This window comes from Centruroides vittatus, unplaced genomic scaffold (assembly GCF_030686945.1).
Source record: "Centruroides vittatus isolate TY-2023 unplaced genomic scaffold, ASM3068694v2 contig_254, whole genome shotgun sequence".
Taxonomy (NCBI): Eukaryota; Metazoa; Arthropoda; class Arachnida; order Scorpiones; family Buthidae; genus Centruroides; species Centruroides vittatus.
Genome location: NW_027121609.1, coordinates 260,767 through 390,552, shown reverse-complemented (window position 1 = coordinate 390,552; position 129,786 = coordinate 260,767). Strand labels below are relative to the sequence as shown.

General features: G+C 32.1%; 3 protein-coding genes and 1 long non-coding RNA gene across 4 annotated transcripts; 3 read left to right on the top strand and 1 right to left on the bottom strand.

Annotated features, from left to right (window-relative positions):
- Positions 1–8,774: 8,774 nt before the first annotated feature.
- LOC136971444 (multiple epidermal growth factor-like domains protein 10) lies at positions 8,775–46,927 on the top strand (the record flags this gene model as incomplete). The annotated part of the gene is made up of 21 exons (XM_067265901.1): positions 8,775–8,843; positions 8,940–9,029; positions 9,092–9,227; positions 20,464–20,562; positions 20,664–20,812; positions 20,877–21,011; positions 21,292–21,426; positions 21,603–21,737; positions 21,914–22,048; positions 43,241–43,375; positions 43,552–43,686; positions 43,863–43,997; positions 44,174–44,308; positions 44,485–44,619; positions 44,796–44,930; positions 45,107–45,241; positions 45,418–45,552; positions 46,040–46,174; positions 46,542–46,644; positions 46,709–46,816; positions 46,908–46,927. Coding segments are annotated over 21 exons (2,529 nt in total), but the record flags the coding sequence as incomplete, so codon positions are not given.
- Positions 46,928–54,962: 8,035 nt separating this feature from the next.
- Positions 54,963–56,189, top strand: LOC136971447 (uncharacterized). The gene is made up of 3 exons (XR_010880168.1): positions 54,963–55,055; positions 55,846–55,944; positions 56,031–56,189. It is a non-coding gene; the product is annotated as an uncharacterized lncRNA (long non-coding RNA).
- A 19,071-nt stretch (positions 56,190–75,260) lies between these two features.
- Positions 75,261–76,968, bottom strand: LOC136971443 (uncharacterized). Its single transcript, XM_067265900.1, has 2 exons — positions 76,732–76,968; positions 75,261–75,782 (listed from the first exon to the last, which is right to left on the bottom strand). The coding sequence occupies exons 1-2, from the start codon at positions 76,966–76,968 to the stop codon at positions 75,261–75,263; spliced, it is 759 nt and encodes a 252-aa protein (XP_067122001.1).
- A 34,697-nt stretch (positions 76,969–111,665) lies between these two features.
- Positions 111,666–113,327, top strand: LOC136971442 (piggyBac transposable element-derived protein 4-like). The gene has a single exon (XM_067265899.1). The coding sequence runs from the start codon at positions 111,666–111,668 to the stop codon at positions 113,325–113,327; it is 1,662 nt and encodes a 553-aa protein (XP_067122000.1).
- Positions 113,328–129,786: the final 16,459 nt, after the last annotated feature.

Genomic DNA, 129,786 nt, shown 5'->3' with positions numbered 1-129,786 from the left:
GATCCCACTACAAGCCTATACTCCAGACTATACAAATACAGTACAGCGTCAAAAATTGGCATCAATTGGGAACTGGGGTTGTTCCAATTAGTCATTTGTTCTAATTTCCGACTTTGTACGAAAAAATATATTAACCTGTTCGATGTTCGAATTTTTCTCCATTGCGTGTCGCTTCCTGTTGAAGTTTTCTCCGTTGCGTGTCGCTTCGCGTTGAATTTTCGTCGATTTTAAGCCTAACGAAAATTTTTATAATAATAATCGAGGGCTATCGTATCGTTAAAAATTATTTTTGCATTATGTACAAACAAAATAAATATATTGAAGAATATAAAAAACATAAAAATTATACTTTAGAAGTAAATCTAGTATCAAAAACGTTCGATTCAGCACGACACAGTCCGACTGAAAATCGTTCCAATTTCCGGCCATTTCAATTACCGACGTTCCAATTAATGACGCTCTACTGTAGTATATACGCAAGAAATTTTATATCATTATTTGAAGATATAGGATGTATTAATTACCATAAATTTACAAATATATCTTACAAGGATTATAAAAATGGTTATACTTTGTATTGTTTTGATCTTACCCCTGATCGTTCTGCATCAGAATCACATAAGAGCATAAATCAATTAGGAAACATCTCATTCGAATTTAAGTTCATGACGGCATTAGTATAAACTGTAAACGTTATTTGTTTACTTGAATACAATAATACTGTGGAAATTAATACTTCCCAAACAGTATTCGTAGATTACTAATGAATACCATCGTGTTATGGAGATTGGCATCCAGCGATCCGAAAATAAAAAAAACTTTGAGAGGACTTTTGCATCCGATGATTTAACTGTTTGCATCGCTAAGTATAAATCGTTTATAATTAATTTAGATGAAAAAAATAAGCCTGGTAGTCATTGGGTATCAGCATTCTTTGATGGAAAAACCTGTTTTTACTACGATAGTTATGGAATTAATCCAACAAAACCAAATATTATTAATTTTTTAAAACAAAATTCTAAAAATTGTTGCTGGAATAATAATGTTCATCAGAGTTTATATTCGATGAATTGCAGGTAATTTTGTTTGTATTTTTTATATAAAATGAATAGAAATCAATGTTTAAAAGAATTGAGTATAACTGATAAATTTTATAATGATGAATTTGTAAAAAAATTTGTTAAACACCATTTGTATTTAGCACGCTCTCTTACTGTAATGTATAATCAATGCTGTAATTCAATGAAAAATAATAAAAGCATTTAAAATGTAAAAAATTGTTTTGGCCTTCTCTTTTTACCAACAGTCTGTTTTGCATTAAAATCAAATTCATTTTCTAAATTATACTATTTAATAAAAATATCTTTAAAATAATAAATTCTTACCACCATCTGGCGACACATGTTCCTTAGTTGTATCAAAGATACTTGCAGTAGACAAGACGTGTTGGAGAGTCTCCTGGTCCTAGTATATATGGCAGTATTTCAGGGTGGGGCACAGTTAATCTAATCAGATTGTACCGGTTAGAACTAGGGAGTCAGCAGCTCTCTAACAGTATAATTTCAAACCTGGGTGGAGCCCCACCAGGAAAAACCTAACTGGGTTGTGTCACCACAGTTTATAATCTAATTTCATAAACCCTTAAGCAGTATAGTTTAATTGTATTTCAATCTGGGTGGAGCCCCACCAGGAAAAACCAAAATAATCTAACTGGATTGTGTCAGCAAACTACATAATTTTTAATTTTCAAGTTCTTAGTTAAAATAGAATTAAGGGACTAGAATTTTAAAGAAACTGTCAATGAATTTATAATAATGTAATGAAAATGTTGTAAATTTAATTTTCGAAAATAATTTGGAAAGAAATATTTTTAAATGAGAATCATAACTCGGAGAAAATGTTTTTTTAATCGATAATTCAAATTGCAATGATTGTAAGCATATTGCCTGCCTGGTGATCCAATACACGCAGATCATCATCATTAAATTTTTCCTTACAAATATGGCATAAATGTTTCGAAATAGTATTTAATTTTAACATTGTGATTTATTTTATGTAATAAATTACTTACGTAATATCATTCTTTTTAAATTTATTTAAAATTTTTATTCTACACACAAAATTATCGTTAGCTAAAATATTATAAACAGTTGATGTTATTTCAAAAAGACTGCAGGATCAATATTAAGTATCCTTTGAAAGCTAGCTTTCTAATAATACATATCGCATCGAAGTCCTTTTTAAATACATTAGGCATTTTCCTGCAAAATACTCATTCATCGCATCAAAGGCTTTTTTATAAAATTTAAAATCATTTATATTATACTAATTTGGAAGGTAATTTCCTTTCATTTTTGTAGAAGTTTCATTGTTGCGAAGACTTTATTTACAAACATAAATATCTAACATGCCAGAATTTAGCCAGTGAGAAACATAGATCTTGTTTATGAAAATAACTTTGGCATGCCCGAGAATGATAAATTGTACAAGGAAGAATATTTAATATACAACGCAATAAAAAATTAACCTACAGGAAAATAAAATGCGTATAAATAAATGCACAATCCGGTGAGTTTTACAACTCCGAATTTCATCTTCGTAATGAAGCATTTTATTTTTTATAATTTAATTAATTCTTATTAAAAATAATTTTAAATAAAATGTTTGGGATAGAGATACAGTTGACAGAAACTGCGTAGAACACGCAATTGAAAGAGCTGAAAAATCTTAATATTCTGAAATAATAGTTTTACCAAGAAATAAGAAAATAGCTGGTGACTTGTGTAGAAAAGTTTAAAATTCCAATTTTATAACTACAACAATTAAAGCAGAAAAAACGGTTACATAATTTATTTTATATACACAACGCGATAAAATATTTATATTAATTTAAACAATAAGCTCATATATATACAGAATGAAGAAAAGACCGAACTTTTAAAATTATGAAAGAAAACGATGGAAAGGGCTGATAAAGCACGGGTAGGAGGCTATGCTGAATGGTGGGCGAAGGAGGAGATAATGCCTCTTTGTTGGCCGGAGGATACCAAAAGTGAATCAGATCCCTGGGATCTCCCGGATGCAGCCCAATTATGGCCTAGAACGTTTGGAAGATCGGCTGCAAACTAATAATTTAAAGCATTGTGTAAAATAACTTTTAATTACTTATTTAAAACCGATGACAAGCATTGTTTAAAATAACTTTATTCTCCTATTTAGCTTAAAGCTTCTTTAAATGACCCAAACCTTAAATTTATTCTCCAAATAAAAATTTACCGACCAAGCCTGCTAATGGCGAGTTTTTATTACTATTATTTCAAAATAACTTACAAATATTTTAACAATAACCCAAAGTTTAAAAAACTAAATGTTTTATAAGTAAGTTTTCTAGATAAATAAGAGTTTTATAATGTGAATCTTACAGATAAGTGCGAAAATTTGGGTTATTTATTTAGAAAACTTACAGATGAGTCTCAAAACGAATTTAGCAACTCCAAATATTATTTTGTACCCAATTACTATATGTACTCAAATAATATTTTAATCAACTCAAATAAAACAGCACATAATATTTATTTGTAAATAAAGAACCACCCTCAATCGGCTGGAACGAAGACACCTTAACGGAGAAACAATTAGTCGACGACGCAATTTAATTTACGAATATCAACAATTAGATGATCGTTTCCTAGCAAATTTTTCAAATCATATTGATTGGAATAAAATCGCTGAATTTCAAACTCTCTCGTATAAAACACCAACTTTACGTAAAATTGAAAGGCACCTAACCTGGAATTTTGTTTCTCGTTATCATAAACTTGCCTGGGACTTTATCAAACTAAAATATTTTGGTGTCACATTAACCAGGGAGTACATCGTTAGCAATCGCAAAAATTTATACCTGTGCCTAAAGCCTTAATTTAAACAAACTAAGAGAAAAAATGTTTTATTGCATCCAATTTCTTTGTAATGCAAAATATTTCGTGATAATAACTTAGCAAAATAAATATAATTTACTTGACAATTTGCTTAGTATACTCAACAGTTTTGTGTTCCTCATACATGTTATTTACCCATATTATAAACGGCGATTATTTACTTGACAAGGTAAAATAAATTCTAACACACTTAAATTATTATCGACCGACAAAATTATTTATTCGACAGTTTTGTGCTCCTCATACATGTCATTCGTGCAAAAAAAATTATTTACTCATGATCAATTATTTATAAACGGGTAATCTGACAAGCTAAGTCTAAAAATTATAAATTAAATTCTAACACACTTAAATTGTGTGTGATTCGTGCGAAAAATTATTTACTCATGTTATAAATCGCGATTATTTACTTGACAAAGTAAGTCTAAAAATTAAGATCGACCGACTTACATGTGTGATTCGTGCGAAAATTATTTACCCATATTAACTAACTTATAAATGTACTTACTTAACAAAATAATCTGAAAAATTTTGTGATTAGAATGTGTCATACATTATATCGAAATAATTATTTACTTGACAAAGTAAGTCTAGAAATTATTTACTCAAAAATTCTGTGATTAGTGCTGCTCGTACATGTTATCCTATGGGAATTTTAGTGATTAGAGTGGGACATACATATTATCCTATGGGAATTTTTGTGATTACTGCTACTCATACATGTTATCCTATGAAAATTTTGTGATTTGTGCCAATTATTTGACTACTAATATGCCCTCCAATGCTGAGTAAATAAAACTATGGGTAGTTGGTTTCGGATCAGCATCTTACTGACAAGCTAGTCACCTGAAGTTCTCTTTTTAACGTGTCTAACATCCATTCAGTAAACAGTTTCTCATACAAAGAATACAGATGGCATCTCGTTTGTTAAAATGGCGTTCAAGTGTTTAGTCGGCCGATATAATCAATTTGTAGAAAGTTTCTCAGGCATGTACATCCAGAAACAATTGTACACGTGTTGCGCAGTACATTGTTCCATTGTTAATGAATTTTCATATTATATCAAGGTATACTATCAACTAAAATAATTTGATTGTGTTGAAATAACGAAATTAGGTAACCGAATGCGATCGATCTGCAAGTTGAAGGGCCTCCATAAGGACTTTTTATGGGAAACAAGTGTCTATTCAAGTTAGATTGATGAAGAAAAACTTAATGATGAGGTATTTTCCTGTGACACCATAAAAACCGCAGCATAGCAAATTTCAATGTAGTGTACTTTGTTTGACGAACACATCCTGAAAATGAGGAACGACGATATGGGCAGCATGAAACAGCATTTCTGAAGGTATCATTGATGTTTTCCATCATAAAGTTTTTCACTATTACCAATGATGTTAGACAATCTCTTTAAATCTATGACTTCAGGTTGCTTCGTAACCAAAATCGCAGGGCATTAGGTCTGGAACCCTAGGTGGCCATTCAATTTTAGAATAATGGCTTATCACTCGATTATCTCCAAACAATGATAGTAACAGTTGTTCCATATAATAAGCAACCTGAAATGATGGGTGCTCCATCTGTATGAATGTCACAACATCCAATGCTTGCCATTCCTTCAGGTCAGATCAACGCTGACCAGTTATAGTGACAGTTTCAAAAGGATACACCTCCATGAAGTCATATGTGGTAAAGATCCACCTGATAAGATAATTGGAACTAATTTCGACACTTTTATGGAAGAAAACCCTATGTGATTCTATATATTTTTCATGCTAATCTCGTTACCTCGCGCGAAAAGTTCACTGAATGTATCGATGTTTTAAATGTTTAAAAACTTTTAAATCATCCTGAATAAACTATAATCCATTAACGAGACTGCGTGTAATACTAAATGCAAGGAAGAAAATTTTTAAACGTTGTTAAAGATTTAAGAAGCAGCATAAAATATGTCTTGGAGCATTTCTTTCCAAGACATTATTCATTAAGCAATTAAGAAATTAAGCCATATTAAACTACTTTAATTGATTAATAGCATGGTATTAATAAATTAAACTACTTTAATACTGTTTATCGATCTCCTATAATCAATATTGATCACTTAAATTAATGCACCACTAGAAATAACGTAAACGCATGCAATTCACATTCTTAGTAAATGCATTTATATAAGTATCGGCAATGCCTAAATTATTTATTGTTTGGAACGTTTCCAGGAGACAAATAAATTATAATGACGTAACTTGTCGGTGAAATGCCAAGGGGATGCATTCCCGGATGATTTTGTACTGGAAACTGGCTTCAATGTTAAGAAAACCAATGCTGGCCACGTGAATTTCTTCACGTGATACTTCATACAAACAAACAAACAAAAAAAAAGCTATTAAGCGTACTTTGTATATTTTTCTCTACTGCAGATATAATGCAATTTTATTTTTTACCGCTTAAATATTAAATAAAACGCTTAAAATAAAATCAAGCGCTTAAAATAAATTCTATTAATTGTTATTATGTCAATATAGTAAATTTATGACGGTAAGCTAATTAATTAGACGAAACTATTTTAAGTAGATTAGCATCGTATTTTATTCTGAATGCGTGTTTCAAAATGCTTAAAAAGCACGAAAATTCCACACATTTACTACTAGATACAATATTTCACGTGCATACATTTCCTTAGAATTTCATTTAGAATATTTCGTTCGGTGAAGAAGCAAAGCAAGTTTTACGTTAAAATCAAAAATTGTACGATGATAAGTCTTAATCTGTGATAATAATATTCATATAAACGTAGGATTCACTAAGAATGCTTCCATTAACGAATGAATGTTTTTGTCTGGCGTACATATTATATCCAGTATTAAATTCCGCAAAAGTATTTGGTTTGGATGTATGCATTCCGTGTGAATGCATTGGTGAAGAAAAAGACAGGAAAGTTTCCTCATTTCTATATAAAATTTATATGAGTTTAATCGAAATCTTTCTCTGGATTGTCGCAAATCTCTATATGTTCAGAATATATAATCTCAATATTTATGCTTTACGTTTTCTCAATATATATAACGACTATGCATTAGAAGCTGCAATAATCAACTGGTTTCTTGCAGAATACATTGCCGGACAATATACTATATTGAAGAATAACAAAATTTCCTTTCACTGTGTAAAAAGCACTTATTACGAAGAATTTAAGTTATGTAATCAGCTACGTAAATACATAAAAATATGCACCATTCTAATTTCAGTAATATTAGTTGTATTGCCTATTGTTTTAAACTATATTTATTTTATGGGAATAAAGAAACAGCATGGAACAGACACGGAGGCATTAATTTCTTGTGTGCTTCATACATTGTTGATTGCTTATAGTTTCGGTCACATATGTTATTTAATATTGATATTGACATCTCTATTAGTGATTGTAGGTGTAAGGTTTGCCGTGATGTCGGGTGAATTGTCACAGTTGAAATTGCACAGCCATTCGCTAAAAGAAGACATTGAATTAACTCTAGAAAAACATATCGAACTTTGGAAATTATTCGAAAACATTAATAATAATTGGAACAATCTTCTACCTTTCGTATATTCTCACATGTTTTATGCTACTTGTTTTCTGCTATATGCAGGATTATTCATTAAGACTGAACTGGTGTTAAAAGTTGTCATTTTTTGTGTGGCTGCAGTGTCATTTATCTTGTTTCTATATCTATGTTGGAAATTATCTGCATTCACAACACTGGTTTGTATAAATATAATCGTAAACAATTTTACAGAAGTAATATATATATAAATGGTTTACTACCTTTATATCTAATTTAATACATTTTTAAGTGAAGACCTTCGGGCAAGAACACGAAAATTGTTTTTCTTTGTTGAAGGTTTGTAATTTTTGTACTCATATGACAGAAGTAGTTTGCAAGCTCATGTCTCGTGACTTTTAATTGAGTAGTCTATCAACCAGTAATATCATTAATCATCTCTGATCTGTCTTAAAATACAAAAAAAAAACATTGTAACAGTTGAAAGCAATTCCTAGAGATTTAAAATCATGTTCTTGCCCTAAGGTGTTCAATTATTAATTGAATTGATATTAGTGAACGGTTTCTATGATAGTCTCAAATCTTGCGACTCCAATTTTACTCACTTCTAACTGTTGCCTACCGGTAGACGAGTACCACTGTACATCGGTAGTTTGTCTCGGTTTCGAACTTCACAATAGGCTAGTTAAATACGAATTTTCAGGTGTTTTGAAGCTAGTTTTCCGTTAAATACCTTCTGGGATTTGTCCCTTCTTCACACATTGTCCAAATTTTGTGTTGCTTTTTTCCATCCGTCCTCTCTTATCGTTTCCATTACTAAAATAGATTAAAGATTAAAAATTTGAAAACATACGAAACCTGTTGTCAATGCATTTTATGACGTTCCAGGAATAACTTTACCTTTCATTTTCTCATTCGAAAGTTCGATAAACATAACCAAACATAACAACGGTATTAAGTGGGCATGTATAATTTAGATCTGCGTTTTTAAATGCATTAAATATAACAATGCGTTTAAAAACACACATATTTGGGACGACTACACTTCAATGTGTATTCGTACCAAATATGTAAGGCATAACACAACAGTGCCGTTCATTTTGTGATTCTGGTCCTGCTTTTTTGGTGCATTTTTTGGGCATTGAAATTCCTTTAAAATCGTATTCATCAAAATCATGTTGATGATGGAGCTGATTTTAAGGCAGTTTTAATGCCTACAGATAACTACATACATAATGAGAGTTTAATAATGCCATTACTCTTCATTGATCCAACTCGAATACTTTTTATTTTATAGATGTATGACAACTTCATTTCTATCGGAATAATTGCAACTGCAAATTTATCTCCGGAATTTAAGTTTAAGGTAATATTACATTTCTGTATTCGATTATACAATTATCTGCTTTTCAATTTTTATTATTATTCGTTGAAGTTAATTGTAGGTTTCTTATGTAATTAGATAATCGACTTCATGAAGAGGTTTGGAAAAATTCCATTAGGAATCTCAATGGGTGGCTTCTTCTATATCAGGAGACACTTTGTGATAAGGGTAAGTGATGTAATTTAGGTTGCCTATTGCTAAAAAAAATAAAAGTATATTTCTATTTTCAGGTAATAAGTGGATTATATTCTGTATTATCTTCGTTAATTGAAATTGGCGGTGTTGTAGGAAGAGAAAGAAAATGTGGAAATATTTTAAATATTAACAGACTGTTTACTGATGGTTTTAAACAGAACACACCTGACCGTTAGTTCATCACACCATAATAGTGTGCACGAACAGAAATTTGAATATTCACATATTTATTATAGTTACGAATATGCACATATCTTTAAGAAAATATGGTAAATTGAAGCAAAGTCCCAAAACTATTCTATATGTTAATTGTTTGTTATATTATAGAAATAATACATATTGTATCAATATTTGTATGGCTATTTCAAATTCGTGTGCAACAATTGAATAATAGATCAAATAGCTGCAGCGTACTTTTTCTGTGTTTATGTCGACGGCATTTGTCCTCGAAAACTCATAGATTAGCAACATGAGTTGTCTGTGGATCCAAATGAAAATTGTCATGAGCAAGATTTACTGTACAATCAATATGCTTATACTATATTCATGTCAGTAGAAGAGACTGGGACACTGTCCAATATAATTAAAACAAACTCTAGTTAGCTATTGGTTCACGTGAACACGAAATAGACGAAATACAGCAATTGTCAAATTTTTTCGCTTCTCTCAGATCTCATCGTTAATAGTACCTCTATTGTTGTGTAAACTGAATATATGTATGGCAGACTCACTTGAGGACAATACGAAACAATTGAATACCGCGAGTGTTTGCCGTAACAGCTACAATTGTTGAAATGTGGGCAATTGTAATTGATCCAGTATAATAACTCGAAAAATACGCATGGTGCATAAAATGATGAAAACAAAATGTTCCATTTCAATGTGTAGCACAAGCCTCCTTTGAGCGAAAGCTCCATGTTAAAGCTCTTTTAAAGTGTAACATTTTTGGTTTAATGTTTTCTTGTGGGATGCGTATCTTTCAAGTTATTTCACTTGATGTATTAAAATGTTCCATTTTGTACATAAAATTAGTATGAATCAAAGTATATAAAGTATGCACAACTGTTCCTCTGAATATAAAGTATAAAAAGTAGGCACAGCTATTTATTTCATATATAACGTTAGTTGTGAATTATAATCATATAAAAATTACTGTACATACAACGTGATTAAACCTGTTAATTTACATTTATTAAATGACAAACTTATAATTTGTTATTTTCAAAATTATTTTAAAATGGAGTAAAGACCGTGTCTTATGTTTCTAGAACTTGTTTAGTGAAACATAAAGTTTGTATGTTCTATTTCAAAAATTAAAATTTAAGGCAAATTCGTATAACTTTTTCCTCATAAATTTTCGTTTTTAACCCATAAACTGTCAGACTACATTTGTATTTATTAATTTTAAACCTTCTTATTAGTTTTTTTTAAATTTTTGCTTATTATGGCATGTAACAGATTGTCAATTATCAATATACAGTAAAGCATCGATTATCCGACTTAATTGGGAACTGGAGTTCGTCGGATAACTGAAAAGTCGGATAACCGAAAAGTATAAAAAAATACATTATTAGTATAGTATATTAGTACATCGCTATAACCCTACCCCATGTTGAAATTTTTCTCCGTTGTTCGTCGCTTTGCGTTTAATTTTTAACGATGTTAAGCCTAACAAAAAGATTTTTAAAAATAATAATCGTCGCTATTGTATCGTGAAAAATTATTTCTTTATTTTCCATAAAATAAATACAAAAATAAGAACAAAAAAGAATATTAAGCCTGGTTTAAATCCTGGCTTCCCTTTTATGGTCGAGACAGTGTTGCCAGCTAAAACATGCAAAAATTTAACAAAAATAATATTAAAGTAGGCAAGACAACCAAATATTGTAGCGCCACATCACTAGCGGACATTGGAATTTGCCGACTAGAACGCGATCGGTTAACCGATAAGTCGGCTAATCTGGGGTCGGTTAATTGATGCTCTACTGTATAGCCTATTTGTGTCAAGACTCTAACAATTCTTTACTTGTCAGAACCTGTAATACTGCACTAATTGCACCAATGTTGTTTTAATTTTTAACTATGCCTAGCAGCTTCAATAACTGCTTAACGCAGGTTGTGCAAATTTGGCAAGGATACAAACGAGTAGAAAGTATGCAAGTGTGAAGTTTTTCTTCATAAAGCTGATTATGAAAGACAAACGAACTGCCGAATTATTAGGCTATAAGCTTGATGTTTCCTATTAAAGCAGTCGAGGTAGACAAATTAAGAATACTAGAGAGAAAAAAAAATACTACAATGTCGAAAACGAACTAGAAATCTTACAGGCTACAGGTGAAAAATACATATCTGTCTTCTCTTAAATACATTAAACATGATTTCAATCACATCAATATTAATATGATTTTGGAGGTTGCATAACGTATTAAATTACTCTAAAAAATGAAAAATAATTAGGGACCGAGACGAGTTCAACAATACTCTACTTTTGGACCGGAAACGAAAAATAAAAAAGTTGTTATACTTTTTTCTGGCGATCGCGCGATGATCGGAAGTCGCGTCGCTCTCTTCGCTCTCGTATCGCGTGTTTAACCCTCCGGGAGATGACCGTAGTCCGACGTCATGGTTTGCAGACTTTACCGCAATATGGCAGTACTAGCAACTACGGTGCCGTCTGCATGAGAGCATTAAAAAAGTATGGTAACTTAAAAAGTATGATAACGTTTTTATTTTTCGTTTCCGGTCCAAAAATAGGGTACCGTTGAACTCGTCTCGGTCCCCTGAGTTTAAATATATAATCAAAGTCTTGAAATTTCATAGGTGGTACTCTATAGTACACCCGAAGTAAATTTACTGATATAACGCTATTAAAATAACGTAACTATATATTGTAAATTACCTTAAGTCACGATGCATTTTCTGTTCCAATCGCTAAAAAGTAAAATCATGTTCGTGTGAATTGAGATAGAAATTCGAAGTGAGAAGGGAATTTCATTCGTTTGTAAGTGACTTCGGGTTTTTCATAATTAGATTAATTAATTTACATATAAAGTAGAAACTGTGCAAAATTCGGCACAACGCGATTTTGGTGCCGAATTTTTTCGGCTGCGCCGAAATCTCACAATGCCAAATTTTTTCGAAAAACCATTCATGCATGTTTCCATTCTTAAGTGTTGTTGATATACTAAAATTTAACAGGATATAAATTGAAAACGTTAATATTTTCTTGATTTTTGTCAGATATATTTCGAATATTTTTTTAAATTTCATTAAAATAACTTGAATTTAAAATCTTATATATTCATCGGCTTCTATTTACTAAATATGAATTCATATTAAAAATATTTAAAAATTTTTGTTTTCTTCTTCAAAGTTAATTTTTTACAACTTAAAGACTGATTATCACTAGTTCTTAATTGAGTGCTTCGTTTGAGGAGTCTCCAACGACAGAAATATTCATTACTTACAATAAGTACACATGTAAAGAAAAGAAATTAATGTGATGGTTGCATTTGTTTTTCATTTAAAATTTTCTCCATACGTGAATCTACGTTAGAAACACACAAAAGCAAATTGTTTTCGAGTCATAAGAGGCGATTCCTGTATTTATTTTTTAGCGCAACCATAGACGAAAACCCTTTTCACAGAGATAAGACTTAGCAAAAGGGATTAATATTTTCAATGCTTCTGTGACTAAATTTCCATGTTCATGTCGACGAGCAAGCCAGAACGTATTTAAATTTTCAAATGTAAATTGCAGTTGTATATTCAGGGTAGGAATCTGGATCAGATATCAAAATAAAGCTCTTGTGTTGTAGGTGAGTCCACAGCTATCAGAAATAAAAAATTCACAACCGTTCGGGCGTGGTGGAGCGGAAAATGTATAATGTTGAGTCTATGAGAACAGACATTTTGAGTGTTCGCGCTTTGTGTAGCAATTTTGTTGTTTTTTAAAGCGGGAGACAGATCGATTGCTCTATTCTCTAATGTAAATTCTTTCTGTAGTTGTTAATTACACGCTCATTTAAATACCTGCTGCATTATTTTTAACATTAACTCGAAACAAATTTTAAAAAAGAAAAATTATTAAGTTTATGAAATGTAGTGTCAAAACGAGCGAAACTATTGTAATAAACACAGTTCGAATAACCGATTAATCAATATACATATTCGTAAGCAGAGAAGATCCTCAAAGGAAAGGTCGACTCTGCTCATATTAAATTGTATTCCTATAGTGAGGTGTGCGAAGACATCAAATTTTTATTCGTATTTAGTCTTCATTTTGTATTATTTTAAATATATTTTATTTTATATATTTAAAAATTTTTCTAATTAATTTTGAAAAATGTATTAAAATCGATAGATGGCGTTAGTCTATTTACACATAGAAGACATGTTTGTTTATTACGTTACTTTGTGTATTCACTCTTGCATTATTATTAACATTTAATGATTATACCCCGATCGCCCCACATGGGGCGGCTGGAGGTGACGGATGGAGCATGACATATCCCGGATGGCTGTTCGTGAAAACTTTCTGGAGTTTCGGACTGCACGGATAGTACCTAGAGTCGTGGGTTGACTTAACCGTCCGGGTTGCATGTTGTCCGTATTTTATATTCATATATTTGGTTATTTCCTTTCTGAAAATAGAAGCTAAGAGATTACATTGTCTAACTCTATTTTGACCATCTGATGAAGTTGTGACAAATGGGGCAGTTTGAGGCACTGGTATTGAGCCCCAGCAGGGATTCTTTGATAAAATACTACAATGTGCCAGTCTGTCAAAAAGGTCTATCTAAAGGGACATTCTGTGAGAAATTGACTTCTGTATATTAGACACGTAAAAATACACGGAGAACTCTACGTGTTAAGCACATTTCACGGGCACACATATGTTATCAGTGTTTAGAGGTTTTATTCATTTGTCCGATGGCTAAACCTACTGAACACTGGTTTTATTTTTCTTTTGGACTTATTCCTGAAAAAGTCTGTTGTACTTTCTAATGCAGTATGTCCCAATGAATATACACAATAAACCTGAACATGTTTTCATGAAAACTTTTGACTGTAGACAGAGGGAAGTTTGCAACTCTACATGTGTTATTTTTACTGGGTGTATCAAAGGAAAGATAAATAAATTTCTTATAAATTATTCGTTAAACATTGTAATGAACTATACCACTTGTTATTTCTAGATGACATAGTTGATCACAGGTTTACACATGACTACAGAGTGACAATCTGAAGTTCTGCGGGTATCCTTTATGGGTCTAACACCTAAATAGAGGCCTGTTTCCAATAGAAAATCTTCCATGAGGTGTTTCCTTAATGCATACAAGTGTTGCATTCACTTCTCACATCAATCTAATCATTTTTTAAAATTTACTACAGTACTGTACTTATTGTGGGGCGAGTTACACGAAAATTCCATTTTCGTTCTATCAATTTTCTTCTATTATAAGCGGATTTTACTCCCGAATATACGTAAATAATTGTGTTTAAGCGAATATAAAACTTTAAGTCGAAAATAAAAAATTCAGCAAACAGTTGCTTAACTTTCTTTGGCAACATTTAATGGCTCCATCTGTTATTATGTTTTATTATTATAAATTTTATATTTTTAACTAAAATCGCAAAACGATTAATTTTGTAAGTATGGATGGGTTTGTAAAAAATTGTAAATGCTAATAATAAGTATAATCGTCATTAAGTGAGATACACATGACCACCATTATCTCCCTATCCTTTCGACCTTTAATTACCAGAACTTAAAGGCATCAATACCCCTAATAGAAAAAATCTCTGCAAAAATTTCATAAATTTTCGACGAAAATCATAGGATTTATTAAACTTCGAAACGAGTAAACAAAATCGTGCCCCACATACACAAATACTAACATCCATACATACATAAACACCCCAATTTTTTTGCATTTCTCCATGTCTCAACATCCCCTGAGTTCATAAATGTGGAATTCTTTGAGGGTCATTTTTTCACCGATTGCCGTATATTCCCTCTGTTATCGATAACAGCCGGGAAAGTAAAAATGTATTAATAAAATAAATGACTGATTAATACACTCAAATATTCAATATTTAGTTAATTTATCCTATTTAAATCTGATATAATGTATTTTACAAGGTCACCTGTGTAAATAAGAACTAATCTACATAACAGTTAGATAAAAGATAATTAAAAATATCAGACAAATCTATACAATACGATACGTAAGTATTCTGGCAGTGTAGCAGAATTCCTATTGTTTTCAGGCATAAATGTTTGAAGAGTAGTTCGGTGTAAAATTTACAAATTAATGTTAATGTCTTGAAATCTGTTTCCCCTCATATTGGCCGAGTTTATAAAACCACTGTACACTGGTAGTTGGTTGGGGACTGCAATGTGAGGTTTTCATGGCTTTTTTCAAGTGATTAGAGACCCATAGAAGTCTTTTATGACAGTTTTTCACAAGAAGAAATGAAGAAGTATCTATTTTCAGTTGTTTGCAAATTATAGATTAAAGTCTTTAATTTGAAGTGCTATAAACTTGAATAAAGTTTTTTCCAGCTCATCTTTAGACTAAAAAATCTAGCAACGAGTTGCTTAACTTTCTCGGCAACATTTGATGGCGCCATCTGTTATCATATTTTATTTTTAAAATTTTTATATTTTAACTATTATAAAATGGCATGAAAGCTTAATTTTGAGAGTAGTGATGAGTTTTACGAAAAAATTGTAAATGCCAATAATTAATTAAATCTGACCCTACTGAAGATATTGAACATGACCTTCTTTATCTCCCCATTCCCTAGACCTTTAATCGCCAAAATTTATTAAAATCAATACTCCTAATACACACATCTTTCTGCAAAATTTCAGAAATTTTCCAATTTATTTATTTATTTCTTTACTATCAATGAAGGGTGTCCATATTATACTCAGAGAATTTGCCCCTACGATTTTTTCTTGCTAATTACTGTATTCGGACGTGATACATAATGTAGTTCTGGGGAGCCGGGTTCGAGTCCAACTCGTGAATTTCAGAAATTTTCCACAAGTTATCGGTCCTGAATACCAGAAGTCTCCTTCCTCGTCGCCCTTCCTTTTCTCATTTAGAGCTTAAACAAACTCATTAAAAGTATGACTAAAAAGAATATCTGAAAATAGTGACGAGTATAACAATATCTCATCGCTACGTCCCAGATAAGTGTACAAACTCAAAATCGAAACTTTGTATTATCTGAACAGAAAACTTCCCGTTAGAGATAATACCAAGTTTCTAGTTCTTAATTACTTTTAAGTGTGCAATAAAATTAATTATCAATATTACTATTGTGTGAAGACAAGTCGCATGCACTTGTCGTTGATTGAATTTCATTGCCCTGTTGTCAAAGATAAATAAAACTGGTGAGTAAAATTTTAATATTTTTTATATCATAATGTTATTGTTTAAAAACACTAAAATTATTTCTTCCTAAATTATCCTTATGTGATTTATAGAACAATCTAACATCCGAAATGGCAATTAATCAGTACATTTTGTCCATTCTCAGTTTTCGTGCTTATTCAGCTTATATAATTAACACTGGTATGAGGAAAAAGAAGAATAAAATACAGAATACATGCGAATCCCGTTTCGTCATACAATCCGTAAAATTTGATCACATAAGGTAGTTCGACTATTTAGGAACCACGATTACGGCATTATTAAGCTGCAATTTTAAAAATCGTAGACCTATAAATTCCCATTGTCGTCCTTCCGTCTGTCTGTCTATCTTTAATCTCGAGACCAGATTTAGATGAAAATCAAAACCAGATATGGAAAGCTTAGGGGCAGGAGGGCCGAATTAACTCTAGGCAAACTTGTAATATTTTTCAAAGTAAAATAGACTTTCGAATAATTTGAAACAGTCTGTTATTTTTTAGTAGTTAAATTTCAATAATAAAAATCTAGCAACGAGTTGCATAACTTTCCCAGCAACATTTGGTGGCGTCATCTGTTATCATCATTTATTTTTTAAAATTTTTATATTTTTGACTATTATAAAATGGCAAAAGCTTAATTTTAAGGGTGGGAATGGGTCTTATAAAAAAATGTAAATGCTAATAACGAGTAAAATCGTCATTAAATCTTTCTTTACTGGAGATAAAATGACACCCCATTATTTCCCTACCACTTCATAGATATAAGTTGTTATCAATAATGAATAATTTTATTTCGTTATATAATATACTATGACTTCAGTTGTAGATAACACTTTTACAATACATTTCATCGAATGTTCTGTACATATCAGTGGTCAAGTGGATAGAAATCAAAAACTGGCCGTGGGTTCGCACTTTATTAACGTATCTTCAAACTTTCTTCACATAATTAACATTTCACTAGGGGCAGATCAATATAGAAAGTCTTTCCTGGATACATGTTCTTTGGAGCCGTACCACATGAAACCATTCCGAACTTGCAGGGATGAAAGATTTATTTTAACAATTGCAAGAAACCTTACACTATAATTTGGGACAGTTTTTATTCTTCAGTGTATTCTTATACTGTATAATTTGTATAAGAAGAATACAGTATTACTAGCGGTGTATTCTTCTAATACCATATTCATTTTAACATTATAATAATAAATAATTTTAACGTTTTTCAGAAAACATGAAGTTCTATATATTTATATTTTTTTTTCCTGTGTATCCTTTTGGCCAATTCAGTACCTACTGGGCCCAATGTCTGCACAATATATAGAACGTATGTATTTTTATCCTTTAAATTTTAATTTTTCCTATTTATAATGTATTGAAATAATATATGCGGAAATTAAATGTAAATTAATGTCTTCATTTTTCAGGAGAAATGTAGATTGATATAAATTTAAAATATATAATTAGTTAAATTAAAATATATGCTCTCCACCTCAGATTACTAGTGTCTTGCCTCTGTACATCATACTTTTCCTGTTTTCAATGGAGTCGTCTCTAATTTTTTTCAGGGATAACTTTTGAATTGAAATAACGTGACTTCCGGTTGCATCGGAGATTTATGTGTAGTTAATCGGAACCTTGTGCCCCTACGTTTTATACATGCGGTCTCGAATTTCATATATCTGACTCCATTCTCGAGATTAAGGAACGAAAGACAAACAGACAAACAGTGGAAATTTATAAGTCTACAATTTTTTTTCACATTGTCGCCCAGTCAATTGCTGAAAATCATGATAAAGGCTTTTCATATCTGGTCTCAGTCTAAGCGATTAAGATGTCAAAATACTGTACTAAACGATCTTGGATTATATTTGGACAGGATTGAAAAATTCGAAGAATTTTGTGGGGATTTTCTGCTCCGTCGTTTACCTGCCCACCATGGGTTTGGCGGTTAAAACTACGGGGAGTTGGGAGATAGAATGGGATCTGCGCACCAGTGGACAAGCGGTTATGTTCCCTGAACACTGGAAATTCAGTCGTGGTCTCGCTCGGACAAGTTGGCCACGTGAAGTTTTCCCGGTTTTCTCCATTTCTGTAACGCGTAAATATAGGCCAGTTTCCCTTCAATGACCTCCCGGAAGGCATTATTCTCGCGTGCTCTTGTGCACGCGAGAATAATGCCGCGTGCACAAGAGACCTTTCCTAAGCTTCCTAAGAGACCTTTCCAAGAGGTTCCTAAGCTTTCGTGTCTGCTTGGCCGCGGCCAAGCAGACACGAAAGCTTAGGAAGTTCATCGGATGCATGTGTTCATCATTATTTCTTCAGAGTCATAGCTTCAGGTAATGCACACTTTGTATGAACAGAGTAAATAGATAGAATGAAGATCATGTGTCATATCTTGATAACGGTCAGATTTAATGAAAATTTTACTAGTTATTAGCATTTACGAATTTTTACTAAACTCACCCATCTTAAAATTTATAATAATTAAATCTTTCAATAGTAGCCACGTGACATTCAAGAATTTCCTCAAATCTCTGTTTTCTCTTACAACGTAGTTGCCCATACTTCAGAAGGAAATTTCTAGTTTATGATAAAAGGCTTTCAAAATCCCCACAATCGGAAAATAGCAAGATAACCTCAACAGTTTTAAACAAAACATAATTAAAAGAAGTTCCAAAATTTTCAGAATATTTATAAAAAATTATCATAAAATTATAAAATTCAATTGGTTTTAGAATACATACATATATCATTAGGGATTCACGTCAACAATACCAACTGGTACAAGAGTGTCGCAAGGTGAAGACGAAATGTGGTGTCATATGGAAAACTAAGTGCTACAAACTTGTGTAAGATGATTAAGTATTCTAAATTCTAGCATTAATAAATAATTTAATCAACTACAGTTCTAATATACTTGATATAATAAATGCTGCACAGGTCTTGTTATAAAGTAAAACTTGTTACAACATATTCTACTATAAGCCATTACATATGTTGTGCAGGGTATGAGGAAGTTAAAGAGAAATGCAATCGCAAGTATTTTATTTTTGTAAAATGTAAATTGATTTGATACGTGTATCACGTTATATTTATTTACTTTTCAGCAATTTGTGAGAAATCTTGCTTGCATGGACAATGTGTTGCACCAAACACCTGTATGTGTTCGGCTGGTTGGAGAGGCAACACTTGTAACACAAGTAAACCGTTTTGTCTATAATTGCTATAAGAATATTACGTAAGATATAATATTAAAGAGCGATTATGTATGTCTGTACTGTAGTAAAAAGAGTGTATCTTTTGTGTAAATTTAAATAATTAAATGAGTGGAAAAGTGTGAGCCTATAGTCTTAATGTTTTGTTTTAGCTTATATGTCTCGAAAATATGAAATCGAATCCTAGCTTTGATATGCTAGAATATTAGGAGTGTGAAAGTTTTCGATACTATAAGTGTAGATGTGGTGGCTTTTCTGTAAGTTGATGCTATGTAAACTGGCTGTTAAACCTAGCTGAAAAACCTATGACACTAAAAGCCGCATGGCCGAGCGGTTCGGGTGAAAGCTTTCCCCTCCAGGAACCCGGAATTAAAACTACAAAAATGTTTCGATGTGATGTCCCATAAAAATAGTCACCCTATTGTGAGCCTGGAGTATCCAATAATAGCTTTCCTAACTAGGCAGTCACAAAACATCAAACAGGTGATCTGATCATTCGACACAAATTTCATAAATTACGGCCTGACATGCCAGTGTGGTTCTTCTCTTCGAACCAGTAAGTGACAAAAAAAAGATCAATTATTAATCTCGGTGTTTGTAGTTAAACCACTTGCTGCCGTAATGTTACCGACCATTGGAATGATCTCGATGCATCCATATGATAACATTGCTCTGAAACAGAAACACCATTATATTACATCTTTCTGATAATGCTTGGGTTATGATATCATAAAGCAATATTAATACTGATTTATAATTATAGGTTGTAAAGGTACTTGGGGCGTTAACTGCACCAACAAATGTTTATGTGAAAACGGAGCCAAATGCGATCCTGTTAATGGATTGTGTATTTGTCCAACAGGTCAGAATTATTAGTACTTCATGACAAAAGCAGAATGATAAAAACAATTATCTAACAGTATAAAATAAATCAATTTTTACCAACAGAGTGGCAATGAACAAATTGCGATTTGCTGTGTAATACAGGCTACTACGGATATCAATGTCTGCAAAAATGTCAATGTCAGAATACAGATAAGTGCGATCATATCAATGGATCGTGTATTTGTACACCAGGATATATTGGAAACAAATGCGAAAGTAGTTGCAAAGTAAGTACAGTTACAATTTTAAACGGCTCGTATCTACAAAACTGAGATAAAGTAACATTTGTAGAACTGGAAATTCGGTAAAAATTGTCAAACAGAATGCAGCTGTAGACGAAACACGGCACTCCATTGTGACCATGTCAATGGTAGGTGCGATTGTTTACCCGGATACATTGGAAGCAATTGTCAGGATCAATGCAAAGTAAGCTCTCAAATTTCTCTATTTTGTTGACCAGTTATGTTATTAAAATTTTATCTATTATTATTAACTTTAATAAGTTATATATAAATATAATATAATATATATATATTATATTTATTAAAAACTTATATATAAATATACAAGTTAAATATAATGAATATATATATACGTTTTATATATAAATTAATGTTTACATTCTTAATCATAAATTCTTCACAACTACACAACATGATTTATCACTTTACAATGTGAACGTATCTACACGAATTCATTTCTCCAGGATTGGAAGTACGGAAAAAATTGTGTACAGGCATGTAACTGTACAAGAAACAACACAGTTCAGTGTCATCATATAACTGGTGTGTGCGACTGTGCAACTGGATATTTTGGAAACAGCTGTGAAAATACTTGCGAGGTAAGACTATTTTTCTGATCTGGTATTCAATCTTTCTTATGTCTGTAACTATTAAACATATGAGAATGACTGAGAAGCCATCTCATTTATGCTTCATGAAAAAATTCCAACATGCATGTAAGGCTATAGGATTGACAGTGTATTCTCTCACTAACCTTACCATTATATCAACTTAGGGTTGGAAGTATGGGAAAAATTGTGTACAGGCATGTAACTGTACAAGAAACAACACAGTTCAGTGTCATCATATAACTGGTGTGTGCGACTGTGCACCTGGATATTTTGGAAACAGCTGTGAAAATACTTGCGAGGTAAGACTATTTTTCTGATCTGGTATTCAATCTTTCTTATGTCTGTAACTATTAAACATATGAAAATGACTGAGAAGCCATCTCATTTATGCTTCATGAAAAAATTCCAACATGCATGTAAGGCTATAGGATTGACAGTGTATTTTCTCACTAACCTTACCAATATATCAACCTAGGGTTGGAAGTATGGGAAAAATTGTGTACAGGCATGTAACTGTAGAAGAAACAACACAGTTCAGTGTCATCATATAACTGGTGTGTGCGACTGTGCACCTGGATATTTTGGAAACAGCTGTGAAAATACTTGCGAGGTAAGCCTATTTTCAACACGTAATATTTAACAATATACAAAAGTCAGCTATATTAATAACGTTCGATTATCTTTCTCTACTGCACGCAAGAATACAATTGTATATTTAACAATATAATTGAATATACGTTTCACTGTTCACAACATATAACAATATTTTGAAATCTACGAAAATTCTTGCCATGTAAGTTTACCTGTAGATTAATAATCTTAAAATTTTGATTACAGAAGTTTGGTTTCGACTGTTATCAAATGTGTAACTGTACAATAAATAATACAATATTTTGTGATCGTAATGGGCAATGCGAATGTAAGCGTGGATGGAAAGGTATGAAGAAACAATTTCTAACGTTGTAACTGACGAATATATTTAACAATTAAAGCATTGTTTCCATTCGTAGGTTTAAAGTGTGATGATCAGTGTATAACGGGATATTGGAAGAAAAATTGTGAGAATTTGTGCAATTGTAGAAACGAAACATCTTCCACCATTACTGGAATTTGTCCAGGTGCGTGCTTTAGACATGTAAAGTATTACATTTTTTTATATTATTATCAACACGAATTTTTATATATTTTTAATTTGTTATTAGTTTTACAGCTGTAGATTTTGTTATAAACTTGAAAAAAATAACCGTTTATGTTATCGTGAAAATGATAATTCAGTATTTTTAATTTTTTTTGTTGGACTTTCTGTTCTTTGACAGTGACGACCTTTTAATTATACTTAATATTCGGTTCGTCCAAGCCAACAATGAATAAGACTGAATAATGACGAGGGGAATTCATATATACGAGATACATCTGAAAAATTTCTACGAAGTTTTCACATCTCGTAGTTACGTATTTTGCCTACACGTTTGCAACGTGGAGTTTTTCGAGTTATCTTTAGTTTGTGTGTTTGTTTTATTAAGTTTTGGCAACGCAACACTTGGGCGATCTGCCTAGAAGGGTGCCTTTTGGGAGGTCTTTTTAATGGTACTGGCCCCTATTCAGTCGTTACAGACGTGGAGAAAACCCGGAAACTCTACGTGACCAGCCCGTCTTGGCGAGACGCGAACCCACGACCAAATTCCCAGTGTTCAGGAAACGGAACCGCTTGGCCACTGGACGGCCCAGTTATCTTCGGCCCACCTTTTCAACGCTGCAAGTAATTATGAAAACAACTAGAAGTGTAATAATACTAAATCCGATCTGAGTCAGGTGCTGAATTACCTTTAACAAGTTTTACTCTTTAACCTATGGTGCTATAGCACCATCTTTCCTTACTATGGCGCAATATGTGTCATAATTGCTCTAAGGTTTAACAACACTGATTTATTGTTTCTTATCTTGCCAGATATCTTTTTTTAATTTATATAACAATGCCATGAGGCTAGTGGTAGCTACCCGTTGACAAACCCATGATCACGAAAAATGCAACAAATAAAACTACACATCACAGTAATATACATTACTTGTTTGTCCCTTACTGTCCCAAAAATATTGTTAACATGACCTTAGCAAGGATCTAAATTACTGGTCATTCCTGAAATGGTGTAGTTAACGTTTTTCTTCGGCTGTGGTTTTGTATCAAGCATAAACCATAAAAGATTTTCCGGGAAGAAAATTCTTTGCTGAAAATCATTACGAATTAATATTTACATAAGATTATTAGGTTAATGTTACCTATGGTAGCAAACATGGCGGCTCGTCTCTGAAACAATGGGAACGCACGTTCTAATCTATCCTAACCTATTCTAATCAATTACTCTAATTATTGCCAATCAAATTATTAGAATAGGTTAGGTTAGGTTCGGTTAGAACGTGCGTCCCCACTGTTTCAGAGACGAGCCGCCATGTTCGCTACCATAGGTAACATTAACCGTTTATTAATTAATAAGAAAATGATTATTGACATTTATTAACTTCGTATCTAATAAAAATTCTTTATTTTTATATCAGATTTTTATCATGGAGAAACAATGATTATAATCATAATTGGTGTGTCTTCTGCTGTTCTCTTGATCGTAATAATTACTGTTTCGCTTCTATTGCATTTTTATTGCATAAAAGATAGAAGAAAGAAATTTATATTCTCCCGGATCAAGTAAATAAATTACTGTTGTCTTTAGAATCACTAATACGGGAAATATAATTCTAATTTTTTCAGGTATGAAAAGCAAGGAGAAATGCTTGTAAAAAGGGAGTAAACACAGAAATTGTATTACCGGTAACGTTTCGAATTACACCGAATACAAATTGTGAAGTGCGATTCAAAAATGTGTTTCATTTATCAAAATTTCGATAATTTTCTGTAATAAAATATAATGTAAGTAAGTGTATGTGTGTTTTCTTATATCTCACGAGAGAACAATGTTTTAAAAATAGTAGTAAAAATATATGAACAAATAATAATACTGAGTATATGAGTTCGTATTCTATGAGTTCGTATAGCATTATTTGGCGCATTTTTCAAAACATGATCTCCATGCCACGGATTACGGATGCCGTAATCCGGCTTTCACCTTGTTTCGCGGGACAGAGGTTCGAATTTCAGATAATGCAATTGTTTATTCTGTGAAGAAATCTATAAAACACGACATGCAGAGGCATTATGCGGTTTTCAATTACGGTGTCTTCTATTCTTTATAAATTTATAAAGTAGTGTACGACCAACGGGTAACGGATGATCTAGTATAAAATAACATCGCTCACTCATTTCTTGAAATCAGTAGATTATACTTGCACCGGTACTAATAATTGTAATAATCAACAGTGAAGTTAAAAATACAATAGAAAGACCACTAATGAAGTGTTCTTGTATTTGTTCGATGAATTTCCATTTTTCTTCGCAGCTGCTGATTACGCAATGAAGTGGAATCTTGCATCTCTTCAGAATGCTAAACTGAACAGCAGCATAAATGGAGAAACAGGCGGTGACAACTGCTGCTAGTAAAGTAAAATTGTCCAATATATACGTTACCCGTAAAACATATAAATTCATGTCATAAAATCTTATTATACGAGGAAATGCCATTAACCACAAAAACACTTCGATGGCACTTTTGTATATTGTGAAAAGTGACGAAAGATAATTGTTTTCCTGTGTGTTTCTTTTGCTCGACATCGAGCACAGAAATCCCATCCGTATACTTTATCAGAATTTAGAATTGGCGCTATAATATAACCTAAACATATTTGCTTGTATTCAATCGACTTTTTTGATCAATATTCTTTACACTTTTTGCTAAAAAGTTCAAATTTACTAACATACGTACAAAAGACTTAATTTAGAAATAAATCTGATACATTTTGTCTGTATTCCTGCATTGCATCATCTGCATTGTTTTCGTAACAGAAAAGTCCATAATAATGGATTTTACTAAAAATATTCTTGGAATATTTACGAGCAATTGCATGGATGTGAGTTCCAATTTCTATAATGCTATTAAAATATTTACTCTTACTATCTATAACCTCAGATAATGAACAGTCTGGTGTTTCGAAGGCTTATAATGCTCGATAGATATTGATAAACACATTAGTCTAAAAGGCAATTATAGAGATTTCCTGTTAAAGATATTGGAAGAGATACTTTTTCTCTTTCATCTGTATCATTGCAAAGGTTCTATTAGTATAAATTGCTGATAACGGTAACTGTTATGATAGTGAATGGTTAAAATGAATCTGCACTTACATTTAGTCAGCAGTGTATTTTGTTTGCTTTTGAAATTATAATACAGGCTTATATAATAACGGTAAAACCTCTGTGTAAGGCAGCAAATTTTAATGGACGTTGGAAAATTTCAGCAACGAATTACGTAACTTTCCCGGTCTAATTTTAAAATTGTGTTTGGCCCCCTGTTATGAGATTTTATTTTAAAGAAATTTTTGTCATTTTATAATAATAATATAAAAAGCTTAATAGAGATGACTTATACAAACTTGGGCAATACAAACTGCAAAAATCGAGCAATGTAGTCAATCCATTCAAGATATGAAATATTTTCAGTGGGGGTTGGATTTATTATTAACCGTTATTTATCACCGATACATCATTTGTAATGATGTACAGGTCTGTAAAATCATACATTATTACAAATGATGTATGATTTATCAAACATGTAAACAAATCATTTCCCAGTTGTGTCATATAAGAAGCAAATATTTAAGATGACATTAAAAATTGCAACCTGGCATTGTGACAATCATATCTCTAAATTAATTTAATTTAATTTAAATTGGGTGGCTCTCAGTCCGTCATGGTGAATTATTCATTATACCTTGTTTGAAAAGTTATTAGTTTATTCGTTTTGTTTCTTCTCGCCTTTATTTCACAATATGTAACCCAAAATTGACCCAATTATTGTTACTAATGGCTAGAATTGAGCCGAATCCTGGACCTCTTCAAAAAACCCCAATGAAGAGAGGCAGACATCCAATCAACCGTACAACGCAATCTTCACATAATACAAAGGCTCTAGAGGGTGAAAATAACTTGAATTTATTTTGTGTTATTTATTTCTGTGTTTGTTATATCCACAGAGACTTGAGAGACTCTACTATGTCATCCAAACAAAATAGAACTGATTCTTCTGCATTAAACAAGAAAAGAAAAACTTTATGAAGATATGATGAAGCCTTCTACATTAAAATAACTTCGGTTTACGATTTTAATAATATAATTTGTTATACATATATATTATCTGAGATTTAATTAAACATTTTTTTCTAAAGTTTTCTAAATTTTCGTCGGGTGGTAAAAATTCTTTCTGTATAAATTAAAAGACACAGAAATTTTAATTGGACTCTTTTAACTGGACGGCTAAGTAGCCTCAAAAGAAAGGTCTGGTCGTCAACAGTTTGTTCTAGAACAAGAAAGGAAATGGTGATTGTCTAAAGAATTTTTAGAAACGACTGTGTCTTTTAATTTATACAAAAAAATTTTTTTCTAAATTATTGTTTCTTTAGTTTCCGGCCCCAATTAAAAATAATTTGGTGTGAAAATTCGAACCCGCCGGAACCAAGCCGTTAATAATAAAATATTTTATTGCTTGGTTTCACGGAGAAAATATGAATTAGAGAGGAACAACAGTCGAAAATGCTGGTTGGTGAAACTGGAAAACGTGACCGAGACGATAAAAGGGCGACGAGAGAGGAAAGAGGGGCCGGTTACGTAGTGTCACTTAAACTGTGTGTGCGCGCCGAAATCGAGAGGGAACCGCCCGCAATCCAAGGAATAATTTGACCTAGAGGACCGACCCGGATCACGAGGTATGACCCAAATTCATGTAAACTCTCCCTCTGCGGATCCGAACAGAGGAGACAGTCGCGCGCCTCTTTTGTAATTGTAACGTTAGCCTAAATAAATTGTTGTTGTTGTTATTATCCGTTGTCTGTGTCCTTTATTCGGGTATCGTCACCGCCGCTCTATCGTCGGACCCATCCACTTCTTCCACTCGAGTAACGCGTAACGCGTATCCCATCCGAACCGCCATCTTGACGTGGGCAGGTCTCACTAACCTGTGAGCCGAGAAAAGGAGGAACGAGACTCCGTCCACCTCCCGGCGCACCCACATACGTGTACATTAAAGAGTCATTTATCCGAATCAATTGGGAACTGGGGTTGTTCGGTTAACTTATTTTTCGGATAACCGATTATGTACGAAAAAGTATATTAGCCTGTCCGATGTTGAAATTTTTCTCTGTTGCGTGTCGCTTCGTGTTTTTTTCGTCGATTTTAAGCTAACGAAAATTTTTATAATAATAATCGAGGCTATTGTATCGTTAAAAATTATTTCCTCATTTTGTACAAACAAAATAAATATATTGAAAAATATAAAAATTATACTCTACAAGTTAATCTAGTATCAGAAACGTTCGATTCAGCACGACACAGTCCGACTGGAAAGTGTTCGGATAACCGGTGTTCGGATAAACGACTCTCTACTGTATTTATATGCGAAATTATACGCCGTCTTACGCGGTTATCGCTCGGTCCCACCTATCGCGTAAGTTCGGGGTATTACTGTACGATACTGTTTTCTCACGTTTAAAAAACTTAAGAGATTCGTTTGAATTGCTTTTCCTAAACTGTATTAGAGCTTTGTTCTTCTGCCTTTTTTTGTTTATAACAATCCAAATCGAACCATGGCTTCTTAAATTTATGTTTTGTTAGATTTTTGAGTTACATATTTGTATAAATTCTTTAGTTACTTGTTCAAATCGAGAATATTTTTCAATTCCCCTCCGGTAATCCGTAATTTAATTAATGATTAATTTTTTTGCCAATCAGAAGTTGATATTGTTGGAATTTGTAATGGATTATTTGATGTGATATTGATTCACTCTTATAATTTTGATTTTTTGCTATTTGAATAGACATTCTTATAGGAAAATGGTCGGAGAGGTCGTAGTTTAATATCTGAATCTCAGTACATAAATCTGTTAGTAGCTCTGAACATATTATTAAATCAATTGTTTAACAACTCTTGTATTCCATATCCATTTTTTGGGCTATTCTGGCATTTAAATCTCCTATTACTATGATATAAGGAGATAAGATTTTTTTCCATTTTTTGATGAGTTTAAATACATCATTTAGAATCTGAAGTTGATCCGATGAAATATAAACTAGAATAATGGGTATTAATCTTCTTTCCAAAAACAGCAACTCTGGATTGGTAATTTAAATTATGACTACTGTACAACTGTCAGTTTTCTGTAAATTTCACCAATTTTTTTTATCTTAATAAATAAACTTAAGCCACATATGAACGTCCAGGGCCGATTGGTTTATGCGCCAATGTCGATATAACATTAAATTCCTTATTTTTTAAAAACCCATCATTTACCAAGGTCATCCAAGTTTACGTTAATCCTATTATGTCCGTATTATTTAAAAGATATTTAAATTCAATGCTATCAATTCATTTTAGTATACCATTACAATTTCAGTTTATTACAGTAGAGCATCGATTATCCGACTTAATTGAAGACTGGGGTTGGTCGGATAACTGAAAAGTCGGATAACCGAAAAGTATGAAAAAATACATTATTAGTATAGTGTATTAGGCCTGGTTTAAATACTAGCCTCCCTTTCATGGTCGAGCCAGTGCTGCCAGCTAAAACATGCAAAAATTTAACAAAAATAATATTAGAGTAGCCAAGACATAACCGAATATTGTAGCGCCACATCACTAGCGGACATTTGAATTTGCTGACTAGAACGCGGTCGGTTAACCGATAAGTCGGTTAATCGGAGTCGGATAATCGATGCTATATTGTATTTTTAACTGAGGTTTATCTTGATTTTTATTATTAATAACTTTATTATTTATTATGTTTGAAGGTTAGGAGTAATTAGATTTGTTCATGGAGTATATTCTAAAAAATATTCTGAATATACCAATTGATTTATTAAAAAACTGTACCTAATTTTTCTTCTGTTTAATTATAAGAAAATCATACCGTAGTTGAACTTGAACATTACGACTTTTTAAATCAATATAATAAGGTAGTAAGGCTTTTTTCTCATACGAGAATTAGCAATAAAATCGGCTGGTATGTTCAAGTTTTACCATTGACCCAATAATTTATTTTGTTTTTGCTTTCCAAAGGCTATCATAATATTATTTCTCAATTGAACTAATTTTAAAGTTAGACATTTAATATTAAGGTACTATGGTGGCAAAATGGCGGCTCGTCTCTGATTCCAGCAAACAGAAGAAACAGTGGGGACGCACGTTCTAACCTAACCTATTCTAACAAGTTGACCATAATTATTGTCAACCAAATTGTTAGAATAGGTTAGGTTAGGTTAGAACGTGCATCCCCACTGTTTCTCCATTTTGCTGGAATCAGAGACAAGCCGCCATTTTTTGCCACCATAGGTAAATTTAATCAATATTATTTTTTTAGCGGGAAATATTATGAATTGATTTTATGTCTTTATCAATTTTGCATGGTATTTTTAAAAGTTAAAAAGTCAAATTTTTATAAAAAGTCTACAACAGCAAATCTCAGCTAATAAAAATAATGTACAATGGTGTACAAATGGTGTACAATTTAAAATTTGAGAAAAACGCACGCTGAACGACAACCAGACACGAACATTTCAACATGGTCTCATTATTTCAATAGATTTTCGGTTATTGAAAATTTACCGATAAATTATCAAACAACTCAGACGAATGATTGTTTGATCCAATACTTACCTACCATTAATTGAAATATTTGATTGAAAAATTAAAATTAAAATCATCGCCTGGACAGGACTTAATTACTAATAAATTTATAAAACTTTTATTTCCGTCAGGAAAACAGTTACTCCTTTATTGATTTAACTTTTTTATGATTCGTTAATTTATCCGCCATTATGGAATTATGTTTAGTTAGTCGTGATTTATAAAAAGGGAAATTGATTAGCGCCAGAGGATTATCGACCTATTGCACTTTTATCATCTATAAGAAAATGTTTTACATCCATATTAGCAATACGTTTTCAAAAATAGTATATAAACCAAAAATTAAATTCGAATAATCAATTTGCTTTTATCAAATCGAAAGGAACCGAATCGGCCATTTTTATGCTAACTTCTTTAATTCAAATTTATTTGGTTAATGTTGCCCTAGGTATACAAAATGGCGGCTCGACTCTGACTCCAGCACACAGAAGCGAAGAAACAGAGAAACAGTGGGGACGCACGTTCTCTGAACCTAACCTATTCTAATAAATTACCATGATTATTAGCAACTAATTTATTAGAATACGTTAGGTTTAGAAAATGTGCGTCCCCACTGTTTCCTCGCTTCTGTATGCAGGAGTCAGAGACGAGCCGCCATTTTGTATACCTAAGGTAACTTTAACCATTTATTTAAACAAAAAACGAAGACAGCATTTACGATATAGCTAAGGACTTCGACTCTGTACGTGTTCCTGCTCCGGTTAAAAAATTAAAATTATTAGGAGCTGGTAATAAATTTGCAGGTACCATTATTAACTTTTTTCTTCATATAATATCAATATTGTACATGGTAATCATTTGTATTATGAAATAACTATAAATAGAGGAATCTTACATGGTGAGACTCTTTCAACATACCTGTTCAACGTTTATATTAATGATATTGATAAGCTGTTTTTAAATGATTCAGAAGGTATCTGTATCCATGGTAGATCATTTCATTATATTTTATATACTTAATTCATCGTATCACCCTTGGTATCCGCATGTTTTAAATTTCCCCACACAGTCGAATATTATTTCTACGAACTCAACTTTAAATATTAAACGTACTTTAATTCAATTGAGTCTTGATCACTACTCTATAAATTAATTTTAATTTCTTAATTTAATTTTTATTTTATTTTATTTGATTTTATTTACCCTTTCCATGCGGTTATACGCCTTTAGGCGTATGTCACGTGACTTGCCGTTAATTCGTGATGCGGCATACGCCTTTCGGCGTAATTAATCAAAAAATTCGATTATTTTGCGTTATATTCGATTTTCCAGCGATCTTAGCTTTGATTCGCTATTCTGTAGGTCGATTGACTTTGTTTAAGCCAATAAACGTTTTGTTACCACCCCTGGGCCATAAATATTTTGGTAAATACATCCCCTACTATTCTACAGTAAATCTTCGCAGTTAACTACACAGTTGGCTGAAAACAATCAAAGGGAAACTCCTTCTACAGTTTTATTGAGTCTCTTCTGTCTTTGTTGACGTTACTTTAACTAATCACAGACTTATGAAACGAAAAAATTGCCGCGAAAAGCCCCGCCTCCAACCTTCGAAGTAAAATGTAAACAATCACTGTAAATTCGCTTTTTAAATCGATTTTTAATTCTAATTAACTAATTTAATGCACTTAGACATTAAATTAGCTAATTCGACAATATTTAGGCGAGTAAATATGTTTTTAAAACTATCTTCACGATAACAATCGACTACTCTCCCAGCTAAGTAATTAGAGACATAGTGTGAATAATGGCAATAACTTCTCCCCCGCTCTAGGTAGAAAGCTGCGGTTTGTTTTGTTTAATAGAGGACAGATGTTTCTATCTAACAGATGTACAAAGTTCAGCGATTCTCTGTAAATTAATTTTTTTTTTTTTTGTTCGTAACCTTCAAATTGTTGTAAATTCATATTATTTTAAATATGTATAAAACTAAAAATTATACAATCGTAAACTGTAATATGTTCTTAATCAAACGCAAAAAACAGATTAAACATAACGCGATTTTAAAGCGAAATATCGCGATTTAAAAATCATCCAAAAACTGCAAAAAATGCGCCGCATGACGAATTCCACTCAATTATTTGCTGTAGATCGCCCGCATGGAAAGGGTTTAGCATACTGGTACAAAGACTCTGATGCGAGAATAAAACAAAATAACCAAAAACACAAGTATACACAATAGCGAGGTTGAGGCCGAAGTTTTAATCGCGGGAAGGTGTACGTTGAACGTTCAGCACCGCCTTCCTGTAAGCCTACAAGTTTGACAACGGCGTTTGGAATGTCGAGTCTGATTTTACTGACTTTCCAAACACCATTGTCAAACTTCTAGGCTTACGGGAAAGCGAGGCTAAACGTCCGACGTACACGTTTTCGCGTTTAAAACTTCAGCCTCGACCTCTGTATTGTTACAAAACGATATAACATATTCCACAAATATAAACATCAATTAAAATAATAAATCACAAAAATTCATAAATTATTAATAAATCAATCATTCTAAACTTAAATTGAAATCGAAACAAAAACAATAGAAAAAATGACAAAAACAACAGTTTAATCACTTGTTCAAGAAAGTCGGATACTCTCCTCAATTTAAATTAATTAATTTTAGTTTTACTTTTAGTTTTGTTTCCGTGTAAAGACTACAGTTTTAATTATTTTATTATTGTTAAATTTAACTGTTGTTTTTACTTTTAATTAATTTTTTAAATTAATTTATTTAGTATTAATTTAGTTTTTATAATTATTTTAAATAATTATTTATTTATTATTTATTTAATTTTCCATTATTTTTCTTTGCACTTTCTGAACCTTAATCACAGTTTTCTTTTTTTTAAAGTCCATCGCCCAATTGCGTAACTTTCTCTCCAAATATATTTAAAATTGTGTGTGGCTCTGTTACGATTATTTATAAAAACTCTTTATAAGTTATTGTGACAAAAAGCTTAATTTTTACAGCAGAGATGAATTATATTTTTTAAAAAATTGTAAATGCTAATAACGAGTAAAATCCTTATTAAGTCCTTCGCCTCTCGAAATACGACACATCATCCCCCTCAATCTCCTCACCTGTTCGACCTATAATCACCAATATATAACAGTACCAATGCCTGTAATATACAAAACCTTTCAGGAACTTTCGACCAAAGGAACAGAAGTTATTAACGTAAACAAATACGACACAGGCGCACATTAACATCCATGCTTATAAACCCCCCTCCACTTTTTATGCATTTTTCGACGTTTCAAATTCTCCCAAGATTAAAAATGTAAAAAAGGAATTATTTTATGAACGATCTCCATATTTTCCTACTGTTAAATAATATTAAATTAATAGGGGAGGTAATATTGTTCGTTGCTACTTGGGAAAGCAATAACCAGTCAGCATCCTGTATGACTAAAAATACTTCCTTAAAGCAGTAAAAAGCACAAAAATTACTTTTTCTTTACGCCGCTAATAAGTTTACAAAATCGAAATTTGTTTTTATCTCAACAGGAAATTTCCTTTGTCGTTTAAAATAACACCACGTTGAGATTTTCTAATTACTTTTAGTTTTGAATTTGATAATACATTGTGCGGTGTCAAGTTTCAGACTGTTGTCACTGAGAGAATTCCATTGCTCTATTGTAAGGAATAAATACAATTTAAAGGTGAGCAAAATTTACATATCTCTTAAAAGTACTTTTATTTCACCTTTGTATTGTCTTGTGAAATTTATGCAACAGTCCGAAATAGAAATTAATTATTTTATCCCCTCTCACTTATCGTAATATTTCATGTTCACAAAAAGTGAATCTAAGATTAGAGTTTTAATTGTTTTTATTTACTATTCACGACAATCCTTTTTTTATTTTATTTTTTCCCACCCGTGACCACTTTTAGTACAGATTAGCCAGGTTCACCAGTGATCGAGTGGATAAAACCATAACGAACTGGCCATGTGTTGATGCCAGAGATCTCTTCACGCTTGGTACACCTGAATAGGAGCCAGTTTACAATAGAAAGTCCATGTGTCGCGTTGCCTAGAACAAGTTTATATCCCTTTACTGTGTTTAAAATATAGTAACGGAAGCCGGTGATAAAGGAAACTGACGTATCGTATGACTGTAGGAAGTATTGCAAGTTGTAATCAAACTATACACAGTTTAATGTGACTTTCGGAAAACTGCTGCTATTCATTATTCTTACAGAATTAATGAGAATATATGAAGTTTAAAATTATATTTTATAGCTCCATTATAACTTTTTTTTACTATTTTCAACAACCGAATTCGGTTTACGAGAATTATTCTCTGCACATTAAATTAATATCTTAGATTGTTTGTTTTCGTGCCATTTGTAAAATCTTTTACCATCATTTCTACATTATTTAGTAGCATTAAAACAACTTTGCAAAAAATACATCTATAAAAATGACTTCAAATAAAATGGGTATGAAGAATTATTTAATTAGCTTTGATAAGGAGAACATTTCCTTTATTATAAATAAAATAATGATAACGAAGCAAAGGATGTTTTATTCTGAAGTAATAGAAAACTATACATGTGATTTTAAGACCTAGATGATGAATAAGTTAAATTTGAATATCTCAACAAGAGTATTGAAGCGAGACTCCTATTTCAGGACCTCTTCTTAAGGCCCAGGACCCCTTCTTGAGGCTCAGGGCCTCAACTTTACCCAAAGCAAGATTGTAAACGTATAATATATTTTTTTAATTATATTATCCAGATTAGACTTAAGATTTTACTCGTTATTAGCATTTACAACTTATTATAAAACTCGTCTCACTCCACAAAATTAACTTTATTGCTATTTTATAGTAATTAATAATATATAAAGTGTTTTTAATAAAATGTCTTAATAGATCGCGTCGCGCGCAATATTGACTTTTTCAGAGAAAATTACACAACTCATTACTAGAATTTTTATGTAAATTACAGTAAAGCATCGAATATCCGACCCCCTATCAACGTCACATCGGTTAACCGACCGCCTTCTAGTCGGCAAATTCAAATATCCGCTAGTGATGTGGCGCTAGAATATTTGGCTGTCTTGGCTATTTTAATATTATTTTCGTTAAATTTTTGCGTGTTTTAGCTGGCAACACTGGCTCGACCACGAAAGGAAGGCCAGTATTTAAACTAGGCTTAATTTTATTTAATGAGGCTATCCAATTGCTGTTTTTAAAACGTGTGCCAGATTTAGCTGCAAAAACACCAGTGCAGCTGTGAAGCCCAAGTAAAGTTTGGACATCTTTTTCTCACGTATAGGCCTACTTTATGTAAAATATTTAACTCGAATATATAACTTTGTTTTATATTTTTCAATACACAGTACAGTACTGTATTTATTAAGCATAACATCGATGAAAATTCAACACGAAGTAGATTAATAGCGATATACTAATATACTAATTACATGGAATATACTAATATACTATACTTATAATATATTTTTCCATACTTTTAGGTTATCCGTTTTTCAGTTATCCGACCAACCTCAGTCCCCAATTGAGTCGGATAATCGATGCTCTAATGTACTTAAATATTAATGAAAATTATACATTTATTTCCTTTCTTTTTAATTACTATTTCAATTTTATAAACTTCCTTACTTTAAACGCATCCTCCCTATTCGTTTTCGTAAAAGCTTTTTGTTACACGAGTATTGTTAGAAAAATGATGAGTCTGCCTATAAAGGAATTGTCAAAGTGGAATAAAGTCTGTAGAATTTTGAAGCATAATTATCCACAAGTAATCCGTTCTAACCGACAGTCCCAAGTGGAGGATAAAGGGCGCTCTGTCAGTCGAAACTGGCACCTCCACGAGTGAAGACAGTGTGAGTATAGTCATGTCTTGCCTAATTGTTTATCACTTGTTTCACATGACATCGGAAAGGACACCGTTCGAACAGTAATGATTTCGTCACGGGCTCTGTCCGTGAATAGTTTGGAGAACAGAGAACCTATTCTGAGCTCATCCGATAACTGAACGAGAGAGATACACGGGACATTCGATAAGTCCCCTTACCGAAAGGCAGTTAACGAACCTTAGACAAATCGCTATTCTGTGCTCCAAGTTAAGTGGGTTTCGCCACCGGTAGACGGCCGAGATGCGTCTGGGTTCCATGCTATCGACATCTGTTACGTTTTAACCAATCACAGTTTAGTTAACATTGTATTTTTGTCACATGACTGCAACCCGCCGTTTTCTAAGCGAAGCACGTGGTTTTAGTGTTGTCATTACCAGCGCTAGTCAAATAGTTTTGTGTTAAATTATCATCGAAGAAGGGACAACACAGCCAACGAACTACAACTTGTCAGTTCGAAATATTAGTTAAAACACTTCGGTTCTAGCCGGGGCCGGATTTAGGCATTTCGAAGCCCAAAGCCGAACTCTGTGTGATGCCCTTTACCAACCCTTTGCAATTATAGAAGTCAATCATATAAAAAAACAGAATTAACATAAACGTATTAATTTTAATAATAAATGTTTTGTTTGGTATACTGGCACAATGAAGTGGCGCTTAATCAACACTGGGCGAGTTTTCCATCTTTATTTAGTTAGAGAACGGCCATGCACCTCTCACTGAATCAAGAAAGAGCTCTTAATCTGTCAACCTTCCATGGCCGTTCTCTAACTAAATAAAGATGGAAAACTCGCCTAGTGTTGATTAAGCGCCACTTCATTGTGCCAGTATACCAAACAAAACATAGACAAAACGGGTTTTAACTAAAAACGGGTTTTGACTGTAACATATATAACAGAAAGGAAGTATGGAGAGCAGTCTAAAATAACCCCTATGGGATTTTTACGTTTGTAAAACGTCATAAAGTTAGAAGTGTTTTATTGGATGTTTGTATGTGGGGGCACGATTTTTTACCTGTATTAAACCTTAATTAACTCCTATACTTCTATAATTTTTTACATTACCGAAAAATGTATTCATTTCAAACAATTTTTTTTAATCTTTCCGCTCGCAATATTAACGTATTTGTTTTCTATTTTCTGGTTAGACTGATTGTATGCTATAACATATTTCTTACAGGGTTTGTCTACTCCATTTATATATGGATCGTTTTGTTTTACTCATTTTACAAGCTTGGTAGATAGAGCACAGTACTAGAAAAAGTGTCCTACCTGGTACAGATTGGGGACTTAAAATTTCACTTCTCGGACACCAATGTTCGCCGACTTCTAGGGGGAATCGTTAATCTCGTGACAGGATGATCTAGGGTCGTTCGCGTGTGGGTGTGGCGGAGGAGACACAGATGCCAAGTATCTCACAAAAAAACCAGTGGCGTAGCGAACATAACTGGCACCCGACGCACGACTCTTTATTGGCGCCCCCTCCCCCTCCCCCTCCAGAAAACAACATGTAGTTTGTCTTGGAGACCATTTGGGTGCCCGTCTGCGAGTGGCGCCCGATGCATGATAGACTCCCTTGCACCCCTTTCGCTACGCCACTGCAAAAAACCCGTTTATTTAAACATGAAATAACTTACACTATGCACAATGTTCTTTAAACAATTGAATGTTCGGAAGTTCGAAGTGTCGAGGGTGTTATCTAACGTCGCTCCACGGGGCAGCAGCAGGTGAAAAGATTCGTCGGTTGGTGTCGGCGGCGCTCTCGATGGACACAAGTACGGGAACCTCCGTGCGTTGGCACACACGCCTTCAGGCTTTCGAAACTTCTGGGAGAGTCCTCTTTTGTGTCCTTTAAAATCTGCCTTATCAATATCCGTTTTCTCCCCTTTCGTCTACCTGATTGGTTCTACGTTCGTCTTTCCCGCTCCCTGATTGGTCTCACGTCGGTTCCTAAGCGAAAAAGACCCCTGTTCGAGTCACGAGAAAGATCCGCTTCGAAGAATCCACTTGACACCATCCGTGGACTCTGGATGGAATGTGTTGATGGAACTTTGGAACTCGCGCTCATATTTTTCCCCATTGTTGTCTATTCTGTGACATTTTATAATTTTATTCCGACATGGTGTTCCTTTTCGTCATTAACTTTTCCCCTTTTCAAAATTTCTATGTTCTAATTATTTGTATACGAGCGCCTCGTCAAAGGTCCTCTCTACTGGAGGACACTCGTTTACAATTATTAATCATTTACAATTATTCCGTTTTCAATAGCATTTTTTCTTGTCGCGGCTTCATATGACTAGCACAACTAATCCGATCTTTGATCTTTGATTTTTCGATCTTTGACTTTTGATTCTCTTTCGATCTTTGATTTTTTAACAATAGAGGTTTTTTTCTAGTTTCGTTTTAACAATTTTCTATTATAAATGTTTAATGTAAACCCGTTTTGCGACCTCACAGAAAGAATATAAATGATCTTGCACCCACCCACACTATCGCCTCCCCTGTTTGATTTATTCCTCATTTACTTAGGTGCAAATTTATAACCAATTAGCTTAGCTTTCATTGCATACAGGAACACCTCACTTAATAACCTAGTTCCGTTCTTAGGACTGGGTCGTCAAGCGAATTTGTTGATAAACAAATACCTTAATTGTTTAATTTATTCATGATAAAAAAATAATCTGAAATAACTCTCGAAAATTAGCTTTAATTGTCATCTTTTACATATTACAGTACAATCATACACATCCAAAATTTTTTCGTATTTCTGGACATTTCTAGGTTCCCGAATAGAAAAATATAAAAGTCTTCGGGGTGTCATTTTTCGACCGATTGCCATACTTTGCTTCTGTAATAAATAACAGCCGGAAAAGTAAAACAGTCATTCGGATTAATATATTAGTCATTGAATATTCTAAAGGGTGGTAATTGTTCTAGATCATCAGGGTCATCGTCGGATTTATCGTAAATATAGAGGTATAGCATAAGGTAGATGACTGTGAATGAATAGAACTTGTAGGTGGTAGGAGTTATGGGTGTAACTTTCGAGAATAATTTCATGTGATCTGCACTGTAAGTTTTCTTTTTTTTCCCTAAATTTTTCTTTAAAAAACCTCGCTCGCTACTAGATTCGCGTCTGCATGACGAACCATAACACCTAAATGAAAGATGGTTTCCGATAAAATAAATCCTCAGAGAAGACACGTTCCATACCAGTCCATCTGTGTGTTGGGTCACCATCTCTCAATAAACCATTCAAAAGTTTAGGTTTTCTAAGATGTATTTAAACAAATGCAACAAGACATACACTAAGATTTTCTCATATTCTTAGGTGTGTTTTTCTAATAAAGTATAATGTTTAAAATAAACTAAAATTAACAATTTAACTTTTTTACAGAAAATAACGAAAAACATGAAGGTTTGCATTCTTATAGTCTGTTTCTTCTGTTTTCTTTCGACCAATTCTCTATCTTATGGACCGAATGTCTGTACGACATATCAAACGTATGTATTTTTATGATTTAAATTTTAATTTTTCTTATTTAATCGTGTAATGAATGATATATGTGAGAAATAAATTTAAATTTGAATAAATGTTCGTATTTCATGAAAATGTAAAGAGAAATAAATTCCTAAAAATCGTGTTAACGGCCGGTCGAAACGGCAAATGCATTAGACCACCGCTCTGGCAGATCCTGGATCATTATCGGGTAAAATGGAAAATCCTCAGGAATTTTCCGAGTGGCCCCATCTCTAACCCGGCCTTCCCGTTCTGGGATCGGCCAAACCCACCGTAAACTTGATAACGGCCAAGTGGGTTCGGCAACGGATGGATAAATGGTATAAACACTTGTCGAGGGTTTACGCCTGACCACATCAACGAGCTGGTCTGACAGAACATCTGAATACAAACCAGTTTCTCGTACAAAGCCCTCCTGAGAGGTGATCGACCACGTGTTGTGTTTCTTTATCCAATAAATCCTAAAATTTATGATAATACGTCTTTTTAGTGACACAGAGAGGAGAGTCAAAAAACTTTTTCAACACCTTTAAACAAAAGTAATAAAATGTTTCTAAAATTTTCGGAATTATATTTGAAATTAATTAATACAACATTATAAAATTGATTTATTTTAGTAATAATAATGTTTATATCATTAGGAATTCATATCAAGAGTACCAAGGGACATGGCAGTATAGAACGACAACGACACGCTGCGGGTTTTTATGGCTTGACACGTGCTACAAAAGGGTGTAAGTTATTTAAGTGTTATCAAATCTCGTAATAATTAATATTTTAAGTGTATTAAACATTAATGTAATTGAAATAAATATTGCATAGGTCTTATTATACAAAAATACCCGTTACAAGATATTTTACTAAAAAACATTATATATGCTGTGCAGGATATGAGGAAGTTGAACACGAATGCAATCGCAAGTATTTTATTTTTGTAAAATGTCAATTTATTTGAAACGTGTATCACGTTATATTTGTTCTCTTTTCAGCAATTTGTGAAAAATCTTGCTTGCATGGGCAATGCGTCGCACCAAACACCTGTTTGTGTTCGGCTGGTTGGAAGGGCAACACTTGTAACACAAGTAAACTGTTTTATCTATAATTGTTATAAGAAATATTTCGTAAGGTATAATACTAAAGACCAATTACGTATGTCCGTACTAAAGCAAAAATAGTGTATCTTTTGCGTAAATTTGAATAATTAAACGTTTCACAGAGAGAGAAAGTGTGAGCCTATAGTCATAGTGTTATCTTTTAGCTTATATATCTCGAGAATGTGGGATCGAATCTTAGCTACGATATCCTGGAATGTTAGGAGTGATGAAAGTTTATGGTACTACAAGTGTAGATGAGGTGGCTTTCCTGTAAGTTGATGCGATGTAAACTGGCTGATAAACCTAGCTGAAGAACCTATGATTTGGAAGCCGGATGACCGAGCGGGTGGCAGCCTTCTGCTCCAGGGAGATCAATCCAAACAGGTCGAAAAAGTACAGAAATATGTCATGTCCCATAAAACCAGTCGCCCTGTTGTAAGCTTGACGTATCCAACAATAGACTTCTTCAAAATGCAATTACAAAAATTCAAACAAGTGATCCAATCACTCGACGCATATTTCATAGATCACAGCCTGATATGCCAATGAGGTTCTGGTCTTTGGACCGGTAACTGACAAGAAAAAAATCAATTATTACTCTCGGTGTTTGTAGTTAAAATCTCAAGCTGCCGTGATCTTACCGACCATTGGAATGATCTCGATGCATCCTTATGATAATATTGTCCTGAAACAAAAGCACCATTATATTACATCTTTCCTATGATGCTTAGCTTATGATATGATAACACAATATTAATAGTATTTATAATTATAGGTTGTGAAGATACTTGGGGCGTTAACTGCACCAACAAATGTTTATGTAAAAACGGAGCCAAATGCGATCCTGCTAATGGATTGTGTATTTGTACAACAGGTTAGAATTATCAATACTTCATGACAAAACAGAATAATGAAAACAATTATTTAACAATAGAAAATAAATCAGTTTTTTCTATCAGGGTGGCAAGGAACGAACTGCGATATGCCGTGTAATACAGGCTACTACGGATATCAATGTCTGCAAAAATGTCAATGTCAGAATAGAGCAAAGTGCGATCATATCAATGGATCGTGTAATTGTGAACCGGGATATACTGGAGATAAATGCGAAAGTATTTGCGAAGTAAGTACACTTGCAATTTTAAACGGCTCGTATCTACAAAACTGAGAAAAAGTAACATTTGTAGAACTGGAAATTCGGTAAAAATTGTCAAACAGAATGCAGCTGTAGACGAAACACGACACTCCATTGTGACCATGTCAATGGTAGCTGCGATTGCTCTCCCGGATACGTTGGAAGCAATTGTCAGGATCAATGCAAAGTAGGCATTCAAATTTCTTTATTTCGTTGATAGTAATTATGGTATTAAAATTTTATCTATTATTATTTACTTTACTAGGTTCTATCTTATAATAATGATGAGTTGATGATGATAATAATAATAAGCGCGGAGTCCAAACGGTTAGGAGTTGAAAGTTGAAATTTGGTACACAGTTAACAGTTAGGGTACGCCACGAGAATGCACACTAAGATTGAATTTTTCGAAATCCCCCGCGGGAAAAGGGAAATGTTTAAGGCTTATCCTAATGGACTCAGCTTCTACTGTACTATTTTAGATGCAACTTTTTAATTATAACGGCGGTTTAGTAAGGTACCACGTGGGGGTGAAAAAATGTACTCCTTGACAATCGAAGTGTTATCAATGTAAGTGTTACGAATCGGAGTGTTAACAATAAAAGTGTTAAGAGAAAGCGACGTGCAAAATTTACAGATGCGGTTTTCTGCGTTTTTACGAAAAATCGAACATACTTTTTGACCCATCTAAAAATTCTCTAATTAGTATAGAAACAGAAAAACCTAATTCTTGCATTCTGTGAAAACGGGTAAGATTGGCTCTAATGAAATAATCTTAATCTTCTCTATCGTTACTTTTTGCCCGAGCAATGCCGGACTTATCTGCTAGTATTAATATAATATATATATATGTTTTATATACATACTGATTTGTTGTTAAGTTCAATGTCACTACTGGGTGTATTTATAGAGACTTGTTAGTCTTCATCATCAACTTTTTATTCCCCTGTACGTTTCGGGCCATGGCCCCTCCTTGATCGGCATTACATCTCGGAGTGACATAAAACCGAAAATACATTTAATTCCTTCAAAGCTTTCCTTTGGCAGGGAATTAAATGTATTTTCGGTTTTACGTTACTTCGAGATGTAATGCCGATCGAGGAGGGGCCATGGCCCGAAACGTACAGGGAAATAAAAAGTTAATGATGAAGACTAACAAGTCTCTATAAATACACCCAGTAGTGACATTGAACTTAGCAAAAAAAAAAAAAAGACACGGTTTTAGATAATATAACAGTACATATTGATGTTTACATTCTTAGTCATAAATTCGGCACGAATACAAACACCCGAACATGATTATTCACTTACCAATGTGAAAATTCATACAGTAATATATTTTTCTAGGATTGGAAGTACGGTAAAAACTGTGTACAAGCATGTAACTGTAGAAGAAACAACACAGTTCAGTGTCATCATATAACTGGTGTGTGCGACTGTGCACCTGGATATTTTAGAAACAGCTGTGAAGATACTTGCGAGGTAAGACTATATTTCTCATCTGATATTCAATCTCTCTTATGTCTGTAACAATTAAAACATATTAGAATATCACAAAAGTAATCTCATTTATGCATTATGTAAAATTCCAACATGCATGTAAGACTATTGGATTGACAGTGTATTCTCTGACTAACCTTGCCATTATATCAACCTAGGATTGGAAGTACGGGAAAAATTGTGAACAGGCATGTAACTGTAGAAGAAACAACACAGTTCAGTGTCATCATATAACTGGTGTGTGCGACTGTGCACCTGGATATTTTGGAAACAGCTGTGAAGATACTTGCGAGGTAAGACTATATTTCTCATCTGATATTCAATCTCTCTTATGTCTGTAACAATTAAAACATATAAGAATATCACAAAAGTAATCTCATTTATGCATTATGTAAAATTCCAACATGCATGTAAGACTATTGGATTGACAGTGTATTCTCTGACTAACCTTGCCATTATATCAACCTAGGATTGGAAGTACGGGAAAAATTGTGAACAGGCATGTAACTGTAGAAGAAACAACACAGTTCAGTGTCATCATATAACTGGTGTGTGCGACTGTGCACCTGGATATTTTGGAAACAGCTGTGAAGATACTTGCGAGGTAAGACTATATTTCTCATCTGATATTCAATCTCTCTTATGTCTGTAACAATTAAAACATATAAGAATATCACAAAAGTAATCTCATTTATGCATTATGTAAAATTCCAACATGCATGTAAGACTATTGGATTGACAGTGTATTCTCTGACTAACCTTGCCATTATATCAACCTAGGATTGGAAGTACGGGAAAAATTGTGAACAGGCATGTAACTGTAGAAGAAACAACACAGTTCAGTGTCATCATATAACTGGTGTGTGCGACTGTGCACCTGGATATTTTGGAAACAGCTGTGAAGATACTTGCGAGGTAAGACTATATTTCTCATCTGATATTCAATCTCTCTTATGTCTGTAACAATTAAAACATATTAGAATATCACAAAAGTAATCTCATTTATGCATTATGTAAAATTCCAACATGCATGTAAGACTATTGGATTGACAGTGTATTCTCTGACTAACCTTGCCATTATATCAACCTAGGATTGGAAGTACGGGAAAAATTGTGAACAGGCATGTAACTGTAGAAGAAACAACACAGTTCAGTGTCATCATATAACTGGTGTGTGCGACTGTGCACCTGGATATTTTGGAAACAGCTGTGAAGATACTTGCGAGGTAAGACTATATTTCTCATCTGATATTCAATCTCTCTTATGTCTGTAACAATTAAAACATATAAGAATATCACAAAAGTAATCTCATTTATGCATTATGTAAAATTCCAACATGCATGTAAGACTATTGGATTGACAGTGTATTCTCTGACTAATTTTGCCATTATATCAACCTAGGATTGGAAGTACGGGAAAAATTGTGAACAGGCATGTAACTGTAGAAGAAACAACACAGTTCAGTGTCATCATATAACTGGTGTGTGCGACTGTGCACCTGGATATTTTGGAAACAGCTGTGAAGATACTTGCGAGGTAAGACTATATTTCTCATCTGATATTCAATCTCTCTTATGTCTGTAACAATTAAAACATATAAGAATATCACAAAAGTAATCTCATTTATGCATTATGTAAAATTCCAACATGCATGTAAGACTATTGGATTGACAGTGTATTCTCTGACTAACCTTGCCATTATATCAACCTAGGATTGGAAGTACGGGAAAAATTGTGAACAGGCATGTAACTGTAGAAGAAACAACACAGTTCAGTGTCATCATATAACTGGTGTGTGCGACTGTGCACCTGGATATTTTGGAAACAGCTGTGAAGATACTTGCGAGGTAAGACTATATTTCTCATCTGATATTCAATCTCTCTTATGTCTGTAACAATTAAAACATATAAGAATATCACAAAAGTAATCTCATTTATGCATTATGTAAAATTCCAACATGCATGTAAGACTATTGGATTGACAGTGTATTCTCTGACTAATTTTGCCATTATATCAACCTAGGATTGGAAGTACGGGAAAAATTGTAAACAGGCATGTAACTGTAGAAGAAACAACACAGTTCAGTGTCATCATATAACTGGTGTGTGCGACTGTGCACCTGGATATTTTGGAAACAGCTGTGAAGATACTTGCGAGGTAAGACTATATTTCTCATCTGATATTCAATCTCTCTTATGTCTGTAACAATTAAAACATATTAGAATATCACAAAAGTAATCTCATTTATGCATTATGTAAAATTCCAACATGCATGTAAGACTATTGGATTGACAGTGTATTCTCTGACTAACCTTGCCATTATATCAACCTAGGATTGGAAGTACGGGAAAAATTGTGAACTGGCATGTAACTGTAGAAGAAACAACACAGTTCAGTGTCATCATATAACTGGTGTGTGCGACTGTGCACCTGGATATTTTAGAAACAGCTGTGAAGATACTTGCGAGGTAAGACTATATTTCTCATCTGATATTCAATCTCTCTTATGTCTGTAACAATTAAAACATATTAGAATATCACAAAAGTAATCTCATTTATGCATTATGTAAAATTCCAACATGCATGTAAGACTATTGGATTGACAGTGTATTCTCTGACTAATTTTGCCATTATATCAACCTAGGATTGGAAGTACGGGAAAAATTGTGAACAGGCATGTAACTGTAGAAGAAACAACACAGTTCAGTGTCATCATATAACTGGTGTGTGCGACTGTGCACCTGGATATTTTGGAAACAGCTGTGAAGATACTTGCAAGGTAGGATTATTTTTTTCGTTGTTTATTTAAAAATATAGTTAATGTATATGTGTTTTCATACGATTCACTTTTATATTTTATATTATGAGATATAACATTAAATTGTCTAAAAATGAGAAATTTATAGCTGAAAATTTTTATAGAGAGAATACTGTTTTTTTTTTTTTGCCTGAAAATCATAATGATTATATTTTCGTTACTTTAATTTATTTTTTCGTATTGTTTGACGAGTATAGTTTTTAACAATACAATTTTCTATAATTTATATGCTGAAGCATATAATTTGAAATATTTTGAAATGTTCTCTGAAATTGCGTGGCATTCAACTTAGTACGTAAAGGAACAATCTTTTAAGTTTTAATTTCAGAATTTCGATTTCGATTGTAATCTACCGTGTAACTGTACAGTAAATAATTCGAGATATTGCGATCACTTAAACGGCCAATGTGAATGTAAGCCTGGATGGAAAGGTATAAAGAAACAATTTCAATCATTGTTACTGACTTATATATTTAACAAGTAATGTATTGATAGGTGTGCAGTGTGAAGAACCGTGTGAATCGGGATATTGGGGACAAAACTGTGAAAATTTATGTAATTGTGGAGGCAAGACATGTTTTCCTAATACTGGAGTATGTCTTGGTAAGTACTTTTTGTGTGTGTAACATATGGACATTTTATTCTAAATTAATATCGAAAGCGAATTTATATGATATTTTGTTTTTAATTTTAGAGTTGAAAGCTTCGTTTTAGAGAAAAAAATGTTTATTGTTTGCGTGAAAATCGTTATGATTACACTTTCGTTCTTTAATCTGTCTTTTGGAATGTTCGTTTTGTGCACATTGAGACGATATTTTAGTCATAGCTATCATGGGTTTGGCCAGGCTAACAATTGAAACGATCTAATATTGATACTTTTGATCTGACATATAAAAGATAAGCTTCCAAAAGTTTCTTGGAAGTGGCTTTTTTGAATTCGATCCTGGTTTGACAGAATGATAGGCTGACGCCTTAACTACCTATTCTAGATTCGAACGTTGCCAATAAGTTGTCCACATTATTTGTTCTTCGTCTAACACATGGTGGGATCTAACAACTAAGTTGGGGTCATTTTCCCGTAGAAAGTTTTTCTGGTAGGCATATTGTTCATGGGTTTCATTGGTTTACTTAATCAATTATTTGTTTTCTGTTGAAATTAAGAAGAAACTATACAGCAGGCATTTCAAAGATCCGGCCCGCGGGCCATAACTGGCCTTCGAAACAATTACTTGCAGTCCGTGACATGTATTCACTAAAGCTATTTGTTTATATTTTATTATCTTGATACAAAAAAAAATGTGATATTTTGTACGTAAACAAATAATACTTAATAAACAAAATTGTTGAACTCAGTAATTATTATTATTGTTTTTATTTTTATTTTTATTTATTTATATTTCTTAGAGTTATTTATTTTATTTAATTTATTTTTATGTTTAATTCCTTGTTTACTTTATGTTTTCTCTATTTTATCTTTTGAATTTCAAATTAAAGTACATCTTCGCAAGATCATTTATTACATAATTTTCACTATTTTGCATATAAAATGAGTGTTATCGAAATATTAGTAAATTACAGTTTATTCTTGTATTTTGAGTTTTGCTACTTTTATTTTTGAATCAGTTTACAGACTTGCTTCAGGCCTGTTTATTGGCCGAAAATGTTTGTTTTGTAATTAGAGTTATTGCTGGAAAAGTACAAATGGTGATTTTTTTAATTTATTGTCAAATCTCGGGTTATTAGAAAAGAGTTTTTTGAGTCGGATACTTTTGGGCTACTTCTTAGAAAATTTTTGGTTACAAATGCTAAAAACATCTGGCCTGCTGTCATACTCCGGAGAAAAAAAATATTCACTTGAGTAGTTTGAGTTTGACACACCTTTTTGGGTAACTTTTTACCATGAATCTAATAAGTTCGTTTAAAATACTTAAAGTAATGCCTCAGGTGTCCAAATTTAACACATTTATATAGATTAATGAGAGACTATATCAGAGCATGCAACCTCTTGCAATTACTATTGACTGTTGCAAGGAAATTATTTTTATAGCACACATAAGAGCCTTATACTATTTCATATGTTATTTCGATTGAAGAGAATATAATTTCTTATTCCGCTGAATGTTTTTTACTTTTCATCACTCAAGTTGATCTTTAACATTGCCTTTAATTGTGAAGTCTAATCATGCCTGATCTGATCATTCAGGTGGGTGCAGAACAACCTCTAACACGGCCGTCTTAAGTGGCTTTGCCGTTTAGTTACTACAGCACCGTCTTCACTTAATATGGCACACAATGTTTATCATTGCTCAAAGGATTTACAGTAATGAATTGATTGTTTACTTCTTTGTCAGATGTATTGTACTTTTTAAATTTTTAATGCCGTCAGGCATGTGATAGTCATCTCCATTTAACAAATCCTTGTGCATAAAGATAAAAATAGACTTCATAGTATTATACTTTACTAGGTTTAACGTAACGTAAAAGTAAACTCCATTTTTTGAAGATCAAGTTTCTGTATGGCGATGAATCCAAGATAAACCACGAAGATTTTTGCTGATAATGATTATGAATTAATGTATTCTTAAAGTTATTAATCAATAAGACAATGATTATTGATATTTATGAATTTCTTTAATAAGAATTCTTTACTCTATAACAGATTCTTTTCATAAAGAAGCGAGGAATCAAATCGTAATTGGTGTGTCTACTTCTGTTCTCCTAATAGTAATAATTTCTGTTTCGTTTTTATTGTATTTCTATTGCATGAAGAAGAAAAGAAAGCAATTTACAAATGCTAGGATCAAGTAAATACAATACTATTTTCTATATGATTATTGACACAAAAATTATATAATCTTCGTTGTTTTCAGGTATGAAAAGTAAGGACCAAACCGATGAGCATTATCTGACATATAAATTTGATTTAATGCATCTCAGAATTTTGTCACAAATATGGCACAATATAAACTATTGAGTTCGGCTAGCCAATCTATTAATTGGCTATAATTTTTTCTTAATGTTTGATTTTGCCTGCCCCATCATCTGTGTTGGTCACAAAATCAATGATAAACACCTATAAAAACGAACTCAAACTCTGATTACTCGAAAGAATTTGAAAACTTCAGAAAAGTACACTTCTTCGTGCTCTTTTAAGACGTATTTCTCCTTTTTATGAACAAGAGGTTTAATTATATAAAATGTTTTTGTGATATAAAATTGATATTCCAAAGAAACCAAGAAGAAAAGTAAAGATAAATCAAGTGAGGAAATTGCCTTTTCTGACCACTTCTTGCGGAAACCTTTGATGTATAGTGTAACCTCGCTTAACGAGCATAATTCGTTTCAGAAACTTACTCGTAATGCGAAACACTCATTAAGCGAGTTTCCACTGTAATGTATTACTTGTTACAAAATTAAATTTAACACGTGTATGAGCGTGTGTATTGAGTTGTGCATTACTTGCCATTTGTAACTGGAGTATAAATTGTAAACAGCAATCAAAAATGTTTTAAAAGATGTTTATTAATATTTCAATGATTTTCTATAATAAAATGTAATATATTTTTGTGTTTTTGTTATTTCTTACCAAAGAATATTAATAAAAAAGTAATCTGCTTATTTCACAATGAATTTATGAGTCATAAAAAATGCCAAGCTGCAATTTTTAGTCGTATTTTCAGTTTATTTAACTTAAAATATATGCTTTCTACCTTAAATTAGTAGTGGCTTGCCCCTGTACATCATGCTTTTCCTTTAACAATAGAACTGTACCGGTCATCTATCTAACACCTTTTAGAGGAAAACTTTTAATTAAAATAACGTGACATCTGCTGTGTATCGGAAGTTTCTGTGTAGTTAATCTGAACCTCCTTCTCCTGTGGTTTCTATAAATGGTTTCTGTTTTCGTGTTTCTAACACCCTACTCGAAATTAAGGAAAGACAGACAATTGGACGACAGCAGGAAATTTATAGCTCTACAATTTTTTCAAACTGTAGCCCAATAAACGATGTCACTTGGTTATTTATGCCTCTTTTTCTTCTTCCTCTACGGCCTTACGCCTGCTTGACGACAGGGTCGACACACATGGATTCTATTCTGAATCGCCGTTTGACGCGATCATGGGCTTGGTCTGGATGTAGTGAATGTAGAATTTTCGGTGAATGTTACCTATAGTTCCAAAATGGCAGCTTGTCTCTGATTCCAGCGAATAGAAGAAAAGAAACAGTGGGATGCACGTTCTAACCTAACCTAACCTATTCTAATAATTTTGTTGGTAAAAATTATAATAATTTATTAGAATAGGTTAGGTTATATTAGAACGTGCATCCCACTGTTTCCTTTCTTCTATTCGCTGGAATCAGAGACGAGCCGCCATTTTGGAACCATAGGTAACACTAACCGAATTTTCTATCGTTTTAATCTAGAAATAACTTTATTTTATTTTTAGAATCTACAATCTTGTTAAGATTATTATTACCGATTATATTGTTTTAATTTTCAGGCCTACTTATATATACGTAAAAAATAATTTTTCGACTCTGTTCGCCTTGTTAGTAGTGAGAATGCCTTTTTCTATACGTCGCGGATAATACGCGCGAAAATACTCATATATATTTTGTGTTTATTATCGTGGGTTATCTGTGTTTAAAAGAATAAATATACATGAAAGGAGTGGGGCGAGTTAGGCCAAAAACACACATGCGTAAAATTCAGCGTAAAATCTAGTATAAAACAGAAAACGTAAAAATTTTTCTGAAATTTTGGCTGAAAGAGAACTGAAAATAGAGTACAGCGTGTCTCTACTTTTTATGCCGTAAAATTTTTACACCAAAATTACTCCAATAAAGAGACCTCTTTTCTGTGACGTCAAAGTAGACACGTGCTTTTTATTCTAACAATGGCGGCAACGAGGGTTTTTTTTTTTTTTTTTTTTTTAACTCCTTCCGCCCTGTGGGCACTAAGAGGGCCTCTTTTAGTAGGCCCATTATGGGTTCGGCCAGGCCCACAATGGGGCGACCGGGTGGTGAGGGACGGAGCCCGACATATCCGAACGGACCACCCCCCGAAAAATTCCTGGGGATTATTTGACCCGTTCGGATTCGATCCCGGGTCCCCCAGAGCGGTAGGCTGCCACCTTTACCGCTCGGCCATCCGGCCGATGGCAACGAGGGTTAACCCTACAACTGTGACGGTCTCAAATAAACAAAAAGTAAATGAAATACAGGGGTTTATCGAATTTGTTCGACCACATCAGTGTCTTGCATAAAAACACTGTATTTAAACAACGTTTATGGATGGCTATAAGTGCAAAATTTCAAACAACAGGTAGGTCTTGTAAAATCGATATATAAGTCTATTAATTTAAATTTTCTATATTATAACAGAGGAAGTGGAGAAAAAAATGGAAGGTACAAAGGGATAGATAGCCTATATGAGAGGAAAATGTTCATAAAATTAGCACTGTTGGTGGCAGTGGTGTTTCTTATTCGGCCAGAATTTTTACGTATGTGATGTGTGTTCTGGCATAAAAGCGTAAAACAGAAACTGAACTGAAAGCTGATTTCTGATTCAGTTTTCTGCCACACAATTTTACACATGTGTGTTCTTGGCCTTACACGATAATTCTATTTTCGTTCTATCAATTTTCTTCCGGTGTTATAAGCAACCCCGGATTTTACTCCCGAAAATACGTAAATAATTGTTGTTAAGCTTATATAAAACTTTAAATCGAAAATAAAAAATCCAGCAAACAGTTGCTTGACTTTCTGTGGCAACATTTGGTGGCTCTATCTGTTATTATGTTTTATTATTACAAATTTTATATTTTTAACTATTTAATAGTTTATCCTAAATATAAGAGGTCTCGTTTAACATCGCTTTTTTTTCTCATTTCGGGCTTGAACATATTACAAGTACGACTAAAAAGACTCTCTTAAAGTAATGAAAAGAATAAAAATATCTCGTCGCTGCGTCCAGATAAGTATAGAAAATCAAATCGGAAACTTTGTTTCATCTGAACAGGAAACTTCCTGTGTCATTAGAGATAATACCAAGTTTAAGTGTGCAATAAAATTAATTATCAATATTACTATTGTGCGAAGACAAGTTGCATGCAATTGTCGCTAATTGAATTTCATTGCCCTGTTGTCAGAGATAAATAAAACTGGTGAATGAAATTTAAATATTTTTTATATCATAATGTTATTGTTTAAAAATACGAAAATTATTCCTTCCTAAATTATCCTTATGTGATTTATGGAACAATCTAAAATCCGAAATGGCAAATAACCAGTACATTTTATCCAATCTCAGTTTTCCTGCTTATTCAGCTTATATAATTAACACTGGTATGAGGAAAAGGAAGAACGAAATACAGAATACATGCGAACAAAATCGACACACGCACACACACACACACACATTAACATCCATGCTTATGGAAAAGCATTAACTTTTTATACATTTCTCGACGTTTCAAATTCTCCCAAGTTTAAAAATGTAAAAAAGGGAATTATCTTTTGAACGATCTTCATACTTTCTTACTATTATATAATATTAAATTAATAAAGGCGGTAATATTATTTGTCGCACTTGTGAAGCAACAACCAGTCACACCCTGCGTAATAAGTATGACTAAAAACGCTTCTTCAAAAGAATAAAAAGCACAAAAATACTTCCTCCCTAAGTCACTACAAAATCGAAATTTGGTCTTATCTCAACGAAAAATTCCTTTTATCGTTTAAAATAACATCACGTTTGGATTTTCCAATTACTTTTAGTTGTGCATTTGATTCTGCATTCTGTCTTGACAATTTACACTGAGAGGATTTCATTGCTCTATTGTAAGAGATAAATAGAACTTGAAGGTGAGCGAAATTTAAATATCTCTTAAAAGTACTTTTATTTTACCTTTGTATTGTCTTGTGAAATTTATGCAACAGTCTGAAATAGTAATTAATAATTTTTATTTTCTCTCACTTATCATGATATTTTATGTTCATAAAAAGTAAATCTAAGGTTACAGTTTGAATTGTTTTTATCTAGTATTTACGACATTCCTATATATTTTATTTTTTCCCATCCTGTGACCACTCTTATTATGGATTAGCCAGTCTATCAATGCTATTAAGTGACCGAATGGATAAAACCACCGAACACTGTTAACGGGCTGGCCTCTTGGTGATTCCCGACGTTTCTTCACGCTTGATGCACCTAAATAGGGGCCAGTTTAAAATATAAAGTCCTCTTGGGAAGCATCCACCCTCGGCACATCACCCATGTGTCGCGTTGCCTAGCTTACAATGGGGCGACGGGTTGGCGAGGCATGAAGCAGGTCACTCGTGAAAAATTCCTGTTTAATACAATATCTAATTATATTTATTGTCTGTTTATTGTTTACCAATATGGGCCAACGACCGTGTTGATTGAACAAGTTTTGAAATTGAATAACCACTCATTAATTATAGAAATGAGACACATTGCACTCAGATGTGATGTAACCTTTAAATAAATGCAACAAGGCATACACTAGAATTTTCTTATACACATAAATGTGTTTTTTATAAAGTATAATCTTTAAAATAAACTAAAATTAAACAATTTAAATTTTTTTTTACAGAAAATAACGAAAAAAATGAAGATTTGCATTCTCATAGTCTGTTTCTTCTGTTTCCTTTCGACCAATTCACTAACTTATGGACCCAATGTCTGCAGGAAATTACGAGTGTATGCATTTTTATGTTTTAAATTTAAATTTTTCTTATTTAATCGTGTAATGAAGTGATATATGTGAGAACTAAATTTAAATTTGAATAAATGTTCGTATTCAGTGAAAATGTAAAGAGAAATTTTCGAAAGTCGTGTTAACAGCAGGCCGAAACGGGGAATGCGTTAGACCATTTCTCTGGAGGATCCCGGATCTTAATCTGAGAAGATCGAAAATCCTTCAGGAATTTTCGAGGTGATCCCATGTCTAATCAGGCCTTTCCGTTATGGGCTTGGCCAAACCAACAATGGACTTGATAACACCCAAGTGGGTTCGGCAACGGGTAGATAAATGGTACACACTTGTCGCGAATTCACGCCTCACCAACGAGCTGATCGCGCGGACTTTTCGGTTTTCTCAATGTGTCTAACGTCTCAATAGAAAACAGTTTCTTGTAGAAAGCCCTCACGGGAGGCAGTCGTCCACGTGTTGTGTTTTCTTATCTAACAAATTCTATAATTCATGATGAAAGTCTTTTTAGTGACACAGGGAGAAGAGTCAAAAAAAGACTTTTTCAACGCGTTTAAACAAAAATAATTACAGGTTTCTAAAATTTTCATAATTACATTTGAAAATAATTAACATAACATTATAAAATTGATTTATTTTAGTAATAATAATGTTCATATTATTAGGTATACATATCAACAATACGAACAGGTACGGCAGTATAGAAGGACAACGACACGCTGCGGGTTTTCATGGCTTTACACGTGCTACAAAAGAGTGTGAGTTATTTAAGTGTTATCAAATCAGATAATAATTAATATTTTAAATGTCTGAAGCATTAATGTAATTGAAATAAATATTTCCTAGGTATTATTATACAAAAATACCTGTTACAAAATATTTTACTAAAAGCCATTATATATGCTGTGCAGGATATGAGGAAGTTGAACACAAATGCAATCGCAAGTATTTTATTTTTGTAGAATGTCAATTTATTTGAAACGTGTATCACGTTATATTTGTTCTCTTTTCAGCAATTTGTGAAAAATCTTGTTTGCATGGGCAATGCGTCGCACCAAACACCTGTTTGTGTTCGTCTGGTTGGAAGGGCAACACTTGTAACACAAGTAAACTGTTTTATCTATAATTGTTATAAGAATATTACGTAAGATATAATACTAAAGACCAATTACGTATGTCCGTACTAAAGCAAAAATAGTGTATCTTTTGCGTAAATTTGAATAGTTAAACGTTTCACAGAGAGGGAAAGTGTGAGCCTATGGTCATAGTGTTTTGTTTTAGCTTATATGTCTCGAAAATATGGGATCGAATCTTAGCTATGATATCCTAGAATATTACAAGTGTGGAAGTTTCCAATACTTTAAGTGTAGATCATGTGGCTTTTCTGTAAGTTGATGCGGTGAAAACTGGCTGATGAACCCATGATTTTGAAAGCCGCATGGCCGAGCAGTTCGGGTGAAAGCCTTCCTCTTCAGGAACCCGGGATCAAGCCAAACAGGTCGAAAAACTACTCAAATGTTTCGATGTGATGTCGCATAAATAGATCCGCCCTATTGTGAGCCTGGCGAATACAACAATAGTTTTCTTAGCTAGGTAGTCACAAAAATTCAAAGAAATAATCCGATCACTCGACACATATTTCATACATCACGGGCTGACTGCCAGTGTGGTTCTGGTCTTTGAACCTATAAGTGACAAGAAAAAAAATCGATTATCAGTTTCGGTGTTTGTAGTTAAAATCTCTTGCCGCCGTGATGTTACCGACCATTGGAATTATCTCGATGCATCCTTATGAAAATTTTGTCCTGAAACAGAAACACCATTATATTACATTTTTCCTATGATGCTTAGTTTATGATATGATAACACAATATTAACACTGATTTATAATTATAGGTTGTGAAGATACTTGGGGCGTTAACTGCACCAACAAATGTTTATGTAAAAACGGAGCCAAATGCGTTCCTGCTAATGGATTGTGTATTTGTACAAAAGGTTAGAATTCTCAGTACTTCATGACAAAAACAGAATGATGAAAACGATTATCTAACAATAAAAAATAAATCAATTTTTACCAACAGGGTGGCAAGGAACAAATTGCGATTTGCCGTGTAAAACAGGATACTACGGATATCAATGTCTGCAAAAATGTCAATGTCAGAATAGAGCAAATTGCGATCATATCAATGGATCGTGTATTTGTGAACCAGAATATATTGGAAACAAATGCGAAAGTATTTGCAAAGTAAGTATAGATACAATTTTCATGTATTATTATTCACTGTAATAGAATATATATAAATATATATGTGTGTGTGTGTGTGTGTGTGTGTGTTTTATATCAAGATTAATATTTACATTCTTAATCATAAATTCTGCACAAATACAGCCTGACATGACACACAACCACAATCCATCACTTTACAATGTGAAAATTCATACAATCATATATTTCTCTAGGATTGGAAATACGGGAAAAACTGTGTGCAAGCATGTAACTGTAGAAGAAACACCACAGTGCAGTGTCATCATATAACCGGTTTATGTGATTGTGCACCGGGGTATTTTGGAAACAGCTGTGAAAATACTTGCAATGTAAGTCTATTTTCTTCATCTCTTGTTTAAGAATATACTTATTTATCTATACTTTCATACGATTCAATTTCATATTTTATAATATTTTATAGATATAATATTAAATTGTGTAAAAATTAAAAATTTAGACGCTCAAATTTATATAGACGAAATACTGCTTATTTTTAGGCATCAAAATCGTCACGATTTTAGTTTCGTTACGTTAATTTTTAACAATACAATTATTTATAATTTATATGCTGAAGCAGGTTTTGAAATCTACTCTGAAATTGCGTGGCATTATCTTAATTAGTGGAGTAACAGCTTTAAGTTTTGATTTCAGAATTTCGATTTCGATTGTAATCTACCGTGTAATTGTACAGTAAATAATTCGAGATATTGCGATCACTTAAACGGCCAATGTGAATGTAAGCCTGGATGGAAAGGTATGAAAGAACAATTTCAATCGTTGTTACTGATTTATATGTTTAACAAATAATGTATTGATAGGTGTGCAGTGTGATGAACCGTGTGAATTAGGATATTTGGGAGAAAACTGTGATAATTTATGCAATTGTGGAGGCGAAACATGTTTTCCCACTACTGGAGTATGTGTTGGTAAGTACTTTTTGTGTGTGTAACATATGGATTTTTTATTTTATATTAATATCGAAAGCGAATTTATATGATATTTTATTCTTAATTATTAAGCTGAAAGCTTGGCTTTAGAGAAAAAAAATGTTTATTGTTTGCGTAAAAATCATTGTGATTACACTTTCGTTTTTTAATTTGTCTTTTGGAATGTTTGTTTTGTTCACATTATGATAGTATTTTAATTATAGCTATCATGGGTTTGGCAAGACTCAGAATTGAAACGATCTGGTATTGATTCTTTTGATCTGAAGTATAGGAGTTAAGCCTCAGAAGTTCCTTGGAAGTGGCTTCTCTGAATTCGATTTCGGTCCGACAGAGCGATAGACCGACGCTTTTATCACCTATTTTAGATTCGCACGTCGCAAATACGCTGGCCACGTTGTTTATGGGTGTTCTTCGTCTAACACATGATAGGATCTAACAACTAAATAGGATCATTTTCCCATAGAAAGTCCTCCTGGCAGGCATATCGCTCATGTGTTTTATTGGTTTACTCCATCAATTATTTGTTCTGTTTTGAAATTAAGAAGAAACAGTACAGCAGGCATGTCAAAGATACGGCCCGTGGGCCATGACTGGCCCTCGAGACAATTACTTGCGTCCTGTGATTGAATTCACTAATGCTATTTGTTTATATTTTATTATCTTGATACCAAAGAAAATGTGATATTTTTATTTATTCATATTACTTAGAGTTATTTATTTTGTTTGATTTATTTTTATGTTTAATTTCTTGTTTACATTATGTTTTCTTTATTTCATTTTTCGAATTTCAAATTAAAGTCATCTTTGCAAGATCATTTGTTACATAAGAGGTTTTTGAGTCGGCTAGTTTTGGGCTACTTTTTAAAACATTTTTGGCTACAAATGCTAAAAACATCTGGCCCGCTGTCATACTCCTGACAAAAAAATTGGAACTTAAGATGTTTGAGTCTGACACCCCTGCTCTACAGTTAACTTTTTACCATGAATTTAACTATTTCATTTAAAATAGTTAAAGTGAAGTTCAGGTGTCCAAATTTAAAACCAACAGTTATGTAGCATAATAAGTGATTATATCACAGCATGCAATCTTTTGCAACCGTAATTGAGTGTTGCAAGGAAATTATTTTTTATAGCACACACAAGAGCCTCATGCAATCTGATTTCGATTTGATAGAATATAATTCTTTATCCTGCTGAGTGCTTTTACCTTTCATGACTTACGTTCATCTTTAACATTGCCTTTAATTGTGAAGTCTAATCATGCCTGATCCGATCCGTTATGTGAGTGCAGAACATCATTTAACACGAACGTCTTGAGTGTCTTTGCCGTTTAGTTACTACAACACCGTCTTCACTTGATATGGCGCACAATGTTTATGATTGCTCAAGGATTTACAAAAGCGAATTAATTGTTTATTTTATGAAATCCGCGAATTTAACTCAGTTGTCAAAAAAATTTTGTAAACAACTCCGGTAAAAAAACGCTCCTTGTGAGAATTACATCGGAGGTCACCGTTTGTGATAACAACTAGATGGGAAGATTGACACATAGGTGTCAAGAATGCACCATCATTGTCAACATATGTCAATCATGTAACTCCTTTCCCACTACAAGTGAATAAAAGCTCGAGTCCCCAAAAGCTCAGGGCGATCCAAAGGAAGTTATACTTGTCAATGTGCGCATTCCATCTCTTGGACCTCCACACAACGGACCTGATCCAACGAAGAGAAAAAGACTCCGGTATAAGACAGATCACGGCTTCGAACTTCCATACAGCTCGTATTATCGACTAGGAATTCGATTCCTACCAACCATTCGACGCATACCATTCGTTTCCTCATAAAGGTAATTTTGTTAGAGCATTGTGAACTCTCTCCTTCGCTACGAGAATAGGCTTATATATAAAAAGGGCAGCTCTTAACTTTTACTATCTTAATCGCATTTAACCGAGTATAGCCTCGTAGATCTTGCTAACTTTAGATTTTAAAAAATGTTTTGTTTATTTGTTTAACCTGTCTCCTGTCCCTCACCAGTACTTGTTGACTTGCTCACCTCTCACGCCACGCGATAAAAAGCTATTTGAAACGACAACGTGGGCGGTCTTTGCAGACTGTTGTCGAGTAAGTGGACGATAGGGATTAACCCCTGGCCCACGGTTTCTCACGATTTTTTCAGATGTATTTTATTTTTTAAACTTTCAATGCCGTGTGACATATGATAGTCATCTCCATTTAACAAATTCATGTACACAAACATGGAAAAGATAAAAATAGACGTCATAGTATTATACAGTACTTTTACGTTACGTTAAACTTAGTAAAGTCCATCTTTTGAAGTTCAAGCTTCTGTATGGCGATGAATCAAAGACAAACGACAAAGTTTTATGGAAGGATTTTGTACAAGGGAAAGTTTTTGCTGAAAATGATTAATAACCTTAAGTACATTTTAATTAATAATCAAGAAGAGAATCATCATTGATATTTATGAATTTTGTCTAATAAAAATTCTTTACTCTATAACAGATTCTTTTTATAAAGAAGCGAGGAATCAAATCGTAATTGGTGTGTCTTCTTCTGTTCTCCTAATAGTAATAATTTCTGTTTCGTTTTTATTGTATTTCTATTGCATGAAGAAGAGAAGAAAGCAATTTACAAATGCTAGGATCAAGTAAATACAATACTATTTTCTATATAATTATTGATACAACAAATACATAATTCTCGTTCTTTTCAGGTATGAAAAGTCAGGACCAAACCAATGTATTAAATCAAATTTATATTTCATATAATGCGCATCTCAGAATTTTGTCACAGAAGTGACACGATATACACGATTGAGCTCGGTTAGCCAATCTATTAATTGACTATAATTGTTTCTCAATTTTTGATTCTGCCTGCACCATCTTCATTTGAGTTGTTCAACAGAATTAAAAGTAAACGCCTATAAAATCGAACGCAAACTCTGATTACTTGAAAGAACGTGAAATCTTCAGAATAGTACACCCCCTTCGTGCTCCTTTAAGACATATTTTTGCTATATAAAATTGATATTCTAAGGAAACCAAGAAGAGAACTAAAAGTAAATCAAGTGAGGAAATTCCCTTTTCTGATTACTTCTCGCAGATGCCTTTCATATAATGTATTATTTGTTACAATATTAAATGTACACTACATGTATGTGTGTGTATTATTTTGTAGATTATTTGTCATTTATAGCACGGAAATTGCGTTATTGTGGGCTTAGAATCTCTCCGAGTATTAATTGTATAGAGCAATTTAAAAATGTTTATCAATATTTCAATGATTTTTTTTATAATAAAATATATATTTTGTGTGTTTTTGTTATTTTTACGAGAGAATAGTGGTATAAAAATAATCTGCTTATTTCACAATGAATTTATGAGTTCTACAAGATGCCGGGCTTCAATTTTTAATCATATTTTTAATTTATTTAACTTAAAATATATGCTTTCCACCTCAAATTAGTAGTGTCTTGCCCCCTGTACATCATACCTTTTCTATAACAATAGAGTCGTGCCGATGATCATTAACCGCTTTCAGGGAAAAATTTTTGAATTGAAATAACATGATTTCCGCTTTATATTAGATGTTCCTGTATAGTTAATCGGGTCTTCCTGCCCTCCTGCCATTTCGTTTTCCGTATCTGGGCTCGTCTTTCGTGTACCTAACTCCATTCTCGAGACTAAGGAAAGGCAGTCAGATGGACGATAATGAGAATTTATAGGACTACAATTTATTCAAACTGTAGCCCAATAAACGATATCAATTGCTTATTTTTTAAGTCAATAAATAATAAGTTTACTTTACTTAAAACTAAGTTATTCCAATATTCATACAAGCACCGAACGAACATCCGGCTCGATTATTGGGCTATAAAGATAAATAATTGCTAAGCAACATGGCAGGAAGTAAGCCTACGCCATCTCTTCGTTAAATGTAATAATTATTAATAAATAAATTAATTTTGTTTAATTTTAGAAAAATACTGAAAGAAAAAATCGTCCCGGATCGGCACTCATGTGCCGATGTTTTCTTACAAAATGTTCCAAAATTAAATTTATATATATATATATATATATATATATATATATTTATTTATTTATAGTTATTATATTTTACAAGAGATGGCGGTATGGCGACTTATCTCCTGCCAAATTGCTTAGGAATTATTTACCTTTATAGCTCGATGAAGAATCTGGCAGTTCGTTTAGTACTTGAAATAATTATCGGAATAGTTATATTTATTATATATTTATGCAAACATTATTCAGATTTTAATACAAGAGTTCAATTGTTTTAAAAATAATTTCAATTTTAAAAAATAGAAATGTGAAAAATTTTTTTTAATATTTCGATATACTTTGAAAGTGAATAATTATGAGGAAAAATGCCGTATTTATCCTTATTTCTGTCTTTTAATGAACTTTTCGGTTTAAGAAAAAGCAAAATTATTCTTTTTAAACAATGAAGATGACAATTCTATCGCCTTCATCGTTGCAGCATCGATACAGCATTGTCGCCCAATCAGCAGATTGTGAGGAGGTTTTTGCCGTTAGACTAGTCATTCAAAGTGTTGCCAATCGTAATGAAATGTTCTCGTGCAGATGTTGAGACTTCCAAAGACATAATAAATCCTGTTACATCATTGTAAGTCTAACCAGACTTTAATAAGCGTAAGGAAAGGTTCTCTTACTCTCACGACTGTCACAGTTAGTTTTTCGAGTAGCATGGAAATAGGATTGATAGCATTATGTAATACATGTGCGAAATGCCAAAGGGACATGTCTCCGGAAAGACCTATAGGAAACTGGCCGCTATTTAGGTGTCAGGACACGTGAATGAAACTCAGAGAAAACTTCAAGAGGCTAACGTTAGTGATGTGCGAACTTTCGACCAACTATCAGTATTTACTGGTTTATTTAACTCTGCCTGTAACAAGGAATGAGTACTTCTTCATTAAAATTGATTTTTAAAAATACTTAACCTTCCTGTGCTATGGACAACTATGGACAACATTAATTTAGGGTTCTAAATTAATGTACGAAATTAATTTACTTTCAGTCTGTATTTACTGTATATTAAACGTAAAATGTTCTATCAACGCTTTACACAATGTAATTTTAAATTTAATTTAAATTGGGTGGCGCTCTGTTCGTCATGGGGAATGGTGACTTTTTGATTACACCTTGTTTCGGAAGTTATTACTTTATTCGCTATTATTTCACAATGTGTAAGATAAAATTGACCCAATTATTATTACTAATGGCTGGAATAAAGCCAAATCCTGGGCCTCTTCAAAAAACTCCAACGAAGAAAGGCAGACCTTCAATCAACCGTAGAACGCAATCTTCACATAATACAAAGGCTCTAGAGCAGGGGTGACCAACCTTTTTGGGAAGAGTGCCACTATCTGAAAGAAAAAAATTAATGCTTGCCACTTCCAACTTTTCCAACATATTAAAAAATATATAAAGTTAAATGTTATATATAAGCTGATTATAGGGTACTGGTGTCAAGCAGTGCCGTTTTCCGGCGCTGTTGTATTCAGTAGCGTATGAGTAAGGTTTTCAGGGAATTTGACAAAGTTCCTGAAGGTAATATTATTATTTTTTCAAATTTTTCAATACGTCTTCGAGTGCCACTGTTAAAACTACACCGTGCCACACTGTGGCACGCGTGCCGCAAGTTGGCCAACCCTGCTCTAGAGGGTAAAAATAACTTGATTACTGAATATACTCAATCACGAAGAGTGGATTCAGCTACCTCGGTAAGTGAAAACCTTACTTTAAATCATCCGCTTGTAACTTCAAATTTGCAATCATCAGACATTACAACTAGTCCTTTGGACAAAGATAGTTGATCTAATTACTTTATGTAATGAAAAAATAGAAAACCAATTTCCTTCAATCCGTAAAGAAATTAATTATAACGAAGTAAGTGACTTTACGGGTCAACTTTATACTATTAACGACAGGAATGAAAAACTCGAATTTCAACTTATTAAACTAGGAAATAAAAATGAACTGCTTCAATTTAAGATTGACGCACTGAATAATAAACGATAATAATCCAATAATATAGGACTATTCAAAAATTTTGAATCTTTCGAAACTTTCTTGAATCATTAAAAATTCCATGCAAAATTGATGAAGACATAAAATCAATTTATAATATTCGCACTCAAAAATTAATATTAGTTAAATTTACCTATGGTGGCAAAATGACGACTCGTCTCTGAATCCAGCAAACAGAAGAAACAGTGGGGATTGCACGTTCTAACCTAACCTATTCTAATAATTTGGGTGGCAACAATTATGGTAATTTATTAGAAAAGTTTTTCTGCGGTTTTAGGCCCTTTACCGCTCGAAGAGCACAAAAAATCCATAGAACGTTGTGTAGACAAGGGTGTCTGTGTTGGTTAGTAGAAAATGTCCCAAGAAGAGCTCATAAAGCGTTTCCACATAGGGCTCATATGAAAAGCTAGTCCCTTCTGAGGGCTCATAAATTTACGTGTCTTTCTTATGTTTCAATTTTTATTCTGCATGTTGTGTTTTTTGTTGTGTTGTTTGAACTTACCAATGTTGTTCGATAAACGAAGAAGAAAAACAGATTGATAGAAAAGTTGCAATTTCCATTTCATAACCAACCAGACCTAACAAAATTTTTTGAGTTACTCAAAACTACTGAGGAAAAGAAAGCAGCAGTGAGCAATTCAGTGATAACAATTTCCAGCAATTTTGAATAAGAATTTTGATAGGATAAAAGTACACACCCCATAGGGTAGAAAATCAGTAGCCTTCCAGGAGAACTTCAAGGGAAGCAGGCCCCCATTTGGGGAAAAAATGGTGGAGGAAACCCGGAAAACTCCACCTGGCAAGCTAGGGAAAAACCAAAGAAAAAAAATAGTTAGGAAACCCAACTGGGAACAGAATGCTTAATAAAAACAAAGGACAGCAAGCAAACAATGGGATGCTGGAAACTATTACCACATAAAATGAAGATCAAAGATCAGTAGAAAATCTATAAGACCAGCGACTTCACCACACAGTCTCCATCAGGTGTGTAGTTCTGTGTGGGGGATGATGATCTTGACCTGTAAAATTAAAATTATGTTTAACACCTAGCAGAGGGCTAATTGAAAGAAACCTGCAGGGCTAGGTGTAGAGGAAGAGAAACAAACACAAAGATTAGACAATAGCAGCAGTAGATAGGTGCAGCGTCCCGCTAACGCCACGCCATAGAAGGCGCCCACGGGTGGAAAAGGCACGGGAGGCAAGATGAATAAGCCTGTTGCTGACTGCAGACGTTCACCTCGGAGCAGAACCGCCACTGCCGATCAACAAAGAGATACCCGTACCGGGATCGAGGTTGCTATGCGAAAACCGAAAAGGCTATACGCAGTGGTCGAGGAGGTCCACCCGACCAAGCGACAGCCTCGAAGAAATGCAGGACGGGCGAGTTCAGTGTACGAACCTCACACCTAACGTCCATCCAGAAAGGAGGAGAAATATCCGATTGTTCGCTTACTCAAGTAGAAAAGGCGAAAAGTAACAGAAAGGAGGTGCCTAGTAGACAGGGAAATTTAGGAATGCTAATTTTATAAGTGAAGTATTATTTTTTTTAAAAAAAAGCGATGGTTTACTATAGTTCTTAACAGTTTGAAAATAAGCAAGAAAGTATAGGGAGAGCCAGTCATCCATCAAATGGCACTACTCCTGAGGCTCAGACAAGAATAAGAGGTGCTCAGCATGAGTAAGAAAGTAATAGATTGTAATAAAGTGAAGAGAGAAGCATAGGTGGCAAGAAAACACCCACCGAAGTGGCTGTGGGAGTACCAAGCAAGCCAAGAACAGGGAGAAGATTGCCGTACCCCTGCACCGGGAGACAGTGGTGGCAAACAATAGACACGTTCGCTCACGGCCAAGTGCCAGACGAGGACAGAGCCTCTCCACAATGGAGAGACAAGCAACGATAACAAAGTAAAGGAGGAAAAGGAGAGTAAAGATAGTAGATATGGGTAAAAGTGCCAATATGGCAAAGAGGAAGGCAGGTGCATCCACACAGCTGCACCGGATATAATTTGTATTAATGCGATCAGTTTTAGCGAATTTATTATTTTGAAATAGTTTTATTTACGAGCAATGCTAGCACATTTAATTCTAAGGAGCTAGGCTGTTCTACCGTGGCAGTGCAGCGGGATGAAAGGAAGTAGAAAGTTGGTCCTTAGGATAGTATGTTAGTGCAATATGTTAATATAGGACACCCTGGAAGATTTAGGGAATATTAAAAATTACTCTAAGTTATATTTTAATTAGTGAAGAAAGACAAATTCCCCATGCAGAGAATTGGGCTAAAGAAGAAAGTGATGACATTTGATAATATAAATTTAATTTTTATTAGGTGATAAAAGTTCTAAAGGCGTTTATAAATATTTGTATTAATGTAAAATAAACTAGTATAATTCAACAATTAAGTTTTAATTAGTGTGAAGAGCCCAAAACACCATGCAGGGATTTGGGCTAGGGAGGACTGAACTGGTAATTACAATATGTAGTTTTATTAAAGTGTTTGTAATGTTCTGTGGTTTATTATTTACCTGATTACAAGCCAGTGGAATAAATGCTAACAGCCATTACAGTGAACTGCAGCTGGAAAGTACAACGTTGATTAATACTGAGAACAGATTACACCACCAGGGGGATGGCCAGACAGAGTTTTATAGTTATTAATCAGAAAAGAAAAGAGGTCAGAAAGCAAGTACAGATTATTTTTCCTATTAGCGCAAAAGAGATTTTTGTGCCAGCTGCAACCCGAATAAGCCGCAAAAAATGTGCAGAGAAATTTGGCTATGGAAAGGATGCCAACACACTCCAGGGGGCATGCCCAAGGTCCTAGAATATAAGGTTAGCTCATACAGCCGATTTAGCCACTTCTTGCCAGATTCCGGATATACGTCATCCCTAGTCGATCCGTGGTTGAGCGACTGTTTCACCACAGTAAGCAAGGGAAGAAAATTTTGGATTTTCACTATTTTTGTTACTTTGTTCAGCGTTTTTAGACTCATAATCTTCGAAGGTAAATATATCTATTGTTATTGCTATTATTAAACATAATTATGTCGATAAAAATTGTACGGAAGTAACAAGTGTGTTCCTAGAACCGTTTGATAATCTGTTGTTGTCTTTACTCTTCGTTCTGTAGAAATTACAGAATACGGTTACGGATAAAATATATTAATTACTAAAATACTTAAAAATACTAAGAATAGTTTTCTGCATGTATAAAAATAGTATCTGCACGATGAAACGACGACTACAAATAATAAGCTGGCCCCGTAACAGGGTGGTGACACTTTTAAGATAACTCGAGGTGTAAAAAAGAAATATTGTTTATTATTAATTAATATAACTTTTTAAAATATGCATATTTACGTAAAATGCTTAGAAATGCAAAATATAAAAATGTTTTATATATTAGTATAAATTTATTGTGTTATTTATTCGTATAATAATTTTTATTTAAGAAATGTTAATACTACTTTTTACCACTTCAGAATATTATATCTTGATTAGATTTATTTGGGAAAATAAAAAATAGCTAAATTTTATTATTATTATTTTCAGATGCCTGGAACAATGTGCTGTTGCAACTTGTAATAACATCTATTGTACAACAAAGTTATTAAACAGGAAAGTTAGTTATTTTACATTTCCTAAAGATCCAATAATAAGAGGAAAATGGATCCATAATTGTAAAAGAAAAGATCAATTTAATCCTGATTCTTATCATGTTTGCTCTGATCATTTCACAGAAAATGATTTTGAGAGAAATTTAAAAGCCGAATTATTAGGTTTATTGGCAAGACCTAAACTAAAGAAAACTTCTTTACCGACAGTAAATTTAGGAAATATAGAAAATGAAAATATTAAGCAGTCAAATGAAAGAAAGAATTGTTTATTAAAAAGAAATAGAAAAAACCTGATAAAAAAACTTTTAGATGTAAATAAACAGGATAAACCAGAAGAATCTCTTAACAAGTGTAACAATTGTAAAACTTTAGATGTTTATTTTAAATTAAAACATGAAAATTCTATTTTAAAAATGAAGATTAAACATATTGAGATAAGAATGCAAGCAATCCAAAGAAATCTGAAATTGTGGAAAAGTAAAACTGTCATCATTCAAAAAGAACATGAAAAATTGAAAAAAATAAAAAAGATTTTCTTATATCAATATTGAAAGGCACCTTTACAGAAACACAAATATATAATCTGCTGGGGAAAAAGAAAATTAAATGGAAGAAAGAAGATATGAATTTGGCATTTACTTTGAGATATTTAAGCATAAGATCATATTTATACTTAAGAAATCAAATGAATATCCCGTTACCTGCAGTTTCGACACTTCGACCATGGGCTTCAAAAATAAATCTTTTCAAGGTATATTAAATGATGTTATAAACATCATGAAAATTAAAGGCTTTGAACTTTCAGAAGAGGAAAAACTTACAGTTCTTCAGTTTGATGAGATGAAGGTAAATACTGTATATGCTGTACTCATATTGATAAAACCACGTAATTCAATAATTATTTTAATTTTCTGTTTTAACATTTTACTGATATTTCAGGTAAAGTGTATTTATGAATATGATAAAGTGAGGGATAAAGTTATTGGACCCAATAATCAAGTTTTAGTAATGATGGCAAGAGGACTATTTGCATCGTGGAAACAACCAGTTTACATGGATTTTGATGTTAAAATGAAAAAAAAACTTTTGTTTACTGTTATTTCAAAACTTTTTGATGCAGGATATACTGTTGTTAGTGACTGTGGTGGACAAAATATAGGATTATGGAAGGAATTAGGGATAAATATATTCAATACTAAATTTATACATTCATCTAATGGAAATAATATATACTATTTTCTAACTCTACAGATATTGCTATTAAAAGATATATGAAAACTGAAAATGCCTTAGCAGCTTCTGAATTTATATCATCAATTAATGCATGGTTTGATGTTATGAATAGTTCAACACCCAATTTTCATTACAAAATTGATTATCCCTCCAAATGTGCTTATGGCATTAACATAACTGAACAAAATAATATATTTGATAATACTTAAAGAATAATTGAAAGTATGAGATGTGTATCTAAACAATCACTTCAAACATTTCAAAAAGGAATGCTTATATCTATTAAATCTATCAAAGATTTATTTTTCGACCTTAGTTCAAAATTTCCTAAATACCATTATATCTTAACATGTAAAGTAAATCAGGATTCTTTAGAAAACCTATTTTTACAGATTCAAACTAGAGGTGGTTTATATGATCATCCTAGTTCACTCGAAGTAATATATATAGAGTAAGAATGGTAATTTTAGGCAAATCACCAGGAATATTGCAAAATAAATTAAACACAGAAGATCAGATAGTTGAAAATTATTTAATAAATGAAATGTTTGAAGAGGCAGATTTACTGCAAGAAGTTTCAGATATGTCTAGTTCTAAAGAACAAGGAATATCTGAAAATTCATGCAATGTAAATGATGATGATTTATGTGAGATATCTCAGGAAAATGTAGAATTAAAAAATGATGGATTACAATATTTAGCAGGATGGATTGTGAGAAAATACAAAAGAAAAAAAAATATTTAAAATATTAAAAAAATTTTGTACCTGATTTAATTGTTTTTACATAACACTTAATTTGTATATATTGATATCAATAATATGTTTATAACATAAAAAAATTGTTCTTTTTATAAAGTTATTTTTGTATATGTATGAGTAAATAATATCGTTTTTGGTACAGGAATATTAAAAATTAAAAAATAGACCAATATAATTTCTAGTTTTAAAAAAGAAGTCGTTTGATGATATAAATTAAATTAATTCATTTATATATAAATCACCTACGTAGGATTTACCAAAATTAATCTTTTAAGAAACTATTATTGTTATAATATCATAAAATAGATAAAATCGATTTCATTTACAAATTAGAAAAACGCATTTTAATTTCAACTTTACACGTAAAAATTTGGAAGATTTGCTCAATATTCCGGATTTTTCTTATTTATAATCCATTTTTATTTACATTTAATAAAATATAAATCGTAATTAATGAAATATTAGCGTGTAATTAAAGCTACAAGCCTCAAAGCCTCTGATCGGTAATGTTTTTACCATAGTAAGATATTTCGTTTTCGACTAGGAATGACGTCAAATAAGCAACCAATGAGAAGCGTTTCTTCTCTATGAGCTAACCTTATATTCTAGGACCTTGGGGCGTGCCAACAATCCACCGATAACTGGCGTCTAATTACAGAACGATTCCGTAGCCGTAGTTCTGGATTTTACCACGAGATGTCGCTACTTCGTAATATCACGAACTGTATGTGTAATCATAAACATTAAGGTCTAGACACAATGTTATTATGATATATATATATATATTAAATGGTTTAGTTTTCAGCATCGAATTGTAAAAATTCGACAGCCAAAGGTGTAAGATTGTTTCGTTTTTCCGCTGACAAATCAAGAACTAAATGGCATCAGTCATCAATATTGCAGAAGAGATAAATGGAAACCAACTGAGAATTCGAGACTGTTTGAGGTTAGTGCAAAAATTAATGTTGAAAATATAAATTTACGAAGTGTTTAAAATAACTTTTGTAATGTAATGTAACTAAATTTTTTAGATACATTTTTGGGGAGTCACAATTTGAACTTAAATGAGGAAATGGAAGAAAATTATTGAAATGGAATGCGAATCCAACTCTTTTTGATGTTCAAAATCCTCCACCTCGTCTGCAATTAGAAGAAAAACACCAAGAGAAAGATAATCACCTCCAAATAAATGCAGCTTTGGTTTAACAAACATTTTTAGGACATTAAACATTCCTTTTTTCGGATTTTAAAAAATATGTTTATCACAAGAAACACATGATATTATCATAATAATAAATATTCGCTAATCATTTATTTTTCAAAAACATTTATATTAATTTAATTAATATTTATTAATTATTGTGAAGATTTCTACTGTGTGAAATTTGTAATATTACATATAATAAATGATTACTTGCTTAGAAGACTACAGAAAATGATTTTTTACTTTTAGTTGATGTTTTCCTTTTGCAGGAACATCAGCCATACAAGATTGCTTAAATCTATTCAACTAAAATTTAGTGCATATTTTATAATAATTGGTTTTATAAATTCATATTTTAATACAAATAATGCTATTTCCTGCATGTACTGTCATTCAGTGTGAACATGTTGCATTTTCTGAGGTAACAGTTTTAGTGAAAATGAAAAATACAATATCGGGTTACTAATACAGATTTCTTTTATATACGGTATTTTATGTTGTTAGATTAAAACAAATATCCAGTATATAAAACTGCTCTAATATTTAACACTCATTATAAAATGTTTGCAGTATGCATCATTAAAGTGGTTTTAATTAACCCTGTTTAAATTACATTAAAATAGGGTCCTCAGATCAGTACTCATTATGCTTGTATAAGTACTCAAACATGGTTATATAATATTATGTAACTTATTGAACAGAATAACAGAAACATTAGAATATTTATTAAAGAAAATAAATGGACTAAAAACACTTTAAAATTTAAAATAAAACTTTTAGCAATTTAAAGTAATATTTCATAGTAATTGAGAGTAATGTAACAGTACAATTGTATATTCTAATGAATAATCATTTTATTATAAAATCAACAATAAATAAAGTTGAAGTAGATATTTCTTTTTGTCTGCTGTTTAATAAATTTTATAAATATATTTATTTAATTCACTCTATATGCATAAGAAAGTTCCTAAATAAAGGAAGTTATCTCTTGCAAACACTTTTGAAGGTTTACATAATATGTAAAGTCTGTGAGAATGGTTTTCTTTTCTCTTTACCTAATTTTGTTTTATAAAAATGTTTAATCTGAGCTCCCGTTTGCAGTTTGTGTAATGTGAATATAGAAATCTAAATATATTCTTATTTTAACAAATATCTCCAAATTTCTTTTCTAATTTTGCATTTCAAAGCTAAATAAATTTATTCTTGTACTTTATTATATATACCATTGACAGGTTTTTATTTTGAAACCTACTTAGTTAAAGCCTTTGTGTGTCCAGAGTAACTTGTAAATGAAAAAAATACTCTAATTATTATTGCCTTACCCTCCTTATTCAATTTATTATATATTTGTCAACTTGGACATTAATCATTAACAGGACAATTATACTGGTGTTAAACATTTACACAAGAATGAGAAAATTTTCAGAGAAACAGACTTTCTTTATTAAGCTACTGTAGCTTAATAAAGAAAGTCTGTTTTTCTGAAAATTTCCTAAATCCTTGTGTAAATGCTTAATTAACACGTACAATAACAAGTATTTTCTGCTATTTCGTTCAATGCAATATTCTCCATAACGATTTTTTAGCAAAAACTGTAGCGGGAATACTTCAAAATCAATTATCAATGATAAAGGATGAGTTTAAAACTAAAATATTGACAAAAGAAAACTCCAAAGACACCGTACACTACGAGGTATACGCAATCTGAATGTCTTGATACTAGTGACAACTCGTGGTAAAATCCAGAACTACGGCTACGGAATCGTTCTGTAATTAGACGCCAGTCACCCATAGAGCCTTAACTATATAAACAGAGTATGGCCACTCTAATGTGTGAATGCCATCTCGAGGCCAAAGTGCAGTGTCACAGCACTGCTTAGCCTTTAAATGAACAATGTTGAAAACAGAAATTAGATTCAGAAAGAAGTTATATTAAGTTAAACATTTTTAGAAATAATTTTCAATTACGTTCGGAATAATTGTAGTTTATAATTGATGGACAAAATGGCTAGAACTAAAGTGATTATCATCACTAAATATTGTTTAGACCAGGGTTGTCAAACCTTTTTTCCTATGGGCCAAATCTTTTCTTAGTATTAGATGCCGTGACCATATTAAAAATATAAATTCAATAATAAATTTTAAGGCAATACAAACTATGTTTGAGTCCTTTATCCTAATTTACATCCTTTTATTTCAACCAGGAACCACAGAACAGCAGGCGACTTGAAGTAAAACACTTCTAAAAATAACAGACGAAATACTATCAAACAATTCACAACACAATTAAAAATGAATTCCTGGTTGGAATAAAAGGATGTAAATTAGGATAAAAGACTGAAACATAGTTTGTATTACCTTAAAATTCATTATTGAATTAACTAAAATATACCTGCATCATTTGTTTTTTTCTTTTGTAACTCTTGTGCAAATATATGAAATCTTACATTTAAAAATCTGTTCAATAAATGCCCTTTAATATCTTGACATTGTGGAAATTGTTCTTGGGCCAATTCCTTAACCTGATTAAGAAATTGTTTCTTTACATTACTGGCATTTCTAGAAGAAAATTTTTCTTCAGTACATCTAAATAACTCCTCCACCAGTAAGAGCATAAAATATGCCAAAACGGATATGTCAATGCACCTTTTTTTAAAATACCCTTGCCTCTATCAGTTTTTGTATATGTTGAGGCATAGTCTCTGTACTTTTACTTTCAATTGAGTGTAAGCAACTGTTACAGTGACTGTCTTTAAGAACGTCGGCACTTTCAATTTCCCTGCACAGGCCTTGTAAATAAAGCCCCATGGTTTTGCAGAGCTTTCCGTGCAAAACTGACGCCATGATTGCAGTTTCCTTGTTTTTATCATTTGCTTATAGGCTTTGCGATGATCAAGGTAATCTCTCCTCCTCGTTGCTCTTTCATCATCGTTCCGGGCCCTTTGATACCTACGCCGTAGTCTGTTATTCCGTCTCCTCATATCTGTTAGCTCAGTTGTCCACCAGGGCACTGTTTTTTGACCTTTTTTCTTCCTTGGAATACTTCCTTTACAGGCCAAAAAAAGTCTCTCATTAAAGTCATTGATCTCTTGCTCTGATGTTGTATGGTTATTGCACTTCTGTAACTCAGAGATGTTCATCACACTTTCCATCTTGGTTTGGAATAAGGGCCAGTTCGCCCTACAAATACAGAAGTGAGTACTTTCTTCACTCATCACCCACTTGTCAATTCCGATTTCGAAAAAGATGTAGCTATGGTCGCTAAGACTGCATAGCGGTGATACTTGCCAATACTGAACTTTATGTAGTGCACTCCCATTACATATCGTCAGGTCGATCCAACTTCGACCGATAGCAGCTTCAAATGTTGGTAACGAGTCTGGCTGATTCAGTAAGTATAAGTCATTAGCATTTATAAATTCTAAAATTTGGTTTGCTTTGTCATCATTGTGCGGGTCACCCCACAGCTCTGAATGCGCATTCAAGTCCCCGCAGATAATGATATGCTTGTGCGGGAAGCGTTTAATCAGTTCATCTATTTGATGTAACACTGGATTCAAATCTTCAGTAATTGGGCAGTATACAGTGATAAACAGATAGTTTCTGAGGTTGTTTCTTACTTCTAGGCAAGTTAGGAATTCATTGCTCTCTTCAGCATGAAAAACTATTGGAATATTAGGGCTGCTTACAATCGCCCTAGTAGATGGACAGTAGTCCTTGTTAAATAATGTTCTATAAGTCGTCTGTAGACAAGCTGGTACACCTCTCTGACAATATGGTTCTTGAATAAGAGCTATGTCTACTTTTTCAAGTGTTTTACAGAGTGCTGATGTCCTGCTGATTCAATGTTGCACATTAACTTGTATGATTTTTTACTTACTATCTTCTATTTGTCCGTTGGGTCTAGTCCCCATAATCGGTTTTTTCGCAATCAGCATCTTTCTCACTTTCTGTATCAGCAGACATTGTTTCGAGCAAGCATTATGATTAACATCTTTGGACTTTTCACGCTTGCAATTAACACACTGTGCTTTCTCTTTGTTAGTACATTCTTTGTACTTATGACTCTGGCCGCACTGGCTGCAGGTGGGCCCTTTCTCTTGGCAATCCTTTGCAATATGACCAATGCGGCAACACTGGAAACACTGGGTGACAGAGATATAATCTTCTGCCCCGCATCTGGACCAACCCAGGTGACTTTCTTTTGTTTCAGGATTAGTCTTCTTATATCTGGGTTCACCTGAATTACCCAGTTTGTTGTTTGATTATTTTGATTTCCAAATTGAAATCGTATCTCAGTCTGGTTACGGAATTCGGCTTCTGCAATGTTACTGTGGATCGTTTTGTTTTGTTCGTACAAACAGTCAATGAGTTCTTCCTTGGGGATATCTGTCCCCACTCCATACAGGACAATGCGTGGCTTGTGTTTAAAAAGTTCTTTGGTCTTCAGTCCTACTTTGGATTCAATAGCTTCTCTCAGTTTATTCTTTTCCTCTGGAGATCCGATTTCAATTGCCACCCCACTTCGTCTCAATTTTCGAACGGCACTGTATACCGATTGCCATCTGCTTGGGATTGATATGTCGCTTTAATTTTTCCTTGGTCTTTTCTGCATCGGTATTTTCATTTTCCGGTTCAACTAATAGTATTTCTTTCCTTGGTTTTGGGGTCCGCAGTGCTGCCACTTGGGCATAACTGGGACCGGTGTGTACTCCACTCTTTAACACTTTATCTATTCTTTCACGTAAACTGTCCATTGCTGCCTGCAGTGGATCATTTGCCTTCTGTCTCAGAAGATCGATGATTCGGTCAATTTGACCGCAACCATAAGTCACATGTTCGCCTGTATCCAGTTTGCGGGTACTGTTCTTGGCCATGTAGGCTTTAACTTCATCGCGGATTTCTTCTGCTAACTTCACTTTTTCCTCCTCTTCCATCACATCCATTTCTCCTTGGGACGACACCTCGTCGTCCGAGACAGAGACGTGTGGCCTTTTAGCCATAGTCCTGAAAAGGACTATTTATTGATTTCTGATAGACGCAGTAGTTACTTGGTTTCACCCTTTCGGGCTACTCACAAGCAGACCACGTGGAGGTGTAACTCCTCTTCCCCTTGGTCTTGTAAACAAACGCGTTTAAAAGAGCTAGCTGACAAAAACGCAGGCAGAAACACCAAAAGGCTGTCAAATCGCTCACAAAGACGCTAACAAAACAATGGGGCACCTGCCCATTATGCTGTGTAATAGTAAGTCTGTCAGGTCCAAAACTGAAGTGGTAGACAATATAGCCCTCGACTGTACTGGTTTCCAACCACTTCCAATTGTGAGGCCATTGAAAACTTCTATACATGATTTTAAGAAGACAATTGCTTCATCATACTTGTTCTTATCACGTAGACTGAGTGCTGTAACAGGATGTCTTGATGACATGAGATTAAACCATTTGGCAATAACTTCAATAAACCAAGCTGTAGTTTCAACATTTCTACTCCAACCAACCTCATCAATCACATATCGCAATGCAGTACTAGTCTTACAGTTAAATAATTTCAAGGCAATATTAACTTTCGTTTTCTGAAAATGATGTGTACTAAGATGCTGTAAAGTAAGTTCAGGTGCTAACTTCAAATCACAATCACTTTGATAGTTAGCTAAATTAATAACGATGCAGATCCACAACATTCGTTGGTAGATTATATTCATGAACAGTGTCAGCTGATAAATAATGTAAATATTATTCGAACAGGGCAGCACGGAAATTTTTCAAAATGTGTGGCGGATCTGCTATGAAGTAGATAGATCTAGTTGAATCATAAGGATGAACAATCTTATTCATAGTCTCTGCATATTTGCCCACATTGATCCCAAAGGCTTTTCACATTGCTCTATTTGCACTAGCCGTGTAATGCATATAATTTTCAGACCTATGCCTTGTGCTTCTTTGATAATGCTAAGGATAATATTGTGAGATAAGCAGAGGGTCAGGGGGAAAACCTCGCTGACCACTTACGCTGCACAGGTTGGTAAAACCCGACCTCGTTGTCGTTAAATGGCTAGGAGGGCAAAAAGTGAGTGGGGAGGTGTGTCAGTAAGTCGACAGGCGTCCTTACTTTCACGGGAGACGGGTTTGACAAATAACAATAAAGGTTTATTAACTAACAAAAGCGCACATACACTAAAGATAAACATAAAATAAAGAATACAGATAATTACTGCTAACATGCGGATAATATATGCCTAGTGCTAACTCGCGAGCTAACCAATACAGTCTAGTGGGAGAGAGTTTACAAAGTCGATATACCTTGATAGGTGGTCCGAGGACTGTATGCGACGACCTCCTGGACTATGGAAGCTGGAATCAGTCTTATGTCCGGGACTGGAGACACTGGATTCAGACCTTCCTGAATGATTGCCTTCTTTCCAGAGTGGATCAGGTTTTTTTACAATCGTTGTTGGCATTGAGCCAGTCTATTATTCAATGTTCGATGACTAATTGGCTGACTCGTGATGACTGGAACTTCTGTTTTCTCTTTCTGATCTGATCGCGATGACTTGGATTTATGTTTTCTCTTTCTGATCGGATCGCGATGACTTCCTATCGAACTTGCGGGTCCTAAACCCCTTTTAACTCTCAAAGTTATGCCCTCAAAACCTGCGGGCTCACAATATCATGCAATACAACTCCTTTGCATGAATTTCCACTGAAAAAATATGCAACAGTTTGTTTCCATCGACTAGTGATACCACCAAGTACAAAGACTAATGCTTGACTCGCATATCCCTCGTGTTCTGGCAGTGTTACATCGCATAAAAATCTCTCACCCTGTTGATCATACTGAACACCCTGAGCAATAGCCATTTCATCTAACGATAAGCAGCAGAATTTTTCATGGCTATTCATTTTCTGTGACTTGTCTGTGACTAGTAAGAACTAACTCGATGTTTAAAATCTATTTTAGATCGGAATTACCTATTTTAGATCGGAACGCTCGTGCGTGCTAAAGTGCTAGATTCGTCTAATTTTTGTTTTAGCTGACGATTATCATCCATTGCCATGCAGAAAGCCGCCCTAATTTTATCTGAAAGAAAACAAGCCTCTTCCAGGTCGTATCAGGCTTTATCCTTGAGAACTTTACTGAAATTTCGGCTTTGTTCGAGGGTGGACTTGGCACCCCGAATGCGCTCCGTGAATAATTGACTAATAGACTCAACAGACATTGAGTTGTCTTGTTCCATTGCTGAAAAGACACTTAATCTCGATAAGGATTTTAACGACAATACTTTAATTTGTTTGATTTATATTTAATTTGAAAGACTGCCTGTTTCTATCGCTGTATTGGACAGGGATATAGCTCGAGAGAGGAGTTACCTTTCGGAAAAACTGATGACAACTGCAATGTACGATTCCGAAGAACGGCTAACTTTTACATTAGTGATATTGATCAGCTGTTTTTAAATGATTAACTGGAATGGTAAATTCCAGTTAAAAATCATATTATGATTACACGAACGACTTTCTACTTATGATTACTACTTTCACTTTAAACCTTAAAAAACAAATCAAAATCAAGAATAACATTTTTAAAAACTTATTTAATGAAAAACAGGGAACCCCGAAAATCTCCTCACGCAATTTTGACAAAAGAGTGCAAACAGCGATAATCCAACGGTGAGTCAGCCGCACCACACATGCAAATGTTTATTCTTGAGCCACACTTAGGCACCGGAACCAATAAAGAACTCTTCCGGAATGACACCAGTTTTCAGAACCTTATTAAAATTATTTAAAACGTCTCTCAGTTCCTCCTACGAAATATACGAATCCAATATTTCGTTCGATCGAGTCACAGTGTCATTACAAACCACTAAATCGACATTATAATATGGTCTCTCAGAGCCATAAAGGGAAAAGAAATAACTAAACCAATCAAGTAAACTAGTATTTACCCTAACACGATTTCCTCTTGCTTTACATAAATTCCAGAATAATATATTATTTTCATATAAGTTTTGTACATTTTGTAACCTTTCACAGAATTCTTTCTTCTTTGCTAAACATAATCTCTTTACCAAGCTTCGGTACAATACAAAAACACTCCTCTGAGCCGCTGAACCATTTTTCTTGAACTCTAACAAATCCTTATTTCTGGCTTTAATTATTACTCGACAATTCAAGTCAAACCAATCATTAATTCCAACCATAGTTTTTTCCTTTGACTCAATCCCTTCACTTTAGTAAAATCCAATATCACCTTACTGAGCTCCAACAGAGATAAATTATGGGTCTGCTTCAAGCAGTGCTTCAAATCAGCTGACAACGACTCCAGCTGATCAGTGTCCCAGAAAATCCTCTCATAACAAGTGCCAAAACCATCCAAAGAATCTGTAGCAAGATCTTCCAAATAAAGTACTATAGTGCAGTGATCAGACCAAAAACAACATATAATACAATTCCACACAGGAGGAGTAACTATTCCCAAATCAATTACTGAAGACCCTCGATTAGAAACAAAAGTAAACCCTCCCTCTTCATCACCACAAGCTCTACCATTTAGAATTATTAGATCATTCCGCACAATACTCAAGTACATTCCATCCTCTCACATTCGTATTTACATTCTTTGAGGCTCTACTTCTCTTATTAGCAACAATACTACAACTATCACATATACCTGTCGAAATCATATTATGGTCACCGGTCCGTGCATTAAAATCACCCAACCAACTTCAATTCGACTCGTCGACCTCAAACCTGGACAATACATCAAAAGTTTCTTGCCACCTTTGTTCCTGCATATAAACAAAACAAACATTAAACTCCCCTAATGATAGCAGAATATTAATCAATACAGTATAACTATCTCTATAAATGATATTAAATATCAAAGAAGATTTAATATAAAGCAATCAACGGGCCATAGGTCTTGTCTACCCCTACTCTGAACCCTCACATTATCACCAACAATACGATGAAATTCTCTTAAATCCTCCCAATAACATCTACTCCTACCCTTGATAAATTCGATTAAAAGAACACATCATACTTCAATAAAAAACTCCAAAAGGATCGCGGTTTAATACCAATCCCAGCACAATTCCACGCCATAATAGAAAACACAGAAGTCATTAATGGTTGCTATGAAATCGGTACCACCTTGGCTGATATTTCATCCACTTTATACCGAACTCCATCTACCAATAACTTATTATAACTTCTTGCACCTTCTGCCCATTTTTCTTCCCAAATACCCTTAGGTTGTATCTAATATCCCTTAAGCGTTTAGAGAAATCATCATACACAGCAACTTTAAGATTCCGATTCTCAAATACAGTCTTTTTAAACCTTAATTTGTCACTAAAAGAACCAAATTGACAAATCACTGGTCTGGGTTTATCTCCAATTCTCTTCCCAACCCGATACGCGTTTACAATATGCAACCAGGATAAATCCAAAGTACTAATCGCAAAAGATCTAACAGTATCAAATATTTCCAAAGATGACTCCTCTTTCCACTCTTCCATTTCCTGGAAAACGACATTGTTGATCCTTCTCTGATTATCCATAGCATCCAGTTTTTTTCTCAAAAAAGGTTAATTTCGTAAAAATGTTATCCATATCTAACGAATGCCCGACACTAATTACATCCCCTCCAACCTTCGACTCAACCTCACCTCGAAATCAATCAATGCCTCATCTACTCATCTACATTCTTGATCCACTCTGTCAGGTGTCTGATAAATTCATCAACCTTGACATTCAACGAAACGTGCAATAGCAATAGAAGTTTAACTCCTTCTGCCACATCAAAATTTGAGTTCTGTATTAAATTCGCGATATCCTCTTCACCAGAAGTAGTCTCACCCCTAAACCTAGCTGTCAGGAACGGTTAGAGAAAAGGTCTTCCTCTTCCGAGCTCTATTTTCTGTTGAACCTTAATTACAATTTTTTTAAAAGTCCATCACCGAGTTGCGTAACTTTCTCTCCAAATATATTTAAAATTGTATGTGGCTCCATCTGTTACGATTATTTATAAAAACTTCTTATTTGTGACAAAAAGCGTCATTTTTAGAGCAGAGATGAATTGTATTTTTTTAAAAATTGTAAATGCTAATAACGAGTAAACTCCTTATTAAGTCCGTTGCCACTCGAAATACGACACATGATCCCCTCAATCTCCTCTACTGTTTGACCAATAATCACCAAAATTTAACAGTACCAATGCCCGTAATATAGAAACCTTCCTACGAAATTTCAGCTATTTTCGACCAAAGGAACAGAAGTTATTAACGTGAACAAATACGACACAGGTGCACACCCATGCATTTCTCGACGTTTCAAATTCTCCCAAGATTAAAAATGTAAAAAAGGAATTATTTTTTGAACGATCTCCATACTTTCCTACTGTTAAATAACATTAAATTAATAAGGGAGGTAATATTGTTTATTGCCACTTGGGAAAGCAATAACCAGTCACCATCCTGTATGACTAAAAACACTTCCTTAAAGAAGTAAAAAGCACAAGAAAACTTTTTCCTTACGCGCTAATAAGTTTACAAAATCGAAATTTGGTTTTATCTCAACAGGAAATTTCCTTTGTCGTTTAAAATAACACCACGTTGGGATTTTCTAATTACTTTTAGTTTTGAATTTGATAATATATTGTGCGGTGTCAAGTTTCTGACTGTTGTCACTGAGAGAATTCCACTGCTCTATTGTAAGGAATAAATAGAATTTAAAGGTGAGCAAAATTTACATATCTCTTAAAAATACTTTTATTTTACCTTTGTATTGTCTTGTGGAATTTATGCAACAGTCTGAAATAGAAATTAATTATTTTATTTCCTCTCACTTAAAATGATATTTCATGTTGACAAAAAGTGAATCTAAGATTAGAGTTTCAATTGTTTTTATTTTATTCTTTTCCACCCGTGACCACTTTTAGTATAGATTAGCCAGGTTTACAATGCTGTTTACCAGTGACCGAGTGGATAAAACCATAACGAAGTGGCCATGTGGTGATACCAGAGATCTCTTCACGCTTGGTACACCTAAACAGGAGCCAGTTTACAATAGAAAGTTCTCCTGGCATGCACATTACCCATGTGTCGCGTTGCCTAGCTTACAATGGAGCGACAGGGTGTTGAGGTGTGAAAAATTCCTGTTTAGTACATTATCTAATTAAGAGAAGTCCCTAAAGTGTCCTAGTCTCACATTTATTGATCTCATCTGTGCTTATCGAGCTTATATAAACCGAATTCTGGTATGAGAGAAAGAAATAAGTAGTATATAAATGAAAGTTTAAGTGACCGAAAATTGAGAGCTTCATCAGTAAACAAATCTATATCCCTTTACTGTGTTTAAAATATAGTAACGGAAGCCGATGATAAAGGAAGCTGACGTATCGTATGACTGTAAGAAGTGTTGCAAGTTGTAATTAAACTACACAGTTTAATGTGACTTTTGGGAGACTGCTGCTATTCCAGTGGCGTGCCGTCATTGGAAGCGATGGAAGCGCCGATTCCACCTTCCAATGACTTTCCCTTGTATTTTATAAAATATAAATTTTCATATTTTAACGTACTGTACATAGTTTCGTCGCATCTGTGGTCGCCTCCCGTGTGCGGTGATCGCCGACTGGCACGAACGGACTTGTCAGAACGTGTTTATCACGGCGCAGTCTGCACATTTTAGTTTTTTTTTTTTTAATTTTGGCAAATATTAGATACTTAGTTTACAAGTAAAGGTGTTATGCCCAGCTATGCCGAAATCAATGAAAATTGCCAAACATATAAACAATCTAAAACTGCAAATACCTACCTACTTTGATCTTCAGAGTTTGAAAATAAGTTTATTAAATAACAGTTTATAGGTACTTACACTTATAATTATTATTTTAACGCTAATTTTTAAATAATAAAAGCTATAAAATAGATAAATAATAAAATAAGTAATTTATTAAAAATATATTTTAATAAAAACACTTTTGCGGTAATATCCAACAGTAGTACTTTGTTTCTTTTTTGACAACGCTTATTGACTTCAAAAAAATAGTTAGGTATCTTATCTGGAAAAAAATATGTATAATATGTATTTTAAAAATATAATACTTATTATGTTACCTACCTTTACTTCGGTTTTTTTATTATTAATATAAATATATATGTACATACCTAACTTTGAGAAGATAATTCGCTTCTAACTCTTTTACTTGAAACAACAAACTATACGTCACAGCCAAAGTACTGGTGAAGACGCCAAATTGTCTTGCGTCGAAAACGAATTAAAACCTACATAGAAACATCGACGACGGCGTCATTCGAAAGCTTCCGACGGACTGACGACAGTGACGACGCGTGTCACGAGGGAGGGGTGCGGTGAAAAGCGAGTACAAGTGGCTGAGAGATAGAATCTGTGCCTAATCCTCGTTAATCGATTCAGAACAATTTTTAAATTTTTTTTTTGATAAAATAAATAATATTTGCGTATGAAACTAAAGAGCCGCATGTGGCTCGCGAGCCGCAGGTTGCCGACCCCTGTTCTAGGCTATAATTGGGCTGCATCCGGGTGATCCCAAGGATCTGATTCACCTCCAGGTTTTATAAAGTATTACAAATATTTTTTGTCATACTTGAATTTAAAAATGTGATTGGCTGATTGTTGATATATAAAATTTTAACATACTTTAGAATTTTTTTTAATGTCAGGATCGAACATGGAAGCATACGGTTTTATTTTTACCTACGACAGCGACATTAATTATTCTGTTTCTTTTCGTCTGTACAAGTCTCTGGAAGGCTGTATAGCTGCGGTAAATAATTTTTCACTCGATATTCCCGATAATTTTCCTGTTGTTATGCGTTATTTTAAAGTTAACGGAGATATATGGAAAGGAGATGAAAAGTTCGGTTTTGTAATTGTTGATGAAGACTAAAGAATTAACGAAGTTAGCAATAAATTATATTATTCGTTTGAAGATTGTTCGGATGTTATGAGAGAAGTTTACGTCGAATAGAATAAGAAGAATATATTAATATTTACAGAGATAAATTGCGGATTAAGACATTATAAATTTGCTAAAGTCAGTAAAATCGATTGATATGTATTTTAAGCATCCGAGTAACTGTATAATCGCCGGACCGTCGCAATGTGAAAAAACTACGTTAGTAAAAAAAATTATTCGTGGTAAAATTTATGAAAAACAGTTAAAGAAAGTTTGATGGTGTTATTCTGTATATTTCCCATTTTTTCGAGATGAAAAAGGTATTACATTTATGTACGGCTTACCTGAATCTGTGCAAGGAGGGGATTTAGTAATAATTGATGATTTGTTGCACGAACTCAGTTTAAAAACTGCATTTCTGTTCACGACGCAGTCTCACCATTATAATGTAAGCGTGATCCTGATAATGCAAAATCTGTTTCCGAAAAATAGAATTATGAGAGATATTACTTTAAATACACATTATTTAATTTTGTTTAAAAATAATCGCGATGTAAGTCAAGTAAGCTGTTTGGGACGGCAGGCTTTCGCAGGAAAATGTAATTTTATATGACATGCAGTCATTGCAAAAAGCGACAGTAAAAGGATTTTGGTTATTTGTTACTAGATTTTCATCCTAAAACAGACAAGAAACTTTCGGTGCGGGATTCGTGTTTTCTAGACGAACAAGGTATTTATTGGATATATTTACCAATAAAATGAAGAATATAAAGAAAAATTATCATATTTTGGCGCATTTAGCCAAAACTACTCCCTCTCAAGGAAGAGCAATATTGAAAGAGGCCACTCCCGATTAAGTTAAAGTTTTGTGCAAAATATGCGATAATTTGCTGAGAGGAAATATACCTGCTGATGTTCATAAATTACAAAAATATAAAAAAATAACCAGGAAATTAAGTGAAAAAAGCGTTTCTTTAAATACCAAAAAAAATTTTGATTAATTAACCTGGCGGATTCCTTCCTCTTCTACTGGCACCGTTATTGTCTATGGCAGGAGGATTAATTGGTAAAGTAATAAGAAAAAGAATCTAATGGCAAAGCAAATGGCCATGGTCTTTTTCGAGTTATAAGCAGGATATCAAATTAAACCTGAAATAAGAATTGGTAATAATATCGAAGAATTACTCGAGAGTACCGATTTATCCGACGATAGTAAAGTTAAATTATTAAGTCAGTTGATTTCGAGATATCAGAGAATCATCCATAAGCTGAAAGAGTCGGTCAGAGTGTCCGTTGTACCTAATGAAAAACCACCAGAACTACCCTAAGAAAAACCTGCTGCCGATAACAGTGAGAATGCATTTATTAAAGAAATAACTATATTTGTACCGCAGCTATATCAAAAATACATTCCTCATTTAATCAACAAACTGAGACAAAACGACTATGGATGGAATACAAAAGGTAAATTAACAGTTAGGGGCACTCCAATTGTTGGTAGTCACATAATTGATCTGTTATCCCATTTAAAGAGGAATCGAAAAACGCCTATTTCGCCTATTGGTTTTAACGTGTTTTGGGAAGCTGTAAGAAAATTAAATTTTCCTAGAGAGTGGATAGGAAATAAAAGTTTGGCAACTGTACCCGAAATCGGCGAAAAGCCGAGATATCAACCGATACAAGTTGAAAGTTTCGAAGAAATTTTTTCTACAGTTTCTCTAAGAGTATTTTACCAGTGGAAAAAGTCATCGAAAAAGAGGAAGAAGAGTCCAGAATGGAGAAACTATTGAGACAGTTATATTATAACCCAAAATCTTCGGCATTGTTTGGAAAAGTAAGTAAACTAGTTAAAGCTTCTAAATTTCCGAGATCTACTGTTAAAAATGGCTGTCTTCTCAACATGTTTATTCGTTGCACAAACCTGTAACGGTTAAATATTCGCGAAGATAAACTAAATCTTTTTATCCTAATGACCTATGGCAAGCCGATTTAATTGTGTTAAAGCAATTTTCTAGATATAATAACGGTATAAAATATTTATTAACAGTAATTGATGTATTTAGTAAATATTGTTACATTTTGCCAATAAAGGATAAAAAAACCTAAGTCTGTCGCAGAAGCGTTTCAAATTATTTTTAAACGAAATATTCCCAAAAATATACAAACTGATAAAGGAACCAACTTTTATAATAGATTAGTAAAAAATTTGTTTAAAAAATATAAAATTAATCACTATTCGACTCATTCGGATACTAAGACTTCAGTGGTTGAGAGATTAAATAAAACTTTACGAAATAAAATATATAGATTATTTACTTATCGTAATTTTTATCAATATATTGATAAATTAAACGATATTGTAAAAAGATATAATAATAGTTTTTATAGAAGTATCGGGATGGCTCCATCTGAAGTTAGTCTTTTGCATTACAGTTCAATTTTTGATAGGCTATATGGTATAAAAAGTAAAAGTGAATTTAAATTTAATATTGGTGATTTAGTTTGAATTTCGAAAATACGTAAAGCATTTAGTCGCGGATATCTGCCAAGCTGGACAAAGGAAATATTTGTTATTCACGATCGATTTCTATCGCATCCTCCAACTTATGTATTAAAAGATGCGAATAATGAGATTCTAGAAGGAAGGTTTTATACTGAAGAATTACAAAAGGTAACAAAATGATGCAGTCAGATTATTTTTGTGACGCTGATAAGTAACGCAAGTATGGACCTGTTTCCCAGGAATACGCAGTCACATTTCACGATGAAAATGAGTCCACCTATTAATTTACACGAAAATTGGGCTGTCAGTTATGCCGAAATTATTATTCCAAGAAATTGGTTTAATATATCTAATCATAATAATCAGTATATCGTGACAATCGAAGAAAGCGTAAAAGGAGAAGATGAGCCCTTGCCGGATAAATCATATATGATTCCATTAACTTCTATTAAGAGTGATAAAACTGAATTGTTTGATATAATAAATTCAAACATAATTAGTCTAACAAATTCTAATTTAGCAAAATTTATTTTTGATAAAAATAATCAAACTGTAGATATAAATATAAAAGACGAACATGAGTTATTTATTACGGAAAAGGATTCGTCGAAATTACTTTATATGCTAAACTTACCTAACGAAGATACTGTATTAAGAGGTAATTCGACCCATAATTTTTGACCATCAACTCAGGACTACTCTAATGAATATTTTAATTCAGTGGAAAAATATAGAAAGAAAGAAGTAATTAAGAAAGTTTATAAAGATAAAAAAATCTTTATTACTATTGGATTATACTTGTCTCCCGAAAAATTTTTTAGCATTTTTAAGTATATAAAACTGGTGTTGGTACCCAATAATAAAATTATTTTAAAAGTTCTGTCGAATATTTCTGTAGAATTTGGAGATGAATTGAAAGACATTGTTGAATTTACAACTACAAAATTTTTACCCAGCGAATATATAGGTCGCTATCTTATCGAAATATCGACCGGAATTTCAGGAATTTTTATTTATTCGAATATTATTTCTTCTCATCACGTGGGACATATAACAGCATCGTTATTAAGAGTTATACCCGTTATGGGCACGAAAGAAGATCAGATAGTCAAAGTTTATTCAAAACCTTTGTATTTTCCTATTAGGAAAAATTTTATCGAAACAATCGAAATCGAACTGAGATCTGCAAGCGGAAAAGAGATCGTCTTTTTCGCAGGAAAAACAATATTAATTTTATCTTTTAAACAGTTATAAATACCAGTTAGTTTTATATCTAGTGTTAGTTTGTCTTTAAGAAGTGCAAAATGAAGCTCGACCCACAAGCTTGTATAAATTATTACTGTAATCAAGCAGGAGGTACGTTATGGACTCCCGATTTATATTTGACAGGATGAGGTTATTTTGTGGGGCTTCAAATACAGCGCGGTTAGGGATTTTTCGGGGATCTCATTCGAAAATCCGTACCAATCTTGGGCCAGATTGGAAAATATCTGGGACGCAAAGCATTAAATTTTGCGTCGGGAGTTCGATCGGACGTAATTGCAAGGGAAATCATTTAAAAAATCGGCAAAATCGCATCTAAAAGATATTGGCTTTGAAATTAAAAATGATGTAGTTAAAAAAGTACAAGGCGGATCGGGTATAAAACGAAAGCGACCAAAGAGACTAAAGCAGTCGCAAAATAAAAGACGGAAAGTACACGATATATTTACAGAATAAGAAAATGGACTCAAATTGATGCTTTTTTACCAAAAGCGAGCTTGACTTATTTAGCACCGTTTGACGCAACTGGCCATCGACAATACTACAGAAGTTATTGTTCATCCCGTAGCAGTAATATCGGATAGTCATGCTCCGATAGAATTTTACATATCCGGTTCTGGTGAAAATTATATTGACTTGCATTTGATTTATCTCCACGTTCAAGCAAAAATTATTAAAAAGGGATGGAACGGATGTCTCTGCCGAAGAAAAGGTCGTACCTGTTAATTATTTTTTAAATAGTTTATTTACTCAATGCAGTGTTTTTTTAAACGACAAACAAATAATTTTGCAGACTAACTATCAATATAGATCTATTTTAGAAGCATTATTATTTTATTCAAAAGATGCGCAAAAAACTTTTTTAACAAGAGCATTATTTTATAAAGATACTGCACGATATATGGATTCGTTAGAAAATAATAATGAAGGATTGGCTAAAAGATTTAATATTGCTAAACAAAGTAAATTAATAGATTTAATCGGAAGGCTTCATATCAATTTGTCCAATCAACCTAAATTGTTAATTAATAATGTTGATTTAAGAATTAAATTAGAAAAATATAAGGACAATTTTGCTTTAATGACAAATAGCGATAATTATAAAATTATTATTAAAAATGCGTCTCTAAAAATTAATAAAGTAGACGTTAGTTCATCTGTTCAAATTGGAATAGAAAAAGCACTGCGAACAAATATCATAAAAATGCAATTTCGAAGAACCGATATGTCTTTACTTTAAGTAGCGAAATACAATCTACTAATATCTCAAATGCTGTAATTGGCCAACTACCTTATAGAATGACCATTGGTCTAGTTTCTAATTCGGCATTTAATGGAAATGTACAATATAATCTTTTCAATTTTAAAAATTACAATTTAAATTATATATGTTTATTAAAAGACAACCAAATGATCCCACTACAAGCCTATACTCCAGACTATACAAATACAGTACAGCGTCAAAAATTGGCATCAATTGGGAACTGGGGTTGTTCCAATTAGTCATTTGTTCTAATTTCCGACTTTGTACGAAAAAATATATTAACCTGTTCGATGTTCGAATTTTTCTCCATTGCGTGTCGCTTCCTGTTGAAGTTTTCTCCGTTGCGTGTCGCTTCGCGTTGAATTTTCGTCGATTTTAAGCCTAACGAAAATTTTTATAATAATAATCGAGGCTATCGTATCGTTAAAAATTATTTTTGCATTATGTACAAACAAAATAAATATATTGAAGAATATAAAAAACATAAAAATTATACTTTAGAAGTAAATCTAGTATCAAAAACGTTCGATTCAGCACGACACAGTCCGACTGAAAATCGTTCCAATTTCCGGCCATTTCAATTACCGACGTTCCAATTAATGACGCTCTACTGTAGTATATACGCAAGAAATTTTATATCATTATTTGAAGATATAGGATGTATTAATTACCATAAATTTACAAATATATCTTACAAGGATTATAAAAATGGTTATACTTTGTATTGTTTTGATCTTACCCCTGATCGTTCTGCATCAGAATCACATAAGAGCATAAATCAATTAGGAAACATCTCATTCGAATTTAAGTTCATGACGGCATTAGTATAAACTGTAAACGTTATTTGTTTACTTGAATACAATAATACTGTGGAAATTAATACTTCCCAAACAGTATTCGTAGATTACTAATGAATACCATCGTGTTATGGAGATTGGCATCCAGCGATCCGAAAATAAAAAAAACTTTGAGAGGACTTTTGCATCCGATGATTTAACTGTTTGCATCGCTAAGTATAAATCGTTTATAATTAATTTAGATGAAAAAAATAAGCCTGGTAGTCATTGGGTATCAGCATTCTTTGATGGAAAAACCTGTTTTTACTACGATAGTTATGGAATTAATCCAACAAAACCAAATATTATTAATTTTTTAAAACAAAATTCTAAAAATTGTTGCTGGAATAATAATGTTCATCAGAGTTTATATTCGATGAATTGCAGGTAATTTTGTTTGTATTTTTTATATAAAATGAATAGAAATCAATGTTTAAAAGAATTGAGTATAACTGATAAATTTTATAATGATGAATTTGTAAAAAAATTTGTTAAACACCATTTGTATTTAGCACGCTCTCTTACTGTAATGTATAATCAATGCTGTAATTCAATGAAAAATAATAAAAGCATTTAAAATGTAAAAAATTGTTTTGGCCTTCTCTTTTTACCAACAGTCTGTTTTGCATTAAAATCAAATTCATTTTCTAAATTATACTATTTAATAAAAATATCTTTAAAATAATAAATTCTTACCACCATCTGGCGACACATGTTCCTTAGTTGTATCAAAGATACTTGCAGTAGACAAGACGTGTTGGAGAGTCTCCTGGTCCTAGTATATATGGCAGTATTTCAGGGTGGGGCACAGTTAATCTAATCAGATTGTACCGGTTAGAACTAGGGAGTCAGCAGCTCTCTAACAGTATAATTTCAACCTGGGTGGAGCCCCACCAGGAAAAACCTAACTGGGTTGTGTCACCACAGTTTATAATCTAATTTCATAAACCCTTAAGCAGTATAGTTTAATTGTATTTCAATCTGGGTGGAGCCCCACCAGGAAAAACCAAAATAATCTAACTGGATTGTGTCAGCAAACTACATAATTTTTAATTTTCAAGTTCTTAGTTAAAATAGAATTAAGGGACTAGAATTTTAAAGAAACTGTCAATGAATTTATAATAATGTAATGAAAATGTTGTAAATTTAATTTTCGAAAATAATTTGGAAAGAAATATTTTTAAATGAGAATCATAACTCGGAGAAAATGTTTTTTTAATCGATAATTCAAATTGCAATGATTGTAAGCATATTGCCTGCCTGGTGATCCAATACACGCAGATCATCATCATTAAATTTTTCCTTACAAATATGGCATAAATGTTTCGAAATAGTATTTAATTTTAACATTGTGATTTATTTTATGTAATAAATTACTTACGTAATATCATTCTTTTTAAATTTATTTAAAATTTTTATTCTACACACAAAATTATCGTTAGCTAAAATATTATAAACAGTTGATGTTATTTCAAAAAGACTGCAGGATCAATATTAAGTATCCTTTGAAAGCTAGCTTTCTAATAATACATATCGCATCGAAGTCCTTTTTAAATACATTAGGCATTTTCCTGCAAAATACTCATTCATCGCATCAAAGGCTTTTTTATAAAATTTAAAATCATTTATATTATACTAATTTGGAAGGTAATTTCCTTTCATTTTTGTAGAAGTTTCATTGTTGCGAAGACTTTATTTACAAACATAAATATCTAACATGCCAGAATTTAGCCAGTGAGAAACATAGATCTTGTTTATGAAAATAACTTTGGCATGCCCGAGAATGATAAATTGTACAAGGAAGAATATTTAATATACAACGCAATAAAAAATTAACCTACAGGAAAATAAAATGCGTATAAATAAATGCACAATCCGGTGAGTTTTACAACTCCGAATTTCATCTTCGTAATGAAGCATTTTATTTTTTATAATTTAATTAATTCTTATTAAAAATAATTTTAAATAAAATGTTTGGGATAGAGATACAGTTGACAGAAACTGCGTAGAACACGCAATTGAAAGAGCTGAAAAATCTTAATATTCTGAAATAATAGTTTTACCAAGAAATAAGAAAATAGCTGGTGACTTGTGTAGAAAAGTTTAAAATTCCAATTTTATAACTACAACAATTAAAGCAGAAAAAACGGTTACATAATTTATTTTATATACACAACGCGATAAAATATTTATATTAATTTAAACAATAAGCTCATATATATACAGAATGAAGAAAAGACCGAACTTTTAAAATTATGAAAGAAAACGATGGAAAGGGCTGATAAAGCACGGGTAGGAGGCTATGCTGAATGGTGGGCGAAGGAGGAGATAATGCCTCTTTGTTGGCCGGAGGATACCAAAAGTGAATCAGATCCCTGGGATCTCCCGGATGCAGCCCAATTATGGCCTAGAACGTTTGGAAGATCGGCTGCAAACTAATAATTTAAAGTATTGTGTATAATAACTTTTGATTATTTATTTAAAACCTAAAAAGCAACCATTACAAGCATTGTTTAAAATAACTTTATTCTCCTGTTTAACTTAAAGCTTTTTAAATAACCCAGACCTTAAATGTATTCTCCAAATAAAAATTTACCGACCAAGTCTGCTAATGGTAAGTTTTTATTACTATTATTTTAAAATAACTTACAAATATTTTAACAATAACCCAAAGTTTAAAACACTAAATGTTTTATAAGTAAGTTTTCTAGATAAATAAGAGTTTTGTAATGTGAATCTTACAGATAAGTGTGAAAATTTGGGTTATTTATTTAGAAAACTTACAGATGAGTCTCAAAATGAATTTAGCGACTCCAAATATTATTTTGTACCCAATTACTATATGTACTCAAATAATATTTTAATCAACTCAAATAAAACAGCACATAATATTTATTTGTAGATAAAGAACCACCCTCAGTCGGCTGGAACGAAGACACCTTAACGGAAAAACAATTAGTCGACGACGCAATTTAATTTACGAATATCAACAATTAGATGATCGTTTCCTAGCAAATTTTTCAAATTATCTTGATTGGAATAAAATCGCTGAATTTCAAACTCTCTCGTATAAAACACCAACTTTACGTAAAATTGAAAGGCACCTAACCTGGAATTTTGTTTCTCGTTATCATAAACTTGCCTGGGACTTTATCAAACTAAAATATTTTGGTGTCACATTAACCAGGGAGTACATCGTTAGCAATCGCAAAAATTTATACCTGTGCCTAAAGCCTTAATTTAAACAAACTAAGAGAAAAAATGTTTTATTGCATCCAATTTCTTTGTAATGCAAAATATTTCGTGATAATAACTTAGCAAAATAAATATAATTTACTTGACAATTTGCTTAGTATACTCAACAGTTTTGTGTTCCTCATACATGTTATTTACCCATATTATAAACGGCGATTATTTACTTGACAAGGTAAAATAAATTCTAACACACTTAAATTATTATCGACCGACAAAATTATTTATTCGACAGTTTTGTGCTCCTCATACATGTCATTCGTGCAAAAAAAATTACTTACCCATGATCAATTATTTATAAACGGGTAATCTGACAAGCTAAGTCTAAAAATTATAAATTAAATTCTAACACACTTAAATTGTGTGTGATTCGTGCGAAAAATTATTTACTCATGTTATAAATCGCGATTATTTACTTGACAAAGTAAGTCTAAAAATTAAGATCGACCGACTTACATGTGTGATTCGTGCGAAAATTATTTACCCATATTAACTAACTTATAAATGTACTTACTTAACATAATGATCTGAAAAATTTTGTGATTAGAATGTGTCATACATTATATCGAAATAATTATTTACTTGACAAAGTAAGTCTAGAAATTATTTACTCAAAAATTCTGTGATTAGTGCTGCTCGTACATGTTATCCTATGGGAATTTTAGTGATTAGAGTGGGACATACATATTATCCTATGGGAATTTTTGTGATTACTGCTACTCATACATGTTATCCTATGAAAATTTTGTGATTTGTGCCAATTATTTGACTACTAATATGCCCTCCAATGCTGAGTAAATAAAACTATGGGTAGTTGGTTTCGGATCAGCATCTTACTGACAAGCTAGTCACCTGAAGTTCTCTTTTTAACGTGTCTAACATCCATTCAGTAAACAGTTTCTCATACAAAGAATACAGATAGCATCTCGTTTGTTAAAATGGCGTTCTAGTGTTTAGTCGGCCGATATAATCAATTTGTAGAAAGTTTCTCAGGCATGTACATCCAGAAACAATTGTACACGTGTTGCGCAGTACATTGTTCCATTGTTAATAAATTTTCATATTATATCAAGGTATACTATCAACTAAAATAATTTGATTGTGTTGAAATAACGAAATTAGGTAACCGAATGCGATCGATCTGCAAGTTGAAGGGCCTCCATAAGGACTTTTTATGGGAAACAAGTGTCTATTCAAGTTAGATTGATGAAGAAAAACTTAATGATGAGGTATTTTCCTGTGACACCATAAAAACCGCAGCATAGCAAATTTCAATGTAGTGTACTTTGTTTGACGAACACATCCTGAAAATGAGGAACGACGATATGGGCAGCATGAAACAGCATTTCTGAAGGTATCATTGATGTTTTCCATCATTAAAGTTTTTCACTATTACCAATGATGTTAGACAATCTCTTTAAATCTATGACTTCAGGTTGCTTCGTAACCAAAATCGCAGGGCATTAGGTCTGGAACCCTAGGTGGCCATTCAATTTTAGAATAATGGCTTATCACTCGATTATCTCCAAACAATAATAGTAACAGTTGTTCCATATAATAAGCAACCTGAAATAATGGGTGCTCCATCTGTATGAATGTCACAACATCCAATGCTTGCCATTCCTTCAGGTCAGATCAACGCTGACCAGTTATAGTGACAGTTTCAAAAGGATACACCTCCATGAAGTCATATGTGGTAAAGATCCACCTAATAAGATAATTGGAACTAATTTCAACACTTTTCTGGAAGAAAACCCTATGTGATTCTATATATTTTTCATGCTAATCTCGTTACCTCGCGCGAAAAGTTCACTGAATGAATCGATGTTTTAAATGTTTAAAGACTTTCAAATCATTTTGAATAAACTATAATCCATTTACGAGACTGCGTGTAATACTAAATGCGAAGAAGAAAATTTTTAAACGTTGTTAAAGATTTAAGAAGCAGCATGAAATATGTCTTGGAGCATTTCTTTCCAAGACATTATTCATTAAGCAATTAAGAAATTAAGCCATATTAAACTACTTTAATTGATTAATAGCATGGTATTAATAAATTAAACTACTCTAATACTGTTTATCGATCTCCTATAATCAATATTGATTACTTAAATTAATGCACCACTAGAAATGACATAAACGCATGCAATTCACATTCTTAATAAATGCATTTATATAAGTATCGGCAATGCCTAAATAATGTATTGTTTGGAACGTTTCCAGGAGACAAATAAATTATAATGACGTAACTTGTCGGTGAAATGCCAAGGGGATGCATTCCCGGATGATTTTGTACTGGAAACTGGCTTCAATGTTAAGAAAATCAGTGCTGGCCACGTGAATTTCTTAACGTGATACTTCATACAAACAAACAAACAAAAAAAAAGCTATTAAGCGTACTTTGTATATTTTTCTCTACTGCAGATATAATAGAATTTTATTTTTTTACCGCTTAAATAGTAAATAAAACGCTTAAAAAAATTCTATTGATTGTTATTATGTCAATATAGTAAATTTAAGACGGTAAGGTAATTAATTAGACGAAACTATTTTAAGTAGATTAGCATCGTATTTTATTCTGAATGCGTGTTTCAAAATGCTTAAAAAGCACGAAAATTCCACACATTTACTACTAGATACAATATTTCACGTGCATACATTTCCTTAGAATTTCATTTAGAATATTTCGTTCGGTGAAGAAGCAAAGCAAGTTTCACGTTAAAATCAAAAATTGTACGATGATAAGTCTTAATCTGTGATAATAATATTCATATAAACGTAGGATTGACTAAGAATGCTTTCATTAGCGAATGAATGTTTTTGTCTGGCGTACATATTATATCCAGTATTAAATTCCGCAAAAGTATTTGGTTTGGATGTATGCATTCCGTGTGAATGCATTGGTGAAGAAAAAGACAGGAAAGTTTCCTCATTTCTATATAAAATTTATATGAGTTTAATCGAAATCTTTCTCTGGATTGTCGCAAATCTCTATATGTTCAGAATATATAATCTCAATATTTATGCTTTACGTTTTCTCAATATATATAACGACTATGCATTAGAAGCTGCAATAATCAACTGGTTTCTTGCAGAATACATTGCCGGACAATATACTATATTGAAGAATAACAAAATTTCCTTTCACTGTGTAAAAAGCACTTATTACGAAGAATTTAAGTTATGTAATCAGCTACGTAAATACATAAAAATATGCACCATTCTAATTTCAGTAATATTAGTTGTATTGCCTATTGTTTTAAACTATATTTATTTTATGGGAATAAAGAAACAGCATGGAACAGACACGGAGGCATTAATTTCTTGTGTGCTTCATACATTGTTGATTGCTTATAGTTTCGGTCACATATGTTATTTAATATTGATATTGACATCTCTATTAGTGATTGTAGGTGTAAGGTTTGCCGTGATGTCGGATGAATTGTCACAGTTGAAATTGCACAGCCATTCGCTAAAAGAGGACATTGAATTAACTCTAGAAAAACATATCGAACTTTGGAAATTATTCGAAAACATTAATAATAATTGGAACAATCTTCTACCTTTCGTATATTCTCACACGTTTTATGTTATTTGTTTTCTGCTATATGCAGGATTATTTATTAAGACTGAACTGGTGTTAAAAGTTGTTATTTTTTGTGTGGCTGCAGTGTCATTTGTCTTGTTTCTATATCTATGTTGGAAATTATTTGCATTCACAACACTGGTTTGTATAAATATAATCGTAAACAATTTTACAGAAGTAATATATATATAAATGGTTTACTACCTTTATATCTAATTTAATACATTTTTAAGTGAAGACCTTCGGGCAAGAACACGAAAATTGTTTTTCTTTGTTGAAGGTTTGTAATTTTTGTACTCATATGACAGAAGTAGTTTGCAAGCTCATGTCTCGTGACTTTTAATTCAGTAGTCTATCAACCAGTAATATCATTAATCATCTCTGATCTGTCTTAAAATACAAAAAAAAAACATTGTAACAGTTGAAAGCAATTCTAGAGATTTAAAATCATGTTCTTGCCCTAAGGTGTTCAATTATTAATTGAATTGATATTAGTGAACGGTTTCTATGATAGTCTCAAATCTTGCGACTCCAATTTTACTCACTTCTAACTGTTGCCTACCGGTAGACGAGTACCACTGTACATCGGTAGTTTGTCTCGGATTTGAACTTCACAATAGGCTAGTTAAATACGAATTTTCAGGTGTTTTGAAGCTAGTTTTCCGTTAAATACCTTCTGGGATTTGTCCCTTCTTCACACATTGTTTAAATTTTTTGTTGCTTTTTTTTACCCGTCCTCACTTATCGTTTCCATTACACTCAAACCTGTTTTTGTGCGGTCTCTTTTGTGCGATTTTTTTATACGTGCAATGTGTTTTGTGCAATTATTTTTGTGCAGTATACTAATTTAATTGAAATTCATATACCACACACAAAAAATCACACAAAATAAATCGCACAAATAAAAAATCGCACAAAAATAGACCGCACAAAAACAGGTTTGAGTGTACTAAAATAGATGAAAGATTAAAAATTTGAAAACACACGAAACCTGTTGTCAACGCATTATAATGACGTTCCAGAAATAACTTTACCTTCCATTTTTCTATTCGAAATTTCGATAAACATAACCAAACATAACAACGGTATTAATTGGGCATGAATAATTTAAATCTGCGTATTTAAATGCATTAAATATAACATTGCGTTTAAAAACACGCATATTTGAGACGACTACACTTCAATGTGTATTCGTACCAAATATGTAAGGCATAACACTACAGTGCCGTTCATTTTGTGATTCTGGTCCTGCATTTTGGTGCATTTTTTTGGGCATTGAGATTTCTTTAAAATCGTATTCATCAAAATCATGTTGATGATGGGGATGATTTTAAGGCAGTTTTAATGCCTACAGATAACTACATACATAATGAAAGTTTAATAGTGCCATTACTCTTCATTGATCCAACTAGAATACTTTTTATTTTATAGATGTATGACAACTTCATTTCTATCGGAATAATTGCAACTTCAAATTTATCTCCGGAATTTAAGTTTAAGGTAACATTACATTTCTGTATTTGATTATACAATTATCTGCTTCTTCAATTTTTATTATTATTGGTTGAAGTTAATTGTAGGTTTCTTATGTAATTAGATAATCGACTTCATGAAGAGGTTTGGAAAAATTCCATTAGGAATCTCAATGGGTGGCTTCTTCTATATCAGGAGACACTTTGTGATAAGGGTAAGTGATGTAATTTAGGTTGCCTATTGCTAAAAAAAATAAAAGTATATTTCTATTTTCAGGTAATAAGTGGATTATATTCTGTATTATCTTCGTTAATTGAAATTGGCGGTGTTGTAGGAAGAGAAAGAAAATGTGGAAATATTTTAAATATTAACAGACTGTTTACTGATGGTTTTAAACAGAACACACCTGACCGTTAGTTCATCACACCATAATAGTGTGCACGAACAAAAATTTGAATATTCACATATTTATTATAGTTACGAATATGCACATATCTTTAAGAAAATATGGTAAATTGAAGCAAAGTCCCAAGACTATTCTATATGTTAATTGTTTGTTATATTATAGAAATAATACATATTGTATCAATATTTGTATGGCTATTTCAAATTCGTGTGCAACAATTGAATAATAGATCAAATAGCTGCAGCGTACTTTTTCTGTGTTTATGTCGACGGCATTTGTCCTCGAAAACTCATAGATTAGCAACATGAGTTGTCTGTGGATCCAAATGAAAATTGTCATGAGCACGATGCACTGTACAATCAATATGCTTATACTATATTCATGTCAGTAGAAGAGACTGGGACACTGTCCAATATAATTAGAACAAACTCTAGTTAGCTCTTGGTTCACGTGAACACGAAATAGACGAAATACAGCAATTGTGAAATTTTTTTCGCTTCCCTCATATCTCATCATTAATAGTACCTCTATTGTTGTGCAAACTGAATATATGTATAGCAGACTCACTTCAGGACAATAAGAAACAATTGAATACCGCGAGTGTTTGCCGTGACAGCTACAATTGTTGAAATGTGAACAATTGTAATTGATCCAGTATAATAACTCGAGAAAATACGCATGGTGAATAAAATCATGAAAACAAAATGTTCTATTTCAATGTGTAGCACAAGCCTTCTTTGAGAGAGAGCTCCATGTTAAGGCTCTTTTAAAGTGTAATATTTTTGGTTTAATGTTTTCTTGTGGGATGCGTATCTTTCAAGTTATTCTACTGGATTTATTAAAATGTTTCATTTTGTACATAAAATTAGTATGAATCAAAATATATAAAGTATGCACAACTGTTCTTCTAAATATAAAGTATAAAATGTAGGCACAGCTATTTATTTCATATATAACGTTAGTTGTGAATTATCATAATATAAAAATTACTGTACATACAACGTGATTAAACCTGTTAATTTACATTTATTAAATGACAAACTTATAATTTGTTATTTTCAAAATTATTTTAAAATGGAGTAGAGACGGTCACTTATGTTTCTAGAACTTGTTTAGTGAAACATAAAGTTTGTATGTTCTATTTGAAAAATTAAAATTTAAGGCAAATTCCTATAACCTTTTCCTCATAAATTTTCGTTTTTATTTCATAAACAGTCAAAATACATTTTTATTTATTAATTTTAAACCTGCTTATTAGTTTTTTAAATTTTCGCTTATTACGGCATGTAACAGATTGTCAATTATCAATATACAGTAGAACATCGATTATCCGACTTAATTGGGGACTGGAGTTCGTCGGATAACTGAAAAGTCGGATAACCGAAAAGTATAAAAAAATACATTAGTATAGTATACTATAGTATAGTACATCGCGATTAACCTACCCCATGTTGAAATTTTTTTCCGTTGTGCGTTGCTTTGCGTTGAATTTTTAACGATGTTAAGCCTAACAAAAAGTTTTTTAAAAATAATAATTGTCGCTATTGTATCGTGAAAAATTATTTCTTTATTTTCCACAAAATAAATACAAAAATAAGAATAAGAAAGAAAATTAAGCCTGGTTTAAATTTTGGCCTCCCTTTCATGGTCGAGACAGTGTTGCCAGCTAAAACATGCAAATATTTAACAAAAATAATATTAAAGTAGCCAAGACAACCAAATATTGTAGCGCCACATCACTAGCGGACATTGGAATTTGCCGACTAGAACGCGGTCGGTTAACCGATAAGTCAGTTAATCGGGGGTCGGATAATCGATGCTCTACTGTATAGCCTATTTGTGTAAAGACTAAAAAAATTCTTTACCTGTCAGAACCTGTAATACTGCAATAATTGCATAAATGCTGTCTTCATTTTTAACTATGCTTAGCAGCTTCAATAACTGCTTAACGCCAGGTTGTGCAAATTTGGCAAGGATACAAACGAGTAGAAAGTATGCAAGTATGAAGTTTTTCTTCATAAAGCTGATTATGAAAGACAAACGAACTGCCGAATTATTAAACTATAAGCTTGATGTTTCCTATTAAAGCAGTCGAGGTAAACAAATCAAGAATACTAAAGAGAAAAAGAAATACTACAATCTCGAAAACAAACTAGAAATCTTCCAGGCTACAGATGAAAAACACATATCTGTCTTCTCTTAAATACATTAAACACGATTCCAATCACATCAATATTAATATGATTTTGGAGGTCGTATAACGTATTAAATTAATCTAAAAAATGAAAAATAATTATATCATTTGATTTCGAGGTATTTTGTATATCTTGAAATCAAATGATATAATTATTTTTTCACTTTTTAGGCTAGTTAGATAATGGAGAAATGAAGTCTATTTGTTGGTTTTTGAACAATTAAACCATTTAAATCAAGTTTTAATACTTTACCAAGCGTCATATTAAATTGTTTTATATAATTACTATCAGGTAGGCCCCGCGTTGTCAGGCAAAATTAACGATAGCGAAGATTAAAATTATTACTTTATAGTCACAAAAGAAAAAGAGTAATTTTATCAACAAACTAAGTATTTCTAAAGAAGGTCGAATTTGAAAATCGAATGTTCTAATATTGTTCGATTTTCACAAAGTGTTCTGATTATATTGTGCAATTTTCATCGAATGTTCTAAAGAAGAAAGGTCGAGAAAAACCGAACTAATGTGTTTAAATTTTAAAATTGAATATGTCCTAAGATATTACTATTTTTCTTTCTTTTTTTTTCCTCCAGCGCCAGTAAATCTTGCACGTCGCTTTTTCTTGTTCTCCAGTGTTTCGTAACACTTCCGTTGTTGACACTTTCATTGTTACTTGACACTTCCATTGTTACTTGACACTTCCATTGTTACTTGACACTTTTATTGTTACTTGACACTTCCATTGTTACTTGAGACTTCCATTGTTACTTAACATTTCCATTGTTGATGAAAGTGTTAAGACTTAATCCTGCCCTTCTCCCCCGTGGGGAGGAATTTCAAATATACCTTCTTAGTGTGTGTTCTCGTGACGTACCCTAACTGTGTACCAAATTTCAAGTTTCAACTCACAAACATTTGGGCTCTGCACTGATTATTATTATTATTATTATCAACTCGTCTCGATTATATATATATAGATAATTTGACAGATGCATGAAAATGCCATCTAATTACATTTCGATTTTAAAACGTCTGAAGCGTTTATGCTTAATTAACTGGTGTGATTTTCACCTTAAAACATTAGTTTAAGTGTGAAAGCCAAATAACTTCAAATAACTTGACCTTACAATTTGAAGACGAAACGGAGTCAATGAGACAAATACTACGAAAAATACAAATTTCTGTTTATTTTACTACGAGAAATTACCCAATTATTGTTTTGTAATTAACACGAATGTAGAATTTCCGCCAATGATTTATCAATGTTGTTGTATAGAGTATATTTTATGTTAATTATTCAATGATAAAATAGCGTTTTCGTTTAACATAGTGTATGTAAATGTGAAAACCTGGAGTTAAAAAGGAACATTTTAGAATTTTCAAATGCATTTATTTGATTAATATTTTAAAGTATTATTTTAGTTCAAAAAATTTAAATGTTATCCATCTTTGTTATCTCTGATTCACAGAGATTAGCGACATACTTCCCTCGAAAATTGTAGTGAGGTCAGATGCATGACTTTGATCATATTGATATTGGTTAAAAGTTTCTAACAATTTCATTGGTCCATTAATACGTATAAAAAAAGAAAGGTCACCTTCAACTAACGTTTAGGACATGTATCAGCAACCCAAAAGCCGCCGTGCTTAAGCTTAGGTCGTGTATCAACAACCCTATAGTCTCTTGCTCAACTAATAAATGAATTAACTTTATTTCTAAATTTCGGTTAGCATTACTTTATAACAAATGTACTTCATCTAAAATAAAAGAGTTTGGCGAATTCTGACTGTGTACAAAATACCAAAACGATTAATTACCGAATATTTTTTGTGGCAGGAATGTTTGTATACATTTTAAAGTAAAATGTTCTAAATGTTTTGAAGTAAGTCAGTAAGTTTTAAAGTTAATGAAGTTAAGTATAAAGTGTTTGAGAAAGATTTTATGTAGTAAACTGTGATAAAATTATGTAGAAGTATTTTAGAATTTAAAAAATGAATTCAGGTTCGTTTGGCCATTCTTCAAATGCCTTCTGCTTCATTAATTCCATCTTGCATTAATGTACAAACAATAAAAACAATATGTAAAGTGCCTTATATAAGTTAATTAAAATTCTGTAAATTACTTAAATATGCACTTAATTATGAATAATGTTTTAAAGACTTCTAGCTGTAAAGTGTATAAAATATTGTGCAAAACTTGCAGTACCATACATTCTTCAAAACTGTTTCGAATAATTTGTATAAAACATCAATATATGACGTACTAAAAGTGATATGAAACCTATATGTAATCTATCACGAAATGTTTGTTATGTTACAAGTTATCTTCTAGAGTCTGTAACGTCATCCGTTTAACCATTTGTTTTTCTATAAATGCTTCTCTATAAATGTACTCTCTTTGACTGACCATCCCTGAAATATTAAGTTTTGATTTAGTTGTTTATTAACATTGTTACATTAAAAAAATTAATTTATTTTATACAAAATAAATCATACGAGTATTGAACTGATAATGATTTAGTGCTTTCTTGGGACAACCTGTATTTGAAAATTACAGAGACGTTTGTAACAAAACTTATAAATTAGATTTAGCTCAGTGCTTTACAGCCGCTGTATTAAAGAGAATGTTATGTTAAAAACAATAAAAATTAGGTCACAATTATTAAATAATTACAATATGATTTAATGCTTAATTCTCAATGTAATAAATAAACAAATGCAATTAATAACTATGTGATAAATTATTTTATCATTAAAGACTCAATTTATTTAATGTAGTAAGTCTTGTATAGATGGGCTATGAGTCAGTATTTACCGGAAATTAAATGCAAATGGAGTGATACAGCAGATTTGGGGTGTAACTCAAATTTCTAATGATTCATAGATAGTTATAAATTTAAAGATGATTTAAAATATCTCAAAAATTACATAATTATCTATGAAATTTACTATTAACACCTGAGAATAGAATTCTAGATGGATCTAATTAAAAGAAATTACTGTACAATAAAAAGAATTATGTGGTCTATTAGCGAAATTTTACATAGATTTAGATACTGAAATGATAACTAAAGCAAATAATGATTCTGAAAAGGTCTTGTAGAAACTAATAAATAATTTTATATTTGGCAAAACTATGGAAAGTACACAAAAACAATTGGTACATAATTATTTTCCTATGCAAAGAAGATTGAAAACTTAATTAAATAACGAAATTTTAAGCACAGAACGATATTTGACAAACATCTTAGTGCCGTTTGCATGATCAAAACAAAGGTATATTCTATAAACCAATTTATGTCGAGATTACCATATTAGGTGTACCAAAGCATTTAACGTATGAATTATATTATGATCTGAAAAAAACCGAATTATAGTGAGAACATTGATGTGAAGGTTCGAATATAAAAATAACGAGATTCCATTTAAATTTTTTATTTTATTTGCCAACCGATTTTCGAAAGTTAGGGTTAAATCAAACACAGAAACAAGAAAAAGAAAAAACGGAAAAACACCCGACAAATTTTCTCGTAAAAATTAATCATAAACTTTCGTTCCCACGGTAATACTTCCTTGTAGAAGATGAGTTAACTGTTGAAAAATAATTATATCATGTAATTCACCATTGGTCAAAAAGGACTTTCACCCTTGACGTGCATCATGAAATCTCGAACCCGAGATCCCGAAATAAAAGGAAAACGAACGATGACGCAACTAGAGAAAAAGTTTCGACAACTGTCAAGTGTGTGTGTGCCGTGGATTATCGTCTCCCGCCGTTGAAGCCGTCCATCCCATCTATCTTCAGTCATATTGACTCTTATATTCAAGCGAACTCTCGTTCCTCGGACTTGTGCAAATCTCAGGATCACTAAGGTATTTATCCTACTCGCGATGTTTTGTAAACTCTCTCTCTCCAATCACTCGAGACGCGGTTTAATAATTCGATTCGATGATATAAATACTTCCAAATATGTTAATTGATGCATTCCCTATCAATCTCAAAATAAACGGGTATTTTTGTTTAATATTAGAAAAGTGTGCGTTTCTTCCTCCATTGCCATCATCCGGCATCCCACGATTCCGAAAATAACGCGTATCTATCCGCGAGAAGTTCGATAGATTGGTGTCAGTTCCTGACGTGAACAGGATCCTACGATCCTAGTCCATAAATAAACTTTAACCGCTCGATCCCTAATCATCCTTTTGACAAACGAGGTCGGACCTCAAGGTCTTGTGCCGTTAAGAGGTAGAGAAGATAGGAATCATCCTCCATCTCCTACCCTCGGTTAACCTCACATTAAACTATTGTACTGTATTACTATTTTATTATATTAAAATATATAAACTATATTACTATATATAATATATGGTAATATAATAAAAGCTTTCTACCACGATATGGTACCACAAAAGCTTTCTACCACGATGATTCTTAGTATATAGTTATTGGAATTTGCAATACGAATCGATATATCTTAGTTCCGGCATACATGTTTGCGTAACAGAAGATTCCTAGATATTAAAATATCGGAAATACCACGATATGGTAAATACTTTGATGTTTTCGAAATATCATAAAATATTTAAGGTATCTGTTATTTGGAGGAATTCAGAATACTTTAAATAGATTTTAGTATTCTTCACTTCACAACTGGGTGTGTAGGCAGACCTGGCATATCTTCAACACGACGATTCTGGTGTGTAAGATAATCCTGAATAAAGAGCGATGTTAAAGATTCGCAGTGTCTATCTATGCTCTCAGTTGTAAAATAAAAGGCAATTAAAAAGAAGACACGGTTTCAAAACAAGCCAATAGACTTTAGTACATGAAATAACAATTCAAATACCAAACATGAAGTATTTAAAAGTACGAATTTGTCAAATTCGTAGCAAATATCTTTTAAATAGAATGCTATCTACTTCAATAATGTTTGATGTTTATTTGCTTTTATTTATTTTACAACATATTTAAATTCCATCCGAACACAATATTAGGATTACTGTGCCTATTTAATTACAACTGTTTCTATAACAGCTCTTTCGTAGAGCAGGGACACAAAAATCAATATCAGTTTACGCTAAATATAGATCCACAATTAAATCAAACAGTATTACGCCCGGATAAACGAGAACACATTCACAACTTCATGATTTTCGAAAATATATGTCATTAATGGTAAATCGCTATTGCACTCCTATCCACAACATTATGCATATTTAATAATATTAGTTAACAGAGAAAAATGATTCCATTAAAAGTCACTGTAAGGTTACTGAAAGGCACAACTCCTTTAAATTAACTCAGTCTATTGTTTGCTTTATATATTGCCAACACGCAATGAGTAGAAAAATTCCATACCTATAACGCGTATCTAAATTTATCAAAATAAAATACAACTCCAAACAATTGACTTTTATTGTTGTATAAAATATTCAACGTATTGTAGTACCACCAAATTTTGTAAATAATATTTATAAGCAGAAAGCATATTCAAAATGTATTGGTCAAATCAAATTTAAACCGGCTATAGAAAGCGTAGAAGCAGGAAGCCTCGATTAACCGTATAGGATTTGCCGATGCAATCGGAATATTTGTTATATTAATTCAATTATTTTCCCCGAAAGGTGTTAGATAGAGGTGGAGAGCATATGTAGAGAGCAATTGTAATACTGTATAGTTACGTGAAAATATACGCATATAAAATGTACGTACAAAAAAATGTTATGTATAAAAAGTTGCTCTATTCCTTCACGAAACTACAATAAATATGTATAAAATAATTTGTAGAAAACAACAAAAAAACACGATATGTGGTTTCATCTTTTACGAGTGCAATTTTGTAGTGAAACAATGCTACAAACTGTATTACTTCAATAAAAAAGTTATGTCATTAACAATATCGATTTATATACATTTCTAAAATTAAATATACATAATTTTCATATTCCATCGCTGCGATGTTTGCAAGACGCAATTAGCCTAAGGTCGTGGCACATTTTTATTTTTAGAACATTATATTTACTGTATAAATTGTTTCATCATTACTAATTTAGAGTATCGGCGTGTAATTACGTTTTGTATAGTGGATGGTCTTATTAAAGTTACGCTCTCATAAATTGGAAACAAAGAAAATATGTAATTGCATTAGGATGGAAATTCCATTCTGTATATATAAATACTATCAACCAATGACGTATTAAAATGACACAAGAATTGTATTTTATTGATAGGAATTGTGTGCACGCTACAAGTTCTTTTCGGCAATCTGTAACGCGACTGGTTTGAAAAATACATAGGGTCACTCAATCGATTATATTCGTAACTGTACATCTAACAAATGGATGTAGCTTCTGCCGTTTATATATTTAAAGCATTCGAGTTGATCGAAAACCGGTCTAAGTGTTGTTATAGTTTTAAATTTTCTCAAATATTCAATACACAAAAGTATATTTTCTTGAATCTGTAGCGTATATTGAAACCAACGACTTCAATTTAATAGCTGTTTGATAAAATTTGAGACTGTAGGTTGAAGTAAATCTTGCACTTCCGTAGGTGGGATGCCTTCAGGACACAGTAATTCTATTGCTAGAAAACTTCAACCTTTGATCTCTGTTACGGAAGTTTTCGGTTTGGATGTGTTGGAAACATGCAATTGTCGAAAGAAAAGATCGAGACAAATTGAAAACTTTTACAAAATTTACAAAAATTTACTGGAAATATTTTTATGGACGATGGTATTATTGTTTACGATGATAACAACATCCAATGGTATATGCAATCATCTATCTTTTGTACTTAGAAATAACAAGTTCTACATTCAGTTTATTGCGTGGTGTTGTTCTTTGTACATAGCAGCACAGCACAATTCAGAATTTTGAAAAGAAGAAAACTTAATATTCATCTTTTTATGAAGAATTTCACGAAAGAAGAAGAATTTATCGAGAAATATGAACGATATATTCTTCACTATTTCTGTTTCTACGTACTCGATCTTCTGTATTGTTTCGTAATAAGTTGGTTCGTCGGTTATTCAGCTTTTAAAGCTTCACACTCCGATTATAATATATCTTTGTTTTGCCTTTTCAGTGTCGAACTTTGGCTGTTTTATGTTGCATCTCATATGTTTTCTACACTTGTTGTTTGCTTAGTTGTTTTTTTACTCGTAGGGAAAAAATTGCTAAACATTTCTATTCAGTTGCGACTTGCAATTTCTGCTACAAGAACCTTCGTAGATGAACTACTGGAAAATGTTTGGAATATTTGGGAAATTATAGAAGAGATCAATGAAAAATGGAAGGAGTTCTTTCCTTTAATTTACACCTTTTATATGTATCAAACTTGCTTCTATATATACATTGTTCTCTTCGTACAAATTGATATAGTGATTCGGGTGGTGATCGCAGCATTTGGAATACTGTTGTTGGCTGCATTATTAACAGGGTCGTGGGCATTATCGTATTTTACGTCACTTGTGAGTATTTTCATTAATTTACAATATAAAATAAAAATTGTTCAAGTATTTAATAAAACATCTATTGTGAGATAAATTAAGTAATATATTTCAGATCTACAATAATTTTATCAGCATGGGAAAATATAATCCTTCTTCTTTTACCCACCAATATGGATTTAAAGTAGGTTGTTTGTTAAATATACTGGTCGTATTTAATGTAATTATATTAACAATTGCATCATTCCAGATCATTTGTTTGATGAAGAGATTCGGAGGAAGGCCTTTCGGAATATCGATGAACAGATTTTTCTACGTTAAGAGAAATTTCTTGATAAGGGTAAATATGAACACGAGTAGTATGGCTTCTTCTGTTTTTCTCTTTATCATAATTTGCAGAATAACGTATTTTTGTTACGTCAAATCGATATTTTCAATGTTAATCGTTCTACTTCAGTTTCGTTTCTTTACCTCGTTCAGACTCGTGTAGAAAAACCTACTCCCCTTCAGGCAATCTTGGGAACATCCCGCGAAAGTTTACAATCAGCTGTTCTCAAGGTCATCCAGCTGTGTATCTATATGTGAAGCTAGCAAGAAGCCTGTGTCAAGTGTCTTCTTGCCAGTTTTGTTTTATAAGAAAAATAACAAGTTTCTAAATAATACATAATAAAATAAATAAAGTTTTAAACTAAAATTTTTTAGAAAATCATTTCGTAAAATCGTGTATTATAAATTATTTTGATTTTTTGTGAGATTTTTCTGTAAAGCTTGTATGTCAGCATATAAAGCTAGAAACGAATATTTATAGAATAAATATTATTGTGATATAAGAAATTGTTTGTATTTGTGTAAAAATACACATAATAAAGCTTTTATAATAAAAGTTCTTTGGAACACCTGCCAGCAATTATGGAGGAAATCAAAATAACACGCTTGTCTAGCCTAATTTTTTCTTATCTTCCTATATCGATTGTTCTGTACAGATTGTTGAATATTTTCTTGCAGTTAGTATTTTTATACTTTATTTTCATCTAAACACATTTGATGTAATTTTATCCATATATACAAATTTACAATAATATTTACATGTTTCATTTTCGAAAAAATCATAAAATAAAAATAAATCAATAGATTTTATTTATTTATTTTATTATTTAGATATTACTTTACATTTATAATGTAAAGTAATATGTTCTCTTTTGTAATAAACGAACTGCGCCCTTGTATAGCCTCATGGTGTAAAATATCATTGTTTACAATATACTATTTCTCTCTTCATGACAAACTCCAGGGGGTAGTGCGGCTCAAGCAATGTAGGACAGAAAAAAACCTTTCTCTGGTAATAAGCTAGTGAAAAATATTCATATACAGAGTTTTTATAAAAACTCTGTGTTCTTTTATCAAAAATACAATGTTTTGCAGGAAAAGCACTTTTACGGGTGCAAGTATTGTTTCAAATGTGCTATCTCGTTTCAAATTCGCGCTACATTCAGTCTTTTTTTCTTTTCTAGCAAAATCATATTACAGTTTACTGTAGTTTTGTATTTTGTTTATCACGAATTTAAAATTATAATAATAAAATTTTAAAGTTTCAAAAAAAAAAAACTGTATTTATTTATAGAAAATCGCTATAATATCGTAAATTCATTACTCACGCACGTGTTCTTTGAAAACCACAGCTTTCTAGCTTCAGCAAGTGAGAAGTTATTGTCATTTTTCACACTACTTCTATAATTACTCTCCTAGGAGGGGAGTGGATGAGTCATCAGAGGGTCGAAGTCAACACAAGTTTTCTTAGCGATAATGTATAAGAAGCATTATTTTTATAATATTTCGACGATTTTTAAATAATCGACTATACTATGCAAATTTGCATGCGATTGTTTACATATTTTCTCATATTATGTAATAGCAAGAAAAAATGTTCACTTTCCCAAATAATTTATAACTTCACAGTTCTAAAATAATGTTTACTCACCTAAATACTCTCTAAGAACAATAAATTAGCTAATTAGAGCTAAAAACGATAGAAACAAGCAATTTTATAGCGATTGTTTAGATATTTCAAAGACTAGCCTGAGAGGGATGGCACTTAGTGGAAATTTGAGCTCCACTGTTTTCACTGGTGGCTGATTCGTTGATCTAATTTCCACATAGACAGAAAGTAACCAACTACAGTGTAAAAGAAGTTGACTATCGATTTTATCAGCCAATAATCTGCCTCCTCATCTCTAATTGCTTTACAATGGGAGAGGACGGTATTTCGCGAAATATTTATGGTCCGGAGGTGGTGACAAAACATTTATTGGTTGAGACAGTCAAAAGACACATACAAGAAAGCAAATGAGAAACTTAGATTGCTACAGACTTGATTACAGTTTGTACAAAACTCCTCCTTCCTATGTTATATCTATAGAACAACCTTCTTTTGTTTATTGGATAAAACAAACCGTCGTTCACATGCTTGTTGAGCTGTATTAGGTAGATTATAGCTAATTGACTATCCTTCGACAAATAAGCTTCGATTCGGGTTTGTGGGGTGGGAATTTTCAAGCAAAAAGCCATGCCTTCTCAGAGAGACTTTGTCAGCTATAAACATATGCAAACAATCATAAATCATTACTCTCATTTATTTTTACCCGAGTTTATTAAATTTATATGTATATTCATACTATTTTACGTTTATAAACGTTTTTTCAGAATCATCCAGCCACAAGTTTTTCTAAAAAACAAAGTGATTCCGGTTTATTGTGGTACTTCCGTAATACATAAAAAAATAATACATGTATAGTCGTTCATATAATAAGGTAATAATCGCTTATTATAGTGCTCTGTTATTATAATAGTATAAATAACATAAACAAAATCATATATACACCATCCATGCACAAATGTGTGTTGACCTACTTTTACAACTTCAACCGCCCCCCCAAACTAGTTGCGTTGTAAACTATAAGCTATATTGTATCGCTACGTCAGTTTAGAAAGCTGCATGATTTTTTTGAGAAAATATACCTGTCTACGTAACATAACAGATTGATCGAATGTTTATACAAAAAAGTTTTTTGATTTTTTCAAGTCTTGAATTTTATAAATTTTTGTAAACATATATATATTGTAGTCAGCAATCATAAACGGTGATATGTTATTCGTATTTCTGTAAAATTATTTACGTATAAAAGCATTTAGAAAGAACTTCCAAACACCTGCAAGTAATTATCAATTCTCAGATGAAGAAGTTGTAATAAGCATTTGCTAAATGGAAATGTGTAATGTACTGTAAGTACAAAAGTTCCCGATAGCGGGTGTAGCGCTGCCTGTGGCGATATCTTTGGTCTTAGTTCTAAAGATGCAGTTAGGCCCCATCAGGGTTCTCAAATGAATTTATGACTTTTTTGATTTTTTCAAATCTTGAATTTTATAAATTTTTGTAAATATATATATGTTTTAGTCAACAATCATAAATGGTGATAAGTTATTCATATTTCTGTAAAATATTTTACACATATAAGTATTTAGAAAGAACTTCTAAACACCTTCATGTAATTATCAATTCTCAGAACTTGTAATAAAAATTTGCCAAATGGAAATGTGTATTGTACTGTAAGTACAAAAGCTTCCGATACTGGTGTTCTCAAATGTTACAGTTTATGACTGCAATAAATGTCAGGTGTTTATTCCTAGAATTTCGGTGTCTCTGTTCTTCTTTCGAATGCTTCGAGAAATTCTCACTAGTGTTCTTGCTCTTCAGTAGACACGACACGTTATCATTTTGTTCTAGTGCGATCTTACTTGTTAGAATAACTAGCTCTATAAAATTCATCCTGTTATTTTCAAGTAAGTTTATAAGAAATATAATATTCCTGGAAAATAATAATAATTACTATTTTATTTCGCGTTCGATATATATAACGGGTTTTAGATCATTTTTTTTCCTTTTGCTACAGTTGGAAATTCACTACTTTCTGTTTTGAATACACATATTTCGCTATTGTATCAAGTAAGTTTATAAGAAATATAATATTCCTGGAAAATAATAATAATTACTATTTTATTTCGCGTTCGATATATATAACGGGTTTTAGATCATTTTTTTTCCTTTTGCTACAGTTGGAAATTCACTACTTTCTGTTTTGAATACACATATTTCGCTATTGTATCAAGTAAGTTTATAAGAAATATAATATTCCTGGAAAATAATAATAATTACTATTTTATTTCGCGTTCGATATATATAACGGGTTTTAGATCATTTTTTTTCCTTTTGCTACAGTTGGAAATTCACTACTTTCTGTTTTGAATACACATATTTCGCTATTGTATCAAGTAAGTTTATAAGAAATATAATATTCCTGGAAAATAATAATAATTACTATTTTATTTCGCGTTCGATATATATAACGGGTTTTAGATCATTTTTTTATTGTCAGCATGTCAGATTCGGAATTTGACATCGAAGAACTGTCAATGTCTGAGAGTGAATCAGACAGCTGCATCAGCATTGATGAAGATGGATTATCAGATCACAGTGAAGATGGATCAGATCACAGCGACGATGGAGTCGACACCTCTATAAGAAAATGGGTGGAAATAAACAAGGATGATCCTCCACCACCTCCTCCGCGATTTCCTTTTCGGGGAAGTTCAGGATGCAATTTCACCCTTGCGGATTATTTTGACCCTTTAGCGTACTTTCTATTATTTTTTAATTTGGAATTAATAAACATGATTGTAACCGAAACGAACAACTTCGCATTGCAACAGGCACGGTCATCAAGGGATCAGTGGGAGCCAGTGACAGTCGAAGAAATATATATATTTCTAACGATTAGTATATTGCAAGGACTGTTGTACAAACCCAGTGAGAAAATGTACTGGTCCAGGAATAAACTTATAGAAACCCCAATTTTCGGTAAACTAATGAAAAGAACAAGATACGAGGAAATAAAAAAAAATTTACATTTTGAAAACAATACCAATTTTAATCCCGAAACACACGATAATCCAAAACTTTGGAAGATTTGGCCGATAATAAATAATTTAAATTCAAAATTTTCCCAATATTATACCCCGCAACAAAATATCAGCATCGACGAGAGCCTCCTATTATTCAAAGGCCGTCTTTCCTGGAAGCAGTACATTCCTCAGAAACGGTCTCGTTACGGTGTCAAATTTTTTATGTTATGTGAATCGGAAACTGGATATTTGCACAACTTTCTAATTTATACAGGAAAAGGCACTTGCCTAAATAAAAAATACGGGCATTTTTTATTTACGTCACAAGTTGTGCTATCATTACTGGACCCGTTGTTAGACAAGGGATATTGTCTAACTACGGATAATTATTATACTTCCCCACAATTAGCAGATTATCTAATAACGCGCAAAACAGATTGTTGTGGAACACTACGAACAACAAGAAAAGATGTACCGAAAATATTACACAAAAAAAAATTAAAAAAAGGAGAGACTGTGGCAATGCAGAGAGGTAAAGTGCTGATACAAAAATGGCATGACAGGAGAACAGTCACTTTCCTCTCTACTTTCCACAGTGCTACAATGGTAAGTACAGAAACGCGTACCGGTAATGTACTAATGAAGCCACAAGTTGTTGTTCACTACAACAAAACTATGGGAGGTGTTGACCTTTTAGATCAGCATCTCCATGATTATACTGTGGCAAGAAAAAGAGGGAAGAAGTATTACAAAAAAATATTTTTCCAGTTACTAGACATTTCACTTTATAATGCCTATGTGTTATATAAAAAAAATGGTGGACAGAAACCAAACATGCTATTTCGACTGACTCTAATAGAACGACTGATAACCACATACCACACCGTAACGATGGCCAGTAAACATGGTCGGACGAGAACTGCAGGTCCGTTAAGACTTACGGAAAAACATTTCCCGGACTTTATTCCGCCGACCGACAAAAAAGTAGCTCCCACTAGATGTTGTGTTGTCTGTTGTAAAAAGAACAAGGACGGAAAAAAAATTAGACGAGAAACAAGATATCAATGTGAACAATGTCAGGTGGCCATGTGTCCGGCCCCTTGTTTTAAGATTTATCACACAAAAGAAAATTTTTAATATTATTTCCAACTTAAGTGTAATTTGTATTGGTGTAAATTGCTTATTTATATTATTTTTATATTCTGATTTGTATGCTTTTTTTATCATTATACTTTTTTATATTTTTATCTCTTTATTTTGATATTTTTCATTTTTATTTTTTTGTGATTATAGCTATGTACTATACAATATGTAAAGTATAGTATATTATGTATATTTGTAAATATTTTTTTTTCATTGTAAATATATTTTTTTTTCATTGTAAATATTTTATTTTTTCATTTATGTTACTTATAACTTTACTTTTATTTCATTAAATTTATTTTCATTTTATGTTGTATTATGTTTCATTTCTTAAATTATTTTTAAACGCTAAGCGACGCTAACTACGAATGGCAGCTTTCCAGCACGACACGGGAGTCATGCAGACAAGCCAACATTGCAGGCTCCTGTACCCCTGTAAAGTTGGCTATCCAAAGGGAAAGATGCCATTTAGGAACCAACTTTGGTGCATTCACAAAAATTAAAAAAATATTTGTTTTTCAATTAAAATGAAGTGTTTTTTTAAATATTTAACAACAAAATGATTTTCCGAATGACATGCCAGTTGGAAGACACGTATGTAACGGGTTAAACATAAATTTAATTAAACATAAAAAATATTAAAAACTTAAAAAAGGAATACCGTATTTACTCGCATATAGGACGAGGTTCTTATTCATTTATCACAGCTTCAAATTTCTAGGTTCGGCCTAGAAATTTGAAGCTGTGATAAATTAGTAATACGAACGATAAATGCGGGTACAAAAGATTCTCTGCGTGTTTGCAAATACAGTAGAAGCTCGTTAATCGGAACCCGGTAATCGGAATCGCCGGTAATCGGAATCGCCGGTAATCGGAACGATTTTCAGTCGGATTGTGTCGTGCTGAATCGAACGTTTTTGATAATTATACTTTAGAAGTAAATTTATTTTCATGTTTTTATATTCTTCAATATATTTATTTTGTTTGTACAAAATGCAGAAATAATTTTTAACGATACGATAGCCTCGATTATTATTATAAAAATTTTCGTTAGGCTTAAAATCGACGAAAATTAAACACGAAGCGACACGCAATGGAGAAAAAATTTGAACATCGGACAGGTTAATATATTTATTCGTACATAATCGGTAATCGGAACAAATCACTAATCTGAACAACCCCAGTCCCCAATTGATTCCGATTTTCGGTTCTCTACTGTAATTTTTGTGAACCGCGTATTTACTTTTTTTTACCGGATGCTTACCTTTCTGTATTAAAAAACAAGTATTTTATCTGGGTCATGTGACTCGTTCTTGTATATTGTCAAGAGTGAAGACGAATAGCAATAGAAAAAGCAAAGCTTTTGAATTAAATTCCAGATTGAAAATTTCAAATTCAGATCTACGTTATAAGTTTGAATTTATTTCCCACGTGAAAACATGATTATTCGGATATTAGAATTTGGAGAAACTCATAAGTGTAATCGACAGAGAGTGGTTTCGACTGTTAACAATTGGCAAATAAGATTCCCAATTGTCCAGCTTCACGTGAACAAATTATGTTGTCGATTGTAGAAGATTTTATCTTAAACTTTAAAATGCCAGTAATTTTTGCAGGACAACGCGTGCATTTACGTTTATTTGATATGCTATTTGTGATTAAACGAAATAAAATTAAAATTGTATTAATAAAACTAATTTTTTTTTCTTTTGATCTTTCAAGTCAAACCTCGTCCTATATGCGAGTAAATACGGTAAATGAAAAAAGTTAGAAGGGAATTTTTCAAAGTTTCTTGTCTTTTGTTTTGTCTCCACACGAAACTTGACACGTGCAGTGTAGATTGTTTACAACCGATGATCTTGATAACAGCTGTAGTAAGTCATTCCTCGGACATTTACGTATATGCCTTAGAGTAAGACGAAATTCCAGCAGAGTGTGTATTAAGTCGCCATATATATCTAGATATTTTACAAAATTTCCAACTTTTACTGCTATTTCTGTTTTCCCATGTTATAAAAGCTACATATAATAAGTCTATTAAATAAAAAAGCTATTGAATGTTGTTTATGACACCAGAGTATCATAAACAACATCCGAGATAACTCGTGCAAAGGACAGATGGTTTAAAAGGAGACTTGTAAATATGTTTAAAAGTAAAAACTTTTAAATATTTAGTGTAAAAGCCAAATGGACACGTTTAAAAATTAATATCGCATTAAAGTGGTATTAAAGTGTTTACACACAATATGACTTATAAAGTAGTATAAAATCATTTTCGAGGTTTCAGTTTAATATTTCTCATATTTAAATTCAGTTTAGCTTTTAGTTTTGTTGTATTTATTACATTCGAATTTATTTCCAGATGATAAGTGGATTGTATTATGTTTTCTCTTCTCTCATTGAATTAACCAGAGTTCTTCATAAGAAGAAATGCTACAAGAAAAGTTTTCAAATTTTAACATTAAAGAACGAAACAATTTTCTAAATATTTGAAATTACTTTTCCGGATAATTTTATTTACAACAACTTCATGTAAAGTATTTATTATTTTTGAAGTGATGAAACAGTTTTATTACTATTATTAATAAAAAATTTAAATTAGCCCAGTCAAAACATAGGATACCCAGCATTAGTGCCACCGTTTGATCAAGAAAAAATTAATAGTATTCAAGAAGCAGCTGTTTTTGCTTGTTTTCCTATTAACATTGTTTACGCTCAACTGATATTTGTAGTATTTAGCGAATAAATTAGTAAATTTAATGAGTATGACTTTAAGTTCACAGTTTAAATTTTCATTGTTATCTCGTCTTCTTTATTTCTAAAGTATTATTAACAAGTAGGGCTTATACAAAAACCGGCTTTTTAAAAATCCGGTTTTTGAATATTCAAACCCCAAATTAACATAAGGGATATTTACAACTCGTTTTAAAAGTTTTTAATTTATTAAATATTTATAAATTGTCAAAAAATGTAACAGAATAAAATTGATCGATGTTTATACAAAACAATACCAAAGAAAATGCTTTATTAACACATTACACTGTAAAATTTACTCCATAGAAAACCATAAATAAAAACGAATAACAATGAATGCTTACAAAAAATATTTTTTATTTTTCCTAAAAAAGTACGAATTTAGAAAGCAAAGATCGTCTGTAGATCTATTGCATAACAGTATCCTTATTTTGCACAGAAAATTGCCAGAAATAGAAAAAATTCTATCACTTGCTACTGAGTTGGGTTTACTGTAATTGTCCTTAAAGCATTAAATAATAAATCTAAATTTTTTATTCTTTTATTTGATATCAGATTTTGCAGCTAGTGGAAGAAATACGCTAGAAGATTTTGTCGAAACGTTCTGTGGATTTTGTTAATAAATAAGAAATGTTGTCTTCTCCTTCATCTTCTCTCTTGAATTCGTACCTCTACGGCATGTAACAATTTGGAAGTAATTTCAGTTTTCAAAATTTTCAATTTACATAACAGAAATTCAAATGTGCAATCACTTGTTAATAAATAGGACGTTGATTTAAGAAACCAGGTCCTAAAACTTTAAAGAGCTCTACAATTTTACAATACTCTGCTTCCTTCCACGTGTGAGAAGCACCGATGTCATTCAAAGCTAAAACGACACATTTTAATTCTAAGTGCACAAATCTTTCTATCGTTTTTCAATTGTTGCAAGATTTCTTCCTATTGTAGAGAGAATTTAATGCCTTTTATGCGTAGAGGGACTTTTTGTTTTTGTAGTTATTATTACGAAACTTAGTATTGAAAATTTAACAATATTCCCGTTTTACGCCAGAGACGACTTTGTGTAGAAATGTTGATATTTTTAATCAAATTTTATGTTTAAGTCTACGGTCAAAAACCGATTTTTTTAGTTGGGGAAACCCGGTTTTAAAATTACATAAATTTTTTCAAAAAACCGACAAACGATAATAACAAGTGCAATTCTACTGGTCGAGTGTATTGGTGTTCAAAATATTATTCAAAACACTAATGCAAAAGTTTGCATGTTTTGAAACATTGCGAGATGAAAAATACTTTGATATTTTACAAATTATAAACTGACAGTAAAGATTTCACAATTATTTAAATAAATAATGAAAAAAGAACAGTACACAGAATCTGCCGCCAACCATGTCGAGGGGATAAGTTAAGAACGATTTACATGACAGGTATCAAAACACTAAGTAATATTAAAAATTTATTTAAAAATTGATAAATTTTAACAAATTTCATCAAAGATAAAAAAATATTTTCTGGTTTACATGTGTACTAAATAATTAGTTCTTCGAAACAGTGGATTTTCAGAAAAAAGTCGATATACACGAATAAATAATAATAGTTCTTATTATATCTATTTTAAGTTAAGATTGTAAAAATTAAGCTATTTAGTTTGTTTTGTTCTTTAAATTATAAAGCAAAAAACAAATGAAATAGTTATTTGAGTTATTTACTGTAAAATTCAATTTAGTAAACAGAAACAGAGATATGCTAATATAAATAGACAAAACGGGATAATTTTTACATGGATTCAGTATTAGCACAGAAAAAAAAACTAAATTCGGGTCATAAACATTTTTTTCAGTCGAATAAATCAGATTGTTATAAACTGAATAGGTTTATTTAAAAAAATTCAATTGTGAACACATAACAAATCTAAAGGAAGTATACTGTATGCTTTCTATGTGAGAGTATGTGCGTTCAAAAATTATCTGGATTTTCAGTTCTTATGGACAATAGATACTGTAATCTAAAAAACTATGTTTAGTGCATAATAAATAGCACAGAAAACGTAATAAAGAAACATCAGTCATTGCAAATAATATATTATTTACAGTATTATTACTTACGATAAAGTAATCCTATCAAAGAACTTTTAATTAAAGTAAAATTGTCAATATTTTATGTAAATATAAGTAAATTTTATTATAATTTAGATAAAAATACATTTCTTTTACGCCTGGCTTCTTTTCTCTCCCTATACCTGTACACTTGTAACAGTTCATTTCATAATTCGATGTAATAATAACGTTTAAAATGACTTCTAAATGAGAGAATATTACTTAAAGGGTAATATAATATATTGTCACATGTTTCACGTTTATCTATAAAATAGAGTGAGGGTCCGGACCGAGCAACCCCCTTTAAGTAAACAGCAATTGCCAAATGTCAAAAATCACCATAAAAAATATAAATACACAAACATACGAAGAATTATATCTACATATTTACAATTTTTGTCTTATCATAATATTTATACAACTATTTTTAAACAGACATTAAATTATTAATTTGAATGACCACATTTTCTGTGTTTATTGAAATTAATAATTTAAAGCTTTATTTTTATATTATTGTGTAATAACTATTTAAAGTAAGAGACTTCGGATAACTGAAATGTCCACTTAAAGTTAAAATTTTGTCATATTTTCAATTTTCATAAATAAATATTAAAAATATAAAGTTAAACAAAGTATAATTATATTTGAAGATTTATATTAGTATATCTATAATTAGTTGTACATCCTGTAAAATTCACTTAACAATATAATTGTAGAAAACTAAATTGCAATTGTATCAATTAATAAAAAAATCACACTTGCCATAGATCAGCTATAACGATGAACAGAACAATTTTATATAATACTCAAGAACCACTTATTATTAGATAAAAATATTTTCCAAATCATGTTAGTTGTTCAGTGATTGTGCACATTTAAAACGTGCACAATCTTCAACTATAATCTAATAAGAGTAATATATGTTTTCCAATCTAGTACAATATCGATTTTGTAATGCAGCTTATTCTATTTATAATCAATACTCTGTTATTCAACATGATATTTCCTATACTGAAAGAGACCAATTATATTGAATTGTTCATCATCACGTGTGTACTTTATATAAATGGCTTTAAATTGGAGTTTGTAATACTACAATGGATAAAATATTATAAAAGCAATGCAATATAATAGAATTTTCAATTTAGTTTATCAGACATTTATTTCATACTGACAGGTCCGTAATACGAATGTATTCTTTTTCCTTCGTTATATTAAATACAAACTTAGATTAGAAATATCGATTAGGCACTGTAACTGAATAAAATTCGAAAACAACTTTGTATAAAAGTAAAGTTTTTAAATATAAGAAGAGTGAATCAAATTGGAAATTAAGAGAACTGCCAGAAATCTAATCATAAAAATACAAACATTTGAATATCTGAAAACGAATAATAGTAATATATAAGTAGTAGGCATACGATCAGCATTAATAATAATATATAATAATAACTCTCCCCTGGTCACCACCTGGTCGTGGTGGGAGAGCCCAGTAATTTTACTGATCCATGGGGCAATGCAGGCTGGAGCACAAGCTCCTGGTAGGGACACCCATGCCAGTAAGGTCTATGGGGAGAAATGAAGCTAAGAGTGACCACACCCACATTCTGTGGAGATATTTATTATGGTGATAACTAGATCAAAGTGTGATACCGGCTCGGACGTCGCCCGGGTTAACAAGGTCCGCGTTCGTGGGTTAGGCAGAGGCTCACGTTCGAAAAATAGGCCACAGTCTCCCCTGGTTACCGGTGGCGAAAGCAGCACCGGCCCAAGCATGGCTACTGCAATACCCTCAACAAATATGAGGAACCAACCCAGCCTTGGTGTTTCTGTGGCAATGCATCCACAGACCACAAAGGCTGGAAAACCACGCCAACGGATGAAATGGACAGTAGAAATGAACGAGTTTATCATCCGTACTTATTACATGATCACAAAACTTGAAACAAACATGACAGCGTACAGACAACAACTACACCATAAATTCACACAACAATATCCTCACCTCACTGTCACCGAACAAAGGGTTGTTGATCAAAAAAGAACAATTATACACAACAACCTTATTCCACAAACAACACTTGAACTTATCAAACAACAGGTTGCTGATCAAATACATCAACAGACAGAAACATCTAACATTAATGAAGATCACGTAACCTGTCAGGATAATCCAGTAACAAGCATTGATAATAACACACATACAACAATTACCACTAATGATACTACAGACACTTCCTCGTCCATCACTGATAACATAGACATGGATTTAGTTAATACGCTCTCATTTATATTTCAGGAAACACTCACTAAATATACAGGTATAGATCCCACACAACGACCACGAATACCAAAAATCAACACATCAAAAGAAGTAGGAAAAACACTAAATTATGTAAACACTCACTTACTACCACACTACATTCATTCAATTTCCACACTCGCAGACATTCATACATTAGTTTATGCTGGGGCAGTCACAGTAGTGACACACCATGGTCTGAAAGTGCAATCACAGACATATACACAGAAAACACAATTTTATCACAAGCCTGCCTGGCAGAGAAGAATAGAAACACAAATAAATGACATTAGACAGCAATTAGGCAGGCTGACACAATACACTAGAAACAACATAACACCCAAATTAAGGAAACAGCTCAAAAACATTTTCAAGAAAATAAAAACACACACAAAACACGAACATCACAACACACGCATTACAGAATACATTGATACACTAAAACAAAAACTTGCTGCCAAAGCACGTAGACTCAAACGATACAAAACATGTACACTACGAAAACAACAAAATAAATTATTTACAAACAATGAAAAACTCTTTTACAGACAAATTAATAACAAAGCAAACACTGATACACAGCACAGTGGCACACCAACAGAAGAAGAACTCACAACATACTGGTCTTCTCTTTGGTCCAGTGCTGTCACGCACAATGCTGATGCAGGCTGGATCGAGGAGGAGAACAGAAACTTGCACAACATACCAACTATGCCCTGTGTTGAAATAAACATACATGATTTCCAATACACTGTTAACAGAACACACAACTGGAAGACACCTGGTGTAGACAACATTCACAATTTCTGGTACAAAAAGTTTACATCACTGCACCAGGAACTAGCTAAACATCTAACACACATCATCATCAATCCACAAGACATGCCAAATTTTCTTACTCAGGGCATCACCTACATGAAACCTAAAAACAACAATACCACAGACCCCACACAATACAGACCAATTACATGTCTTCCAACACTCTACAAATTATTGACATCCTGTATCGCAAACAAAATATACAAACATGTTGAAGAACACGACATTCTAACAGAACAACAAAAAGGTTGTCGTAGAAACCACAGGGGATGCAAAGAACAGTTACTCATAGATTCAGTCATTCTACGGCAAGCACACAGACAACACAGAAACATACACATGACATATATAGACTACAGAAAAGCATTCGACAGTGTTCCACACAGTTGGCTGCTACATATCCTACACATGTACAAAATACATCCATCACTCATTGCATTCTTTCAAAACACTATGCAGCACTGGAGAACAACACTACATCTCAGGGTTAGTAACACTTCCATACAAACAAACCAAATTTTTATTAGGCGAGGAATTTTTCAAGGAGATTCCTTGAGTCCTCTCTGGTTCTGCTTAGCCCTGAACCCATTATCCAACATGTTAAACAACACGCAATATGGTTACAATATCAGACACGAAAAAACAACACAGTTTACACTGTCACATCTCATGTACATGGATGACATAAAACTTTATGCATCCACACAAAAACAACTTCATCAACTCCTACAAATCACACATTCATACACCAAGGACATACAAATGGAATTTGGCCTAGATAAATGCAAAACAGTTCACATAGAAAAAGGAATCCTGAAGAAAGAAGATTTTGCACTTGGAAATGGAGACATTATTGAATCCATGGAAGAGGGCGAGTTCTACAAGTATTTAGGATTCCAACAGGCCAAACTAACAGAACATACACAAATAAAGCAAAGATTAATTAAAGAATACCAAAGTAGGTTAAATGCTATTCTCAGAACACAATTAAATGCAAAACACACAGTCAAAGCAATAAACACATATGTCATCCCAGTACTCACATATTCTTTTGGAGTTATACATTGGACTCACACTGATCTTGAGCAACTTCAAAGGAAAACAAGAACAACACTTACTAAGCATAAACAACATCATCCTAAATCCGCCACAGAAAGATTAACCCTTCCACGTAAAGATGGCGGACGTGGCCTGATTGACATAGTTAACCTTCACTACAAACAAATACAGTCACTGCGAGAGTTTTTCTACAAAAAACAAGAAACATCACAATTACATAAAGCAGTAACTCTAGCAGACTCGAATAACACACCATTAAACTTACACTCACATCATATGGACACAACACAACATATAAAAAGCATAGACACCATTAAGCAATCGTGGGCTCGAAAGGCACTCCATGGCAGGCATCCTTACGATCTGGCCCAGGATTTTGTTGACAAAACTGCGTCAAACAGCTGGTTAGCTCGGGGATGCCTCTTTGGGGAGACGGAAGGATTCATGATTGCCATACAGGATCAGGTCATAAATACTAAAAACTACAGAAAACACATACTCAAAGATGCAACACTCACAAATGACACATGCAGAAAATGTCACATCATGCCAGAAACTATACAACACATCACCTCTGGTTGCAAGCTCTTGGCACAAACAGATTATTTACACAGACATAACCAAGTAGCAAATATAATACACCAAGAGCTTGCAAAAAAACACAAATTAGCAGACATCCACGAACCATACTACAAATACATTCCACAGACAGTATTGGAAAACAACACGCACAAAATGTACTACGACAGAGCCATAATCACAGATAAAACAATTTACCACAACAGACCAGACATCACACTCATTGACAAACACAATAAAATCACATACATTATAGACATATCCATTCCAAACACTAAAATACATACATTATAGACATATCCATTCCAAACACTCACAATATACAAAACGCATGCACTGGAAAAAATTAGCAAGTACACAGAACTCGCCCAGGAAATAAGGCATCTGTGGAGGATGGATAGGGTGCTTATTGTACCTGTAGTTCTCTCCTCTACAGGTGTCATACCACACACACTACACAAAAGCCTGGGCACATTAGAATTGAATAGAAACACATACATCACTCTACAGAAGGCCACTATATTGAATACATGTCATATTGTGAGAAAATTCCTGAATACAGACACACACACTGATACACTTCTTTAATTTCTGTTTTGGTTACTATGCCTTGACTTTGGTCCGGCATAGTACTTAGCCACCGGTGTTAACCGAGTATATCTAACTTAACCCAACATAATAATAATAATGACTTTATTGCATTAAGAAATGTTGTTACAGGGGTTTCAGATAGAACAACAAATAATTGGCATATAATTATATTAATAAACAATACAAATCCCGTGTGGAAAAAATTGTAGTGGTAGTCATTAACAAAAACACAGAAATATATAAATGTACAAACTTTGGAAAACGTTGTCCAGATAATTAATTAAACTATAGTATCACTAACACTACAATTTGTTAAGAACCTATATTGAGATGATGAAGATGATATCAGAATATCTGTAAACATTAAAAGTAGAAATTGTCATGACCAAACAATAGCACATCTATTCCATTATCTTAAATAAATTTTTTATCATAAAATAGAGAAACAAAAATTTTATTTTGTACATATGTTACTACTGCATGATTTTTGCTTTTAATTTCATATTGGTAATGGCTTAATAGTTCAGTATTGAATAAAACATCCTTATATTTATGGTGATTAAATGTTTTCACTACAGATTATTTTTACTTCTTTAGCAGTTTTTTTATTTTGTTTATCAAAAATATAAGAATACATTTTTGGTTTTAGAGAGCAAAATTCAATTATTGGTTTCGATAGTGTTTTGTCTATAAAATAACCTAATTTATTTTTATTCGTTTCGTTATATAATTTGTGAGTTTTAAGATAATTACTAAAATCAAAGATATCGGCTAACAATTTAAAATCTTCATAAATATTATTAGTATAAATTTGAAGTGTTAGAGAATCCATATCAGTATATAATAAATGCACGTTTTTCTCCATATCTGTTTTTAAATATTTTATAGAATGTTTCATATATATGTAATTTGCTTAATTTTAATACACAAAAACTTATATAAATAGGTTTGTCTAAAGTTAAATTAAATTTCTTCATTTTAAAAATTGTAAGATTATCATTTATAATTTAAAAATTTTTTACAGAAGGTTTAGTTAGATAACTATGCTATTGATTTAATGTCATAGCTGCTTTTAAGTTAATATATGCTTTCTTACATTTTGACACGTTTTGCAGAAAAATTTATTATTCATTTAAAAAATGATATGTCAAAAAAATCGTTAGTTGTCTTTTGTCTTTTTTTATTATTAAAAAATATATATTTTTTAAGCCATCCACTTTGACAAAATACCAGTACTCTATGAATTTTAGTTACTATCAGACCTTCTTCTAGATAAAATTTTAAATTTCTATAATTAATTACATCATTTGTTTCATCAAAAAGAGTATGAATTATTTTTTTTATTAGTATTAGTGTATTTTAAATTTAATTTATTTAATACTGTTTATTAATAATTAGATAATAAATGATACGAGATTTTAATATGTTCTAGAGCTAATGGTAAATCATTATGCCTATCATGAATAGTTTTAAGATATTTTAAATCCACTTCTAAGATATGCCTGATGTTACTTTTGTCATATATATTAGATATGTTTAAAGCGTTTATTTTTCGTCTTTACACAACCATCGTTATAAAAACATTTTTTAGGAGGTAGCTGTATTTCATCTAATATTTGTTTGCTTTTAAAATAGGAATACAGAAAAATTCCTTTTTTTTTAATAATTCACTATATTTGTTATGACAAAAAAATATTAAAAATTGGGAAATTATAATATTTATTTTTTAAATTCTCTGTTAGAGTAGAAAGAAAAGAATTTAAAAACTGGTGACTACTAATGAATGTAAAATAATCTAATGAAAATGTAAATTTTTCAGAATTCAAAAGAATAATTTTAAGTTTTAAAAATAATTTAAAAGGTATATTTTTAAAAATTAAACGTGAATCATAACCCGAAAAATTATGGAGTATAATCAAGATAAACGTTTTTAGTCAGTAATTTAAATTGCAGTGATTATGACCTTACCCACAAGACTGGCCTGTTTGATGATTGTGATTTATTACACCAGATATCATCATCATCTAATTTTTGTTTGCAAGTATGAGATAAATGTTTTTAGCTAACAAATTATTTAGCTGCTTCTGTATATCAATTAAAAAATTATTAACAGCATTATCACCACAGATGAAATAAAGACTTTTCTTGGGAATGAAATTTTTCACAATTGCATTGTCTTCTTTTGGGGTGAATACTTTTGATATTTATGATTAGAACAAAATTTTACATGGTTGTTTAAAGTACTTTCTTTTCTAAAATTGTTTAAACATTGTTTACAAAATATTTTTGGCAAAATTTGTAAGACATTGGTCTATTAAAATTTCTAATTAAAAGTAATGAGATTTGTATAATAACAAATTTATTCTTTTTCAAATAGAAATTTGCTAGTATAAATTAAGTGAATTAATTTGTTATGGTATCCATATACATTAATAGTTAGACAATTATGCTTTTTTCAAATATAAAAATTTTTTCACAATTACAGAAAAATTTTTAAATGATTTATATTTAAATATTTTAAATATTTTCTATATAAATATATAGAACTTCTGTTACTACTAGCTGCAGGATACAAGTGTGCAATTGTACAATATAAAAAACATTGATTGTCTGAACATTTTATATTTAGCAAACAATGTTTATTAATTAAATACTTTGGAAAAATAATATTACCATATCCCACAAATTTTTTTATATATTCCTATATTAAATTATTTTTAAATAAAAGTATTTTTTAAATAATAAATTCTTACCACTTTCCAAAGACATGAGTTTTAGTAGTTGAAATGGAGATTCTTGTAGAAGGCAAGATTCTTAACTGTTGAATTAATAAACTGTATTATACAGTTTATTATTGCATATAATAAACTGTATCGAACGTTTGCAGTATTATACAGTTTATTATTGCATATAATAAACTGTATAATACTGCAAACGTTCAATACTGCAAATTCGATTTGGTCAAAATTGTATCTTGACATATAATAGTAGTGTAATTATAATTCCTGAGAAATTTTGTAGTAATTGTACAATGCAAGCGTATGAAACTTGGGAACATGTTTTTGAAATTTGATTCTACAAAATTTAAAGCGAAATAATATAAATGTAAAATAGCAGTTGAAAAAAGTGATACTTTATTGTACTAAACTGTTTTGTACACGTATAAGATAAAACAGTAATAATTTGAATAGTTAACATACGCATGCTTGATGGCTGATTTTGTATCTGTAAGGTTTACATGTGTTTATATCTATACCCATATATATCATATATGTCACCAAATGTTCCACTTCAAAGATTAGCACAAGCCTCTCTTGTGACGATAGCCCCATGTTAAAGCACTTTTAAAGTGTAATATTTTTGGTTTAATGATTCTTGTGGGATGCACAATTTTCAAGTTATTCCACTGAATTTATTAAAATGTTCCATTCTGTATATAAAATTAGTGTGCATCAAAGTATATAAAGTATGCATAGATATTTTTCTAAATTTGTATTTATTTGATATTTAACATTAGTTGTAAATTATCAACTTATAAATATCACTGTAAATATAAATTGATTAAACCTGTTAGTTTACATTGATTGAAAAACAACATTATAATTTGTTTTCACTAAAATTGTTTTAAAATATAGTATAAACCATATCTTATGTTTTTAGAAGTAGTGTAAAGGACATGAAATTTGAATCTTTTATTTCAAAAATTAAAACAAGAGGCAAATTCGTATAACTTCGTCCACATATAATGTTATTCAGACTGTGACGATAGTATTCATATTAAAGTTAGATTTACTAAGAATGCCTGTAGTAGCACATGAATGTGACTGTCTGGGGTACATATTATATTTAGTATAAAATTTGGCAAAAGTATTGAGTTTAGACATATGCATTCCATGTGAGGCATTCGTTAAAGTAAAAAAAGAAAATTTCATAATTTCTTTAAAATGAATAAGACACGAAGAAATTTTATAATGTTTTATAAAATAAATTATTAAAATGAATAAAACAAACAAAAATTTAAAATTTTTCGCTACATATATAGAGAAAGGGAAAAAAATTATGAAGTGTGTTTTGATCTACAAAGTTCTCTATAAGGTTTTATGTGTTTTCTATATTATTCAGCAAGTTTTAAATTTTAAGTCTTTCAGCAGTAATTCCAAAATTATTTTAAAGTTTTGGTTCTTTAAACGTATACCCAATGGTTTCTAACAATCTTTTTCTGTGAGTAAGGCTTAAAAATATTCTAAAAAACACATTTCTACGAACCTCACACTTTGTGCCTATACAGTACATTGTTCTCCACATTTGGAAACCGTTAAACACAATGTTTTTATCTTGTTCGTTTTAACAAAGAAAATTGAAAAGTTGTCAATGATGCCAACCCTTAGTTACGCTTACTGTGCAGTGCCCTCTGCAGCTCACTTCTTTCTTTTCATTTCCTGGATTTACTCACTGTCTACATTGGAGCAGAACCACAAATTTTGAAATGTTGTTTTACATTATTCTTAAAAAATGTAACCTTGAAAGATAACACAATTTTTTAAAATTGCAAACAAATCTGATGTAAATCGCTATAACTTCAGAGAATTTAAGCCACTTGAAATTTGATATGTGTATTTTTTTTTTGCATTTTCGAGTGAAAGTTTTTAAAAATGAAAATAAAAAATGCATTTTCTTCTTTACAGAAATATGCTATATTGCTAAGTTGAAGACAAAATAAAGAAATGAAGGTTGTATTTGTAGTTTTTCATGCAATGTTTTAATTTAGCTATGATAGTTTTGTAGGATAGTGTGTCACATATGTCAATTCTAGAAGAAATACTCTTATTAATGAAACAATGAAAGCAACAAGACAGAAATACTAGGAAGGTTACATCGAGAAATGCAAACGATGTTTATCAATGTAGTTAGCCTGGGAAAGCAGTTTGAGCAGTAATATATCGCAAATGAATGATTATAAGCAATTTATTGTTGAGGAAACAAAAAATTTGACAAAAGCATAGATAAAAGGTGTAATATACAAATTAAAGTAAACTAAAGTAAATGAAAGTGAGCAAAACTAGAGCAAAAGAAAGATATAAACTAAACAGAAAAATAAGAATTAAAATGAAAAAATAAAATAATTTTTTTTATTGAAACGTAAAAAGTTTTGGATATATTAGAGTTGCTCGTTAAAAGCAGCCATTTTTTGAGATTTTGTCCAGTCTTGACCGAGGGAACTTTATCAGAAACATAATTTCGGTAAGTTGCTTGACACACCTATAAATCATATATTTCAAATAGTTACATAAAAGTTAAAAATTCTGATGAAATAAGAGGAAAAAGTTGAGCGTAATTGCTGACATGTTGACGAAATGAGATGACAGTTCGTTTAAATCGGTACTGGCACAGGCATACAGTTACAGGAGAAACAATCGAAGAGCTAAGTAACGTAGCGCCATCTAGTAGGAATGAGGAACGTAAATCCGGATGCTTTTATTTGAATAACTTTTCTGTAGTTTGACCAAAATTTACGAAAATCGGAAAACATATAAAGCAACTGAGTGGCTTTGTAATGCAAAAAACAGTACACAAAAATATCAAAACACTTTTTTGTTATTAACCATCGAATAGGCGAAAGTCAAAACTTTCGTTATTTGAATATATCGTTTCTGTGATTCAAGTTTATTTCTCAGAAAGTAATTTATGCACATTCTAGGACATCACGGAAAACTGCACTACCAAAAACATAAAAATATAACGTAAAAATTTTTTAAATTTTAAATCAGACACGAAAAAGAGGAAAAGCTACTGCAGAAGCCTGGCTTTGCTTAGGAAATTAAGCTGTTAGAATGTTTGAAAACTGTAAAACACTGCCAAAAGTCTGCGTCTTAGTGAATTATGATATGCGTGCTAAAGTATATTGCTAAATAATATTGTAAAAAAAGTTTTATAATGTAGTTTTATAGTTGTCAGGGTATCCTATGTTAAGTCTGTTATATTAGTTCTAATGTATGTGTTGTGTGTTATTTTAGCAATAATTACTTTTATTATATTGTACCGACTATAGAGGATTGAACTGTCGAAAATGCATTTTGGCTTAGCAATACTATAAATGTCAATAAAGCAGTAACCATAGTGCGATTAGTGTCTTTTAGTGGTCTTGTAACGAATAAAATTCAAGTAATTCAGTAACTAAATAAGTGAAATTCTTAATTTGGGTATCTATTCTTTATTAATTAGTGTAATATAAAACATGTGTTAAATAAGAAGC

What these genes read in the sequence shown, in the direction of transcription:
- LOC136971442 (XM_067265899.1), top strand. Translation starts at nt 111,666, where the DNA reads ATGTCAGATTCGGAATTTGACATCGAAGAACTGTCAATGTCTGAGAGT.
- LOC136971443 (XM_067265900.1), bottom strand. Translation starts at nt 76,968, where the DNA reads ATGAATAGCCATGAAAAATTCTGCTGCTTATCGTTAGATGAAATGGCT. An exon ending in GAGTTGTATTGCATGATATT is followed by an intron (nt 75,783 to 76,731) that starts GTGAGCCCGCAG and finishes ATTATTTATCAG; the next exon opens with CTGACACTGTTCATGAATAT.